We start from the raw sequence: 144,179 nt of genomic DNA, 5'->3' as shown, positions 1-144,179 counted from the left end.
CTGTTGGTCATAGTATATGCAAAATATGTGAGAAGTAGGGACTGACAGTGTCTGCACGTGTGTTAATGATTCAGCAAGGGACTGGATAACAGCATTGCTGGTTCTAAGGGCAATTCCAGAAACTTTGTGAGTGCACAAGTGGTGGTTTATGGACTTGCTATATTGTCCGCAAGACTCTTCGATGGTGATTGTGCACCTGCACATTTGCAACAGATGACTACAGTGGGTCTGCGTATTTGCTGACTCACCAGTACCATTATTTCTACAAGGACTGCAGTGGGTCTGCGCCTCTGGTGGCCCACCAATATCGTAATCTCTACCAGGACTACAGTGGGTCTACTCTGTGATGACCTACCAATACTCTTCAAAACGTCAAATGACTCTGATGTGGGTTTGCTCTGTTGTGGCCCATTACTTGTCTGCATGTCAAGAGTCAGCACTGTCTTTCCGTTGGAAGGACACTACTTCTTCAAGACTGCATGGAAATTCACTACTTCTGTGTGCAATTTCTTTTACTAATGAGACTTTGTGAAAAAAACTGTAATTACTATTATGATGAATGATCAGGACTATCTTCGTGTACTGTGAGAAAATTTTAGCTTTTGACCAGCATTGTATCAATAAGTGTGTGCATTTGATATCTTTGTTGTTTTAATTATGAAAACTTTTATCAAATCATTATTGGCCACTGTCCAAAACAATTTGTAAAATTTTTTGTGGGGAGCATGGGGGCTATGTAAGTAGGCTGTTTAGGTTTTTTATTGGTAACGCCACCTCTGTATAAAAATCACTGGCTGTGCTGTGTGCAGTCAGTGTCTAGTTTGCATTGTTGTCTGCCATTGTAGTGTTGGGCAGCGGCAGCTGGATGTGAACAGCGCGTAGCGTTGCGCAGTTGGAGGTGAGCTGCCAGCAGTGGTGGATGTGGGGAGAGAGATGGCGGAGTTTTGTAATTTGTCATGAACTGCTATATATATTATGACTATTAAGGTAAATACATTGTTTGTTCTCTATTAAAATCTTTCATTTGCTAACTATGCCTATCAGTAGTTAGTGCCTTCCGTAGTTTGAATCTTTTATTTAGCTGGCAGTAGTGGCGCTCGCTGTATTGCAGTAGTTCGAGTAATGAAGATTTTTGTGAGGTAAGTGATTTCTGAAAGGTATAGTTTAATGTTACTCAGGGCCATTCTTTTGCAGGGATCTTTGACAGTCAGATTGCGTTGCGCTAAAAATATTGTGTGTCAGTTTAAGCACAGTCTTGTATAAATTTTTATAAGGGGACGTTTCACAGTGCTCTGTCAAACTCTTCATGCAGTATCGTATCTCCCATCTCATCTTCCTCTACCTCCTCTTCCATTTCCATAATATTGTCCTCAACTACATCGCCCTTGTATAGACCCTCTATGTACTCCTTGCACCTTTCTGCTTTCCCTTCTTTCCTTAGAACTGGGTTTCTATCTGAGCTCTTGATATTCATGCAAGTGGTTCTCTTTTCTCCAAAGGACTCTTTAATTTTCTTGTAGGCATTATCTATCTTATCCTAGTGAAAAAAGCCTCTATATCATTACATTTATCCTCTAGCCATCCCTGCTTAGCCATTTTGCACTTCCTGTCGATCTCATTTTTGAGACGTTTGTATTCCTTTTTGCCTCCTTCATTTACTGCATTTTTATATTTTCTCCTTTCATCAATTAAATTCAGTATTTCTTCTGTTACCCAAGGATTTCTACTACCCTTGTCTTTTTACCTACTTGATCCTCTGCTGCCTTCACTACTTCATCCCTCAAAGCTACCCATTCTTCTTCTATTGTATTTCTTTCCCCCATTCTTGTCAATTGCTCCCTTATGCTCTCACTGAAACTCTGTACAACGTCTGGTTTAGTCAGTTTATCCAGGTCCCATCTTCTTAAATTCCCACTTTTTTGCAGTTTCTTCAGTTTTAATTTACAGTTCATAACCAATAGATAGTGGTCAGAGTCCAACTCTGCCCCTGGAAATGTCTTACAATTTAAAACCTGGTTTGTGAATCTCTGTCTTAGCATTATATAATCTAACTGAAACCTGTCAGTATCTCCAAGCTTCTTCCATGCATACAACCTTCTTTATGATTTATGAACCAAGTGGTATCTATGATTAAGTTATGCTCTGTAAAAATTCTACCAGGCGGCTTCCTCTTTCATTTCTTACCCCCAATCTATATTCACCTACTGCGTTTCCTTCTCTCCCTTTTCCTACTGCCGAAATCCAGTCACCCATGACTATTAAATTGTTGTCCTCCTTCACTATCTGAATAATTTCTTTTATCTCATCATACATTTCATTAATTTCTTCGTCATCTGCAGAGCTAGTTGCCATATAAACTTGTACTACTGTAGTAGGCGTGGGCTTCGTATCTATCTTGGCGACAATAATGCGTTCACTATGTTCTTTGCAGTAGCTTACCCACCCTCCTATTTTTTATTCATTATTAAACCTACTCCTGCATTACCCCTATTTGATTTTGTATTTATAACCCTGTAGTCACCTGACCAAAAGTCTTTTTCCTTCTGCCACTGAATTTCACTAATTCCCACAGTATCTAACTTTAACCTATCCATTTCCCTATTTAAATTTCTTACCTACCTACCCGATTAAGGGATCTGACATTGCACGCTCCGATCCGTAGAAAGCCAGTTTTTTTTCTCCTGATAACGACGTCCTGTTGAGTAGTCCCCGCCCGGAGATCTGATTGGGGGACTATTTTACCTCCGGAATATTTTACCCAAGAGGACGCCATCATCATTTAACCATACAGTAAAGCAGCGTGCCCTCGGGAAAAATTACGGCTGTAGTTTCCCTTTGCTTTCAGCCGTCGCAGTACCAGCACAGCAAGGCCATTTTGGTTAGTGTTACAAGGCCAGATCAGTCAATTACCCAGACTGTTGGCCCTGCAACTACTGAAAAGGCTGATGCCCCTCTTCAGGAACCACGCCTTTGTCTGGCCTCTCAACAGATACCTCTCCGTCGTGGTTTGCACCTACGGTGCGGCCATCTGTATCGCTGAGGCACGCAAGCCTCCCCCCCAACGGCAAGGTCCATGGTTCATGGGGGGGGGGGGGGGCGGGAGGGGAATGATTAAGTTCTGAATAATGTTCACCAATCGGCAGTCTTGTACAGCTGTTTTCCACTGCGCAAGAAACAGCACCTTGAAGGTGTAATAAACTGTTAGCTAGAAACTGGTATTGTATAAATAATTAAATTTGGAGTTTTTTGTTTAAACGGGATGCCATTCCATTTTCTGACTAGCAGAATTCTGTTCGAGAAACGGCACAATTATAGTCCACATTATGAGTTACAAAAAATTTCCGTGCTTCACACTTTCACAGGGAATAAACAAAATAATGAAATACAGGTCTACGCAATTACCATCAATTTAGTTGTGATTTGCATATCCAAAGGAAAAAAAGATTGCTGATTAAGTTCTTAACTGATACCGACCGCGCAGACAAAATGTCTCTCCTCCGATACTGCCGATCGAGTTCTGATCTTACAGCCGAACCGTCTCGCGCGCCATCCAACTTCGGCGTGATCCGAAGACCTCCGTCAGCCTTTTCGTTTAGTAATTGTTTGTTATTTTGCTGATAATTAACACTTTTGAAATAATGGAATGATAGCCTGATATTGAGAGATACGTTTATATGGAATACAAGTAAATTCACTATTTAGTATTAGTAATTTGAATAACAGGAATTTATTATTTTGGCGCGCTACTTCCGAACACGGCAAACAATTGCGGAGAAGGACCACAATTTAGCCGGTCTTTCGCTAGACACACTTACCGGACAAACCATCTGTACCGGTATCCCACAACACATTACGTTATCTTCCCATTGCTGCCTCCTCAACTGCACTAACAAGAGCTGCTTATAGCCGAATATGATGGCAGCGAAACCAGAAGTATTACAACTGTATGCTACGTGTGTATTTGAAGTCCGCCTCTCGCGTCGTTAACCTAGCCGGCAGTTGTTCCTCGCCTGTCGCAGCAGTGTGCCAGCCGCCATTCAGAGCAGAGCGACCGCAACGGCGAAAGTTGCGCTCCTCCGCTGTCGCAGCGGCGTCTTCATGAACTGCCATACGTCTTCCGCGGGCGGCATGCGAACGACAACGCATGCGGAAGAACTTTGTCCTAACTGCGGCCGTTAAAAACTTGTCATTGTTGGCGTCGCGGCCACAGTGTCGGCTCACAGAGGAGTTTTTCTTCCGGCACGGCGGGCTGGAGGCTGAAATATGGCGGAGGTGTCGTGGCGGCAGCCAGCGCTCATTTCCTGCACCTAACGACGCGACGCTGCAGCCCAGAGGTCGAGCCGTCACTTCTTTCGGCGGCCACCGATTTCCTTTGTCTCGCAGTACGTCCGGCCATGTCGCCCAGTTTGCTATTGTTCCACTACCGAAGTCTGACTAAATAAGATGAAGTGAATTCACTTCGGTGCACGGAACAAGAATACACGGTAGGGATCACGAGGCGCATGCGCAGTAGCAAGACGCGCCGCTGACGTCAGAGCGCACACAAACAGTGTTCAGTAGCTCTCAGCTGCGATGACGTATTGCGTTGCGGTCGCAGGTTCGAATCCTGCCTCGGGCTTGGATGTGTGTGATGTCCTTAGGTTTAAGTATTCTAAGTTCTAGGGGACTAATGACCTCAGATGTTAAGTCCCATAGTGCTCAGAGCCGTTTGAACCATTTGACGTATTGTGTTGTAATTGCGCTCACAGACTGGTGATTGAATTCAGTGTTATGTCTTGATTATCAGTGTACTGAGGGATTTTTAGAGTAAGTTTTTAAACGAACACTGAATTGCACTAACTACAGCAGATAACAGCAGACAACTGAATGAATTAAGTTTCATATATTTCCTACAAACAATGACACGAAACTAAAATGGATAAGTACTTGGAAACGCGCACATTCGTTTTCAGTTGATAATGCTCGTGTGTCCTCAGCATATATTACTGATTCGGATTATGAAAGCAATTTGGAAAGTGAGCTGTTGAGAGTTGCTTCGAAACGTAACATGAAAACTAATGCCGTTCCAACTCTAAATCTAACATTCTCTGGTGCTCTTTTATGGCTTAGTAATGAACGTAATAATGAGAGAAATGTACGTGTACAAAAAGCTACCGTAAAGAAATATGAACTAATTTGCAGGTAAATATATTACCAACTAACGCTGAAAGTACTAGAAGACAGACCATTAACCGTGAAAACAAACACTGCTGTAAATGCTGTAATGCGTGAATAAGCCAACAACTGGAAATTAGGGAAACAGAAATGAAAGCCCTTAGGCAAAAAAATGCAGATTTACAGGATCGTCTCTCTCTAGAAGCAGCGCTGAATTACATGAAATCAAAACATCTTCAAACAGTGAATCACGGATATTTTTCTGATTATCAACAACGAGTGGTTCTGGAAGGGCGGTGTACTAAGTGGTCATCTCAAGATACTACAAAAGCTGCACCTTTATATTGTCTATCTTATAAAACGTTGTCTTTTGCCAGAGGCGTATCGAAAAATCCTCTTTGTAGTGAAGTCACTACTAAAAAGGAGACTCAGGCAATTTAGCACTCCACCAGCTTTCATTGCCTTAATGTTTTGAAAAATCAAAGTTGTTAACAAAATTTGAAAAAGGCGTAGTTCGGAGGCTATACGCACGCACTTTACCCACCATAGAATAAAGCAGCATGAGTAATATAAAGCTTAACAATAACAGAAATACACTAAACCTTGGAAAATCTCGATTATATTCATACCGGTACCTGTAAATAAGTTATACCGGGTGTTACAAAAAAAGTATGGCCAAACTTTCAGGAAACATTCTTCACACACAAATAAAGAAAAGATGTTATGTCGACATGTGTCCGGAAACGCTTAATTTCCATGTTAGAACTCATTTTAGTTTCGTCAGTATGTACTGTACTTCCTCGATTCACCGCCAGTTGGCCCAATTGAAGGAAGGTAATGTTGACTTCGGTGCTTGTGTTGACATGCGACTCATTGCTCTACAGTACTAGCATCAAGCACATCAGTACGTAGCATCAACAGGTTAGTGTTCATCACGAACTTGGTTTTGCAGTCCGTGCAGTGTTTACAAATGCGGAGTTGGCAGATCCCTATTTGATGTATGGATTAGCACGGGGCAATAGCCGCGGCGCGGTACGTTTGCATCGAGACAGATTTCCAGAACGAAGGTGTCCCGGCAGGAACACGCTCGAAGCAAATGATCGGCGTCTTAGGGAGCACGGAACATTCCAGCCTATGACTCGGTTCTGGGGAAGACCTAGAACGACGAGGGCACCTGCAATGGACGAGGCAATACTTCGTGCAGTTGGCGATAACCCTAATGTCAGCGTCAGAGAAGTTGCTGCTGTACAAGGTAACGTTGACCACGTCACTGTATGGAGAGTGCTACGGGAGAACCAGTTGTTTCCGTACCATGTACAGCGTGTGCAGGCACTATCAGCAGCTGATTGGCCTCCACGGGTACACTTCTGCGAATGGTTCATCAAACAATGTGTTCAATCCTCATTTCAGTGCAAATGTTCTCTTTACGGATGAGGCTTCATTCCAACGTGATCAAATTGTAAATTTTCACAATCAACATGTGTGGGCTGACGAGAATCCACACGCAATTGTGCAATCACGTCATCAACACAGATTTTCTGTGAACGTTTGGCCAGGCATTGTTGGTGATGTCTTGATTGGGCCCCATGTACTTCCACCTACGCTCAATGGAGCACGTTATCATGATTTCATACGGGATACTCTACCTGTACTGCTAGAACATGTGACTTTACAAGTACGACACAACATGTGGTTCATACACGATGGAGCTCCTGCACATTTCAGTCGAAGTGTTCGTACGCTTCTCGACAACAGATTCGGTGACCGATGGATTGGTAGAGGCGGACCAATTCCATGGCCTCCACGCTCTCCTGACCTCAACCCTCTTGACTCTCATTTATGAGGGCATATGAAAGCTCTTGTCTACGCAACCCTGGTACCAAATGTAGAGACTCTTCGTGCTCGTATTGTGGACGGCTGTGATACAATACGCCATTCTCCAGGGCTGCGTCAGGGATTCCATGTGACGGAGGGTGGATGCATGTATCCTCGCTAACGGAGGACATTTTGAACATTTCCTGTAACAATGTGTTCGAAGTCACGCTGGTACGTTCTGTTGCTGTGTGTTTCCATTCCATGTTTAATATGATTTGAAGAGAAGTAATAAAATAAGCTCTAACATGGAAAGTAAGCGTTTCCGGACACAAGTCCGCATAACATACACTCCTGGAAATGGAAAAAAGAACACATTGACACCGGTGTGTCAGACCCACCATACTTGCTCCGGACACTGCGAGAGGGCTGTACAAGCAATGATCACACGCACGGCACAGCGGACACACCAGGAACCGCGGTGTTGGCCGTCGAATGGCGCTAGCTGCGCAGCATTTGTGCACCGCCGCCGTCAGTGTCAGCCAGTTTGCCGTGGCATACGGAGCTCCATCGCAGTCTTTAACACTGGTAGCATGCCGCGACAGCGTGGGCGTGCACGCCAAGACCGTAGGATCCTACGCAGTGCCGTAGGGGACCGCACCGCCACTTCCCAGCAAATTAGGGACACTGTTGCTCCTGGGGTATCGGCGAGGACCATTCGCAACCGTCTCCATGAAGCTGGGCTACGGTCCCGCACACCGTTAGGCCGTCTTCCGCTCACGCCCCAACATCGTGCAGCCCGCCTCCAGTGGTGTCGCGACAGGCGTGAATGGAGGGACGAATGGAGACGTGTCGTCTTCAGCGATGAGAGTCGCTTCTGCCTTGGTGCCAATGATGGTCGTATGCGTGTTTGGCGCCGTGCAGGTGAGCGCCACAATCAGGACTACATACGACCGAGGCACACAGGGCCAACACCCGGCATCATGGTGTGGGGAGCGATCTCGTACACTGGCCGTACACCACTGGTGATCGTCGAGGGGACACTGAATAGTGCACGGTACATCCAAACCGTCATCGAACCCATCGTCTACCATTCCTAGACCGGCAAGGGAACTTGCTGTTCCAACAGGACAATGCACGTCCGCATGTATCCCGTGCCACCCAACGTGCTCTAGAATGTGTATATCAACTACCCTGGCCAGCAAGATCTCCGGATCTGTCCCCCATTGAGCATGTTTGGGACTGGGTGAAGCGTCGTCTCACGCGGTCTGCACGTCCAGCAAGAAGGCTGGTCCAACTGAGGCGCCAGGTGGAAATGGCATGGCAAGCCGTTCCACAGGACTACATCCAGCATCTCTACGATCGTCTCCATGGGAGAATAGCAGCCTGCATTGCTGCGAAAGGTGGATATACACTTTACTAGTGCCGACATTGTGCATGCTCTGTTGCCTGTGTCTATGTGCCTGTGGTTCTGTCAGTGTGATCATGTGATGTATCTGACCCCAGGAATGTGTCAATAAAGTTTCCCCTTCCTGGGACAATGAATTCACGGTGTTCTTATTTCAATTTCCAGGAGTGTATTTTCTTTCTTTGTGTGTGAGGAATGTTTCCTGAAAGTTTAGCCGTACCTTTTTGTAACACCCTGTATATGTGTGCCTCGTGTGCTCATAAGCTTCAGTGCAGTGCGGTGTGGCGGAAGGGTTCACGTTGACGTTACAGCTCACATCCTGCGTGCGCATGACACCTACCATGTATTCTAATACACTACTGGCCATTAAAAGTGCACCAACAAGAAGAAATGCAGATGATAAACGGGTATTCATTAGACAAATATATTATACTAGAACTGACATGTGATTACATGTTGAGGCAATTTGGGTGCATAGATCCTGAGAAATCAGTACCCAGAACAACCACCTCTGGCCGTAATAACGACCTCGATACGCCTGGTCATTGAGTCAAACAGAGCTTGGATCGCGTGTACAGGTACAGCTGCCCTTGCAGCTTCAACACAATACCACAGTTCATCAAGAGTAGTGACTGGTGTATTGTGACGAGCCAGTTGCTCGGCCACCATTGACCAGACGTGTTCAATTGGTGAGAGATCTGGAGAATGTGCAGGCCAGGGCAGCAGTCGAACATTTTCTGTATCCAGAAAAGCCCGTACAGGATCTGCAACATGCGGTCATGCATTATCCTGCTGAAATGTAGGGTTTCGCAGGGATCGAATGAAGGGGACAGCCACGGGTCGTAACACATCTGAAATGTAATGTCCACTGTCCAAAGTGCCGTCAGTGCGAACAAGAGGCGACCGAGACGTGTAACCAATGGCACCCCATACCATCACGCCGGGTGATACGCCAGTATGGCGATGACGAATACACGCTTCCAGTGTGCATTCATCGCAGTGTTGCCAAACATGGATGCGATCATCATGACGCTGTAAACAGAACCTGGATTCATGAGGAAAAATGACGTTTTGCCATTAGTGCACTCAGGTTCGTCGTTGAGTACACCATCGTAGGCGCTCCTGTCTGTGCTGCAGCGTCAAGGGTAGCCGCAGCCACGGTCCCCGAGCTGATAGTCCATGCTGCTGCAAACGTCGTCTAACTGTTCGTCCAAATGGCTGTTTTCCTGCATACGTCCCCATCTGTTGACTCAGGGATCGAGACGTGGCTGCACTTGCCATGCGGATAAGATGCCTGTCATCTCGACTGCTAGTGATACGAGGCCGCTGGGATCCAGCACGGCGATCCGTATTACCCTGCTGAACCCACCGATTCCTTATTGGATCTCGACCAACGCGAGCAGCAATGTAGCGATACGATAAACCGCAATAGCGATAGGCTATAATCCGACATTTATAAAAGTCAGGTACGTGATGGTACGCATTTCTCCTCCTTACACGAGGCATCACAACAACGTTTCACCATGCAACGCCAGTCAACTGTTGTTTGTGTAGTATGAGAAATCGGTTGGAAACTTTCCTCATGCCAGCACGTTGTGGGTGTCGCCACCGACGCCAACCTTGTGTGAATGCTCTGAATTGCTAATCATTTGCATATCACAGCATCTTCTTCCTGTCGGTTAAATTTCGCGTCTGTAGCACGTCATCTTCGTGGTGTAGCAATTTTAATGGCCATTAATGTATATGTGCATTAGTGTGCAGTTCCTAACATTAAGAACGAAAACCTGAAAATTAAAAGTAATACACTGAAGGAAAAATATTAGAGAAACAGAAGACATCGGAGAAGGAATACCCTTATCCTTCACAGCTCCCTATAGTACCTTCGAAATTAACCATTGACGTCTTCACACAAGCCCATCAGTAGCTGCTGGTGCTAACGTGCTACAGTACACTGCAAATGTCACACCAAAAGCGTGCTACTTCTCTTCGAATGTGAGCTGGAAATCGCACAAAAATTACGCTGTGTCTCTTTGAATGCCTGCTGGTTTTCAAATTAAACAGTGGATAACATCTATCGTAGTAGCGATAACTAGAAACCAGTGTCGAGCGCTCAAACGATGGTCAGTCGCGCTGCGGTCAGCTCAGTGAAGGCACGCTGCAACGTACGAGGTTATAATGTTCATAAGACATTCTTACCTATTTAGTGATATTCGACTTTGACTCTGTTTAACTGCGCGAATAATACCCCCAATACCGTTTGCATCAGTTTTCAACAATAATATCTGTTAATAAAAACTCTGATTCTCAATAAGTGGTTTACTACCTACGAAAATGATAATAAATTTAATTGTGATATGTAATCAAATCACAATTTTACTAATTAAAACAGGATGAGCAATGTTACTAACTTAAGACATTACAACACCAATCCAATTAGCTTCTGAAACTCATTACCCTACCTTTGGCACTACGGAAACTCTATTCCTTACCGCGCCCCTTTCCCTAACTTATGTTGGTTGATACTGGTCACGTGGGTCGTTGTTCTGCTGAAGCTCCACCTAGAATCAGAGAGCTCAAGCCAAGAGCTAGTGGAACACGTACTTATTTACAATTACAGTGCCCTGCTTTGCCAGGTGTTTGCGTTAATATCACCGTAATTCAGTGTGAAGATCACGGCGGTCGTCCCAGGCACCGGCGTGATGTCGTCTTTCCCCTCTGAAATCTCGACTTCATCTAAAAACGTGAACGTGATTTCCGTAAGTTGGTCAATTGCGGAGTCCGTCACGAGTCGATACACAACCTACTTGCACAAATGCCAGGAGTAATTGTAGACTCAAGTGCCCGGCAGCAAAGAAACAATGTTGCATTCGAACGCCACAAGTGAGCACAAATCTGTTTTCTCCTCTCAGGCCAGCAGATGATTCCGCTTTTGTGGAGATGTATGCACTGACTGAACAATTCTAGAGGGAACACTGGTCGCAATGCCACTAATATCTCCAAACCTAACTGTGTCTTGGCCTCCACTCGCAGACGAGACACTCCGTGTCTGCCCAGCACGACACCAGAAAACCTCTTGTTGCCGCCAAACTTTCCAGTTCCTCTCACTTTTATCCCTTCGCGTTTTCGGCCAATCAGGACTCTGAAATTTTCTGCCGTCTTTCACGGGCGCACCGTATTTGTGTCCCGTTGCAACCGTCGTATCGCCGCAGCGGCGAGAAGCAGTCTCTCTGTCTCGTATGTACTCTCTGTCTCTCCTTCTCCTGTGTGGTCTCAGGGTCGCCCGGTGCCCCCTGCGGCCACTGGTGACACTCTGCCAACAAAGAAGCCGCCGTGTGATGACCAGCTGCCGGCCACCTCGCTTGTTCTACAGCCCAAAACAACTCTTTCCTGTTTCTTTCCAAACCACCTTCGCAATGAGAACATGCGAAGTTCTCAAAATCTTACGTACCAGTATGAACCTTGGTTTCGCTGTTAGTATTATTCTGCCTAACGGCTACACCTGTCCACGTGGAATTTGTCATGTACTTTCTGAATCAATCTCATGTAAGGTGCTAAGATCTGCCACCTTACAACGCAGCTGTCTCTTTTTGATGCGTATGCAACTGATGTGGCGTCATCGCTGACAGCACTGAGGGTGCTACGTTGCTCACAGCACCATTTCCATATTTTCCTTCGAAAGTGCGTGTAAAATCTTAAACAAGCTGCATGACAGCATCTGTATATGAAATGTTTTCCTCACCCACTTATAAGAAAACCGCGTTATTTCAACGCTTGGCGTCGCGGTTCTGGTCTCCATCGTAGAAGCCTCGTAAGAAGGGGTGAAATGCGTGTAAGAGGGGCTGTGACGACCTCCCCATCGGGTGACACGTCGACGGCGGCGTTAGGCAGAATTGTGGTGAAATTCGGTGCCAATATGACGTCATTAACCCACTGTACATGTCACACTAACTTATGCGCTCTGGTCTTTTTACCACACGTGTCGACATGTCGCTGTTTGAAGCGTCTCCAAGGCCGAAGATGGCGTCGCAGTTGATTCTAGTATATAAGGGAGAACGAATGGACCTGCAAAACCACACACCAATATGCCTAACATCAGTTTGCTGCAGAATCCTTGAATATATTCTCTGCTCGAATATAACAAATATTTTTTGAGACCGAGAACCTAATGTTGACGAATCAGGACGGTTTTAGAGAACGTCACTCGTGCGAAACTCACCTTGCGCCTTTCGGACAGGATATACTGCGAGCCATAGATGAAAAGCAACAGGCAGATTCCATACTTCCAGATTTCCGGAAAGCATTTGACAAGGTGCCCCAGTGCAGATTGTAACCTTCCAGTACAAAAAAAAAAAAAAAAAAAAAAAAAAAAAAAAAAAAAAAAAAAAGAAAGATAATTTTTTTTGTTAATATCTTAACTCACGAAAACTGATAAAGTTTGACGTAAGCAGCGCAATCTGAACAAATTCTTACCTCATGATGGTGTCGCCGGATAACGCTGTCTATATATCAGCTCGTAAATGCTGGACAATATTTGTCTGAGATTTGACTTATTAGAAAAACTGACTTTGCTTATTGACATAGCTGCAGAGCTGGTTGTGTGATTGCTAAAGAACACAGACTATGATCTGAGAAAATCTCTGAAATATTTCAATTTAAATAAATGACTGGATCGTGACTGGTAATGACTTGAGGCAATATTATCCGTTCCTTTTTTTTGTTGACTGGTAAAAATTATATTCTGAAAATGTTTTACAGTATTGATCTGCAATCCATTATATGAAAAACAAATCTAGGACAACTGGTGCTGATGAATCACAAAAATGTTGAAAAAAATTCATATTAACATCTCAAACAAGTGACATAACGACCCACATGCGAATACAAATAATAAAATTTACCTTACAATACATGGCTATGAACTGCGCTGTACCAGCGACAGACTACGACTGCCCCGTAGCAGCGAGCGACTGCAACTGCGGCAGAGACTGCGACTCCATTGCAGCGAAGATATTTTCTGTCGCAGGCAGCGCGTGAGCAATACATCGAAATTAAATTTGCTCCAGCAGAGTGTTGAGGGTTATCGAAAGCACAAAAATATGGAATGAGTGCCCCGACATAGATATGTGCTTGGGTCGAAGACTTCTTAAGTGATAGAACCCAATATTTGGCCGTCGACGACAAGTGTTCATCACAGAGAAGGCTATCCTCAGGATTGACCCAGGAAAGTGATAGGACCGCTGTTATTTTCTATGTACGTAAATAAGCTTCGGACAGGGTGGACAGAAATCTGCCTTTATATGCTGATGATTATGTGGTGTACGGAAAGATGCCAGCCGGCCGAAGTGGCCGAGCGGTTCTAGGCGCTCCAGTCTGGAACCGCGCGACCGCTACAGTCGCAGGTTCGAATCCTGCCTCGGGCATGCATGTGTGTAATGTCCTTAGGTTAGTTAGGTTTAATTAGTTCTAAGTTCTAGGGGACTGATGACCTTAGAAATTAAGTCCCATAGTGCTGACAGCAGTTTGAACCTTTTTTTTTTTAAAGATGCCGACGTTGAGTGAGAGGGGATACAAGATGGATTAGACAAAATTTCCAGTTCGTGTAATGAACGGCAGCCAGAAGTAAATGTAGAAAAATGGAAGTTATCGTGGATTAATAGGAAAAACAGACCCATAATGTTCAGATACAGCATTAGTGATCTGCTGGACACAGTCGCATCGTTTAAAAACATGGGCGTAAAGTCGAAAAGCGATATGAAATGGATCGATCATGTGAGAATTGTTGTAGGAAAAAGACGAATGATCGACTTCGGTTTATTGGGAGATTTTGGGAGAGTATGCTTCGTCTGTAAAGGAGACTGCATAATAGGACACTAGTGCGACCTATTCTTGAGTACTGCTCGAGTGTTTGGGATCCGTCACAGATCGGCTTGAAGACACCGAAGCAGTTCAAATGTGGGATCCTGAATTTGTTACCGTTACGTTCGAACAACACATAAGTGTTACGGTGATGCTTCGGAAACTCAAATGGGAAGCCCTGGAGGAAAGGCGACGTCCTTTTCGAGGAACGCTGTTGAGAAAATATACAGAATCAGTACTTGAAGCTGACTGCAGCACGCTTCTACAGTCGTCAATATACACTACTGGCCATTAAAACTGCTACACCACGAAGATGACGTGCTACAGACGCGAAATTTAACCGACAGGAAGAAGATGCTGTGATATGCAAACGATTAACTTTTCAGAGCATTCCCACAACGTTGGCGCCGGTGGCGACACCTACAACGTGCTGACATGAGGAAAGTTTCCAAGCGATTTCTCATACACAAACAGCAGCTGACCGGCGTTGCCTGCTGAAACGTTGTTGTAATGCTTCGTGTAAGGAGGAGAAATGCGTATCATCACGTTTCCGACTTTGATAAAGATAAGATTGTAGCCTATCGCGATTGCGGTTCATCGCATCGCGACATTGCTGCTCGCGTTGGTCGAGATCCAATAACTGTTAGCAGAATATGGAATCGCTGGGTTCAGGAGGGTAATAGGGAACGCCGTGCTGGACGACAGCGGCCTCGTATCACTAGCAGTCGATATGACAGGCATCTTGCTCGCATGGCTGTAACGGATCGTGCAGCCACGCGTCGATCCCTAAGTCAACGGATGGGGACGTTTGCAAGACAACAACCATCTGCACGAACAGTTCGACGACGTTTGCAGCAGCATGGACTATCAGCTCGGAGACGATGGCTGCGGTTACCCTTGACGCTGCATCTCAGACTGGAGCGCCTGCGATGGTGTACTACCCTAGGTGCACGAATGGCAAAACGTCATTTTTTCTAATGAATTCAGGTTCTGTTAACAGCATCATGATGGTCGCATCTGGCGACATCGCGGTGAACGCACATTGGAAGCATGTATTCGTCATCGCCACACTGGCGTATCACCCGGCGTGATGGTATGGGGTGCCATTGGTTACACGTCCTGGTCACCTCTTGTTCGCATTGACGGCACTTTGAACAGTGGACGTTACATTTCAGATGTGTTACGACCCGTCGCTCTACCCTTCATTCGATCCCTGCGAAACCCTACATTTAAGCAGGATAATGCACGACCGCATGTTGCAGGTCCTGTACGGGCCTTTCTGGATACAGAAAATGTTCGACTGCTCCCCTGGCCAGCACATTCTGCAGATCGCTCACCAATTGAAAACGTGTGGTCAATGGTGGCCGAGCAACTGGCTCGTCACAATACGCCAGTCAGTACTCTTAAAGAACTGCATGGGCAGCTGTACCTGTACAAGCCATCCAAGCTCTGTTTGACGCAATGCCCTGGCGTATCAAGGCCGTTATTGCGGCCAGAGGAGGTTGTTCTGGGTACTGATTTCTCAGGATCTATGCACCCAGATTGCGTGAAAATGTAATACATGTCAGTTCTAGTATAATATATTTGTCCAATGAATACCCGTTTATCATCTGCATTTCTTGTCGGTGTAGCAATTTTAATGGCCAGTAGTGCACATTTCAAGTAGGGACCACTAAGATAAGATACGAGAAATTAAGCTCCGTGTGGAGGTATAGATACAATCGTTTTTCCCTCCCTCCTTTTTCGAGTAGAGCGGAAAAGGAAACGACTAGTAGTGCTACAAGATACTTTCAGCTACGCACCCTACGGTGTATTTAAGACTGTGTGTGTAGCTGTAGATGTAGTTTTGACTTTTTTTTGTGTGCTGAATCATTCATTGGAACGAATATTTCGGCAGAAATTTTTCCCTAACGTTTTAATAAATTAGATACAGATGACATTTGTAAGCTATGTTTCTTTCCTCTGTAAATGATTCGCGTCGAAAAACTTGTGTGATGAAAGAGTAGCTTTCTCTTTGACAGACACGCAGAAAAACAAGAGCCCAGTTTGTGTCGCTTGCATTAGCGGCTGACGCTAAATTAATTTTGATAATTCTGTGTTCGTTTAATTTCACCACCACAGTGCGGAACAGATGTACGTTTGACATTATATTCCGCGCAGGTAAACCAATGCCTCCATCACAATGATTTTGTGGCGCGAAAAATGCAAAGCTCAGCCTTTGTCAGCTTGCTATGGAGACTAAATTTACAATTTATTCTCCGATTCAGATGACCAATAGCACATTAGAGTCCTTTTCAGATTTCATCACGTGGGAGGTGTGAATGGATCTAAAATGATAATAGTCGTTATATCAATCGTATGTGGTGAGTATCGGGGGAGACATCTGTCATTCGGCGAGTTTAGATTATTGGCGCCGAGCTATAGGACTAGTGGACAGAGCCATAGAAGTCTAATATGTGTGCGGAAAATATTCTAGCTAAACTATGTATGAAGTTCTCTACACACAACGCTGTAGTCCCCCCTACTTCCCAGAAGGCCCGGAACCTTCATGCCCGTGCTGACGACACGTCACGAAACGGAATCGTTTCTACCTGCAGTGCCTCAGAGCCGTTTCACATAGAGCTGAGTAGGCATGAGAGATGTCCCGAAATCTCAAAAGGATCGAACAACCCAGCTATTGAGACCTTCCTGCTCAAAAATCACCTCGGACTACAACGACCGTTCACATCTCTACCCTCTTCACAACCACAGTGTACTTGTACCGTCTTTTACTATTGCTGCTAAACTGCGTAACATTGCTACAACCTTGGATGTCTTTCGTAGCGCCTAACTGCGGACCCGCAAATAAAAAACGAAAAAAATTACACTTTGAGCACCTTTTCGAATTAACATGAATTCTCTTAGCTATTTTAACATCGATTGCACCTGGCTGAATATTAATGAATCTTTCGTACTTCTTCCCAAGCGTTGTACGAGGAAACAATGTATACTCTTCGCTTCATATCTTACCTTCAACTATCGTTTGATAGTTAATGTTTACTACTAAAGCACAGCGTCAGTATTTACCACTCTTCCATGGACTAATAGTAACTCACCTCGAGAAATTCCCTCCTAAAAAAAATCAACATCTCTGTTCGCTACTTCTGAAGGGACGAATTTCGAAAGTATTTCTGTTCATCAACTTTGGAATAGTCACTGAATTATTTCTTAAGTAAATTTAATTTTCGGTTTTAGTACTAGATTGAAACCAACAAAGTCTTTATCGTCGCCCTTGTCAACCAGTACTTTAAGAAACTTTGCGAAGTAAAACAAAGTTACTGTTTAACACGACTGAATTTATTTTGGCTTGGGTAACTAAGTAACTCCGGCTGGGGTCAGTTGCCTTGCAACAGCCACTGCCGGTCCCAAGCTCGGATAAAGGAGGGTTGGGCATTGGGCTAACAACCCAGTCCTGTAAAAAACTATGTTACGTAAAACAAACTGGCCTCGGACGTGGATGGATGCAATGGAGTACGTAAACTGCAAAGGACAAACGGCACACGATTTAGAAATTTTTATTTTGGACCTTGAAATGTTCAGAGCCTGTATAGACCAGGAACCATCCAGAGTATAGCCTCAGAAATTAACCGATATAAACTGGACCTTGTGGCGGTACAAGAGACAAGATGGCTAGGAGAAGGAACTCACAAAGAGGATAGATACACACTATTCTACGGCGGATGTGTAGAAAAACATGAATTCGGCACTGGTTGTGTAATACACAACAAATCAACAAATTAGGTGAAGGAATTCAAAGCTGTTAACAAGAGAATATCCTACATAGTACTTGGAAACCAAGTGTCAGACATAACATTCATCAATGTTCATGCCCCAACCAAGGATAAAACAGATGAGGAAACGGAAGATTTCTATGACCAACTAGAACAGATAATTGAGAGCACACCAACTAGGAATATTAGGATATTGCTGGGAGATTTTAATGGAAAAGCAGGAAAAGAAGAATTCTACATACCAACTATAGCAGGGCACAGTTTGCATGATGAGACCTGAAGTGTTGGCAGAAGAGCCAACACCGTGTTGCTAGAGGAGGCCGAAATGCACGCTTTTAAGCTCACGTAGATTGGCGTGAGGTCTCGAACAAGGTAAAGTAATTATCCTATAAAGAAAAGAACGTAGTTCTTGGAATACTTAACTTTAATCCACAATTGGAGAACATAGCTCTTGTTTAGACATTAATATAATCTCAATATAACTGGTAATGGCGCCTTGCTAGGTCGTAGCAAATGACGTAGCTGAAGGCTATGCTAACTATCGTCTCGGCAAATGAGAGCGTACTTGTCAGTGAACCATTGCTATGAACGTCGGCTGTACAACTGGGGCGAGTGCTAGGACGTCTCACTAGACCTGCCGTGTGGTGGCGCTCGGTCTGCAATCACTGACAGTGGCGACACGCGGGTCCGACGTATACTAACGGACCGCGGCCGATTTAAAGGCTACCACCTAGCAAGTGTGGTGTCTGGCGGTGACACCACAAGACCAATGAGAATGGTCAGAGGATGATCAACTTAGCTATCTCAAAGAACCTTAGAGGTTGCTGTCCATCATTATCCTCAGAAAATTGCAACCATTCATAGAGAACAACATACAGGAGTGCCAAGCTGGCTTTCGACCAAACCGATCGACAATAGATCACATTTTCTCACTAAGACAATTGTTTGAAAAACATTGGGAATATGGTAAAGATATCTATAGCCTGTTCGTCGATTTTCAACGTGCGTATGACAGCATCCACAGGAATAGCTTACACAATGCAATGCGGGACTTGAGAATCCCTGAGAAGCTAGTGAGAATGGTGCAAGCTTGTATGGAAGGGTCAAAGGCAGCAATACGTTTCCGAGGAGCCACAGCAGAAACATTCGAGATTGAGACAGGCCTCAGACAAGTGGATGCTCTCATGTGTTCTGTTCAGTGTCATCTTAGAGAAAGTAATAAAAGAGTGTAGGCAACAGGAATGGGCTGGAATACAGATGCACGGTAACTTCGTCTCGCATATGCAGATGACATAATACTATTAACTGAATCAAAGCACGAGTTGAAAGAAATGTACCAGAAAATGGACAATTATGCACAGAAGGTAGGGCTCAAAGTGAATCGAGACAAAACGGAATTCATGCAGTTAGGAAGAAGACAAGAGCAGATAGAATTTCTTGAGTAGATGGCAAGAGGTTCAAGAGAGTAGACCAGTTCAAATACTTGGGATTATGGTTTACCACGGACAACAACATAAAAATGGACATCAAGGAAAGAATAGCAGTGGGAACGAAATGCATGCATACCTCAGAGTGACGCTCGGCTCTAAATCGATCTCAGTGAACACGAAGATGAAAATCTACAACACAGTGATATGCCCAGCAGTAATGTACGGTTCAGAAACATGGAGCGTGACTAAGCGAGAAAGGGAAACATTATTAATATTTAAAAGAAGAGTAATGAGGAAGATATGGTAATATATCCGCCGTCCGCGGATAGGAAAATCTCAGTGTGAGTTATAGCGTTTCTATTTAAACTAAAGTCTTTCTTCAAAATTTACAAAACAATATTCGTGAGGTAGGACTGATCCTCCAAGCCTACCAATAACTAAATCAGAGATTCTTCCAAACATAAACTGTCTGTAGTAACCGTACAACTTCACCAAACCAAGCCCCGGGCGTCTTGTGAAGAGCAGCTCGGAGTCCACGCTGCCGTCACCCGAATCCGAGGACGAGAAGAGGTCATACGAGGATGGCTCCGGTGCGCTGGCGGCAGTGGACGATGACACGGCGGCTGCGATGAAACCAGTGCGCTTGCTCGGCGTGAACCGCCTCTCCAGGTTTTTTTTTTCTTTATTGTGATTTTAATACCGCTATAACAGGTAGGCTGGCAGCAGCACAATACGCCGGTCTTCAGCCAAGGATAGTACAATGATAAAACAGAGAAGACACATGAGTTGGAACAAAACGGCGGGGAAAAAACAGTAGACACATGAACATAAAAAACATGAAGCCGTTCACACTCGATGACAATCCACACTACAAACTGTTGACACGAAGCACAAACACTGAAGATGTCGATGGCACTGGTGAACGATGGAGTGTGACGGTGATCACTGAACACTAAACACGACGACACACACGAGACACTAATGGCGATGATCTCTGGCGCGCGAATGTCCACGTAGCGTGTGCGAGTCTGGGGACCTGCCAAGTGGGGAAGAAGGGTGAGGGGGGGGGGCGAGAGGGGAGAACAAAGATACCAATGGCTGAGGAGATGGGAGGAGGAGTAGAGGGACAGGGGAGGGGATGCCCAGGGGAGGAGTGGGGAGAAATGGAGGAGGGTGGGAAGGGGGGAGAGAAGGGAGGGAGGGTGCCCAAAGGAGCAAACACAGGAAGAGGGAGGGAGGATCAAAGTTGGTAGGAGGGGTAGATGTAGGGGAGGAGGGCATCATCAGGAAGAGGGAGCTGGCGGAAGCCACCTTGGGAGAGGGTAAGGAGGGTGGAGAGATGGAGACCGGGTGGGATGTGGGAATACAGGCACGGCAGTGGGGGGGGGGGTGTGGGAGAGGATGGGGGAGACAAGCAGGTGAGGAGGATCGAATTTTCGGGAGGTGTACAGGATCCGTATCCGTTCAAGGAAAAGGAGGAGGTGGGGGAACGGAATGAGGTCGTACAGGATCCGCGTGGTGGAGGGGAGACGGATGCGATAGGCGAGGCAGAGAGCATGGTGTTCAAGGATGTGAAGGGATTGGTAAAAGGTAGGGGGGGGGGGGCTGAGATCCAGGCACGATGGGCGTAACAGAGGATAGGGTGGATGAGGGATTTATAGGTGTGGAGTATGGTGGAGGGATCCAGACCCCACATACGGCCGGAAAGAGGAGATGGAGTCGGGAGTGTGCCTTGGCTTAGATTGTCCGGAGATGGGGGGTCCAGGAGAGGTGACGGTCGAGGGTGACGCCAAGGTACTGAAGGGTGGGGGTGAGGGCGATAGGACGGCCATAGATAGTGAGATAGAAATCAAGGAGGTGGAAGGAAGGGGTGGTTTTGCCTACAATGATCGCCTGGGTTTTGGAGGGATTGACCTTGAGCAACCACTGGTTGCACCAAGTGGTGAACCGGTCTAGATGGGATTGGAGAAGGTGTTGGGAACGCTGCAGGGTGGGGGCGAGGGCAAGGAAGGCGGTGTCATCGGCAAACTGCAGAAGGTGGACGTGGGGTGATGGCGGCGGCATGTCCGCCGTATACAAAAGGTACAGAAGGGGGAGAGGACGGAGCCTTGGGGCACACTGGCGAAGGGAAAAAAGGTGTAGGAATCCGAGTTGTGGATGGTGATGCAGGAAGAACAGTGGGAGAGAAAGGAGCCGATCAGACGGACGTAGTTAATGGGAATGGCGAAGGTTTTGAGCTTGAAGAGGAGACCGGAATGCCACACGTGGTCATAGGCACGTTCGAGGTCCAGGGAGAGGAAGATTGCGGAGCGACGAGAATTTAGCTGTTTGGAAAGGAAATGAGTGAGGTGGAAGAGAAGGTCATCAGAAGAGCAGGACGGTCGAAAGCCACACTGTGTAACGGGAAGGAGGCGGTGCTGGCGGAGATGCTGGTGGATGCGTCAGGTGAGGATGGATTCCAGGACCTTGCTGAAGACCAAGGTAAGGCTAATGGGACGATAGGAGGAGATGGCGGACGGCGGTTTACCGGGTTTAAGGAACATCAGGATACGGGAGAATTTCCACAGGTCGGGGTAGTAGCCGGTGGACAGGACTACATTGTAGAGCCCGGCCAGGGTGGAGAGGAAAGAGACAGGAACTTCACGAAGGTGGCGGTAGGTGACACGATCGTGACCAGGAGCGGTGTTGCGTTTCGTGCGGAGTGTAGCAATGAGATCCTGTGTAGTGATAGGGGCATTGAGTTCCGTGTACGCAATGTTGTCCAAGTACCGGAAACCATGTGTGAGGGGAGGGCCAGAGGTGTCAGTTCGATCGCGGACATCCGGGAAAAGGGAGTAATCGAATTGGCGATCATTGGGGATGGAGAAGACATCAGAAAGGTAGGAGGCAAAGTGATTGGCCTTACTAAGGGTGTCAGGGAAGGGGTGATCATCATGTAGAAGAGGATAGTAGGGGGAGGGTTTAGGTCCGGTAAGGCGACGGAAGTCTGACCAGTACTTGGACGAGTTTATAGGTAGGGTAGCATTTAAACGGGTGCATGTCTGTCGCCAGTCCTGGCGTTTCTTAGCTGCGTGCAAGTTTCGGATGTGTCGTGGGAGTTGCCGGTGGCGTCGTAATGTGTCCGGGTCACGCGTGTGCAGGAAGGCATGGAGGAGGAGAACGACCTGTGGGGGTAAGGTAGGACGGTGAGGGTGGATGGCGACAGTAGGGACATGGGCCTCCACGGCCTCAGACAAGGTCTGCTGGAGAAAGGAGGCGGCATGGGTAACATCGTCAAGGTGGTGGTAGGTGAAGGGGTGGCCTTCGGCCCGGGTGGAGAGGGTATCCCGGTAGGCATTCCAGTCGGCACGAGAATAGTCATAGACATACTTCAGGGTAGGGTCATTACGAGGGTCGGGGCGGGGGCGACGACCGTCTGAAACGGTGAGGACAGGGAGATGGTTGCAACCAATGGGGTCCAGGACATACACCGCTATGCGGCCAAGGAGGTTGGGTGTGGAGAGGATGACATCGGGAGTGGAGTTGGATTCGGGGCGGGTTTACTGGGCAATGGGGACGAGGTCGCCTTGGACGGTGGAGAGGAACCGATGCCACCGCCGTAACTGGGTGGCGGAGCGACTATGGATGTCGGCGGCGATCACGTAGGAGGAGAAGGTACGATCAATGTGGGAGAGGAAATCAAAAGGAATAGGGGCGTTAGGGCGGACATAGATGGTGGCGCAGGTGACAGTAAGGCCGGCGAAGAAGAGACTAAGGATCAGGTGTTCGGTGGGGTCGGGAAGGAGAGGTTGGAGCCGAACCGGGATCCGGCGGTGGTGGCCAATGGCAACTCCGCCACGCGCAATCGGGAGGGGATTATCGGAGCGGTGAAGAAGGTAGGGCGAAGTGTGGACGGTGTGGGGTTGGAGAAAGGTTTCATTGAGCCTCTCCGGGCTCCTGCGCCAGCCTAAATACTGCCCGGCGCATGGATATGGCTGGCTCTATTTGCAGTCACGTGTCGAGCGGAAGGAAAGAGGTCCGCAGCCTTAGCGACCTCTTGCGGCGCCGTGGACGCCTCCTGGTGGTCTCTGGGAAGCGTCTGTTTCCAGGACGACCGGCCATGCTGACCCCTACTCGGTCCGGGGCCCGCTGTACCGGTCTGCTTCGAGGGAAGCGAGAGTTGTAGGCGCTTAGTCTGGACACAGTATATGGGGACCAGTTTTAGATAATGGCGAGTTGAGGAGAAGGAAAAACGAGGAAATTGCCTTCTGATGCGACAACCAACTATCCTACAGAAGATAAAGAGCAAAAGAATAGAATGGGGGGGCCATGTAGCCCGTATGCCAGATGAAAGACAGGCGACGGTGGCACTAGCGTGGAAACCAAAAACCAAACGCCCCATTGGACGACCAAGGCAGTGCTGGGTGGACGACCTGGCGAAGGACCTAGCAGCCCTGGAAATTGAAGATATCTGGTGGAACCGGGCACAGAACAAGAAGGAATGGAGGCAGTTTGTGGAAGCAGCGCGTGGTCTGCAGGGCCTGTGATCGCTGGGTACCTATCTTGGGTAAATAAGTAAATGAATTTTGGAACGTACTGTTACAAAGTTACGTATCTCCACATTCTTACTTATGTTAACCACAAAAGATGATATTAAATGCAATTACTTCTCCTCTTAACAAAAAATAATTTTATGATAGAATTTTAGTAGCGCAAACAGAATGTATTCGAAATAAGAAGGTAACACGTTCGTGACTTAACTGTTATTGTATCAATCCAAAATCACTCTCACCACAGTTTATGTTAACACAAGTATGGCTTTCCTTTGCATGTTTAATTACGAAATAGCGAGGAGCTTCCCTTCTAAGAGGCAATACAGTTCAGAATACGGCGCAGAATTGCTTCTGTAGCACCTTCATGTCTCATATTATTCAGATAGACCTAACACTGTATCCTGTCTACCTTTTTATTCATTCTTGAAATAAGGTGGTGAAATTCTTGCAACACCATAAATTTACCTGGAAATGTCATGCATCCATGGGTACAATTTAAATGATATATTCTATTACTGCGAAGGATAAATTACCGCCTTCTTCCAAAAACTGCATAGACGAGAGCACAAAATGTGAAAATACTGAACAGCGCACGATAACGTGACTTCACCTAAGCAGTGCCAGCTGGCCACTAATTGACCAGCAGACCCAGAAGATTGCCACTGTAACGGTGGTTGCAACATTAATTTCTCCAGCAGAACTTTTTAGCTTAGGACGAGGTTCCATTCACAGAAAACTCTTCGTCAACTTAACCTGACTTAGCCACTACTAGCTGACTGCTGCCCTTCACTTCAGTCTCACTCCCGCACTCTTCGCTCCAAAGAAAAGACGTTCCAGAAATGGAGACAAGACCCACCTGACAATCCTGCCCCATCACTGTCGCGTTTTCTCTCGTAGGAAACGGGTTCCACGAACCGAACGACAAGGGTTCGTACTTGGTAGTTCTCAGACCTAATGGCTTCCCATATTTGGCCGGTCGGGGTGACCGAGCGGTTCTAGGTGCTACAGTCTGGAAGTGCGCGACCGCTACGGTCGCAGGTTCCAATCCTACATAGGGCATCGATGTGTGTGATGTCCTTAGGTTAGTTAGGTTTCAGTAGTTCTGAGTTCTAGGGGACTGATGACCTCAGAAGTTAAGTCCCATAGTGCTCAGAGCCATTTGAAGAATTTCCCATATTTTTTTAGCTGAATACTATTCTTTTCTTATCTCTATCCACATACTCAACTTTAAATAACCATTAATAAGTCATATCAGATACTAACAACACATTCCGTAAACGTAGAAGAAGAGCTATTCCATTACAGGGTGGACAGAGCATGTCCTCCGAGTGCATAAACAGCACTTAACGGCTAATATGTAATATGGCAAGCTAGGGAAAGGCACAGTAATGTAGAATGTCGGTGTTTGCTTTTCAAGGACGCAGTCAAACATCACTTCAATCACCGCAAGCAGGACAGTTAAAAGTTTGCACAAATCGTCGTCGACCGAAGGCAGTGATGTCCCGTGACAACAATCAGGAGAAGGCACACAGAGCAAGTCAAACTTCATACATACGTGTACAGGAGTACTGTACAGCTTGCAGTTAGGTGGTTGGCACAGGGTTCACAGGACCACTTTCAGATTATTCCTCGACCATTACACTCTCGAACGGCACGTGGGGAAAACAAAGATTTAAATTTCCGATTGGAAGTCAGATTTCTCTTATTTTATTACGATTGTCATTTCTCCCTATGTAGTTAGCAGTCAACAAAATATTTTTACGTTCTGAAGAAAATGTTGGTGACTGAAATTTCGTGAAGTATTCTCACCGCAACGGATGATGTCTTGCTTTCTTGATTGCCACTCCAAATCGAGTATCACATCCGTAACATTCTCTCACCTATTTCGTGATAATACGAAACGAGGTGCCCTTCTTTGAACTTTTTCGATATCATCCATCAGTCCTACCCTACAGAGCGAATGATTTTTCGATCTCCACTGCCGGAGGAAGAGGACGGACAAGCGTGATGCAGGCAGTCTCTTTAATAGACTCGTTGCATCTTCTAAGTCTTTGCCAATAAAACACTGTCTTTGGTTCGCCTTCTCCGCACCATTATCTATGTGACCGTTCCAGTTCAAATTTTTAGTAACTGTAATCTTTAGATATTTAGTTGAATAGACAACCTATATGTTTGTGTGATTAATCGTGAACCCGAAACTTAACGGTTATCTTTTAGTAGTGATTCGCATGACCTCTCACTTTTTGTTGTTCAGTGTCTATTTCCACTTTTCCCACCATACAGATATCTTGAATAAATGATTTTTAACTCGCATTGATCTTCTGATGACTTTACTGGACGATAAACGACAACATCATATGCAAACAACGTGAGAGAGATACCGGCATTGTCTTCCAGATCGCTTACATCCATAGGCGACAACAGAGGGCCCATAAAACTTCGTTGGGGAACGCCAGACATCACCTTGTAACACTTCCCACGACAACTAAATTAGCAACACGCCAGTAATATTACACCTGTGAACAGATTTTAATTTAACTGTCATCATGCGTATAATGGCTAAGCTATTGGACTCTTTTGGTTTCTCTAAAGATTTTTGTTGAAAGCAGTTGGGAGCAGTAGCAGAATAAACGGGAATTGAACAGAGGTTCTATTAGAAATCAAGTAAACTCTAATTATGTAAAAGGAAACAATTGCCAGATTAAGTTTCAAAGTTGTACTAGGTACTAGCATGGTACATAAAGGAAGTTCATTGGGACTGAATAAAACCTTTTCGGTTTTCAAGTCGCATCAGTTCCAATAAAACTCTCGAGCTCCTGATTGCCATCGCTCTAGGAGTAAAAGCACTCACTGCCGGAGCTAGCACGGTTTTGCGCTTATATAGCCACGGTTGCAATAATCAGGGGGCTGAAACGACACGTTGGCCGAAGGTGATGGGCAGCTCACGGCAACTTCGGCCCGCGGCGGGACCGAAGCAAGCGAAATGTTCAGGCCCTGCAACGAACTTGTGGCGTCACACCAGTCGGCTTGCCCACCACGCTTCGCGAATACTTGCCTCCGTGCAGAGCCCAAGAGAAATCAATATATAATTGGAAATGCACCCACTAAAGGTCTCAACTTTGTAATGTGCTGTCCAGGTCTTGGATGCATTTAAACACCCATTCAACAATGATTAAACTCGTCTGAAACAGTTACTCACTTTCAGCCAGAGACGGTAGCTGGCACTCGTCAGACCTGTAGTGTCACGTGCTGTGACGTACGCTCCACAGCCTGTGTTTCTCGTGACAGAGTGACGTCAGGTGGCGCGAGGGGCCGGGGCCGGCGCCATGTTTGAAGCTGCCTCTCCCGCCTCCCTACAAGCGTGAAGCATTCGTCGTTCTTCCTTTCGACACCCAAACCCCGTCCCGAACGCCCTACCGAGCGTGTAACCCTGGTCTCTGTTAAAATTTTTGCTCTTCGTTCTAATCTCAGCCGCCTCATTTATCATGGAATCCCAGTATGTTGATCATTTTAATCTCTCTCCATGAAATTGAAACTGAATTATTATGGCTGAAAAATATCTCGTTACTTGAATGGAAACTTTTGGGCGAGAAGAGTCGCTTCCCCAATATTTCAACAGAAATGTCTCCCACACTCCCAGGTATAAATTTAGTTCCTACTTGAAATCTCAAGTCTAGAACACAAAATGTACGGTTTATAATCGTACTCTGTCTGCCTCTCGATGTCGAAGTCAGCACATGGAATAAAATTTCTTGGCTCTTCAGAATTCTGGCGATAGTCGACTTCGAAAATTATAAAAATAATCAGAAGCACAATCGTACGCTGTGGGGAAGCCGTCTAGGGTGGTATGACGTACTCATTCTGCAGCAAGGGAATCAGTGTCCAAGTTGTGTATCGAATTCGATAAAAGAAATTAATCTCTGAAAACAGAGCATAAATGACCGTCGTGCAGGCTCTACTTATTTCCCAGGATGCAAAGTTTCAGACGAGTTATGACACCAAATAATGCATCGAGCCACAGAATTAAACATGTATTTTTCATTCATGAAATTATATTTTTCCATAAATGATTTTCGTAGCACATTTCAGGATGCATCATTCTCTTGTATGAGATGAAACGTTATCATCATTAATCAAATTACTTTACGTATTCCATGTGACAACATACAACAATGACGCTAATTACAGTTCAGTCGCGATCCTACTCTCCACAGTTACTAACTCAGAAATAAGTAAGTCCATAATACGCGTAATGTGCCACATTCTGTCCATTTAGTTTTTAAATCACGAGTCTGAGATATTGCAGTCGTAATGAGTCTTTCATCCATTCAGATAACCTGCGCAGTTACGCATAACTATTTACGCTAAAAGAGAAAAGTTGACAGAAAAAGTGGTGATACTACAGTGTGAGCCAATACTTTCCTGTTTCCAAACATTATTTTTGTGTCCGTTTTCCAGGCAATATTCAGCTATGGCCTACTTGTTGGGATCCGTTTGTTTAATATGTTGCTTCTGATCGATACAGCCCTCTTTAACTGCGAGAATTGTCTGACCTATATAGATGCTGCCACATTCACATGGGACACCGTATACACAGGGCAGACGATGAGCTACATTGCCCTTAATAGGGCGCAGCGTATATGATACCTTGGGGTAGGGCCGGAACTCTGCTTTCCGCTAAAACATCCAAGAACGGTAGCTTGCCATCCTTCTCCATCTCGATGGTAGGGTAATCGATTACGCCTTCATGATATGGCTTCACGGTGAAAATACACTGCGGCATTTCGTCGGTCACATGAACGGTGTCCATCCCAACATTAAATTTACCATCGAGATGGAGGAGGATGGCTAGCTACCGTTCTTGGTTGATTTAGTTGAGCGAAAAGCAAGAGGGCGGCTTAGCCATTCCGTGTACAGGGAACCAAGGCACACTGATCGATACTTGAAGGCCGATAGTTTTCCCCACGTACATCAGAAGGCGGCCGTTAACACGGTGACACACAGAACAACAGTTATTTCTGACGGCGACCACCTACAGTCCGAATTGCAGCACTTGAGACACGTGATCAGAAACAGTGGCTATAGCAAGAGAGACATTGCAAACGCTTTCATGTGCCAACGGAGAAGGACGGCTTGTGAATCGGTAGAAGATGCCAAGCCGGCTGCTTTCCTGCCGTACTATGGGGTAACAAGCAGCAAGTTAGGACATATGCTGCAGAGACACGGACTAAGAGCAGTGCTCCTGCGCACCCCCAAGCTACTAGATATGCTGCGCCCTGTTAAAGACGACGTATCTCTCCATTTGCCCTGTGTGTATGGTGTCCCTTGTGAATGCGGCAGCGTCTACCGGTATGTAGGTCAGACAATTCTCACAGCTGCAGAGCATTGTACTGTGCACAGTCGACATATTTAATAAAGGAAGCTTGGCAAGTCTACATCTATTCGGCGAGCTACCTAATGGTGTGTGGCGGGGTGTACTTTTTGTACCACTGACTGAGTCCTCCAAACCTGTTCCACTCGCGAGTAGTTCGTGGGAGGAATGATCGTCGGTAAGCCTATGTATTGGCTCTAATTTCCCGAATTTTCCCCTCGTCGTCATTACGCGAGACGTATGTAGGAGGAAGTAACATGTTGTCCGACACTTCCCGGAAAGTGCTCTCTCGAAATATCAATTGTAAATCCCTCCGTGCCGGCCGGGGTGGCCGAGCGGTTCTAGGCGCTACAGTCTGGAACCGCGTGACCGCTACGGTCGCAGGTTCGAATCCTGCCTCTGGCATGGATGTGTGTAACGTCCTCAGGTTAGCTAGGTTTAAGTAGTTCTACGTTCTAGGGGACTGATGACCTCAGAAGTTAAGTCTCGTAGTGCTCAGAGCCATTTTTGAAATCCGTCCGTGATGCACAACGCCTCTCTTGTAACGTCTGCCAGTGGAATTGGTTGAGCATCTCTGTAACGCTCTCGTGTCGACTAAAGGATCACGTGACGTAACGTGCTGCTCTTCTCTATCTACGTATCACAGATAGATGAACAATACTCAGTAATGTGTCTAACAATCACCTTATAAGCCACTTCCTTAGTGGATGAATTACATTCCCTTAAGATTCGTCTTATGAATCTGAGACTGACATCTGCTTTTCCCACCATTTTTTTGTTTTTGTTTTGTATGGTTATTTCACTTAAGATCGCTCCGTGTAGTTACTGCTAGATGTTTTACAACAGGTACTGTTTCCAGCGGTTTGTCATCAATAGCGCAGCTATATAGTAACGGAGTTCTTTTCCTATGCATGCGCAATATGTTACACTTATTTACGTTCAGCGACACTGCCAGAGCCTACATAATTCATCAATTCTCTGGAGGTCATTCTGCAAATCGTTACTATCTTTCGGCGTTGCTGCTTTGTTATAGACAACCGCATCATCTGTGAACAGCCCTAGAGAGCATCCGACGCTTTCTACTAGATCATTTACATATACTGTAGACAGTAATGGTGCTATCATACTTCCTTGGAGGACACTGGAAATTACCTTTATATTTGCCGATTTTGCTCCGTTAACAGTGACGTGTTGAGTTCTGTCTGCAAGGAAATCTTGAATCCAGTCGCAAATATCGAGTATCGAGTATCGGTAAAAGTTGATAAGCTCGTATTTTTCTCACTAAACTGCAGTCCGGGGCGGTGTCAAATGCCTTCCTAAAGTCAAGGACTCAAGGAACTCGGCATCAACCTAAACGCCATTGTCTATGGCACTGTGGATGTCATGGAGGAACAGAGCAAGTTGAGTTTTGCAGGATCTCTGTTTCCGAAATCCATGTTGATTTTTATAGAAGAAAATTTTCCTTCTCCAAGGACGTCATTGTTCTTGACCACAAAACATGACCCATAATACTACAACAGATTAACACCAGCGACACAGGTCTATAATTGTGTGCATCTGTGCTACAGTGCTTCTAAAAAACGGGACTGGCCTGTGCTTTCTTCCAGTCACGAGGTACATTCCGCCATTGCTGACCAAGACCTGGAAAACGGACAAAAAAGAATGTCTGAAAACACGAGAGTCTTGGCTCATGCGTCAACGTACTAGGATTCCATTGTAAATCAGGCGATTGAGATTAAAATGAACAGCAAAAATTTTAACAGAGATCGGGGGTACACGTTCACTAGGGCCTGGGGGCGGGCTTTGAATATCCAAAGGAAGCATCGACGAATGCCTGACGCTTGAAGGGAGGCGGGAGCGGCAATTTCAAACGTACTGCTGGCCTCTCGTACCACCTGACGTCACTCGGTCCCGCGCCGGATCGGAGCTGCTGTGAATTGCCCAGTCACCCTCTGCGCACGCGTTACTGCCCAGTCACCTTCTGCATACGTGTCGCCACTATTTCCGGTTGTTGTCCGGCGAGGTACGAGGTAGTCGAGACAGCATGTTTACGTCGAACTTGCTCTCCGCTATGAGATTTCTTTATCACGCCTTTCCGTCTGCCGGGCAGCGGGCTTGTGTCCTCAACTTGTCTGTCATTTACCTGCTTGTTTCCGCCAGGTTACAGGCAAGATAGTCTGGGCTAGCCAGACTGTTAGGTGACGGCTAGCTTAGGGCATGAGGGGCAGCCAGGGTGGTCAGCCCACGTTTCCCAATGCAGGCAAAGACTATTAGGGCACAGCCAGGCAGTGCGTCCGGAAAGATAGCTGTTAAACCGTATAAGGTTGCACGCTATTACCGTTCAAGAAGACAAAGTCTGTTGTCCCAAGACGGAAACAGTAACTACTTTTCACTGCTTCGCAATCTGATGCACAGGACAGCCCACAGAAACGTGATCGAGACGCTACTGACAGCCAATTGTCTCTCTACTTTCGATGCAGCAATTCACCAAAACCATTGTCCAACAACTACCAACGAGTCAATATACGACGCTACGTGAAACGTACCACCAGGAAGAGGAATGCCCCTTCGACGTAGATGCCATCATTGACGATAACAATAAACGTGGGCCGATTTGAAAATGTGGACCATGAAGACGATGATTACACGGCTGACACGCCTGCGCAGGAAACCGACGACGACTAATGTTTGGTTACGGCGCAGTATAAGCGCCAACATAAATCTAGCTCACTGCCACAGGATTCAAACCCTCGTAAACGGCGAGTGGAGACACTAGAAACATCCAGTCGCTTCCGGCCACTCATGCACCGAGGGCCCAAGGTGGAGACGCACAGAAAGATCAACGGGACACCCGACCATCGCAAGGGAGCCCGTGGCGGCCGATGCTCCAAGATCGATGAACAAAGCACCATGTGCTACAATTCATTACATAGAAAAGTACTTCGAACTAAGCGCGGCGCTAAAAACACAAATAAAGGGTACACTGGAGACTGTATATCAAGGAAACAGGGTGAAGTAACTCTTTGAAACTTACTCTGACCAACACAAAGACATCGCTTTCTTTCAACAACATCAAATGACTTTTTTACAAATCGACCCCCTGAAGACAAGCGGTTGAAAGTCGTTTTAAATGGGTTTCCAGCGCAAGTTCCGATGGGCGAATTCACGAAGAAAGTAGGTGGGAAAGGTTTTCCTGGAGCCAATGTTTGTCAATATAAAAAACAAGTGGACACGTCCAAGGATCTGCGACCTCTTCCTACTTACGTCATCGTTCTGTTGAAATACAAGGACAATGATCATATCTACAATCATCAGTACGTCTTTCACACCAGGCCGTGGATCGGAGATTACGAACCGAAGAAGGGTCACCCCAGTGAAAGTGCTGCCCGTTCTTTGAGCACACAGAAAATTACTCCCAACTCCCGCCGAGGCGCGTGAGATGTGCAGACCACCATCACTCTCAGAAAGGCACGCTGCCAAGAATGGGAAAAAGCAAAGTGCCGTAATTGTAAACAAGAGAACGATAGCGTCATATAGAACCGCTAGAAGTACTAAGAATAGCTCCAAGCTTACCAACGACGAGCTGCTGGCCGACCACAATCATCTGGACGACCTCTCAGGACATTTGCCATTGCCCGTTGACTGCTCAGAGTCACTTCAGTCACAGCACTGGCCTCAGCAGCAACAACAACAACCTCAGCAACATTGACAACTGCCATGAATTACCTCTCCAACTCGAAGATAGAGTTACGCACAAGCTGCCAGCCCTGAACGTCACCAGCAACAACAGGACGACGAGTTTACCTCCTTCTTGAGACCTATCATGCGAGCCCTGACAGATATTAGGAAGCTGTTGACCATGCTGCAACAAAAACTCACGAGTATATGGGCCCTAGAGGAGAATTTTTATTAAAGCGTTCGTCTCGCCTTAAAGTGGCCCAAAGGCAATATACTCCTCACCTCCGTTTTAGCATATGAAACGCTAACAGCTTGCAGACTCGTAAGGTGGAACTCACAGATTTCATCATCACTCATCGACTAGACGATGACCTTATCTCAGAGAAGCGTTTAACGGCAACGACGCAGTTCGAACTTTGTAACAGGCTATCGGACGGACAGAGTAGGCCGCAGAGTAGGGGGCACTGAAGTCTTCATCAAGGACAACTTTACTCACTCTGTGGAATTCTTACCGCCTATAGTTTCTTTGGAAGCCACGTCTGTCATAGTCAACACGGCAGTTCGGAAAGTGACTCTTGTCGCGACGTATCTCCTCCTAAACAAGGATCTTACCCTGGATGACCTTCGCCACATATTCAGTACTTACGACAAGGTACTTGAGTCTTGTCACGGCGCCGGCCGCGGTGGTCTAGCGGTTCTGGCGCTGCAGTCAGGTACCGCGGGACTGCTACGGTCGCAGGTTCGAATCGTGCCTCGGGCATTGGTGTGTGTGATGTCCTTAGGTTAGTTAGGTTTAAGTAGTTCTAAGTTCTAGGGGATTTATGACCTAAGATGTTGAGTCCCATAGTGCTCAGAGCCATATGAACTATATATATGAACCATCTTGTCACGGCTCAGCATTTTGATTTACCCGCGAGATTATTTCACTTGTTTTCGCCGCAGCGATAGGGGGCGTGGTCGCTGAGCGCTGTTGGCGCTGGTGCGCGAAGCAACAGTTTTAGGACAGTTCGGTCGGTATATGGCGACAGGACGGAAGCAGCGAGGAGTCAACTGGTGCGTGCCGATTAAGGACTGCGACGAGTGTGGCTATTTGCGAGCATGTGGGGAGGACGGAATGCTCGCTTGCTTAGCGTGGTTCTCCATGACCAGCTGTTGTTTGCTGGGCCTAACACTCGAGTGTAACAGGAATCTGCATTGATGTGGTTCTTGTCAGCTGGCTAAGGCCGAAATTTTCATTTACTTTTATTATATTTGATGATCATTACTTATTATGGGGTTGGTACTTGTAGCCAACATTTTGTGATTTGGAATAATTCAGAGAGTATCATCACGTGCCAGGTGTCTACTGTGAATAAGTCTTAATTTGTTTCATAGTGTATGGCACGGTATCCACTATCATCGATCATTTTATGAAAGTTCTGTCCAAATTATTATTACATTACATCTTGTTCAACTTGATGCGTTTAAATTGCAAATTTCCTAACTCTACTAATATTGCCTCGGATACGGATTTTGAGCTGTGTTGTGTATGCACTTAAAAGGACTGTGGTGAGTGATAACCACACTTAAGTGTGTAATGTTTTTCAGTTCCATTGTTATGAAGTGACAATTATTTATATTGCGTGATTTGTTGGATTTTGTAGTAAGTGGAACTTTAATTTGTGTGATTCTGTTTTGTAGGAAGTTTTTCGTGGCCGCATTTGAGAATCAGTTATTACAAGAAGTTTCTAGCTCTGAATTGTCACCTCGTTAATCGATCATTTATTGACAGATGTGTTTGTCTGTCTGTAGCAAGTAAGAGGCAGCAACTGTAGCCTGCTAGTACAAAAACTGTTATGCAGAAATTTGAATGGGAAAAAAGCAGTCATCCTTTATTATGAAGTTGTTTTATACTATGATGGAAGATCATTCTTTTGGGCTGTAGTTTAGTGAGTAATGTGTTAAATTATTTATTTGTAAGTTGTTTTGAAGATCTGAATTTTTGGTGTTTTCACCTTATGTTGAACCAAAACAGTTCAAAAAATGGTTCAAATGGCTCTGAGCACTATGGGACTTAACATCTATGGTCATCAGTCCCGTAGAACTTAGAACTACTTAAACCTAACTAACCTAAGGACATCACACAACACCCAGTCATCACGAGGCAGAGAAAATCCCTGACGCCGCCGGGAATCGAACCCGGGAACCCGGGCGGGTGAAGCGAGAACGCTACCGCACGACCACGAGCTGCGGACACCAAAACAGTATTCTTGAGGTCTTGATCACTGCACATGATATATAATATACCTTTTACTAACAGTACCTTTATGTAATGCTTCAGAGTGGGGCTGCATGTTCTTCTGGAGAATGTTTAAATTTTTTTTCTATTGCTAAAATTTCCTTTAAACTGTTAATTGTATTAACTTGGTTGTATAGCCAATTATTGTTAAATAACAAATCTGTGTCAACAAGGCTTTGACCAAATAAATGTGCCTACACCTTCCCCATCCTGGCTCTGCTATCGTCTGTACATTACAGTACTACTCAGCGGCTATCTGAATACTAATAATTAGCCCTGACATTCGCTTACCACCAACCCGAAGGGCCGCATCCTGTATGACCTGGAACTACTGGTGGATGCAGCTGTCTATGATCCACTGCAGGCGACCAGGATACCCTATTTTCAGCACCAAACGGCCGATGTATTGGATATCACTATAGCCAAGAAATTCATCCTAACCTACGACTATAAGCGACTTTTCCTCAGACCAGCTGCCGTTGTAGCCGTCACTGAACGAGTACGACTTCCTTCCGTACCTCGCATAACGAGAACGCTCAACTGGGACCAGGTCAGTTCTTACCTTAATAGTAACGTCCGTCCGACCATGATTCTGGACACCAAGGAACTCACTGACTGCGCCATTCATATGTTAACCAATAAAATTCGGGCGACTAGTAAACCAGCGTCCAGAGTGGTGGCCCTGCCGGAGCCGAACATCGAACCATTTTCACTGCTGTCGCAAGAACTTAAGATCCAAAGGAACAGGAGCAGAAGACCCTGGAAGCGATATCGAAATCCAGACGACAGGCACAATATGAAATGGCTTTCGCGGGAACTCCACCGACAACCCTTAGAATGCAGATAGGGCTGTTGGGAGGACAAAATGGCGTAATGTCTCCTCAACACCAAGGAAGAATGGCAACGCGTCCGACGACTCCGACAACCCGCGCCTGCCAAACGTGCTATTCAAGGTCCTGGCGGCCTTCTGTATGGTCCAATGGCGAAGATTGAGCTTTGTACGACTGTCTATGAGCAGCAAAACCACCGACAACGCTTGCCCAACAGCTACAGCAAGAAGAGAACAGACTGCTCTAGTCACTGACTTCTGGCGGCAACAGACGCAGGATCACCCTGTCCTCACGACGCCCCAACAAGTCAAGAAATGTACCCGCAAAACTAAGAATAATTCACCTGGCCAGGACTACATGGACAATGGTGAGCTCAAACATCTCCCTCGAAAGCCGCTGATACTGCTTACTAGGATTATTAACAGCTGTATTTTACTGGAGACTTCCCAGACACATTGAAGATAGCTCACGTTATCCCAATTCCTAAGCCTGGGATGTATCATTCGCTACCAGACAACTATTGCCCGATAAGCTTATTGCTGCTATGAGGAAACTGCTGTAACGAATTCTCCTTAGCAGAATCACCTCTCAATTGGAACATCACATCATACACTCAGAACAGTTTAGTTTCCAGTCAAAGATGTCTGTAGAACTTCAGCTTATCCGGATCACTGGATTATTCAAATATAATTTTAATAGGTCCAGCTCTACCCTCAGCGTCTTCATACATATAGGGAAAGTACGATAAAATATGGTTGGAGAAGCTTCTCATCCATATGCCTATCCAAGACTGTTATGTGAAGATTTTGGATAGCTCTCTACATGACCGACAATTCTTCGTTCAGCTTGAAGGAAAGAAGTCTGACACCAAACGTTCCATCACTGCAGTCCTTCAGGGCTCTGTCTTGTCGCCGTTACTGTTTAATATTTATATTAATGACCGTGCAACTGGAAAGCAACGTGTCCACGAATCTTTATGCCAATGACACGGCTTTCTTAACTACGGGTGGTATTATATTGAAGCTGATTGCCCGTATGCAGCGACAAATGGTTCAAATGGGTCTGAGCACTATGGGACTTAACATCTGAGGGCATCAGTCCCCTAGAACTTAGAACTACTTAAACCTAACTAACCTAAGGACATTACACGCATCCGTGCCCGAGGCAGGATTCGAACCTGCGACCGTAGCGGTCGCGCGGTTCCAGACTGAAGCGCCTACAACCGCTCGGCCACCGCGGCCGGCAGCGACAAATGGATTGGCTTGAAAAAATGGGCTTTCTACAACAAACTAGCCATTATCGCACTCAAAACCGCAGCAATCTTATTTGCGAAGAAACGTCGATACTGGACGTGAACTTGATGGTCAACGAAGACAGGGTACCATGGAAGACTCACAGTAAGTACCCTGTTGTAGGGATTGACAACGGACTTATCTTCAAAACCCATGTTAAGGAGAAGAAAAAGATGACACTAAAGATGTTAATATCTTGATGCCAGTCTTTCTGAGTAAAGATCTCAACAGGGCAACGTAGCTGAATCTCTTCAAGGCGACAGTACAGGCCACCCTCCTACGTGGGAGTGCCGCATGGAGGACGACCTAGAACTCTAATATGAAAGACCTTCAGACTCTACAGAACAAATGTCTTAATAGGTGCTTAGGACTTCCATGGCGGATGAGTAGATGAGAGATTCACAGAACTCTTCACAAGAAATACCATAGCGAAAAGATACGGGACCATGCAACTACCATCTTCCAACGGATAGACGACTACCTGTTGTTCGCAGCTTGAATACGTAGTCACCATCCAAAGACATCCGTGGCATGGATACCAAGTCCCCCGACAACTGACGGACAGTTAACACAGGAATCTGCCCTGCCCTATGTTCACTGAGACGTTCAGCTACGTTCAGCTTAGCAAAGTACAGTGATCAACTCTTTTAGATTTACGATTCCAGAGGTGGAAAAGATCCACTTAAGTGCCCACCTCTCTGAAAGTGCCAAATAAAGAAAAAATTTCCTTTTACCACGAATCCTAGTAGCAGATGGCTGTAAGACTTCAGTACTACCACACTCACTCACACACACACACACACACACACACACACACACACACACACACACAGCGCAGAGGTCCATTCTGCCCTCTCTGATCGGTGCCAGAGGGCGCCATCATGGAATCTATAGAAGCGGGAAACGGTGCCAGACCCAGCAATGGCGGCGATGGCCATCGAAAGTTCGATAATTTTGTTCGAATTGATGCGGCTTGGAAACCGAGTAGATTTTGTTGAGACACACGGACGCGAAAGACGCAGAAAACACATATTGGGATTGATTTTACTTGATACTGAAATTATGTTTTCCAAATAAGGTACCATGTATTAATGCAGTTTAAAAGCAATGTAGCAGTAGTTTAGCGTGAACAACACAGAAGGAATGTTAACCGTTTTTGCAACAGTGGCTCAATAAAACTAACCATACGTGTACTAAAGCAGCAAACTAATGATAATTAAAAATAATTGATTTACGAATGGTGGGGCACTATGAACTTGGACGAGAGGTTCTTTTATCAGCTTAATTATTAGAAGATACTGTCGCTGAAATGGTTGGCGGGTAATTGCATTCTCTATTCCATGTATTATTTGGATACTCAAGGCACATTCACATCCTTATACTATTTAGCTCAAATAGAACAGGTGGTACCTACAGGAGGACAATTGTTGAACTGTATGAAATAACATCGTCATATCGTTAGGAGTCCAAACTGCATGGTTGGCCGCGGGACATGATGGAAATTAGTATGCAGATGGGCACGCAAAGTCCACTTTCATTTGGAGCAAGATTGGCGCATTTGGGGGACTGAGAATCCTCATTTCGCGATCGAGAAGTCTCTTCATCCTCAACGAGTGAGAGTGTGGTTTGCAACGTGCAGTCACAGAATAATTGGTGCGATATTCCTTGACGGCACGTTGACTACCGAGCAGTACGTGCAGGTTTTGGAAGTTGATTCCATTCCTATTGCCCAAAGTGGTCGTGATATCGACAACACGTGGTTCATGCAAGATGGAGCTCGCTCGACACCATCGAAGCAGGAGAGTGTTTGATGTCCTGGGGCACCCAGAGGCCACTGACACGGGCCTCGATTGGCGGCCATATTCTCCGGATAAGGACACATGCCTCTGCTTTTTTGTGGAACTATATTAATGGAAAGGTTCACAGCAAAAACCCAAAGACCATTGCTGAGCTGAAAACATCCATTCAGAAGGAGCTCATCGGCAGCATCGACGTTCCGGCACTTCAACAGGTCATGCAGATTTTCGCTGTTCTCCTACTTCACATCATCGCCAATGATGGCAGGCGTTTCGAGCACGTCACTACCTAAATCCGCATATCTGTAGTTACGTTTACATGTTGAATAAAGTGTGTGCACACAGTAATTTGTAACTAATTTACGTTCTTCCCACACAGTTCAATAATCGTCACCGTCTAGATCTAGTATATTTTCAATATCTGTCTCCAGTTGCTTATTATAGCACCCAAATGTTAGATGGCTGTTGAGTGCACCTCATTAATGCTGTAATTGGAATATGAGGCTTAAAACTGGCTCAACAATTACCATGTGGACAGAGAAACTAACCTATCAGTAGACTCAGACCAAGACTGAATATTTTAGTTGTAACTCAGTTTGAGAAACACTATCAACGACGTACACATGAGACTGTAAAAACTGCTACTTTCATAAATGTACAATAATTAATCCTTACGCTAGCCCTTCACTGTCTACTAGTCAGTAACTATAAGGAGTCATTACAGTTTTTGCAGATAACTGTTATACCGTGCCGAGATTTCAATAAGAGCGATCTTCAAGCTGAAAATTTTAAATCTTTTCTTGACAATTGTACTTTCATGAAATTTTACCTATCTTTCTATGCAAAATACGTGGAGTACTTCAAAACGTAGGGCCACCGAATAATTATGAAATTTGCCGGCCGCGATGGCCGAGCGGATCTAGGTGTTTCAGTCCAGAACCGCGTGACTGATACGGTCGCAGGTTCGAATCCTGCCTCGGGCATGGATGTTTGTCATGTCCTAAGGTTGGTTAGGTTTAAGTACTTCTAAGCTCTAGGGGACTGATGACCTCAGATGTCAAGTCCCATAGTGCTCAGAGCCATTTGAACAATTTTAATTATGAAATTTACTACTGCACAAAGTTCATTTACTGCAGTACAAGTTTACTAAAATGGCATTTCAGCTCACCATAATACACTGAAGAGCCAAAGAAACTAGTACACCTGCCTAATATCGTGTAGGGTCACACCAAGCACGCAGAAGTGCCGCAACACGACGTGGCGTGGACTCGATTAATGTCTGGAGGGAACTGACGTCATGAATCCTGCAGTGCTGTCCATAAATCCATTAGAGTACGAGGGGGTGCAGACCTCTTCTGAGCAGTACGTTGCATGGAATCCCAGATATGCTCAATAACGTTCATTTCTGAGCAGTTTCGTGGCCAGCAGAAGTGTTGAAACTCCGAAGGGTGTTCCTGGATCCACTCTGTAGTAATTCTGGATATGTGGGGTGTCACATTGTCCTGCTGAAATTACCCAACTCCGTAGGAAAGCACAATGGACAGGAATGGATGCAGGTGATCTGACAGGATGCATACGTACGTGTCACCTGTCAGAGTCATATCTAGACGTATCATGGGTCCCATATCACTCCAATTGCACAGGCTCCACACCATTACAGAGCCTTCACCAGCTTGAACATTTCCCTGCTGACATCCAGGATACATGGATTCATGAGGTTGTCTCCATACCCGTACACACCCATCTGCTCGATACAATTTGAACCGAGACTCGTCCGACCAGACAACAAGGTTCCAGTCATCAACAGTCCAATGTCGGTACTGACGGGTCGAGGCGCGGCGTAAAGCTTTGTGTCGTGCAGTCACCAAGGATCCACGAGTGGGCCTTCGGTCCGAAAGCCCGTATCGATGATGTTTCGTTGAATGGTTCGCACGCTGACAATTATTGAAGACCCAAGAATGAAATCTGCAGCAATTTCCGTAAGGGTTGCACTTCTGTCGTCGGCCGCAGCAGTGTCGGAAATTTGATGTTTTACCGGATTCGTGATGTCACGGTACAAATGGTTCAAATGGCTCTGAGCACTATGGGACTTAACTTCTGAGGTCATCAGTCCCATAGAACTTAGAACTACTTAAACCTAACTAAGCTAAGGACATCACACACATCCATGCCCGAGGCAGGATTCGAACCTGCGATCGTAGCGGTCGCGCGGTTCCAGACTGTAGCGCCTAGAACCGCTCGGCCACTCCGGCCGGCTATCACGGTACACTTGTGAAATGGATGTACGGGGAAATCCCCACTTCTTCAATACCTCACAGATTCTGTATTCCATCGCTCATGTGCCGACTGTAACACCACGTTCAAACTCACTTAAATCTTGATAACCTGCCATTATATCAGTAGTAACCGATCTAACAACTACGCCAGACAATTGTCTTATATAGGCGTTGCCGACCGCAGCGCAGCATTCTGCCTGTTTACATATCTCTATATTTGAATACGAATGCCTATTATGACGTCCATTGGCTCAGATTATGAGAACCATAAGGAATTACACATTTTTCCACGATTTTAAACAATTATATTTGTCATGTGTAAAAGAAACTGTTCTAAAAGTCAAGGAATAATGCGATCATAAGGAAAACTATCATTTGTAACAAAAGTACTATTTTTATCTTCGTTCTTTTTGTTATCGGTGTGAAACAAAAAGCGCTAGACTCTCTCTCGCTTTGTCTTGTTTTGATTGGACGCCACTGTGAGCAATCTACATAATAAGGTGTGTACATGTTTTATTATATGAGCAGTGAGCTCCAATATATGTCTACAGTATTGATGTTGTTAATTTTAACTGTAACCGGGACCACACATCCCGTTTACTTGTCCCATCATTTTTTAAAAAAAAATTCTGACGCTGCGCCTGCGGCAAGCTGAACATAGCTGGATGGCAGCAATTGGCCGCCATTAAGCAGCAATTTCAAATTATCGTAATTATTATACACTTCTTTTCACAGGCGACGCTGGAGATAGTCGATATTTTTTCTTTCATTTATGATATATAGGAAACTGATATTTTCAAAGTACTTAACGATTTATTCAAACGATTTATGTTACGTGCAATAGGACACAGGCTTGGCCTGCACAAAGACGAATTAAATCACACGTAGGTCCTTACGTATTGAAAATGGTGAAATACTTTTTTGAGTGCGTAAATAGCGTATAATGATTTACTGTTTTTGAGCACGGATTCGTGTAAGTAACTTAAATGATTAGACAGGATCACACGCTACATTTTTTGTGTCAGTAAAATCTAAGAACGATCCGTACCTTTGACCAGAACAATAGGAAATATACAGGTTTTCAAATATAGCTTCTCAGTTATATATCTATTTTTGTGATTATATGTGTGCATATTTGTATCTATGATTTGTATAATAACCAGAACCCAAACTTCTTTTACATGAAAATTACGAGTATCAAAGGAATGTTCTATGGATTTGAAGAAAAATAGCCCTGCGATATATGAAAGATAGAGCTGCCAAGCTGAAAGTAAAGACAAATATACCAATACAGAAATCAATGATAAAGGTAAGGACTACCAGACATACTATCCTGTTATTGCACTAAAGTTTGACATGCAGTGCTGAACTGATGACTAATGGTAAGGCACAAATTCATTTCAATTTACAGTTTTACAACATTTACTGATATACAGACAGTCTAATGTTATTGAGTTTAACTTTCACTTTCCCACAACTACCAAGGTTAGCATTGTCCACTAGGAACAGTACGTGCTTTTAAGGCGTGCGATTATAACTGTATATGTTTATGTAGCGTGTCTAAGCATGTGCAGACCTGCTACAATAACAAAATCAAGTTATGGGTAAAGTGGCCAGAATTATGGATGCGAAAGCAAACACAGATTTTGTTCAGCATGATAACGTGCAGCACACGAGTAGATTTGTTGATGATAGCACAGTTGGGGCCAGTTGGTAGTAGTTGTCAGGTGGAACATTTGACACCAACAAATATGTTGGATGTAGAGGATGTCAGACCGTTAACAGAAAATGTTTTGACACCGAACAGGCCAGTGGACAGAATTTCTATGTCACCTGTGTGCTCTCCACTGCCCGATTCATTTGCGGCTTTACTATGCAAATTGGAAGAACGTGATAACGAAGAACGTGATCGATTACAAACGAAGATACATAGAAATTTGTTGGAAAGAAATGAAAAGTTAACACGAGAATTATAAGTGTTGTGTTGGCAGAAGAGCCAACACTGTGTTACTAGAGGAGACCGAAATGCACGCGTTTTAGCTCACGCAGGCTGGCATGAGGAGGGAAGAACTACACTGACGTGAGGTCTGGAATATGACAAGGAATTAGAATTCAGAAAGCGGACGTAATTAGCTTGATACTTAACTCAAATCCATTAATGACGAACGTCGCTCTTGACGGCACATGATTCACAATATTATCTGTTCAGAATATATTCTTGATGGATATGGCGTCTTGCTAGGTCGCAACAAATAAGGTAGCTGAAGGCTATGCTAAACTGTCGTCTCTGCAAACGTATGTAGGCAGTGAACCATCGCTAGCAAAGTCAGCTGTACAACTGGGGCGAGTGCTAGGGAGTGTCTCTAGACTAGACCAGCCGTGTGGCGGCGCTCGGTCTGCTATCACTGATAGTGGCGACACATGGGTCCGACGTATACTAACGGACCGCGGCCGATTTAAAGGCTGCCACCTAGCAAGTGTGGTGTCTGGCGGTGACACCACAATAAGAACGTGATCGATTACAAGCTCAGAGAGATAAACAATTGTTCTCACAGTTAGCTGAGCGGGAACAAACTAATGAAAAAATGCTATCAGATTACCATGAGAAAATTTCTTCAGAGGTAACTGAATTAAACAATTCCTATTAGGGGCTGTCTCAATTAGCCAGCAAATTAGCTTTGGAGGTAAAGACTATACAGACAGCACAAACGATTTGGAAGGAGGAGGTAGATTCAATCACGACTTCCATGAAGCAACTAGGAATTTCACAGCGAGAGTGTACTGAAAACAATTTAGTCGATCTGGCTGATAAAATCGAGAAAGAATTCCAGGAATGGCTGGAATCGAAAGAACAAACAATACTACAACAGGTAGACGAAAAAGTAAACACTGCGATACAGCGTGTGACTGGGGGCGTTGAACTTGCTAACGACCGAGTAACGGAAAAGCTACAAACAGACGTCGCACAGCTGAGCGATAAGCTACGTGCAGAGCTGCCACACTGGCAGCGCGAAGTCACAGAGCGTATTGCCAACTTAGGCTAGATGCAAATTGAGACGCGTGGTGCAGCTCGCGTTTTTGTAACTTCGTAAGTTCAAACGGGACCGCTCAGATTGCGACGTGACGCGACTGGGACGCGAAACGCGCCTGAGCCATGTCGTGCGGCTTTGCGGTTGTGGCACAGTTTCTCGCGCAGCGCGTCGCGCGTGACTCGCTAGCACCGTGGGAAATGTGAGGCGGTGAGCGGCAAAGTAACCCGGCCATATGCTCGCATCGGCACGGCGCATATGAGCAGTGGTAGTGTTGTCCATACAGTAAATATTGCCTTACTGTGTACTAACTTTTATTGCCTTTGTGTAGTGTTTCGTTTTTCGCCATTTAAACGCTCCAGCTTTTTTCGTTAGTACATTACACTTTGCTGTTATTTGTATCTGTATAGTTTTGTTTTGTTTTGTTTTTTTTTCTGTCAAGAAAAATGCATACTCCAGCAACTGGTGAGCCACTGGCTGCTGGAATTGTGTCATATGCCTCCGCGATGTTTTCAGATCGCAAGAAGGGACAGAGGGTAGAGAATAAGGAAGCAAGGAATACTATAAAATCGTGTGATTAAGAAGCAAGGCAGGAATAACAAGGTTGTCTTTTCGCTGCCTAGTATGCTGGCGTACGTGTACGATCTGTTACAAAAATTTGGAAAGGGATAATCTCGACAGGTGTAACCTCTTTGTGCTCCTGGGAAAAAACGTGCAAGATCTGAAGTATGGAAGCCTCACAGTGATTACTTGGGTAAGGACGTAATAATGTAATACGACACACTGTACTACATGCTTGTGAACACCACGTTTCCTCTGCAAGCTAGAAACAGTCGAAAGCAGTCACAAATAACAATGTTTTAATTGGTTCGCCGTGATGAGAAAAAGCATTTCAATTGTTGCATGCAGATTCTCAGCATTAATAAACTAATTATACGACAGGCTACACAAATGAAGGAAATGGTTCAAAAATGGCTATGAGCACTATGGGACTTAACATCTACGGTCATCAGTCCCCTAGAACTTAGAACTACTTAAACCTAACTAATCTAAGGACATCACATAACACCCAGCCATCACGAGGCAGATAAAATCCCTGACCCGCCGGGAATCGAACCCAGGAACCCGGGCGTGGGAAGCGAGAACGCTACCGCACGACTACGACTGCTGACAAAGGCAGATCTACTTTCATGACAATGTTTTTCGAACTCCAGCTCACAAGGCACACATTCCTGTCGCGCGCATTATCCTCCGCTGCCGACAACACACTGACCATTGTGTTGTGCGACAGATCAATTGTTTATTTTTCTCAGTAACAACTATTTTATTCGCGATCACACATTTCCAGTTTGGCAAGCCGTAGGTGAGTAACCAGTATCTGGTATGTGCCTAACGTTCTACCTGTAGGAACGCTCGTCATTATTTTAATACTGCTCAGATCAAGAGAAGGAATAAAATGCTTTGGTAAGTTCCCATTACAGTCGCTCAGTGTTAAAAATACGTTGGGTTACGGGGATTCCACCAAAATTCCAACAGAATTGGTAATTTATTTTTGTGTAAATTGTTAACCGTTTCTCATTCGAAGAAGCATCACCATTTATGAGTAACGGCAACATTTCTCTTGGTGACAGGTTTAATTGTACTTCCTTTGTCACAGTGTAATTTGACAAACTCATCTCACAGCAGCTATTGCGACACAATTCCGAAACGGAGTGCCTCATTAAACAAGTAATTGGCAATCACAGAGCTCAATAGCTTAGGAAAAACCTCATAGTGTCGGTTTGCAGTAACATAAAAGAAGAAATTTCATGTTTATTTTCATACTAGGAAGCTCTTGTTTCGGTTGCTGTCGATAACTCTTAAAAAATTAGTCACTGGAGTGAAATAAATAAAAAGGGAAGTACCGATATATCGCCATAGATAAGAAAGCTCCTTGTGTTTAAGAATTGGCGAAACACTCTCCTCCTTGTGTCCTATCATTCGCCAAACTTTTGTTTCGAGGTCTCGAGCGGCTTAGGAGATATCAGAAATGTTGCGAGTATTTCATTCTCGCGGGCGTGAGATCGGAAGTGAGCGCGCTACATGGGATCCATTTTCTCGAGATCGGAGGCAGATAGAGATCTCCTCCCAAGTCTAAACAAAAATTCAAGATGTTAGCTAAATTTCATACGCAGCGACATGTGGTGTAATACGCACCAAACGCAAAATCATAGTGACCCCTAATTTTCGTTGCAAACTTTTTGTGTTTTGCGTGGTGTGTTACTAAAATGTGTACATCACAATAAGAATTGTCATTAGCGAGATGATGAGCACTTCGCCACGAAGCTGACATATAACGCTAGAAGTAAGACAAAACTCAAATATTTTCAGTGAATAGTTTCTGTGAAATAGTTTGAGAAAGATAGCAGGTTGCACGCGCTTCGGTTCTGTCAGCGCAGAGCGTCGCCAGTCGGCGCGTGCGAAGTATGGTGTACGCGTCGCAGTATGCGCTGGACCCGCGCGACTCATGCGACACGTGCGTGTCGCGCTGTAGTGTCGTGTCACGTCACACGTGCTATACGCGTCTCAATTTGCGCCTAGCGTGAGCGCCAGGCGCTCGGCTCTCAAAACATTAGAGAAACTATCACGCCTGCTCGTAAAGCGTATGGTAACGCACCGAGTATGGTTACTAATTATGATCAACCCCATGACAGTGGCCGAAACAACCAAAGTCCTAAGGGTGTACCGACAATGCTACCTAACATTATGGGGGCGGTGGTACTGGCACCGAACCTGATGGTAGAGGAAAGCCTACTTAAACATAGCCAGTTCCAAATTTTTAATAACGAAAAGAAATCGGTTCATCCAGTCATTTTCATTAAAAGTTTTAGAAATATCTTGCCCAGTATGTGGACAGAAAAGCACGAAGTTCAGTTTATTTTATCTCGTATACAGGGAGATGCTGGACTTAGGGCAAATGAGGCAATAGATAGGTGTCACGATACTGAGAAATTTGAAAAGGCTGTCTTCGGCAAGTACTGGTCGACGAATATTCAGGAGAGATTAAGAAATCAAGTCTATTGTCCAGAAATGTATAATCCCAGACACGGTTGTCTAAGGAAATATTTTGAGAAATACACTACTAGCCATTAAAATTTCTGCAACAAGAAGAAATGCAGATGATAAATGAGTATTCATTGGACAAATATATTATACTAGAACTGACATGTGATTACATTTTCACGCAATTTGGGTGCATAGGTCCTGAGAAATCAGTACCCAGAACTACCACTTCTGGCCGTAATAGCGGCCATGACACGCCTGGGTATTGAGTCAAACAGAGCTTGGATGGCGTGTACAGGTACAGCTGCCCATGCAGCTTCAACACGATACCACAGTTCATCAAGAGCAGTGACTGGCGTATTGTGACGAGCCAGTTGCTCGGCCACCATTGACCAGACCTTTTCAGTTGGTGAGAGATCTGGAGAATGTGCTGACCAGGGCAGCAGTCGAACATTTCTGGATCCACGAAAGGCCCGTACAGAACCTCCAACATGCGGTCGTGCATTATCTTGCATAAATATAGGGTTTCGCAGGGATCGAATGGAGGGTAGAGCCACGGGTCGTAACACATATGAAATGTAACGTCCACTGTTCAAAGTGCCGTCAATACGAACAAGAGGTGACCGAGACGTGTAACCAATGGCACCCCATACCATCACGCCGGGTGATACGCCAGTATGGTGATGACGAATACACGCTTCCAATGTGCGTTCACCGCGATGTCGCCAAACACGGATGAGACCATCATGATGCTGTAAACAGAACCTGGATTCATCCGAAAAAATGATGTTTTGCCATTCGTGCACCCAGGTTCGTCGTTGAGTACACCATCGCAGGCGCTCCTTTCTGTGATGCAGGGCCAAGGGTAACCGCAGCCATAGTCTCCGAGCTGATTGTCCATGCTGCTACAAACGTCGTCGAACTGTTCGTGCAGATGGTTGTTGTCTTGCAAACGTCACCATCTGTTGACTCAGGGATCGAGACGTGGTTGCACGATCCGTTACAGCCATGCAGATAAGATGCCTGTCATCTCGACTGCTAGTGATAAGAGGCCTTTGGGATCCAGCACGGCGTTCCGTATTACCCTCCTGAACCCACCGATGCCATATTCTGCTAATAGTCATTTTATCTCGACCAACGCGAGCAGCAATGTCGTGATATGATAAACCGCAATCGCTATAGGCTACAATCCGACCTTTATCAAAGTCGGAAAAGTAATGGTACGCATTTCTCCTCCTTACACGAGGCATCACAACAACGTTTCACCAGGAAACGCCGGTCAACTGCTGTTTGTGTATGATAAATCGGTTGGAAACTTTCCTCGTGTCAACACGTTGTAGGTGTCGCCACCGGCGCCAACCTTGTGTGAATGCTCTCACAAGATAATCATTTGCATATCACAGCATCTTCTTCCTGTCGGTTAAATTTGGCTTCTGTAGCACGTCACCTTCGTGGTGTAGCAGTTTTAAGGGCCAGTAGTGTACATTAGTAACACCAGGTACCAGGATGAGCCAGTGCCTATTAAAGATGTGACCCGGCTGCTAAAGCTGCGGCTGCCCGGACGTATCAGAGATGAGTTAATTAATGTTGACGAGAAAGATTTAGACAAATACCTATCAGTACTAGACAAAATTCATTTGGCACTAGAGGAGACGAAGGCAGAAAAAATTGATACTCATCATTCGTCTTCTCCTCAGAAAAATGCCAATCGAAATAACAAACAAGGGCACAATAAATACAATTCCAATGGCAAAGGTTACGATTAGCCAACCAGTAATGGAAGGCAAGCAAATGGCGATGGCTATCCGCAACCGAATAGAAAAAGAAAGTGGGATGACAGCCCCGACACCGGATACCAAAGTTAAACAGTGGTGAAACAGCAACAGTAACAACCGAAACCAGTGGCAGAGTAATTTCTCGCCACAGTGGAAGCAAAACACAGGGCCTCCACCGGGACCGAACAGTGAACAAAGAGATGAAAATCGCGGAGGAAATTTGCCAGTACAGCAGTCCAATCTTAGGATAGTTGAGGTGTCAGATGACAACCACCTAGGCCCCTTCCAGACAACAAATTATTTCCGACCGCAAGAAGCCCCCTATTGTTGGTTGGCAGGCAAAGTGGGAGTACACCTAAACAGACTCGAGAAGCCGTTGACCAGCTGCGGTTTAATGATGATATCGTAATGCAGGATGAATTATTAAACGAACCTAGTAAGTGCAAAAGCAGCAATCTAGAAGAGATACAGGCTGTGATTAAAACGCAGATAGAAGATGTTCCAATAGTCACGTACACAGATACTGGCGCGACTAGTAGTGTTCTGAGTTTGGAACTGTATAAGACATTACGTAAGACAAATAAAATACCGACTTATCCAGTACAAAACTGTCATGTGTCTGGAGCTATTGGGGCACAGGTACAAATAGTTACATTCCAGGTACAGGTTGGCTGAAATTTTGAGAAGGAGCGATCAAGTGCACGTTCGTAGTAGTAAAAGGTTTATCACTAACTTGTATCCTGGGTTGTGAAAGGCAAATATTGCAGAAAGGCAAATATTGACCCTTCCACCGGTGAAATTAGTTTAATGTATGGTGGAAGGAGAATTGTACTGGATATGGTCAGAACGAAAGTAGTACATGGCAAGTATTGCCAGAATTTTCAAATCAAATGCAGCGGATTTAAGATTTTACTAATTAACTGTGATTTAAAAGGGAAGGACTACAATTCTCCTGAAAATGGAAAAGAGAACACAACGGAAATACTAGAAATGGTTTACAAGAAGGTTAAGGTATCGGATTATCTAAACAGTAGCCAGCAACATGAGCTTACTCGTTTGCTGTCAAATCATTTAAATGATTTCTCGGAGAAACCTGGAGTAATAAAGGGTTACGAGTACAACATAGAGGTGTTGCTCCATGAAACCTTCTGTCACGCCACATATTCTGTACTGTGGTCAAAGAAAGAGGCGGTTACAAAAGAAATAAGGAAAATGTTACAGTGGGGCATTACAGAGCCGTCGTTATCACCGTATAGCAGTCCACTCGTTGCTTTTGCAAAGTCTGTAGGAAAAACCTCAGATTTGTTGTGGGGAAAAAAATCAAATAATCCTTGCATCAGAATTCAAACCCTGAGCTAATTCAAAAATATAAGGTAGAAAATGACCTTCTATTTCACAAGAAGGGTAGTAATTCCGACAGCTGGTGTGTTTGTATACCTGAACAATCTATGGGACACTCATCTTTTATGGGACCACACAAGCATATAAAAATGTAAGGATATTATTGATAAATACTATAATTTCCCAGGCATGAAACGTACAATACATAAAATCTCAGCCGGCCGCTGGCGGGCGAGCGGTTCTAGGCGCTTCAGTTTGGAACCGCGCGACCGCAACGGTCGCAGGTTCGAATCCTGCCTCGGGCATGGATGTGTGTGGTGTCCTTAGGTTAGTTACGTTTAAGTAGTTCTAAGTTCTAGGGGAGTGATGACCTGAGATGTTAAGTCCCATTGTGCTCAGAGCCATTTGAACCATAAAATCTTAAGAACTTGCACTATTTGCTAAAAGGCAAAACATGCCAACAGATCCACTAAAAATGTGATTCACCCGAGTTTATCCATGGGACCACATCATTTGGTATCTGTGGATGTAGCAGGACCCCATCCCAAAGCACATGGTGGGGTCAAATATGATACATTCTCCAAAAATTATATCCATTACACACATCCACAGCGAAACTCATGACCCAGAAAATCTTGAATGATTACATTCCCAATATAGGCAAGCCGCGAGGAATTATATCTGATAATGCTAAATACTTCACAGGGCATACATGGAAAGCTTTTTTAGCTGGGCATTGTATAAAGCACATTATGATAGCCGTAAACCATCCGGAAGCAAGTCCCGTGGAACGGGCTTTTTGTGAACTCAATAGATTTATTAGAACATAAGCATCAAAACAACACACTAAGAGGGTGGAATTGGTACCTCTATTCGAAAATATTTATAATAGCCTGTCACATTCGGCTACTAGTTATACATAGTTGTTTCATAAAATAGAGAAGAATGAATGGATAAATACTTTATCCAGATTGCCAAGGGCATATAAGCCTCAGGAGGTAATAATTGGTGAGGTGGCCAACATCCTTGCAAAATGTGCAGAAGAAAGAAAGAAAAAATATGACCAAAATATAAAAAAGTGCAATATAAAATTGGATACTTGGTTTTAGTGAAAAATCACCCCAAGTCATCGCTATTGCAAAAGATAAACAAGAAATGGCAGATGTTATACATTGGGCCATACAAAATAATTGACATGCTAAATAACTGTAGGTTTATCTTGTCTAACATAGACGGAAACAAGATTAAAGGACTATACCCTTATAAAGATATCAAACTGTATATAAAATAGTTCATAATGACAGAGTAGATATAAGATTTTCTCTCAGTTTTTAATGCATTTTTCATGTATGTAGTAGTATATAAGTGCTTTCCAGGGTATATTTTTCTGTATTTAGGACATAGAATGTGTCATCCATGCGAGTGTACCTGACAAAACAAGAATATTACTTGCTTAGCAAAGATGCAAAGGACATACATTAGTTACTGAACAGTGTAGAGAAGGAACACTAGTTCGTGAAATTGAAGTCGAATAGTGAATATAAAGTGATATCTATTTTTAATGAGGACGTTTGATTTAGTTCCATACTGCAATGTAAAGTTAGAAATATTATTTCAATTGGAAGTTCATCTTGTGAAAGATTTACTAGACATGTAAGTTTAATTTTTTTAAATATATAATACTCATTTATTTGGTAATATTTCAACTACTAGAGTGAAAAGGTGACCATGAGTAAAACCCATGTTAAAGGGAACCACCATGGGTCATCAGCAAAGCAGACTTCGATTAAACAGTTTGAGAATCAGTCGAGCAGTGATATATCGTGCCATTTTACCGCATGAATTTGCTAGATTTTTGGATCCATCGATAAACTTAGATTCGGCTTGACAAACTCGAATTAGACACCCAAATTTATTGAGTATAGTATGGTAAAGCCATTATTATTGTAAAATCAGGCCAGAGTCTGCATACAAGCAGTGGCGCATACAGAAAAACCTCAAGGTGGGGGCGCTAAACATATCTTGAGCTACCTTTACTTTTACAGCAATAACAAATAACCAAGTCACATGTAAAGTTTAAAAAAGTTTTATTTAAACTTATTATACACATATACAAGGAAATACCATCTTATGATATAAAAAAAGTTACAATTGTGGATCGTTTCCTTAAATGATGACTTCTATGGGCCTGTTCCTCCTGGCCAATTGGTTAGTTACATCATCAACAGAACAATCAATGTCAGGGTGAGCGTTCAACAGAGCTAAGCCATTAAGTCGATCCTCCTTCATTGTCCACCTCAGCCATGTTTTTGTGCGCCGCAATATTGAAAAACTTCTTTCTACTGTGGCAATAGATGCAAATATTTTTTTTTTTTCGTACAGCGTGTACAGTAGGATAGTCAGATCTAGGACAGACAGACAACGCTTGCATAACAGAATCACGATCATTAAGGGCATTTATGCTCGTTTGCTTGTATTGAAGAATCTCTCCCATTAGTCTCTTTTTAATCACAAAGAGAGATTCTTCTTGAAGGAACGGTAGTTCAGTTAAGCACTGATTCAATTATTTGTGTCAGATCATTACTGTCATGTTTCAGTAGTTGTGAGGGCAAAAATATGATGAATTTTAAATTATAAATATTTTCTTCAGCAAAACGTTATCTCATGTCAGTCGTACCATGGTCCAGTGTTGGAATAAAAACAGTTCTTTTCTAATATGTCACAGCATCATCATTATGATCGCAGTTTTCTCTCTGTCTTCATCTGCTTGTAAGACGAGGAACACTCATCTCCACGTCGAACTCTTCCATAACTGCCTTCGCCTCTTCACCAATACGATCGAAGTAGCTATCAGCATTAGCTCTTATGGCGTCGTACACATTGAGCGTCGAATCTAATTTTGCTTTTGCCATCGCGACATCCAAGCTGGGCTGTTGTAAGATTTTGCTGACTGGATATGTTATGCTCATAATGTCGCTCGGTGTGAACAGAGTGATAATAAACTCGCAATTAGAGACGGCTCGAAGGAGAACATTGGCTTTGGCAGCCGTTGTTCTATCCCTCCAACGCTGTATTTCTTTAAGAAGTTTGCAAACTGTCCCGAGATCAGCTGCGAATTGAATAACAGCATCGTGTAGCTCGACCTATCTCGTTTGACAATGTGACTGCAGCAAGTATTTAGGTGACTCTACAATGCGGCGAACCGCTTGCTAGATGCTGTAAAGAACGATACTATTTATTCAGTAGTACTAAGTGAGTTCCTCACCCTTGTAACTTTGTAACTGTGAAGTTGAGCTGATGAATTCGACACGGTGCTACCTGCGCGTTGATAGCTCTCTTTTTTTATTGTAACCACAACTTCTTTTAATTCTGACATATTAACTGAGCAACCATCACAGCCTATGCCCACACGGTTCTCCAGTGACAGAAAGAGGCTTTCCGTTGTCCTTAGCATCGTAGTACCTGTCACTGTTCCCACTACAATCATTGTCTTTATGGATGTCAACGAAACTCAGTAATCTTTCGCGTAATTTGCCGTCACCATCAACATATCTTGCAGCTAAACTCAGTTGGGCGATGTGCGCTATGTCCGTAGTCTCATCGAAGATTATGCTGTAATAACGAGAATCTTGGATTTCCAGTATTTTCGATAACATCACAGTTTCACAGCATGAAATAAGTTCGTTACACGTTGTTTTATTTATATAAGTGGCATTTGCTTTAGTGATCTCAAAGTGATGTTTTAGTTGCGAGTCTCCAACGTCAATTCTAAATCTTATAAGAGCTCTAGTTTCGCTTCTTAATCACTATACTTTCACTATCATTTTCGTTTTCTAATGGACTCCTATCAACTCTATGCCCCGCAGAGGAATATTTTGCTTTCCACGAAATATGATTGTTTTTATTATAGGTACAAGACGGTCTCTGCTTTCCATAATGCTTCCATTCCTCGCCTTGACAATTGATTTATGATCTGAAGTTCTCGGTTGTCTCGTGTCGCCAAAAATACTTTTGCACCTGTTGACGCTTCAACGTGGTACTTGAAGTGAGAGTGGGTCTCAAGATCACAATCTTCACCAGTAAGTTTCACAGAAATTGAGCAGTTAAAGCAAAGAAGTTCTCTTTTAACTTGTGAGAACACCAGCCACGGATACCGTTCAAAGTGATTATCGTGCACTTGTCTGAGTTCAACCCGTCCCCTCTTGTGCTCGGAAGTAGGAGAGATATAACCTTCTTGAGGTTTACTTGGAGCTAAGAGAAGCTTGTGTTTCATATCATCACTATTATTTCCTGACACTAATATATCCAAATAATTGCCAATATCTGTGACATTAAAGGAATCTGTCGATGAACTTCATTGTGGAAGTTTCGACGAAGTGCTGGGCTCTGCCTGTACGTCTGGTGATGTTTTTGCGGCTGAATAGTGACCGGAATCTTCAGATGTTTCTAATTTTCTTTTTCTTAGTACATTACGATCCATTTTACTATATTGTTACGATGTAGGTAAATTAGATGCCAATTATTCTCGAATAAACACTTTATTCGCACTGAAAAATGCAGTACTGGTAGACTTATCACTAAAACACGCGCGGACACACTCCGCGTATTTATAATATCACTAAGCGCAACACTGACTGAAGTTCGTCGTAATCACAGTTGTTCACTTTTTATAACTTCCAAGTTATCGCGACGATTGTAGCTTTCAAACTGACTACCTGGCAGCGACTCTGCTTCCCTTTATACATGTGGTTCGATTGTTTCGAGAACATTCTCTGCCAGAATGTTCGCTTCCGGACTAGTGTGTACAAGTACCTAATGCGAAAGCGGCAAGCCAATATGTACCCTACGACGTAGAATATAAGGGGGAGTTTCCGATGACGTCATCCTGCAATTTATATGTGGAACTTTTATTGTCGATTCCGTTCCTTTGTAGTGCGTTTTATAGAGGGCCTATATAGTAACAATGGGATTTTAGAAATCTTCTCGAAGGTCACTACTACCGGGGTATACGCATCAATAGTTTTCCATACCTAACTCGTATTACTATTTAGGTATGGGAAACTATTGTTACGTTATTACTAAAAATATTGTTACGAGTCTGATAACAATATTTTTACTGAGAAATTACTATGAATTAGTATTATTAATACTTCACAATCAACTGATCCTACTCACTCTTTACTAATCTTCACATTTGTACTTGCTACAAGTAGGAATTTTTACTTATTCATTCTGCAGTCTTAAGATTTCTGTTTCTGAATGTAAACTAGCTTCGTATTCGGCGAATAGTCCGTATTTAAACGCTACGTATCGAAAGTTCTCTGTACAAGGAAACAGTAGAATATTCTAGAGCAAATACCAGACACAATAACGTATCGAGGTCAGTAGAATGGCAGCGACATTTCTCGTAGGTATGTACTAGCATCTATGTACCAGACAGAAACGTATCAAATACGATGACGCGGACGTGCGTGATACATAGAAAAGTACAACTATTCGATAGCTCGATTCAGTCGAGTCGAGTGACGAAAGAAACGAACGAATAGCGTGCTAGCTGACTGGCGTGGGCGGCGTGGGTGGCAATGCGGGCGGTCCCGCAAGGGGTGGAGGAGTGTGTGTGGGGGGGGGGGGGGAGGAGGCGCCCCGCGCGCTACCATATGTATCCGCCATTGAGTACAAGTCTGATGATCTATTGGTCAGATAAAGGTGACATGGGGTGCAGGAACGTAAGGCGTGAATTGTGTAATTCACAAATTGTAACACCTGACTCTAAACGAAAAGACAGATAATGTAAGTGACAGAATCTGTGATTAACTTGTTCTGTGGAGAAAATTTGTGTAGCTACAGACACAATAAAAACCGTGATTTTGAACTAAATGGAACCGTGTTATTCGCAATCTGTAGTATGAGAAAGTGAGCGATCGGCGTACAGGCTTTGTAATGAACAGATGTTGTTAAGTGCATACAGAGCGACGAATATGGAAAAACTGTATAATTTCACCTCGTGTAAACTATGCGAACGATTTATGTAGAATAGACAGGGTTTCACGCGCGACAACAATCAACATTCCAAAGCGAAGCCTGTGACATGCCGCGCTCGGAGTGATGTTTTTAGAACAGGTTATAAACAGTGAATAGTCATCGTTCTAAGACACGGTGAAGTGTAGAGCGTGTGACGACTTTAGGACGCTTATATAGCGCGAAATATTAAGACTATCATAAAAAGTGAAAAAAGCAACCATGTTTGCAGGACAATGTGATTACTGGAACTACGCATGTGGAATGTAATAACCAGTTGAAGAGCTGGGTCTGAACTATACAATAGCAGAGACTAATAATCTGTACGACCCACGAACATCCGACGGCCGACGACGACGTCTACCCGCTGGTGATACCGTCGACCAAAGGCATCGTCATACAGCTGAAATTATCTAATAGATCAAATGCAAACTTTGAAAATCAAGAATACAATACCTGATAATATTTGAAACGTTAATAACGGATAGATGATGAAGGACAGTCTGTTTCATTCCGCCCAGTTTTTCTGCGGTTTCCCTTAGGGCCCTCGTCCGAATGGAGAGCGATAAAAATAAATGCCCGCAGCTTCAGTTCATAACACACTATCCTTAGTAAAATAAAATATATTGTGTAAATATACGTAACAAAGACGTTGAAATTTTGTAACCTTGTTGAACGATGTAAAGTGTTTTGATGTGAACTCAGACAATTATAGAATCTATGAATGAAATTATGTTAAATATTGTGATGCGAAGTGAAATCTTTAATGAAAGTACTTCATGTGACGTAATGTGGAATGCCATGGCCGGACATTAGAACATGTGACCATGGCATTCCAGGGGCCCTTATGACGTCCCATGACCCAGATTATGAGAACTATAAAGTATTAAACATTTTTCCACGATATTATGGAATTATATTTGTCATTTTGAAAGAAACTCAAATGAAAGTCAAGGAATAATGCGACTATAAAAATGGTTCAAATGGCTCTGAGCACTATGAGACTTAACTGCTGGGGTTCATCAGCCCCCTAGAACTTAGAACTACTTAAACCTAACTAACCTAAGGACATCACACACATCCATGCCCGAGTCAGGATTCGAACTTGCAACCGTAGCGTGCACACGGTTCCAGATTGTAGCGCCTAGAACCGCTCGGCCACTCCGGCCGGCAATGCGATTATAAAGGAGAACTATTATCTCTAACATAAGTATTATTATTATTATTATTATTATTATTATCTTTGTTCTTTTTGGTATCGGCATGAAACAAAAAGCGCCATACTTGCTTTGTCTTGTTCTGAGTGGACGCCATTTTTGTGTGAGTAAAATCTAAGGACGATCCGTATCTTCTCATATTTTTGTAGTAAAACCAAAATTAAATTAAATTAAAAAATAAAACCCCACATTCACGTTCCATTCAACAACACACAATAATAGGTTATACCACACAAATTGCAACACTTCAACAGGAGCTGTTGAATAGAACTATCTGCTCGTCGACGGGCCATGGCTGCACCCTAGTATAAATGTTATGCTCACTGCTCACCTCTAAACTCAGCACAGTTATGGCCTGCAGAGCCAAAATAGACGCACAGAGGCAGACCTCCGGAGTACCATTTGATCGATGTTGAAGGCGAAAACTGAATCACAAACCATAAAACCTCTCAAAATGCACCGTTGTGCCTCTTAACACAGTGCTTAAAGGTGCTAATTCTTTTCCTCGGCAGTGTATGTGGTACAAGTTCGATAAGAGTTCCAGAACCACGGACAGCTTAGCACAGCACAGTTAAATGTATCTGATAGGTGGATCCCGAAGACAACATCATGGAAAGTTCTGCAAAGTTACCCTGTGTTGTGTAAATAGACGGTGCGAAGTTCCTGACTTTCACCCAAAAAACATTGCAAAAATTTTATTGAAATTCAGATTTAGAGTGCCTTCCTTTTTTTAGACTTTTTCCTATTTGCGCCATCCCTGCACAAGATATACGATTTTGGAAGTCGAACTGATACGACCTTTCTGTTACACTTTCATACGAGTTGCATCTACATCTAAAGAAGTACTCTGTACACGAGTGTGAAGTGCATTTTACACGTTATTAGCGTTTTTTCGCTTTCCATCACGTATGGTGCACGGAAAGGAAGAATGTTTCATTATCTCTCTGCATGCTGTATTTAATCTAATCTTGCCCTCATTATGCCTGTGTGTTGGGGATTGTAGTATATTTCTAGAGTCACCAATGAAAATAGGTTCTTACAGCTTTGTAAGTATGCTTTCTCCGGATATCTTATGTCTGTTTTCAAGAGACTGCTACTTCAGTTTCTTCAGCATTTCTGTGACCCTCTTCCACTGGTCGAACAAACCTTTGAACATTTCTGCTCCTTTCTGTGTTGAGGTTCAATATCCCCTGCTATTCCCATTTGGAACGTGCCTCACACACTTGAGCAGTATTCTAGAATGGGTCAAATGAGCCGTTTTCAAGCAATCTCTTTTATAGACCAAGTGCATTTCCCCCGAATTTTATCAATAAATCGAAGTACACCACCTGCTTTACCCACCACATGGCCTATATGATCATTGCATTTCATATACCTACAAAGTGTTACTCCACAGGAATCTGTAGGAATTGGCCGAGTCCAAATGAGTCTGACTCTTGTTATAATCATAAGATATTACGTTTCTTCATTTTGTGAAGTGCAAAATTTTCTGTTTGTTAATATTTGCCAGAAGTTGCCAATTTTTCCACTACTTTGAAACCTTATCAAGAACTGACTGGATGTTTATGTAGATTCTTTGAGACCTGTTACGTTCCTAGTTACGCGTGTTTAATTTATTTGACATGTGTTATGATGCCTAGTTGATATGGAGTCCAAACCCTCGTTTGGGAAGGAGACCAGACAGTGTGGTCATCGGTCTCATCGGATTAGGGAAGGATGTCGGCCGTGCCCTTTCAGAGGAACCATCTCGGCATTTGCCTGGAGTGATTTAGGGAAATCACGGAAAACCTAAATCAGGATGGCCGGACGCGGGATTGAACTGTCGTCCTCCCGAATGCGAGTCCAGTGTCTAACCACTGCGCCACCTCGCTCGGTAGCGTATTGTTTACGTTTTGTTTTAAAGAGGACCCTTACAACTAATGTAGATGTGAGTGTGTGAATTCCTAAGCTACCAAACTGCTGATGTCATCGTTCCCTAGACTTACACCCTACTTAAACTAACGTATGCTAAGAACAACACACACGCCCATGTCCGGGGGAGGACTCGAAATTCCGGCGGGAGGGGCCGCGCAATCCGTGATATGGCGCCTCAAACATCGCGGCAACCCCGAGCGGCCAATTAATGTAGATCTTCCATTCAATTAGTGTGTTATATATTTCTCTATTTCAGATGGCTTCTTAGAGTTTCTACAAAAATTTTTGATTATGTGCTGAAAATGTTTCTCGGCTCCCGACAGTCGACCCAGTTTGGAATATCTTCTGCAGCAGACGAGGGAGTACTTTTATCCGTCAAGAACGCAGTTGTAGATTCTCTGCACCTGTCCGGATATTAATTCAAATACTGAAATCACTGTATCAGTCCTGGACTTGCATTCGAGAAGATGACGGTTCAAACCCACGTCAGGCTATCCTGATTTAGGTTTTCGGTGGTTTCCCTAAATTGCTTCAGGCAAATACCGGGATGTTTCCTTTGAAAAGGCACTGTCAATATTCCCTTCCCCATCCTTCCCTTATCGGGTGGAACCAATGGTCTCGATGCTTGGTTCCCTCCCACAAATCAACCAACCAACTACATCAGCCACCATTTCAGGGATGCAATGAATTTCAAAAATTCACTCACCAGTGCAACCACAATTAGGGCGACAAAGTTTTCAATATGATGTCCTTGCGAGTATTCACTAGATATTTACTGTGCATTCCTTCTACCCCACTGGCTCTGCCATCAGAAGTGTTAATTAGTATCTCGAAGTACCTTTTCGAGACGTCACACATGAATATCGTGACAGCACACAGTGAACTTGAAAATCCGTCTGCAGTATAGCGTAAGTTTTCTAGCTCGTTTTCAGTACTAGGTGAGAGTGCGCTGAGTTCAGTTTCTCTTGGAGGAATCATATTTCCCACTTGTAAAATGGACTTTTTTCAGACAGAAGTCTTTTTAATAGTCGATCTACTACGCCACAGAGTGTGTGAACAGAAGCAATGTCGGTTGTCAGTAGTTCTGGTATTTCCGGTCTAGCATTCGAGAGTTTTAAGTCAGAGAGACGGGTTTTGGTCACGGTGCTGACCAGTCTTCGAATAACTAGCAAGGAATACAGCAGATGATATTGATGCTTGGAATTATGGTTTAGCAAAGACTGATTTTAGAAGTGTGAAGTTATGTCGTCGCATTGCTTCCTGACATGTAATTCGTGATAAGTCTGAGAAAGGTAAATGTGTGGTGTGATTTTTCTTTTTTTCATTCGGTTGATTAGTTCGATACGGTGCGTGCCGTTCTGTGAAAGTGGTGTGAAAGGCATTGGGATCTCCTTCACAATACACCACATTGACTAGTAAGCACTCAACATCAGCATATACCATGATGGGAGGCGTTCCTGGTATTGTATTTGTAGTTACAAAAGTAAGCAAGTATCGGATATACACTGGGATGACAACTATGAAAATCTCTACGGGACCGAGACTCAAACCCAGGTTTCCCGCTTTTCTGGAGTAGTCGCCTTAACTGCTGTGCACCTTCAATGATCGGATCAAAACTTCCATTTATCACCATTCCTATGTCATAACCTGAACTCGTACGCACACTATGCAATTCCTATACAGGGGATGATATTTTAATTGAAAGTCGCTGCCTGGCATCGGTGAATAAATACGATGTTGCATCTTCTGAGCTGTTATGAGGAACAATGCAGTGTTCCTTCAGACATCCATACTTGACCTGGTCTGTGGTGTTTACAGCTGCCAGTTTGACGGTCTGGGCTGAGCTGACGATGGCTACCATTTAGATGCCCACAGTGCTGTAACCTCTCCTTCATAAGGCATCAATACTCATGTACAAAAAGAAGCAGTACTGAAAATTATAGCATACGTGCGCATAATAGGAATATACATCCATCATTAATAATTATTTCTGATACTTTTGTTGTGGTGTCGGAGACATAGAAGAGAGTAGCATTTAAAGACTGTATTACGAAACTGACTTTTATTTATTACAACAATATCTGCGAAATTCACTTCATGTAAAAAAAGTATGACTTTGCCATGTTACTCATTATCGAAAGGGTAATGGAGTGGTGATTCTATAATTCTTAGTTCAAGCCAGATAAGCACATTGTTATCCTTAACGTCGCATCGAAAACTGAACTAACGAACCGAATAAAGTAAGAAAAATCACACCACTAATATACCTTTCCCAAACTTATCATAAATTACATGTGAGCAAGCAAAGCGAAAACAGCATTTCCTGACAGCTCAGCAGCATGGCTAACAGCAGTCTCTCTCACTTCAACCTCTAAGACCCACAACGATTAATACGTATTAATTGTAGGTTGTTCTTAGCAGAGTATTATTCACAGTTACCAATAAGTTGGAGGGCAAATGTACAAGTTTTAGCGTTTTTTCAGTTTTGAGTCCTTTTTAACAATGCGTTACACATATGTAAAATTGGGATTCAAGGTAAAGATATCGGCATGGGTAAGATAAATGCATAATCACAGTTTTGCGTTGTTGTTGTGGTCTTCAGTCCTGAGACTTGTTTGATGCAGCTCTCCATGCTACTCTATCCTGTGCAAGCTTTTTCATCTCCCAGTACCTACTGCAACCAACATCCTTCTGAATCAGTTTTGCGTTCTGAATTCCAATAGCTCATACAATAATGCAACAAAGAACGTATTTACGTACATTTCTTTTAGTAGTGGGATCTTCTGAATCAGGTTTCTGTCTTTGTTGAAGCACAGAAAAATATTGCAGTTTTGGCATTGAGCAAAAGTATTTTATTTACTGAAAATCTGATTCTGGAAACATCCCCTAGGCTGTGGCTAAGCCATGTCTCCGCAATATCCCGTCTTTCAGGAGTGCTAGTTCTGCAAGGTTCGCAGGAGAGCTTCTGTAAAGTTTGGAAGGTAGGAGGCGAGGTACTGGCAGAAGTAAAGCTGTTGAGTACCGGGCGTGAGTCGTGCTTGGGTAGCTCAGTTGCGCAGTCTGCCTTCGGCAGGGCAACAGAGCGGACGCGTACGTGTTGACTTCGTGCGGAGCGCGAGCTCGCCTTGTTTACATTCTGACGGCCGTTGCTTAAGTGCCGGCTTACCTTAAACGATCCATGGCGAACCGTTACCTAAATCAACACTCCGATTTACTTTCTGCAACGATTATGCCCGACATAAAGCACTCGAAGTGGAGCGTTTCCTGCGAGAGGAAGTGAAGATCACGGCGACCGATATTATCGGCATACATTTGTCCATCGTGAGCAGCATGGTCTATGTGAAAATCATTAACGACGCGGCGTGCGAACGCATACTACGTGAGACCAAACAGGGGCTCCGCTTCTGTCACGCTGATGGCAATGTGGGGGAGGTAAACGTCGACCACGCAGGCTTAGGTATGCGAACGATACGCATTTTCGAATTGCCATTCGAACTTCCTGCTGAGGAAGTCGTCGCGGCACTACGTCCATACGGCGCAGTCGATGACCACACTGCGGAGAAGTGGACACAGTTTCGGACGTATCCTGTCCTAAACGGAGTCCGACAGGTCACCATTGATCTCCGAAGTCACGTCCCTCCTACTTACAGATCGGCGGATGCCGTGCAATAATTATATACGACGGCCAGCCTCGGACCTGTTCCGGGTGCGGCAAAGAAGGCCACCTTAGATCCGAATGCCCACAACGGCGTATTACGCAACTTCCAGCTGCCGAAGAACCACCCACGTTGCAACCTACAGAGCTACCGGTGACCTATGCCGCTGCTCTAGCTTCTCCTACCGCTATGCAACGTCGCCCGGTCACCACCAACGAGCCCGACCAGACACCGACGGAGAGCGCCTCGGACGACCCGCCGCCTCGGCTGGCCATTGACACCGCTCCGAAGATGCCGGCGGAACCGGACGCTGACCCTGACATCGGAAACACGATGGAGATCGACTCGCTCATCGTTCCTACAGCGGCCTTTCTGCCAGGACGCGACTCCTTTCCGTCGTCGGACACGGAGGGTCGCACAAGGATACAACGTTCTCCGAAACGTCGCAAGCGAAGACGTCGCACCGTTTCCGGCCAAGAGGAGACGTTACAAGTCGACGAGGACGTAACCGTCGACCAGCACGAGGCCTCAGAACCCGCTACTGCTGACGAAGATGTAATGAGCGCGGAGACATCTATCGGTGTGCCTGCGCCCCGTGCTGACGCTGAACTAAATCATGAATGTATCACAGGCGACACTACACCACGCACAATTACAACATCTCCTGCGGACAAAATGGAAGATACACCAGTTTCCGCTTCCACAGCGTGGCACGAGGAGGAGGTCACGGAGCAGGACCTGTTACGGGATCCTGCGCCGTCACGTCCGCACCACTAATCATACTCTCCCCAGCCTCCCCTGCGGACCAGCGGGATAACGTTCCGCTGCGACGCCCACACCCTTGCGCGGACGGCGGAGTGGACCAGCCTTCAGCAATCCGACACCAGGCCTACCGGATAGCAACCATCAACACCAACAACATCCGTTCCAGGGTGAAAATCCGCCATATGCAGGAGATGTTCTGGGCTTCGGATATCGATTTCGCCCTTCTGCAGGAAGTTCACTTGGCTAGTATCCCGGATATCAATGGCTATAACGCCCACGCCTCCGCGAGTGATCCTATGGGCCGCGGGGTGGCCATCTCCGTCCGCCACGGGATTTCTGTGACCGATCTCGCCTTCCTTCCATCAGCTCGGGGCATGGGGACACGCATCATTAATGATTACGCTCCCTCAGGCACCGACCGATGGCATGACAGAGCCCAGTTTTATTCCGAGGAAATCGCTCCCCTGTTTTTAGGGCGTTATGACCATTGCCTACTAGGAGGTGATTTTAACTGCGTTCTGCATCCTAAAGATCAGATTCCCCACTACACTACATTCTATGAGCTACGTATAGACCTCCTGCTTCACGATACCTGGGAAGTTCAACACGGCGACCTTTCTGGACATACCTTTCTTACAAGTCATTCCGCAAGCCGGCTAGACAGGATATATGTCTCACAAACTCTTAGATCCGCGATACGGGGCGCCGAACGCTGGCCGCTGGCCTTTTCCGACCATTGCGCTTACATCTGTACGGTCTTCCTTCCGCCGCAATCAGTATGGCGCAGCTGTGCGCCATGTAAACTCAATACCTCACACTTGCATGACCTGGCGTGTCGCCAACAAGTCACTGAAACGTGGACAGCCTGTGAACGACGCCTTCCCCGCTACCACTCGACATTGACATGGTGGTTGGACTGCGCCAAGCCGGCGATCCGGAGGACACTGATGACATACGGGAAGGACATGGTCGACTGGCATCGCACCACTGTTGACTTCTATTACGCGATTCTCCGAGATCTGGACGCTCAACCGCCAAACCCGGACAACCAGTTGGAACGGCAAAGAACTAAGGCGATGATAATTGCGCTGGCACGCCGGAAACTGCAAGGGGTCGTGATACGGACGCCGCGCCACGATCACGCGGATTTAGAAATTCCATCCATGCGTCATATAGTTTCCGACAAACGAAGGCGTCGTCGGCAGATCATCAGCACTCTGACCACGCCTCATGGAACGCAGGTGACCACTCAGAATGACATCGTCCACGCATTCGTCGAGCACTACCGTCGTACTTATAGTGAAGAAGACGCTGAAACTGCAGCAGACGACTCCATTTTGCATTGCGTCACGCGCACCCTCCCCCACACGGAGGCGGATGCTTTGACAGTGGCGGTCACGCTAGACGAAGTCAACAACGCAATCGCCAACGGTGCAGTCAACAGATCGCCCGGCATTGACGGCTTACCGATTGAGTTTTACCGTACCTTTCGGGACCTCATGGCACCACGGTGGACGACTACGTATCAAGAACTGATGACATCTGACCAAGCAATCCCACCCGCCTTTGCTGAGGGCATCATCATACCGGTTCACAAACCAGCCCGTGGTTCGATGGTCACGAGTTACAGACCGCTCACCCTACTCAATGCCGATTACAAGATTTTCGCGCGCTTACTGGCAATGCGGCTCCGAACAACACTCCCTCATATCCTCTCGCCGGAGCAAACGACGCCTGGCGGACAGGTTAACATACAGACTGCCACAGGGGAATGCCGCGACTTAATTGCGATAGCGGCGGCCTGCAGACTCGGGGCAGCGGTCGTCGCTATAGACTTCGACAGCGCCTTCGATAAAGTGCGTCATCGTTTCCTGTTTTCGGTGGCAGCCCGAATGGGCATCCCCCCTCCGTTTCTCGACGTGTTCCGGCGTCTTTACGACAGTGCCAGTTCACGTGTCTAAGTCAGTGGACGTTTAGCAGGGCCGGTACCTATCTGCCGTTCGATACGGCAGGGGTGCCCCCTCTCTACCCTCCTGTACGCCATTGCCCTTGAGCCCCTTATTGGTGGCTTGACGATCAAGCTCTCTGGCCTCACCCTACGCCAACACACTTTTCGCTGTCGGGAATATGCTGATGACCTCCTCCCGGCTCTGAGATTCGGGAGGTCCTCGAATTGATTACCCGTTATGGGGCTGCCGCTGGCAGTGCCATGAATGTCGCAAAATCTTCTGCAATGCACATTCGACGAGGCCTCCAGGAGGGTGAAGTGGCACCCCTGCCGCTTGTGCGGACTTTCCGGTACCTGGGCATTATCTTTACCCCCACGGTCGCACGCACAGCGACAACGAATTTCCGTCGCCTGTTACACGTCATCCGCAACGACGTCCGCCAGAACCTCTTGCGCCGCCAGGACACACTTCAACGGGTTGAGTTTCTTAATCTTTATGCGGCATCAAAATTGGCTCACATCTCGCAAGTTCTCCCTCTGCCAACTGTAATTGGGCGCAACCTTCCGGCGGCTTTTGGCTATTATCTCACGGCGGGTTCAATGTTTAAAGTCCGTTATGAGACACTTACCCTGCCCTCACGGTATGGTGGCGTCGGGCTCGTCAATGTCCGTGTGCGAGCTGCAGCCTTGTACATGAGTACCATGAAAAAACAGTGCATGGGCCAGGGTACATCTCTAACACGCAGCTTGCTTGAGGTCCTCCTACCTGCTTCCACCTCACCACCGGTGGCTGTCGGCCATATCGTGCCTTATTTGTCCCATATTTCGACCTTTTTCGTCGACTACAGTTACATACATACCAGTCTCCCAGATACACGCCCACCTAGGACTAAGGATTTTTACAGCCTGTTGCTGCGCTGTGTTCCCCGGAATGTGATGGAGACCAAACATCCCTCCATCCGGTGGCCCATAGTGTGGACTACCGTCCACCAGCCCTTCCTCCCTACGAAGTCAACAGGAAATTTGCCACGAAGCAGCGCCTGCACAACATTGGTTTCTCAAAATCCCCTCTTTGTCTCCTTTGCCAGCAACTGGACACTGATGAACACAGTCTGACATGCGCCTCATCGCAAGATGTATGGCGCTTCGTGCAGCAAATCATTGCCTGCTATCTCCGGGTGCCACCAGACACAATCGAACCTCGAATGTTTCTATACCCGGAACACCGATATTTTCCCGCCGCCAAATGTCATGCTATTACGTGGGTCAAGGGGTGGGCAGTCGCTTATCTCTCTCATGAGGGACCTAAATCCCGCCTCGACTTCTGGACCTATTTACGAACAGCCCATGCAGCTCTCGAAAACACGCCACGTTACCGAACACTATTTGCTAACTATCTTCGAGCGGTCTTTGTTAGACCTCCACTGAGTTGGGGGGTGCCTGGCTCAGAGGGCACCCACCCCTCCTCCCCCGGCGGTGTCTGAGTTTCAACCGCCTACGATCTATTCTACTTCTGACCTCCGCGGATGGGAGAGCGCGTCGCAGATTGCGCGGATTTTATTTCCTTTTGCTTTTCCTTTTTCCTTTCTTTTTCTTTAACCAGAATTTATATTTCTTTTCTCTTTCACCGATGTGTTCACATAATTTCATGATATTAGTGAATCTTACAAAAACACATGCAAATAAATAAATAACAACGCCTTCCACTACTGTTGATTCCTGTGTCTTCCATTTCCCTAAGCACCACAGGCTCGGTGGTGGTGAGGAGGTCACTGTAGCCAGGCCTCGGGTTTCGACCGCTGCCCACTTTGCCCCCCGAGCCCCCACCGGTCCACTACATTAAAAAAAACAAAAAAAATTAAAAATAAATAAATAAATAAACTAAAAAACAAAAAAGTAAAAGTAAATAAAAAATAAAAAAGTGGTATGCTGTGTAAAAAAATAAAAATTTAAAAAAATAAAAAAAAGGTTGGTAGAGCACTTGCCCGCGAAAGGCAAAGGTCCCGAGTTCGAATCTCGGTCCGGCTCACAGTTTTAATCTTGCCAGGAAGTTTCATATCAGCGCACACTCCGCTGCAGAGTGAAATTCTGATTCTGGATACACACAAAAACTTTTTCGTTCGTTTCGCTATATTTTAACTATTGCGGCAAACTATAAGCTACTTTCAAAAGTCATTAAAGGCATAAACCCTGTTGATGAAGTTACAGTGACTAAATATTAGCTATAAACGTTATTTGAACATTGGGAATTAATCGTTACGCTACAACGCAGTTGAATAATATCACTGATAACCACAGTTTTGCTAACTCGACGTTGCATTGTTTCACGTATCATTATGCAACTGCCCCCCACCGTGATACCCAGGGTCAAAACTGTGAGCAGTGTGGTGTATTACGAAAGAGAACAGCTTCTTAACGTCGTAAACCAGCATTTAACAGGGCGGGGAACCTCCAAGGGATCCTCTTAGAAGGACATCGCAAACGATACGCTAGCGCGACATATTCTGCACTTTTGCTCCAGTGTTTGGAGTCCATATGAAATAAGTGTTACAGTAGACGTCAAACGAATTAAACACGAGTAGCTAGGAACGCAACAGGTGTGAAAATATCAGCATACATGTTCCGCCAGCTCTTTTTAAGACACGGAAGTGGTGCAAAAGCCGGCCGGAGTGGCTTTGCGGTTCTAGGCGCTTCAGTTTGGAACCGCGTGACCGCTACGGTCGCAGGTTCGAATCCTGCCTCGGGCATGGATGTGTGTGATGTCCTTTGGTTAGCTAGGTTTAAGTAGTTCTAAGTTCTAGGGGACTGATGACCACAGATGTTAAGTCCCATAGTGCTCAGAGCCATTTGAACCATTTGGTGCAAAAATAGGCAGCTTGAGTCAAATGTTGACAAACAGTGAATTGTGGACTTCACAAAATGGAATAACATAGTATCCTATGACTATAATATCAGTGAGACACAGTTGGACTCGGCCAATTCCTAAAAATACCTGGGAGTAACACTTAGTTGGGATATGAAATGGTATGATCACATAGGCAGAGTGGTGGGTAAAGAAGGTGGCAGACTTAGATTTACTGGTAGAATACTAGGGAAATGTAGTCTACAAAGGAGATTGCTTACAAATTGCTCACGCGTCCAATTCTACAATACTGCTCAAGTGTATGAGACCCGTTCCGATTAGAACTAGGAGGGAATATTAAACTTAAACAGAGAAAGGCAACACAAATGGTCTGAGGTTTGTTTGGTTAGTGGGAGAGTGTCACAGTGCTGAAGAAAGTGGACTAGCCCTCTCTTGAAGTCAAGCACCCGAGAAAGCCAACTTGCAGAGTTGCAAGAATCTATTTTAAATGGTGACTCTAGAAATATACAACCCACAACATATCACCCGAATAGGGATCATGATGACAAGATTAGATTAATTACAGCGTGCATAGAAGCACTGAAACAATCTTTCTTTCCGTGCTTCATACGTGAACGGAAGGGGAAGAAACACACAACCAGTGCAACGGGACGTACTTTCTGATATGCACTTCACAGTGGGTAGCGCAGAACTCTTATAGATAAGCTGCAACTCATATTAAGGTGTAACAGGAAGGTTGTTTCACTTCGACTCCCTCTATAATACAGTTTGTGCAGGGATGATGAAAATAGGAATAAAGAGACTGCGGCACAGTGAAACAGTTTAAAGAAGGAACGCATCTAAATATGATATTCAGTTAAATTTATGCTATATTTTTTGGATGAATATCACAATCTTCAAACTGTCTATTGACACAACACAGGGAAAGTTTATAGGAGTATACATGATCTTGTCTTCGGGATTCACCTGTCAGATCCATGTAAATGTGCAATGCTAAACTTTACGTGATTCTGGAATTCTTATCGTACTTCCGTAACATACACTACCGGAGAAAAATTCAGGACCCTTAAGGATTCAGTCTGGAACCGCGCGACCACTACGGTCGCAGGTTCGAATCCTGCCTAGGGCATGGATGTGTGTGATGTCCTTAGATTAGTTAGGTTTAAGTAGTTTTAAGTTCTAGGGGGCTGATGACCTCAGAAGTTAAGTCCCATAGTGCTCAGAGCCATTTGAACCTTAAGGATTGTGGTTAGTGGCGAGAGGTTTTATGGTTAGATCCTCAGTTGTCACCGTCAACAACGATGAAATGGCTGTCTGATAGTATGCCTTTGTGACTCTGTTTTGGCTCTGCAGGCCGTAACTGTGCTGAGATGAACAGTATGCCCAACATTTATTCTAGGGTGCAGCCTTGTCCCGCCGACGAGTACACATTTCTATTAAACAGCTCCTACTGCAGTGTTGCGATGTGGGCCTGCGAGAGACTGTATGGAAGCGCTGACGCATTGCTGCACATGTTGCGCGCAATGCATCGGTGGCGTGTCTTTGTAGTCAACAATGGTCTGTGGAAAATGCTACCACCAGTAGAAAAGGTCCTTGACGTATGCATTGAATGGACGCAAGTCAAGACTGCACATTCTTTGAGCAGCAGTCCCCGACCGAACATAATCCACGTAGAAAAGTTGGGAGCATTTCGTACCTGCTTTGTAAACCTAGCATCACTGGGAACCGACTGCTTCCAACAGCGCTAAGATCACATGTGCCTCTGGCCAGACAGTCACTGACACCACGACGCCACTAAGCGCAGCTACTCTGGTGTCCTGAAACAGTTGGAAGGAATGTGGAATGGTGCTCTGTCATCTTCACTGATGAGAGCAGGTTTTGTCTGTATACGAGTCATGGACACAAACACGTGTATGGCGCACACGTGGTAAGCAGCCTATTGCGAAGTGCATGCAACCACGACGACACACAGGTTCCACAGAGGGAGTCATGGTGTGGGGAGCCAGCAGTTACAGGTCTTAGTCACTTTTGGTGTTCCTGTAGGGTAAAGGCAGCAGTGACCGCTACATGGCACAGCTTGTTATTCCCGTGCTACTGCCATTTCCTCGACAGAATATGATGTGATTTTTCGGCAAGGCACTTCACATCAACATGCAGCTGCTGTGAGGCTCTGTGCTCTTCATGGTAAACACAACTGTCATGGCCAGCAAGACACTCCAACAATTGCACACCCATGAGACATATTGGAGTGGAACTTATTCGTTTTCCAGGGTCTGAAAAAGCATTGTCGACTTGAACTGAAGACGTGCTCGGACAAACTACAGCAGGATGCTACTCGACACCTTTACTATTGTTTGCAGGCGAGAAAGATGTTTACATTCTTCTAGGAGATTGGATACGGGAGACTTTTTAGGAAAGAGAATTCTGGCATAGCAGATAAGAATGCTTGCAGGAGTGACAGGGTTAGAAAATTGACCAGTCCCTTAAGAACAGTAAACCCGCGGGCCGCTGTGGCCGAGCGGTTCTAGGCGCTTCAGTCTGGAACTGCGCTGCCGCTACAGTCGCAGGTTCGAATCCTGCCTCGGGCATGGATGGGAGTGTTGTCCTTAGGGTAGTTAGGTTTAAGTAGTTCTAAGTCTATGGGACTGATGACCACAGATGTTAAGTCCATATTGCTGACCATTTTTTTTTTTTTTTTTGACAGTAAACTCGCTGCTCAATCAGGAGATGATGAATCAGTGGGAGGAGAAGCCAACAACTACCCGACCGTTGCGTTCGTCCTTCCGAGTATTCTGTTAACGTGAAGGGAAACTTACTCACCTCTTCGGACGAGGTAGCCCACTTACACTTCCGGCGGGTGGACAGACCCGTTTGTAGAGGCTGCGGCGTTTGTCTTCATATTTCAGCACAGTGTATTTTAATATTTGATAAAAGGGTACAGATTTATGTAGCAGTGGGCGTCCCCTCCATTTTAGCTAGATGCGGGGTTCTTGTTCTGGAAGTGTATGGTGTCGCATTGTCCTGTTGGAATTGTCCGTCTGAATGCACAGTGGACATGAATGTACGCAAGTGATCAGGCAGGATGCTAACGTACGTGTCACCTGTTTGAGTAGTATCTAGATGTATCAGGAGTTCCACATCACTCCATCTGCACACGCCCCATGCCATTACAGAGCCTCCACCAGCTTGAATAGTCCCCTGCTGATATGCATGGTCCTTGATCCATCCGCTCGTCACAATCTGAAGCGAGACTAGTCCGGCCAGGCAACATTTTTGCAGTAATCAACAGTCAAATGTCGGTGATGACGGGTCCAGGTGAGGCGTTCAGCTTTGGGTCGTCCGGTCATCAAGGGCACTTTTCGTTGAATGGTTCACACGGTGACACTTACTCAACCCCCAGCATTGAAATATGCAGCAGTTTCTGGAAGGGTTGCACTTCTGTCATGTTGAACGATTCTCTTGAGTCGTCGTTGGTTTGCTTCTTGCAGGATCTTTTCCCAGCCGCAGCGATGTCGGAAATTTGATGTTTTACCGGATTCCTGTTATTCACGGTACAGTCGTGAAATGGTCGTATGGGAAAATCACCACTTCATCTCTGTGTCCTATCCCTAGTGCGCCGACTATAACACCACGTTCAAGCTCACTTAAATCTTGGTAACCTGTCATTGTAGCAGCAGCAACCGACCTAACAATTGCGCCACACACTTGTCGGCGTTGCCGACCGCTGCGCCGTATCCTGTCTATATTCACGTATCACTGTATTTGAATACGCGTGCTTACACCAATTTCTTTGGAACTTCAGTGTAATTGTGTTCTTGATTTTGGATTAATGTACACTCTGACATCATATCAAGAGGGATTTAGCAGCTTCGACAACAAGCACACATGTGCACTGTTGCTACAGTATTCTGTTTAACATGACCCTCAGCATCGTATCCCTACAATCCCATCTACAAACATTAAACAAAGTTTTGTATTACCCCGGTTCCCAAAACTCCTGAAGATAGACGTTGACTGTGGATATTGTATCACAGACACAGTTCCTTTGACTGTTCAGAGATGTCACGAAACTCGCCCATAGATGCAAACAACCATGCATGAGCAGCGCCTATTAGACGGAGTGGGTCCGATAGCCTATCAGTTCTAGTCATTCCACCAGGAAGGAGGTACACGGTTCGTGTTGTCTGTCGGTCAATACCGCGGGTCGGTCAATACCGCGGGTCGATCGCGTCGCCTTGATTCTTTGTGCCAGGAACGGCTCTCAACAAGGGAAGTGTCCAGGCATCTCGGAGTGAACCAAAACGATGTTGTTAGGACACGGAGGAGATACACAGAGACAGGAACTGTACACGACATGCCTCGCTCAGGCAGCTCAAGGGCTACTACTGCAGTGGATGACTGCTACCTACGGATTGTGGCTCGGAGGAACCCTGACAGGAGCGTCATCATGATCAGTAATGCTTTTCGTGCAGCCACAGGACGTCGTGTTACGACTCAAACTATGCGCCACAGGCTACATGATTCGCAATATCACTCCCGACGTCCATGGCGAGATCCACCTTCGCAACCACGACACCATGTAGCGCGCTAAAGATGGGCCAAACAACATGCGGAATGGACTGCTCAGGACTGGCGTCACGTTTTCTTCACCGATGTCGCATATGGGTTCAACCAGACAGTCGTTGGAGACATGTTTGCAGGCAACCCGGGCAGGCTGAACGCCTTACACACACTGTCCAGCGAGTGCAGCTAGGTGGAGGTTCCGTGCTGTTTTGGGGTGGCATTATGTGGGGCCGACGTATGCCGCTGGTGGTCATGGAAGGCCCTGTAACGGCTGTACGATACGTGAATGCCATACGATTGATAGTGCAACCATACCGGAAGCATACTGCCGAGACATTCGTCTTCATGGACGACAATTCGCGCCCCCGTCGTGCACATCTTGTGAATGACTCCCTTCAGGATAAGGACATCGCTCGACTAGAGTGGCTAGTATGTTCTCCAGACATGAGCGCTATCGAACGTGCCTGGGATGGATTGAAAAAGGGCTGCTTATTGACGACGTGACCCACCAACCACTCTGAGGGACCTACTTCGAATCGCCGTTGAGGAGTGGGACAATCCGGACCAATAGTGCCTTGATGAACTTGTGGATAGTATGCCACGACGAATACAGGCATGCATCAATGCAAGAGGATGTGCTACTGCGTATCAGAGGTACTGATGTGTACAACAATCTGGACCACCAACTCTGAAGGTCTCGCTGTATGGTGGTACAACAGGCAATGTGTGGTTTTCATGAGCAACAAAAAGGGCGGAAATGATGTTTATGTTGATCACAATTCCAATTTTCTGTACAGGTTCCGGAACTCTCGGAACCGAGGTGATATAAAACTTTTCGATGTGGTGTGTGTATTGTAAACGTACATATTGTGATACGTCATACAGTCTGATCCACCCGAGTTGTGTACTGCTTTGTAGAGGGACTCCCTGTTCTGCGCTCATAGGCGCACACCGCGCCTGGTACACGCAGCGCTCGGGGACCACAGCACAGTTACGACAGCTGAGAATGGGCTTATAACGGTCAGAAACCGGTTCATATGAAAATAAAGTAATTTACTACTGAAGCGGTATTTTCAACCTCTGCAGTAGATGGGAAAGCTGAAATCATGGTCATGCCGATATGAAAGGTCGTTCTGGTTCCAGAAGCCAGGAATAATACTGACAGCCTGGAGGATGTCTCTTGCAGTTGCATACAGGATGCCGCCTATTGCCTCTGGAGGAGAAACAAACAGACGTGTTGACGAGTCTCGTACTCTTATGTAGTTTTCACGGAGGTAGCTGAGCCGCGCTGCGGCTCGCGTTGGTGCTGTTTGTAGATTTCCGGCCACTGTTGGAGGCCAGACGGTATCTAGTTGGCATGGTTGCGGTTGTTCATCTTCTTCTCGTGTTGACTGGCGCCACTCGGTTTCGTTAGCGTTGCCTGTCCGCTAGTGACAGCAGCGGCGGTTATCGATATGTAGTAACTGTTGCCCTATCTTTGGCGCGACGTCGTTGTTTGCCAGGTCGTGTGAGTGTGCGAGTTTGGTTGGGCACTCAGGAGAAGCCAGGTCTGCGCAGTGTGGCAACACGCTGGGACTGCTGGCGGCACGCATGGACTGCCGGATGGAAGGGCTGTGGTCACATGCACGACCTCGTCGTAAGCCGGATCCAGCAAGTTTTAAGATGAGTGCATTTCAGTTCAAGTAGAGAACCTCCACCATTGTGATATCTCGCGATTCTCCAGTGTCTTGGGTTCGTGTTGCTGCTCGTAGTGTTGCCAAGGCGAAGAGCAGCGAGTGGAGTGCTTCGGGAAGGCGGATCTGATTATATTTCCTCGACCTCTTATTACTGTTTACTGCTCTCAACTTGTTACAAATTGATAAGCTCAACCAGCGGTGATTTTTCTCGCCTGGTGGCCGCTAACGCCCCAGTTACCCGGCCTGGGGGCTAGTGTATGTAACGGCAGTGTACATTTCCACGCCAGTTTTGACAGCTTTCTTGATTGTAGGCCGGTTGTTGATTCTTCTAGTCGGGTGGTAATGATTGCTTTCTCGTTCCGGGCGCTCTGAACACAGTATTCTGGACGTAGTGCAGACCGCCAGTTCCGTCTTTGGCGTATAGTTCCATCGTTGCATTTGGTTTATAGAACGTCAGGTAGCTTCAGCAAGATTATCATTAATCATTCGTTAGACTGCCACTAGTCTGAGTTACCATTTTGTGAAGTGAATGCAACTCTTGGCTGCCTATCTCATCGCTCGCGAAAGTGTTTGTTGTCAGACCTTCTCAGAGGTCGATTCCTGGAGCACCGTCTGCATCAGTTGCTTGTTTTTTTTTTTCATTAAATTTTTCTATTGTATTTGCTGTTTTACAGCAGGTTTCAAAATTTTCTGAATTTATTGCCATGCTTGGCGTGTAAGGCCTTCAGCCATGATTGTGGTCATTTGCCTTAAAATTCTAATTTGGTATTTGTATTTTAGCAGTAAGCCTTAAAACCTTATTTACTGCCATTCCTGGCGTCTGATGCCTTGTGCTGTGTTTGTGACGACTTACATTAATATTTCAGTACCTGTAAGTTGTAAATTGCAGCGAGTTCTTACATAATTCTCAATTTATTGCCATTCCTGGCGTGTAAGGCCTTCTGCCCAGCTCACAGCTTTTAAAACGTTTGGCATTTACCGGCGTGATGTGTGGCTTATGAGCTGCCTCTCGACCATTAAATACAAGTTTTCTCACCTCCTACCTAACAGTCATAGTACTTGCAGTGGATCCTGAGGCAGTTTTGAATTCCTGTGTGATGGTCTGGATAGATGTCTTCCTGTTACACATTACGACCCTCTTCAACTCTCGGCGGTTTCTGCAAGTCAACAGACTAGGTCGGCCTGTACGCTTTTGTGCTGTACGTGTCCCTTCACGTTACCACTTCACTATCACATCGGAAACAGTGAACCTTGGGATGTTTAGGAGCGTGGAAATCTCACTTACAGACGTATGACAGAAGTGACACCCAATCACCTGATCACATTCTAAGTCCGCGAGTCCCGCAGAGCGACCCATTCTGCTCTCTCTCGATGGCTAATGACTACTGAAGCCGCTGATATGGAATACCTGGCAGTAGGTGGCAGCACAATGCACCTAATATAAAAACGTATATTTTTGCGGGTGTCCGGGTACTTTTGATCACATAGTGTATTACATAATCCAAACTATTGTGAGTGGATTTGCATTTAGATATCCAGGAACTACAATAACGATGCATCGAAAGTGTAATGTAGTGACACCTTTTCTGAATTACTGTCATCTAAGTGCATATCCAACTACGAAAGTTCAGATTAAGTAATGGCATAGATCACATGTATTGTGTAGTATTAGTGGTTCATTTTGACTCTAATAATCATTGATGTTCTCTCAACATTCTTACAGTTACGTATTTTGTAACTATTATTAAGCCGCCCAGGATGCACAGAATCTTGTCTTATTGAGTCATGTTGCCCTTGCAGTGTTACTGTACTGGTGAATGAATGTATTTAGGAATATCTTCTTCGAAAGATTACTGAGTTTAGAACGAAAAGTTGGAACCAAAATTATATCATAATATGTTACATGGAAGGTGAAAAATGCTACTGCATTAATATCTTACTGTGTCTGTGACTAATTGCGTTGTATGACAAAATGTGGTGGTTCTGAATTTAGTAACCATTTCATTACCTCACAACATTCCCACAGGTGACTATTAACATAAATTCACGTTTAGTGTGTGTAGCCTAGAGGAGATAAATAGTTACTATCATACTTAAGTTTACTTCTCCAAGTAATATTTACTCACAGTTATTTTAAAGGGCGACGTAATTTCTTAAATGTGTTCATAACAGTAGGTTGTTATAAACTCCGATCTACGATCACTTCACCTGAAAACTCAATAATAACATAAACATGTAAGGACAGAAAATAATATTGTTGTAATACTGGTATTTACTGTGAAGAACTAAAATTACTATATATTGTGGTTGTAACACAAGGTCGTCAACCAACGATAGCGAGGCTGGTAAAATGACAACATATACTTTATATGAAATAATGTTATGTTGTATATGCACTTACGTATGAGATCCTGAAAAATGATTTTATTATGTATATATCGGGGTGTTGAATAGAGGTATGCAGAGTGGCACGTCTGATCTGACATAATTAATCACTGCCCTCAAAAGCAATGAATAAGGAAGTCGTTATCTATGAAATTAAAAAAGAACCACAGTTAACTCTGTTTATTATATTAGACTGGCAATGCATGTGGCAAAGATTGACAGTGCTAAACTAAAAACTTGGCAAGTCTGGTTAACAGATGTGGGGACTGCTGCTAATAAAAGTGTTTCAGTATAAAACAATTATGTTAGCGAAGTCATACCGTGATTGCCAAAATGTTGGTGATAAAAGATAGAAAGTGCCAGAAATGGATATGTGTTTGCATGTGTGGGTGGTAGTGACAGGATATTGACCGTAATCTGCAAGCAAATCTTCAGAATGAACGTTGAAATTAATGAAACTCGTTAAATACGATTTGACTGACCTTACAGCTTGTTGCGCTGTTGTGGCCAGATCTCGCCATTTTAATCTGCAGGTGGGAACGGAAGTGGCTGCAAAACCAGTCACTGCTTTCATATCACCAACTTGCGTCTGCAGCTGAGTTCAGCTCGTACAATACACATAAAGTTGTTTCATCATGGATGACCTACAGCATTCCGAAAATTACGATTGTCTGTGCAGCAAGCTGCGTTAACTGACAATCCTCGTTATTGCGACACCAGAGCACATCTTGCAGTCGTAGCATGAAGATGATATCTTGTGGCCGTATTACAAGTTCCATATGGTCAAGATTCTTTGATACGTATCCACATCGATCTTAAGTTCCTATCGATAGACAAATTAACTATGGTTCTTGGTTGTTGTTCATTATCGAAGTAAATTCAGTAAAACTTAACGTTGGCGTTAATGAGAGTACTACTTTTAGAAACTTGTGTCTCGTATTTAAAACAAAAATATTACGAGCGGAAAGAATGGAGATTGACGATTGACGACAACAGACAGAATAATATCTGAGACTGGACAATGACTGTAAAGGCTTTTACCGTTTTCGATGTCCCTACAAAATTTGATGTGTCATATGGCAACACAATTTTGTGAGCCTCTGAAACTTAATAGACATACAAATTCCTAAACACTACAAGTTAATGATACTAATAATGCAACGTGACACACCCCACAGGTTATTATGATATTCAGTTCTGTATCACAGTACACACGGCTGAACCAACAGTGCACAAACGGGTGGCACATATGTCTCTCGAACAAGGCTAAATTATTTTGTTAGGAACTCTGCATTTTTTTAATTCATTAATACCAATCTGCAGTTTTATAAGGTAAATATTTCCGGTTTCACTCTGGAATTACCGTAACTAATTTACTGGGTAAAAGGCCATCTACATTTCTACAATGGCGATAGGATGTATAATTTTCAACAAACGACTAACTAGTTGTGTTCTTCCTCGGTTGTAGATTCATAGGTGATGGGAGTGACTTATGCAAACATTGGTAAGAGTCAAAAGAAAATGTTTTAGCAAAATACATATTTTGATTATTATGAGATCTGTGGGCTGGCGCAACGAGTTTCTCAGGAAGTAGCATTGAGAGCAGGCGTAGCACACGTCGGCAACGGGACAGAGCTCACACAAGACTTCTGAATCTAACTTAAGGTGCCACTTTGTTTTATAAATATGTATGTTCCTTTCGTCTTTCGAATGATACATAATTCACGTTTAAGACTTTCGAAAAGTTGCCACACAGCAGCACAAGCGTTCAAAGACACTACTAGATATGGCATAGCCACCTGTGGTAAAATAACATAGACCAAAAAGTGACAAACGTCAGCAAGCCCCCGCATATCAGCAGCACTGACTGGAAACCACCAGCTGCTATTAGAGCCGACCAACAGGCCACAGCAGGGACAACGACGAGCTCGTCCACTGGCATACAAACAATTCGCCAACATCACCCTACACTGTGCATCCGATATATGACCTATCGGGCACAAAAACGATGATAAACCTAACTGTTGCAGGTATGCTGACGCTGAACGAGAGTTCTACACCGGCACCCAGGGGCAGCCGCAGAGCAACACCACCGCACAACGTCAAAGGTATCGACATGCATGATACCCACTACCAATAAAGCCTACCCTTGCAAGACCTATCGCAGGCAGCAAGACAACCGCTACTGCTCTTACCACACGACCTATCGCAGAGGTTTTTTTTTCCACTTGGCTCTTGCCTTGGCACTTTTTTCCTCTGCCCTTCAAACCGCTACCCTTCGTTCGACTTCGAGCCAGTCTATCTCCAGATCAGCGCGTATTAATGGTTAACCTTAACCACACGTAAGCAAACAGCGCAGAACCCACATCCTGCGACACCTCACTTTGGTGAAAACTAACCCTTATGCAGAGGTGACAGTAGACCTTTTGAGTTGGCCATCATGCCGGTGTGGGCGTGGAGGGGCTCCACCACTATATAAAAGACAGCGGCAACGATAGCGTACCTTTGGTTCTCGGGAACAGAGCACTCTGCGTTATGGTTGGCAGTTGTGTCAGAGATGACAAAAAGCCCTACAGTACACCCATATTAACTGCAAGATTTGAAATTTCCTCGAACGCTAATGATGTTCTCGGCAAGGTTTACAATGAAATGCCGCAAGCACGACATTTGGACCGATGTACTGTATAATCCTTGGACGCCTTGCTGTAGGTCTACCACAGTCCATTGTGTCACAAAGTGACATTTATAGTCTCTGATGACGGTTTGCAGTCGCAAGAAATGGCCAGTACTAGGATTAATCTATAATATGACAGACATCGTGACTTTACTCCTCTAATAAATCCCATGCTGTCTGGAAGACAACTGTCTGCTCACTTTTGTCCAGTTCCGCGAGTTGCAGATGTAGCTCTGTAATCCAGTTCACCACTGCAGTGTAGACAGGAACCCGTCTATATTGGTGTCGACAACTTCGAGACCAGGTTAGGAATGAATAGCGCGACATATTCCAGCCCTAAATGAATTCCACTTCCGTCTTACGAAAGTTTCTCGCATCAGTTCCACCTAGAGCAGTGCTTCCCGCGTTTTCTACCTGTTGCCCCCCACAACAATCTCAGAACATCTCATGACCCCTATGTGTATTTATTTTATTTATTTATTTATTTGCTCGTTGCTAAAGTCTTTGCTTGACAACATTGTGCAATCCACACTTTAGTATGAGAGTAATACAAAACTACAGTGTCCATATATCTTTATATCAAATACATAATGATACTGTTTTCATTTGGAGAACATTTTCCCCGTGTAACGTTTTTAATGTGTGTAAAAGTCACAAGAAAAAACCAGAGCGTCAGTGAGACGGTTGAAATCTGTTTTCTTTAAGAAGCTCCTTAATGTCTGGTTACTAACCAGTTGAATCAAATCTGAGGCCATTCTCCACGTTCAGGTGACTGCGGTGTTTTGTTCTCATGATGACTAGTGTCGAGAATCCGGTCTCACATAGATACACAGGTGAGATCCTTACGAGGATTTCAAGTCTTCCTTTGACACTCCTGGATATTCAGGAAGGAAACTAGCCCAACATTTTTGCCAACTAATTTGTTGAAACTGTTCCTTAGCAGTGGAATGACATTCAACTGAATCCTCTCGCATTTCTTCAGAAAGTGCATGCACGTCAATAGTTACAGGTTATCTTGCTAATTTGCACTGGTAGTCTTCTAAAGACATCTACATTTACATGGTTACTCTGCAATTCACACTTAAGTGCCTGGCAGAGGGTTCATCGAACCATTTTCATACTACTTTTCTACCATTCCACTATCGAATGGTGCGTAGGAAAAAGGAAGACCTAAATCCTTCCGTTCGAGATCTGATTTCTCTTATTTTATTATGATGATCATTTCTCCCTACGTAGGTTGGTGTCAACAAAATATTTTCGCATTCGGAAGAGAAAGTTGGTGATTGATATTTCGTAATTAGATCTCGCCCCAAAGGAAACCTCCATTGTTCCAGTGACTGCCACCCCTACTCGCGTATCACATCAGTGACACTCTCACCCCTATTGCACGGTAACATGAAAAGAGGTGCCCTTCTTTGCGCTTTTTCGATGTCCTCCGTCAAAACTACCTGGTAAGGATCCCACACCGCGAAGCAATATTCCAGCAGAGGACGGACAAGTGCAATGTTGGCTGTGTCTTTAGTGGGCTTGTCGCATCTTCTAAGTGTTCTGACAACGAAGCGCAGTCTTTGTTTCACCTTCCCCACAATATTATCTATGTGGTCTTTCCAATTTAAGTTGCTCGTAATTGTGCTTCCTAGGTATTTAGTCAAATTGACAGCCTTTAGATTTGTGCGATTTATCGTATACCCAAAATTTATCGGATGTCTTTTAGTACCAATGTCGATGACCTCGCACTTTTCTTTGTTTAGTGCCAATTGCCATTGTGGAACATTGTCTCAAAATATGGTAGAAAACCCGAAGAAAAAATGGTCATATGTAAAGTACACCAGTGGCAAAACAAAGTCAATACCGTCAATGCGCGATAGCGATGGAAACGTTACCGATGATGATGCCATTAAAGCGGAGTTACTAAATACAGTTTTCCGTAATTCCTTCACGAAAGAAGACTAAGTAAATATTCCAGAATTCGAAACCAGAACATCTCTTAGCATGAGTGACATAAAAGTAAATATCTTAGGTGTTGCGAAACAACTCAAATCACTTAAGAAAGGCGAGTGTTCCGGTGCAGATGGTATACCAATCAGGTTCCTTTCAGAGTATGCAGACACAATAGCGCCTTTATTAGCAATCATATACAACGGCTCACTTGAGGACAAATGAGGAAATATAGTTTGAGCTCGTCTTGAAGCCGTTTCAGGGCATTATTGATGACGAGTCATCACTCGTTGACACAGCACTGCTGCCTATCTATAAGTTCATTAAATCGAAGGATTGACGAGAACTTCGTAATGGAGCATCCACGCGACGCTTCCACACTTGTGTCTTCTGCAAGGAGGTACTTATGGCACCATTATCATCAGTTATTGTGTCGTGTCTACCATGTAGTTTCAAATTCGGTCTACTCAGGGTTTCAGGTAAGTCTAGGAAAAATATATAGCTTTCATCAGTGACTGAATGCTAAAGCTCAGCTTTCCCTTGAGTCTAAAGAAATAGTTCTACGTATGAGTTCAGTTTATACAGACAGCTGAGGATACTGCCCTTCGAGAACCACCGAAAGCGTAAAGACTGGCGTTCAACATTGAGATCATTACATAGTAGTCGGAAGAAAACGACTATTCACACCACTTGACATAACTTTGTCAAATAACGTGATACCCACTTTCAGTGGAGCGTTCAACTTTTGAGGTAAAGTTTTAGGTGGTGCTACTTGTCTCCCGCCCATGAACCATGGACCTTGCCGTTGGTGGGGAGGCTTGCGTGCCTCAGCGATACAGATAGCCGCACCGTAGGTACAACCACAACGGAGGGGTATCTGTTGAGAGGCCAGACAAACGTGTGGTTCCTGAAGAGGGGCAGCAGCCTTTTCAGTTGTTGCAAGGGCAACAGTCTGGATGATTGACTGATCTGGCCTTGTAACAATAACCAAAACGGCTTTGCTGTGCTGGTACTGCGAACGGCTGAAAGCAAGAAGAAACTACGGCCGTAATTTTTCCCGAGGGCATGCAGCTTTACTGCATGATTAAATGATGATGGCGTCCTCTTGGGCAAAATATTCCGGAGGTAAAATAGTCCCCCATTCGGATCTCCGGGCGGGAACTACTCAAGAGGATGTCGTTATCAGGAGAAAGAAAACTGGCGTTCTACGGATCGGAGCGTGGAATGTCAGATCCCTTAATCGGGCAGGTAGGTTAGAAAATTTAAAAAGGGAAATGGATAGATTAAAGTTAGATATAGTGGGAATTAGTGAAGTTCGGTGGCAGGAGGAACAAGACTTCTGGTCAGGTGACTACAGGGTTATAAACACAAAGTCCAATAGGGGTAATGCAGGAGTAGGTTTAATAATGAATAGGAAAATAGGAATGCGGGTAAGCTACTACAAACAGCATAGTGAACGCATTATTGTGGCCAAGATAGATACGAAGCCCACACCTACTACAGTAGTACAAGTTTGAATGCCAACTAGCTCTGCAGATGACGAAGAAATTGAAGAAATGTATGATGAAATAAAAGAAATTATTCAGATAGTGAAGGGAGACGAAAATTTAATAGTCATGGGTGACTGGAATTCGAGTGTAGGAAAAGGGAGAGAAGGAAACGTAGTAGGTGAATATGGATTGGGGCTAAGAAATGAAAGAGGAAGCCGCCTGATAGAATTTTGTACAGAGTTCAACTTAATCATAGCTAACACTTGGTTTAAGAATCATGATAGAAGGTTGTATACATGGAAGAACCCTGGAGATACTAAAAGGTATCAGATAGATTATATAATGGTAAGACAGAGATTTAGGAACCAGGTTTTAAATTGTAAGACGTTTCCAGGGGCAGATGTGGACTCTGACCACAATCTATTGGTTATGACCTGTAGATTAAAACTGAAGAAACTGCAAAAAGGTGGGAATTTAAGGAGATGGGACCTGGATAAACTGAAAGAACCAGAGGTTGTACAGAGTTTCAGGGAGAGCATAAGGGAACAATTGATAGGAATGGGGGAAAGAAATACAGTAGAAGAAGAATGGGTAGCTCTGAGGGATGAAGTAGTGAAGGCAGCAGACGAGCAAGTAGGTAAAAAGAAAAGGGTTAGTAGAAATCCTTGGGTAACAGAAGAAATATTGAATTTAATTGATGAAAGGAGAAAATATAAAAATTCAGTAAATGAAGCAGGCAAAAAGGAATACAAACGTCTCAAAAATGAGATCGACAGGAAGTGCAAAATGGCTAAGCAGGGATGGCTAGAGGACAAATGTAAGGATGTAGAGGCTTATCTCACTAGGGGTAAGATAGATACCGCCTACAGGAAAATTAAAGAGACCTTTGGAGACAAGAGAACCACATGTATGAACATCAAGAGCTCAGATGGAAACCCAGTTCTAAGCAAAGAAGGGAAAGCAGAAAGGTGGAAGGAGTATATAGAGGGTCTATACAAGGGCGATGCACTTGAGGACAATATTATGGAAATGGAAGAGGATGTAGATGAAGATGAAATGGGAGATACGATACTGCGTGAAGAGTTTGACAGAGCACTGAAGGACCTGAGTCGAAACAAGGCCCCCGGAGTAGACAACATTCCATTGGAACTACTGACGGCCTTGGGAGAGCCAGTCCTGACAAAACTTTACCATCTGGTGAGCAAGATGTATGAAACAGGCGAAATACCCTCAGACTTCAAGAAGAATATAATAATTCCAATCCCAAAGAAAGCAGGTGTTGACAGATGTGAAAATTACCGAACAATCAGTTTAATAAGCCACAGCTGCAAAGTACTAACACGAATTCTTTATAGACGAATGGAAAAACTAGTAGAAGCCGACCTCGGGGAAGATCAGTTTGGGTTCCGTAGAAATACTGGAACACGTGAGGCAATACTAACCTTACGACTTATCTTAGAAGAAAGATTAAGGAAAGTCAAACCTACGTTTCTAGCATTTGTAGACTTAGAGAAAGCTTTTGACAATGTTGACTGGAATACTCTCTTTCAAATTCTAAAGGTGGCAGGGGTAAAACACAGGGAGCGAAAGGCTATTTACAACTTGTACAGAAACCAGATGGCAGTTATAAGAGTTGAGGGACATGAAAGGGAAGCAGTGGTTGGGAAGGGAGTAAGAGAGGGTTGTAGCCTCTCCCCGATGTTATTCAATCTCTATATTGAGCAAGCAGTAAAGGAAACAAAAGAAAAATTTGTAGTTGGTATTAAAATCCATGGAGAAGAAATAAAAGCTTTGAGGTTCGCCGATGACATTGTAATTCTGGCAGAGACAGCAACGGACTTGGAAGAGCAGGTGAACGGAATGGATGGTGTCTTGAAGGGAGGATATAAGATGAACATCAACAAAAGCAAAACGAGGATAATGGAATGTAGTCGAGTTAAGTCGGGTGATGCTGAGGGTATTAGATTAGGAAATAAGACACTTAAAGTAGTAAAGGAGTTTTGCTATTTGGGGAGCAAAATAACTGATGATGGACGAAGTAGAGAGGATATAAAATGTAGACTGGCAATGGCAAGGAAAGTGTTTCTGAAGAAGAGAAATTTGTTAATATCGAGTATAGATTTAAGTGTCAGGAAGTTATTTCTGAAAGTATTTGTATGGAGTGTAGCCATGTATGGAAGTGAAACATGGACGGTAAATAGTTTGGACAAGAAGAGAATAGAAGCTTTCGAAATGGGTGCTACAGAAGAATGCTGAAGATTAGATGGGTAGATCACATAACTAATGAGGAAGTATTGAATAGGATTGGGGAGAAGAAAAGTTTGTGGCACAACTTGGCCAGAAGAAGGGATCGGTTGGTAGGGCACGTTCTGAGGCATCAAGGGATCACCAATTTAGTATTGGAGGGCAGCGTGGAGGGTAAAAATCATAGGGGGAGACCAAGAGATGAATACACTAAGCAGATTCAGAAGGATGTAGGTTGCAGTAGGTACTGGGAGATGAAGAAGCTTGCACAGGATAGAGTAGCATGGAGAGCTGCATCAAACCAGTCTCAGGACTGAAGACCACAACAACAACAACAACAACATACTTGTCTGTGGATCGTACAATGAGAGCCAGTAAGATTAGAATTTCTTACACTGGAAATACTTACAAAGTCAGAACGTAAGCATGAGGTGATCGGTGCTCCATCAGTACGAAGTTCCATAATTCTATCCCAAGACAAACCATTTTCAATGAAAAATTAATTAACGGCAGAAAATACTTGAGAGCCTTGTTCAAAAAAATGGTTCAAATGGCTCTGAGCACTATGGGACTCAACTGCTGAGGTCATTAGTCCCCTAGAACTTAGAACTAGTTAAACCTAACTAACCTAATGACATCACAAACATCCATGCCCGAGGCAGGATTCGAACCTGCGACCGTAGCGGTCTTACGGTTCCAGACTGCAGCGCCTTTAACCGCACGGCCACTTCGGCCGGCAGAGCCTTGTTGTTCCCAAGTTTTTAGAAAACAATAGTTCATCCATAATTTTCATCTCCCCTCCGAAAATTGGCGTTACACTATTAAGTGACACTGTTGAGCTTTTTCAGCAGAATCATCACACACCAAGGAAAAAAATGGGAATATTTTCGGTCATTAACTAGATGTTCTTTCACGTTCAGGGCCATTTCTTCGACAATAGGCTGCACACTGTTGTTTTAAAGAGGTATTTCATCCATTTTTCACTAAATATTTTTACCAAAAACGTTTCGGGTTGCTTTAAGAATAAAAGATTTCATTAACGTCTCACCAACACCATGAGGTTATTTTGTTTTCGCAGTTCAGGGAGAAATTTCATGATGCTCCCATAACTTTCACATTTCCCTGCCGGAGGGACCCAGTAGCGTCAAGTTTCATGCAATGTAAAGAATTCCTTTTCCCAACAAAAAAAAAAAAAAAAAAAAAAAGAACGCTTTTGGTTTATTTTCCAGTACCGGCCGAGTTGTTTATAAATGGGTTGTTGCTGAATACATTATGACACACAACATACTGTGGATGCTGGACACAGACTTTTTCAGTAAATGTGAATCCATACATAATACTGTATATTCTTCATTATACATTCTTGTTCTAGCAGATTTTTGGCTCAAAGTACAAAGCCAATAAAAGTAGCATTTTGTTCTACAGAGCACAACAGGCATAATACTGAGTTAAGAATGAGGAGAGCAGATTGAAAAATGTCCTGTGTTAGTAACAAGTTGGTGACGTGTGACGCAAAGATGATGCTGCCAATTCTACAAAATTGGACTCGCTAACTGTAATTAGAACATAAAATTTTTGACTTGTGTGACCGAATGTTTCTGCTTCTTCTGAGATGTCCGCGCGCTCCACGACCTATAAACCTATCACGCCGACCCCAGCCCCACGGGGGGCGGTGGGGGGGGGGGGGGGGGGCGCACCCCGCAGATTGGGAACCAATGTCTAGATAGATAGATAGATAACACATCCCCTTCTTAGATGATAAATTAGCTCGCAAGTCGGGATGTCGATCGCGTAGACTGACAAATGATGCCAGAAATTTGTTGTGTAGGCGTCTTTTAGCTCGTCAGTCACCTTCCAAAACTCCACATCGATCTGTCTCTAGCCTAAGAGCCTGGAAACTGAGGAATACATAGTCAAATTATAATACTGTTCATGAAATGCCGACCTTTAGTATCACTGACTTTTTTCAAATTGCTTATTTGAATAATTTTCTACGTGAAACGAGTTGTGGTTAAACATTATGCATTTTCTCTCAAATTTCCATCACGTCCAGTATATTACTTTTCATTTGTCAATCTTGGGAACTTGCGAAAAGTAAGAGAGCATCAAAATTCTAGACATATACAAGCTGTGAGAGCGTCCGGATCTCAGGGAGTCTGTCGTTTCTTCCCCACCAGCCGAGGTATCTCTGGCTGTTTTATCAGTAGGCAGTGGTCCAATTATTTCGCAGTAGCATCGGAACAGTCTAACGGGTTGATTTTCATACTCGTTCTGCGATCGACGCACCGACATGGTTGACGCCCTCAGGAGCTTACCGTTAGTGAGGTATCAGCACACGAATATGAAACAACAAAATATATCCGCGTACAGAAAGCTGATGCACTTATAAGAATCAAGAAACAATTCTTAAACTGCGAGAAATATCAAAAATATGCTTTGGCGAGATAACCTAATCGAGGGTATCCCTTTTTCCGACAACGCTCCTGTTAGCTGCGATGTTACTTTGATGTTTCATCAGCCCCCAGAGAAAGTTTGATTGCCAACACAGCGTTTCTGACTCCAGGAGGCTGCATAGTAAACAGTAACTACCTAAGTTTCAGAGGCAAATAAAATTTATTACACGCTTCTCGTCTAATGTACGCTTACGTTCTCGACAGATTTTCGTTGTGTATTGCTGTTCAGAGTTCGTTTTCGGTGGTCGTAGCCAATCAGATGATAGTCTACGATAGCTAATGACACTCGCTCAGTGTTGTTATCACAAATGTTTGCCTATTTCCCTGCGCATGTGTGAAGACTTCCGAGGTTGTGGTTAGGTTGGGACCTAAGAGGGGTTGGAACCTAAAAGCAGAGCCTAAATAAAAATTATAGTCTTGGTTGTCATAAATATTTGACTGTTGTTTCGGAATGTATCGCGATTTTCGAGGATGTCGTTAGGCAGTAACCTAAGAGCGCTCGAAGTAAAAGAAAGTATCAACTAATTTCATTTACTAATCAAGGGAAATTACGAATGAAAATCTTATTGGCTATCTACATTTGTCTCACGATTCTCCTTTATAATTCTCGCGAACCGATTACAATGGCAGGACGAAATGGAAAACATCCGCTTGCACTTAAGGCGCCCTTTTGCTCACTTTTCTCTGCAGCTGGCGAATCACGTAGCACGAAATAAGCTATTTGCCTTTCGTGAAATTGTTTAACTATCTACCTAGTAAGTAGAACGATACCTGTCATAGTACACTAATGCTTCTTGTTTACGAAAACTAGAACATGTCTAACTGTACAGAACACGAGTACGTGTACACAGCTTGCTATATCAAAGCGTCAAATCTCTTCACAAATATCACATATCGTTACCAGATAGTATGGATGGCGCAGCCTGTGCGTACATTAACTCTTATAACTGGAAGTAATTAGAAACTACAACAAAATGTAGCTGGTACAATTAAACGGGTAAACATTGCGATACACTTCCTTCATATATTGCTTGACTTAGATAACAGCGGCAAGCAGTAGTACTTAATACTGAATTACGACAGCAGGAGACATTTGTGTAAGCATGCTATGACAGAAAAGATGGCTACTGGTCACTTACCCTGTTTCTCAGCTGCGCCTGTCGTGACACTGGCTTCCCGCGTCTGTATTAGAAACTTCAAAAGATCTATCAAACTCAGAAAGCTGGTATTCTGTGTTACAACTTTCTTAATAGTACGAAGCACCAGCGAAATAGCACGAGACGCTTCAGCACGAGATGGCTCGTTATGAAGCAGTATCGCAGTGTTGCTGGGAAACGGCACGCTGACGTAGAGCGAGATTCCATTGTTGAGAGCGTGACGTAGGAAAAAGTTTGTAGAGCGGCGATCGCTTCTGGCTGTACTTCAGTGCTGTACTGGCAATACGTGATACGTCATTTAATCTCTGTCGTCGTGTTTCTTCAGAATATTAACTAAAGCGTAAACCAAAAAGTACCTATAACGAGGGAATTCATTCCTTCGGTCACTCGGAAAGCTAGTCTCGAATTTAGAAGTTCGCCCACACATACATCTGATTCCTTGTATGTAACAGAAGAAAACTACTGTTTTTGCTTGTTTGTCTAAAAGTAAATTACGTGCTGTTGCAGGTAGTTGTATTGGAGAACAATTACATGCATATACATGAATATTTAAGTAATAAGTACAAGTACAAAACTAGCACTACATATGGCAAACATAAACCGTTCCTTGATTAAAATAATACAACAGATGTATAAAGATAACATTTGCCAAGTGAAAGTTGGTAATAAACTTTCACAGAAATTTAGAACAAGCAAAGGCCTTTTACAGGGATGTCCCATGTCACCATCATTATTTAAAATCTATATAGATATTGGCCTTAGAACATGGTCTCGTAAATGTAATAGTATGGGATTAGAAATAAGAGATGGAGTTTACCTACATCATTTATTATTTGCTGATGATCAAGTAGTCGTAGCACAAGATGGGGAGGATGCTAACTACATGTGCAATCAACTAGCAGTAGCATACAAAACTTGGGGTTTGAAGATTAATTACCAAAAAACAGAATACTTGACTAATGATTCAGATGAGCTATACATTGAAGGAAAGAAAATCAAAAAGATAAACACTTTCTGTTATTTGGGATCCATTTTAGAAATCGAGGGAAACTCAGAGTCAGAAATCAATAAAAGAATTAGTAGCGGACGGAGGGTCATTGGGATGCTTAACTCAGTCTTATGGAGCAGGAATGTAATGAGCAGAACAAAAAAATTAATATACAAATCCATATTAGAGAGTGTGGTTCTGTATGGAACGGAGACCTGGACAATTAACATGAAGCACATTAAAAAATTACAAGCTCTAGAGATGGACTTTTGGAGAAGATCGGCAAGGATCTCCAGGAAAGAAAAGATAAGGAACACCGAAGTAATAAGGAGAATGGAAATAAAAGAAAGAATATATGACGTATTGGATAGGAAGAAATTACAGTGGTACGGGCATGTACGACGACTGGAGGAAGACAGAATACCAAAATTGATACTGGAGTGGGAACCGGAGGGGAGAAGAAGAAGAGGACGACCTATGACCACCTGGCTCCAAAATGTACAGCACACAATGAGGAGAATGGGCGCAGAGGAAGAAGACACACAAGATCGAAACACATGGAGAAATATTTTGAGATTATAGTTTAAGAACGTTTATTGTTTGTATTGTAATTTCCAAGTAAATTATTATGTTGGAGATAAGCCTCTGTAATGAGGAAAAGCTCAAAAATAATAATAGTAAGCAACTTCTACGACACGAAAATATTTCCTGTAATAAGGGGAGAATAGCGCAGAGCATTTAATATCTACCGACCAATGATGGGGGAAAACTGACTTAGAGACGTATCCTTACTTTTCGGTGAGTGCAGCGCGTTGCTTTAGATGGACATCAGTTGACTCTGCTAAGACCTGTATTACAGTTTACCACGAGAATAATATGGTGATTTGCACAACATAAGCCTACGTCATTACATTTTGTAATTAGAAACCAGTACTGTTATCCATGAAAGTATCAAGAAGCTGTCTTCAGAAGTTACGAACACCAGGCGGTTAATGCACCACTCAGCGTAGTGCTCAGACTGAATATGTTAAGGATTTTGAGCAGGAAACTGTGAACAGCTGTTATAAAATTTCCGAGAAATTAACTAATATACAGTTTAAAAATTCCTATGGGTTAGAATTTACATTATTCTTTTCCTTGTGAATAAGTTAGCATCCAAAACGAAAACATTTAGTCAAACATAAATTCAAATGTAGCTCTGGGAACAAGAAGATTAATTTAGAAAATGCAGTGCTACACGAGGTATATCGTACAAATTGGGAGAACATTCGAAAGGGTATATTGCCTGGCAAAAAGAGTGAAACACCCCGAAGTGGAGCAGGAAACACAGAAACTTCATCAGTTGAGCGGGTGTGAGTCAGTGATTACGAAATTGAATCAAATTTGCAAAGCACATTTCAGTATGAGCCCACTTAGCAGTATGACGCTCCAGCCCTTCTTGGTGTGACTGTGTGAAACATTGTGCCAACGAGGCTTAGCTGCTAACAAACCTTGTAACCTCCCCACCGCAATTTTAAAGAAAATAAAGCAATACTTAATAGAAATGGGAGCCGAGTGTAACCTCCCCACAAAATTTTTAAAGAAAAGGACGATACTAATTAGAAATGCTGATGGACATTGCTCTATGCGTAACCTGTCCACAATGAAATGTACTGACAATGGCAACAAAAATGTGAAATTCGCAATCTGACTCAATTATAATTTCTTCACAAAATTTAAAGTCCGTTCAGTGACAAGAAAATACAATTAAACCGAAATATCAGTCTTTGGCCCTGTGTAAAACAATCAGAATTAAAGTCTTACCTCAGAATAAATAGATGTCACATATCTGCTCTTGTTGTTGCGCACCGCTCGGAGGAACTGCATTGCAAATAATAATATTCTCTTTTTTTTGTGATTTTACTGGAATTTTTCTTCAAAAGAAGTGGAATGAAATGGGAAGTGCAACGAAATCTTGAGTTCAAATAAAAAATTAAATTTTTGAGAAAATGCTTTTGAAATAAAAAATTATTATTGGGAGACTTGTTGGAGAATAATTACAATAAATAAAATTTTTCATTATCTAAAGATTATATTAATTAACAGTATACCTTATTCCTCATCTTGACCAGTGTTGCCGACCGCCTACATCACACAACCGCACTGGGCTGCTACTACTGACCGACCGCTCTGCATGACGACTACAGACTGAGTTCTGCTCTCAACTAGACAGAGCTACAGACTCGCAACGACTAAACTGACAGACTCGCAACGACAGACTGACTGCTACTGACTGAGAACCGCTCGCAACACTCGCGCGGTCAAGCGCATACTCTCTGGTCACAGATGCTACAATGCCTCGCCATCGCTGCTGCGTTACATACGTGTTTCATAACCCTCCACTGGGGGGGCAAAAATTTGGCAGCGATGGTGAGTCATTTGGACTTGCCAAGCGCGGCAAAATTTTTCTTTAACTAACAAAATTCTACAACTTACAGAATATTTAAATGTTGTGCACACGCACTAAGTACAAAATATATCAGACAAAGACAAAATGTGAGTACAAAACATAGTAGCAAATCAGAAAAATGTATATACAAATTTTTTGACAGATAACAAAGTGCACAGGCACTGAAAAAATTCTTTAGCATATGCAGAACAAATAAACAGACTGGCAAGAATAATTAGATGTAGTACATAAAGTAAATGTTGTGCACACGCACTAAGTACAAAATATATCAGACAAAGACAAAATGTGAGTACAAAACATAGTAGCAAATCAGAAAAGTATATACAAATTATTTGACAGATAACAAAGTGCACAGGCACTGAAAAAATTCTTTAGCATATTCATAACAAATAAACAGACTGGCAAAAATATTATATTGACAAGTGACATAAGTGTATTCGCATTGGAGTTCAGCGAATCGAAAAATGTATAACCTATGAACTATGTGGCAAGAATCAGGATAGGAAAGGGAAGGATTGCATCATGGTTGTAGCACTTTAGATTGCACACAGCTGCTCTGAAAGTCCATATCTTTCCACAGAAGTACAACACCAAGTGACACAACTTGAAGTTCTTTTCCCATCAGAATTTATCAGTGTAGCAAAGACACTGAACTGTCGTAGTAATGTTCCATGTTTTCATTTTGGCAGTACATTAGGTACACCAAACAGTGGGACCATAATAACGTCTTCATTGCTCACGGTGGTGGACAGCATGTCAACACCACACTCTTACAAGGCACACCAACGTAGAATTAGTGCAAAACCAAAGATAGTGCTCCATGATCACTAGGATAAACAGGACAAATGGACATTGCAGTAATTCAGGGTAGTTAGCTCATAAGGTGAAGGACATTAAGTCACATAATATTGTCAATTACAGTAGTAGTGTGCGGCATTCATAGCCCAGTTATTGAACATTTCTGTACCAAGTATGTAGTATTACAGAAAAATGTTCATTAATTGTTGTACATAGAATCAGTAGCCTTCTTTTCCTGGTTACAACGCATTATGAAATAATCGCATTCTTTTCAGTTACAGAGTATAATTAAGAATCATTAACCTTCTCCTAATTACAGTTAATTAATCATTTGTCATTCCAATAATCATTAGCCTTTGCCTAATTACAGTTAATTAATCATTTGTATAATTCCAGTTAATTAATCATATTAATCATTTGTCTAATTACAGTTAATTAATCATTTATCATTAATTAATCATTTGTCTAATTACAGTTAATTAATTGATCATTTGTCATTTCAATATAGTAAGAATTATTAGCCTTAATTAATTACAAAGCATTATTAAACAGTACCATAGTTAATTAACTATGTGTCATTCCAATCTATTAAGAATCATTAGTCTTTTCCTAATTACAAAGCATTATGAAACAGTCACATTCATTTCCAACAACAAAGTATGGCATTGTTAATTAATCATTTGAAATTCCAATATATTAAGAATTATTAGCCTTCTCCTAATTACAAAGCATTATTAAACAGTCACATTCATTTCAAATTACAAAGTATCAACATTGGAAACAAGAGCTAATCAATGGCATAATTAATAACAATTCGTGGAGTGACATTAATTATTGGCACTCAGTGGCCAGCAAGTATTGAATAAAATCATCATTCAGTATTATTCAGATTATTACGAAGTCATTATTAAAAATCAGTTAATTACAGTCATAGCATTAATAATCATGGGCATTACAAGTACTCATTACAATAAACAGTGGCAGTTATTAGCTAGTGACAAAGCATCATTTTGAATATAGTCTCATTAAGAGGTCAGTTGATCAGTATTATTCAGAATTATCATAAACTAGTGACATTATGTGGGACTGGTAATACATTTTTTTGGTAGCAATGCATTGCGTTGGGATCGATAATTAATTGCTGAGGCATAATACTTTTTGCTTTTGACCTATTGCTGCAAATGAGGATAGGTAACGTCATTCATCATGAGTCAGCTGTAGCAAGATTATGTAACAAGGCAGTACATGTGATCACATTTATAAATGATAAACACAAATGGGTAAAAAATATAAAAATGCAAGTACTAGAACAGGTATAATAAGTAACAGGTTTAGTAAGTGTCATGAAAAACTTCTCCTGGAAAAAAATACAAAAACGGATTATTGACCTGAAAGAAGAAACGCACACTATGCTGAAAAGTAGTGAACTTCGAATTAACAGGTAGTGAAATGTGTATAAAATGTGCTCCATAGCTGTCCTTTCCAAAACTTTCCGTCATCCTACTATGCAATGTAACACCTGCTGTCAAAGCAAACTGCAACAAATACTTAAATAACTACATAACATAAATACATAACTTCAACATTATCCTCATCTGTAAAGAAAACTTCATTATCCATATCATCATAACTTCACTATTATCATCATCTGTAAAGAAAAACTTCATTATTCATAATACCATTTCCTTCATCATTATTCATCAGTATTCATTATCATCTGCAAAAAATCACTTCATTACTCATTACATAACTATTCCTTATCTCTAGCATATTTCATCACTAAAACTAAGACGTGTAGTTCTCTCTGACAGCCTGCATCAATCACATTGTATTCTGAAAGAAAAAATTAGTTAAGACTGCTATTCTGTGATGAGTATAGTATATTCTTGTTAATGTTTGTTAATCCTGATCCATTTACTCTTCCTCATAAAGTTATTGCATCTCCTTTCGTTTATTCCGTAGGTGAAATTCCATTTATGTTAAATTTATTTCTTAGAATCATCATTCCTTTCTGAAATTGATGAACAAAGATTAATGTCCTGCATTTAAATCATATACCCACTAGATAATGACTGGTTTATGGTGACACAATTAACCATACAGCATAACATGACAGAAAACGTAATATGTCAAAGGCATTGACAGTGTTCAGAGGCAAAATGTACAGATAATAATACAATGCAACAGCAAAAAAAAAAATGTGAAACAGTCACGACGTTGAGATGTCATAAGGCAAAAAAAATGTCAAAGTCGACTGGTGTGTGTTATATCTTAACTATTTCATAGTCCATACAAACAAAACTGGAGTACAGTCATATACACAAAAAAAATGGAAAATGTGCACGGTCTGATGTGTAACGACAAGAAAAGCGACCTGCTAACCTTACCTTGCCGGGCACTTGCCAAGAAAAAATACGATAATCATCAGTAATTAGTCAGGTGAATTAATTGCATTAGTAAATGACATCATAGTGTGTTGAATCATAAAGTGTCTTCATTCAATAAACGGTTTAATGTTTGAGATATGGTGATTGCCTTTCGATTTTCTGGTTCTCAAAGTTTCGACGTGTACAACATTGGGGTGAGGGATGCTGCGAATCCGATATGGACCTGCGTATAGAAGTTCAAATTTACTGCACTTACCTTTTAATTTGCTGGATAAATAGTGTGTACGTACTAATATCTTCTGTCCAACGTGAAAGTCGCGGCGTGTACAAACCTGTTTTTGCTGTCTTCTCCGGCGCTCTGCGGCACGTTTGATGTTGTTCAGCGCAATGTCAATTATTTCGTGGTGTCGTAGGCGACGACTTTTGGGAAATTCTATTAATTCTTTAATTTTGTTCGGTGGTTCAACGTTTTTCAGTATAACAGTCGGAGATAGCATAGTGGATTCATTTGGAATGGAATTAATTACATCTTGGAATGAGAGTATGTGTGTATCCCAATCAATATGTCTTTTGTGGCAGTATATTCGGCACAGCTTACCAATTTCCTTCATTAATCTTTCACAAGGGTTCGAAGAAGCGTGGTACTTGGATATATAAATCGGAGAAATGTTTCTGGCTCGTAACATGCGTGTCCATACACTACTACGAAATTGAGATCCATTATCAGAAATTACTTTCATTACATGCCCTACATGAGATAGAAAATGTTTTACAAATGCTTTCGAAACAGTTTTAGCAGTAGCTTTGCGTAACGGAGTGAAAGTAACAAATTTTGAAGTGAGCTCAACAGCGACAAATATGTAGCAAAAACCTCTGTTAGTTCTGGGAATCGGACCAAAAATATCTACTGCGGCCATGTGTCTTAATTTAACAGGTATAATGGGATATAAAGGAGGAATATGTGAAGTGGTGTCTGATTTAGCTTTCTGGCAAATTTTACAAGACGCTAAAACTCGTCGTATACGTTTCTCCATGTTGGCAAAATAACAGTTCTGTCTCAGTATAAGAAAACATTTTCTTGCTCCGTAATGTGCGTAGCTTAAATGAGTGTACCAAATTAGTTTGTTAACCAGTTCGTCAGGAATGCATAATAACCAAATGTTGCTGTCAGGATGAGAGCGGCGAAACAGAATGTCATTGCGTACTGTGTAGTGGTTCCTAATCGTAACATTATTCTTATCTAGCCAAAGGTGTTTAATTTCTTTCCACACATTGTCTTTATTTTGCTCCTTTGCTATGTCCTGTAATGACGATGAAATAAAGTTTTCAAATGCAACTTGCTGAATGTACATGACGCTGAAATTTGTTTTGCAGAAGTTGGTTGCTACGTCTTGCTGATTGTTGCCGAGAGAACGCGATAGTGCGTCTGCTATAACATTTTGCGTACCCGGAATGTGAACTATTGTAAAATTAAATTCTTGTAAATAAAGTTTCCATCTACTTAATCTTTCGTGAGTGAATTTGGCTGAAAGCAAAAATTGTATCGCTCTGTGGTCTGTGTAGACAGTGGTATGTCTGCCATAAAGAAAGTGCCTAAATCTCATAAAAGCCCATACAACACATAATGTTTCAAGTTCTGTAACGGAATAATTTCGTTCAGCAGGTGACAAAATGCGACTTGCAAATGCGATGTTTTTAATTACTGTAGAGCCATCTTCTTCTATTTCCTGGAAAATGTGTACGCCTAAAGCGGTGTTGGAACTGTCGGTAGCAATGGAAAAATTTCTAGTAAGGTCTGGGTGCGATAAAAGTGGAGCATTCAACAAAGCATGTTTCAAATAACATTCTCGTGAACAAAATTCTGCGTGTCAAAAGTAATGTTTGCGTTACTGTAATATGCAATCTGTGCTGTATCTGGTTAAAATCTATCGTATGTGTTATTATTTACGGGAGAATGTTGTGGCATATCCACTATATGAACTGTTCTGTTATTTCTTACTGACGTGTTACGCTATAGATGACACCTATTGTGTGTTTCATTCATCATAATATGTTGTTGCCAAGGTTGTTGCTGCTGAAAAGATCGATTGTTATTAAATGTACGCTGAAAATTGTGCTCGTTATTTTTACGTCTGTCATGATAGTAATTTCTATACGGCGCATTGCGATAGGAATTGAAATGGTGTGTTGTCTGTACGTGGTTATTTCTTTGCTGCCATGCGTTACTATTTGTTGGAACTGGAACTATACGTGCACGCGGCGAAACATTAAAGTTTGGTTGACCTTGTAGACTGCATTGTTGGTTAGGTATGCTAAGCGGCTTACTTTCATGCTGTTGTGGTGGAAAACGTCTATTGTTACCAAAAAATGCGTTTGCTGTTAATTTTACACATACTGATGATTACGATTTTTATCTGTTATTTAAGTTCTCGTGATTCTGGAGTGCCTAATGAAAATTGTCACATTCGCTAAAATTTGTCACATCGGGTTTTCTTTACATATTTCTTAATTCTAGATAGAGCAATAGTTAAAGAGCAGTTTTGATAGATATAAAGGATAGTAGAAGAGAAGGCAGCAGTGCAGAAAACTAAAGATGAAACAGCACTACTACAGCTCGGGGCCCTATGCTCGCTACGACACATATTCATTAAAGCGTAATGAATCCCCTGAGGTCAATTACGCACTGCAAATAAATTTTAGCTTTTGCGTTACAGGCAATTGCGGTATAAATTCAAAAGCAAATAGTTGTATCCAAGTTAAATCTAGTTTCTTCATTATAGGCAATGCTGTTGTAAATACAAAAATAAATTGTCGCATCTGGTTCAAAGCTAGTTTCTGCATTACGGGCAATAGTGGTGAAAGCAAAAAAATAAATTGTCGCATACAGTGCAAATCGTGTGTCTGTGCTCTGTCATTATTAAATTCTTTACATTTTCTTACAAATGCAAACTGCTTATTATCAACGTTCTCGTCACTGAATTTGTGAACACTTTCGGGTTTGTGTGAGAATTTGTTCGTCTGTGTCATTTCGGATTTCAAGTTGCATAGCTTTTCAGATTTTAAGTCGCGTAGTTGCTGTAAATTTTTCACATTATACACGTTGCGTGAGTCAGTCACATGTTCATAAAGTGGCGTCTGTTGCGGTATGTTATTAACTGAAATGTTTTTCATCTCTGTTACTTCTTGTTGTAAATTTGACAACTTCCTACGTAACGTGTTGTTAGACGAATCGATCTCATTAATTGCCTGCTGTAAATTTTGAAATTCAGGTGTTTGGTTAAATGAAACCGGTGCAGTATCGTCTGATTTATTGTCATTAGTATTTTCGATAACATCAATACGACTGGCCAATTCATCACATTTTTCAGTCAGTATTTTAACCTGATCATCGGTTTTAGAATCAGACGCGTTAATCTGTTTTTGCAACTTACGCGTAGTTTCATTCAGTTTTTTAACGTCAGATTTGACGACATCGCAATCCTGTGTTAGATCTAATTGTTCGAATCTATCTGTCACTGTTTGAATATTTACTGTGTGTGTATCTGTTTTTGATTTAAGATCAGAAATTTCATCCCTTAATTCCGCGTTCAATTGTTCTATGGTATTAATTTTGTCGGACACTGTAGGAATATTATTGTCTACATACGTCTTCGCTTTCGCAAACATTTTACGTTTGTCCTCTTGTCTTTGTGCAGTGATTGTTTCCATGACTTGTCGTTTTACTTTGTTTTGATCTTGAATAAATCTGCGGAAACGCGTATCACTGTTCTGTATGTGCTGATTAAAGCGCTCGTTAATCTGAGTGTTTTGCTGTTCGAATTTCGCGTCTATCTTTGCGCCCACTGTGCGCGAAAGTTCTACCGTCATTGCTTTAAACTCGTCCCGTAATTGTGTAGCTTTTTCAGAGCATTGTTTAGCGACTCCGCTAATTTCGTCTCTGAGTGTTTCTGTTGCGGCTGTTTGCATTTCTCTTAATTCTTGCGAAACAGATTTAATTTCTTCGCTATTTTTTTGTGAACAAGCCTCAATTTCTGCGCGCAACTGTTCCTTAGTGTCATGGCACTGCGCGGCAACGGCTGTAATTTGTTCACTAAGTTGTTTGAAATTTTCGTCATTATTGTCAAGTTTTTCATTTAAGTGTTTGTTATCTTCCCTAAGTTGTTTAAAATTTTCATCATTATTGTCAAGTTTTTCATTAATTTTATTAAATTTTTTATCCTGTTCACAAAATTGTTGTTTGAGCAATCTTGCCATAATTTGTTCAAAGCCAAAGTAAGCGTTTATACTCTCTGTGCTGTTTAGTGGTGGATCTGGAACTCTCTCGCTTACTGTAACCATTTGGTTATTCTGTATTTTAGAAAAAGGTTTGCCAGTTAGACATACACTGTCAGACATTATTTCGGAATTAAATAAATCCGTCGTACTTTGTGTACCCTGTTCATTTTCATTAGACAAATTTGTCTGTACATTACTTGAGTTTTCCAAATCGGGTGTGTTAAGCTGGGTAGCGCTCATTACAATGGAGCGTCCCGCGTCATCAATTGTCGTCAAATGAACAGAAGAGACAATTGAGTTCGCTTGTTCATCATTAAGATAAAAGTCATCATTAATGGTTGTATTGCACTGATTGTTAGTGAACGCAGGATTGTCATCATCACACTGCGTGTCACAATTACTATCGGTCACGCTGTTTAAGTCGGTAATTTCATTCAAAATACCTCGCGATACACTATTCACAGTCTTTCGCGGCATTTTTACAATAGTCACAATTTTTCACAAAATAATTAAGCACAATGCAAAAGCAACACACAAATACAACAAAGCAACAAATTGCCGTTGACCTGTGGAAGGAAAGTTACAAGATTAGTGAAAGCGTTGCGCCAAATCCTAATTATATCTAAGCAAATAAGAGCAGATATCTGACTGTCGCTCAAAAGACTCTCAACGAAATACGATCCTGGACTGGGTGTCGCCAAGTGTAACCTCCCCGCCGAAATTTAAAAGAAATATAATTACAATACTTAATAGAAATGGGAGCCGAGTGTAACCTCCCCACAAAATTTTTAAAGAAAAGGACGATACTAATTAGAAATGCTGATGGACATTGCTCTATGCGTAACCTGTCCACAATGAAATGTACTGACAATGGCAACAAAAATGTGAAATTCGCAATCTGACTCAATTATAATTTCTTCACAAAATTTAAAGTCCGTTCAGTGACAAGAAAATACAATTAAACCGAAATATCGGTCTTTGGCGCTGTGTAAAACAATCAGAATTAAAGTCTTACCTCAGAATAAATAGATGTCACATATCTGCTCTTGTTGTTGCGCACCGCTCGGAGGAACTGCATTGCAAATAATAATATTCTCTTTTTTTTTGTGATTTTACTGGAATTTTTCTTCAAAAGAAGTGGAATGAAATGGGAAGTGCAACGAAATCTTGAGTTCAAATAAAAAATTAAATTTTTGAGAAAATGCTTTTGAAATAAAAAATTATTATTGGGAGACTTGTTGGAGAATAATTACAATAAATAAAATTTTTCATTATCTAAAGATTATATTAATTAACAGTATACCTTATTCCTCATCTTGACCAGTGTTGCCGACCGCCTACATCACACAACCGCACTGGGCTGCTACTACTGACCGACCGCTCTGCATGACGACTACAGACTGAGTTCTGCTCTCAACTAGACAGAGCTACAGACTCGCAACGACTAAACTGACAGACTCGCAACGACAGACTGACTGCTACTGACTGAGAACCGCTCGCAACACTCGCGCGGTCAAGCGCATACTCTCTGGTCACAGATGCTACAATGCCTCGCCATCGCTGCTGCGTTACATACGTGTTTCAACCTGTCTAGTGAGCAGGAGCCCCGGTTTCGATTCTCGGCTCTGGTATAAATTTTCACTCACCAGTTCAGTCTATAAATATGAAACCATATCTGAATGACACCAGTAAAGTCTCTGAAACTGTGTCATCTCGTTTGTTTAAGTACCTGCTCCTGCATTTGAGGCTGTATACCCCATTTACGTTCTATTCTGCGGTGCTATTCCAGAAAAGGGAGAGCCTTAGCACCTCTGTTCGTGTGTAAGCGGGAATTTAGATCGAGTAGGGAGGTATGCCAGCATAATCCATGCAGTTTTGTGAACATCTGTGCCAAGGTGGCTTAGTGGCTAACGCACCCGCCTGGTAAGCAAGAGGTCTGGGTTCGATTCCCAGCCTTGGCAAAATTGTCACTGGCCACTTCAGTCTATATAAATATTATTAGTATTATTATCCACAAGATGCATCTTTACTACATCAGCATAAAAAATATAAGGGAATCTGTCGACGTTGAACGTTTTCTATCTCTACAGCTACTCCAAAGACACTGTCTGGTGCTAGACCCACATTCACTCCATTTACAACCACTAGCCATCGCATTGTATGAGTTGGCGGAAAGTAGAACTCTTGTGGGACTTAGTTGAGGCTCGACAAATTGATGTAGCTCTAAGGTGGTAAAAATAGTTGAATCATAGCAGATCTGATAAATCTGGAAGGTTGTCTGCAGACTCCTGCTTCTGTGGCAGCCTGGATAACGGTATACTGAACCCTTGTGTATCTTCAGTCAGCACTCCCACCACTGAGGCACACTGCACTGCTGGAACAAAAAAAAAAAAATATATGTAATGTAACTATAAGTGAATATATTTATACATGATTTGTAATATTAAGTTTTTATTACTAACTGATGGAGCAATACGTACTTTTAAACTTTTTCTGCAAACTCTGCTGACAGCACTTCATGATGATTCATTCGCCAACGCATACAGTTATGAAATGGTCTCTATTGGAAGAGGGCCATGTGGTGGAATGGCAGGAGGAGAGTAAGGAAAGGGAGGAGGGGAGAGATAGGGATGACCATGGGCTGACAGTGACCATGACATCACTCACAAACAACAGACGTATGCTGAGTCAGGGATTTGGGCTCGCTCTCCCACTGCCCCTCTATAGAAATTGGGTGTTAGATTTTGCTCGTGAGTAACGGCTTTCATCCTTTGGAAAGGAATTAATATGATTTTTCGCTCTGCACCCCAAATCATATGTATCCTAAGATGGTGTGTTAGCTTTCATGTTGTCAGTATGACTTGTATCACACTGTTTGTTTTTAGAAATTATCGCTTGAAACCAGAATGAGATTTTCACTCTGCAGCGGAGTGTGCGCTGATATGAAACTTCCTGGCGGATTAAAACTTGTGCCCGACCGAGACTCGAACTCGGGACCTTTGCCTTTCGCGGGCAAGTGCTCTACCATCTGAGCTACCGAAGCACGACTCACGCCCGGTACTCACAGCTTTACTTCTGCCAGTTTACTAGCAGACGAGGTATTGGCAGAAGTAAAGCTGTGAGTACCGGGCGTGAGTCGTGCTTCGGTAGCTCAGATGGTAGAACACTTGCCCGCGAAAGGCAAAGGTCCCGAGTTCGAGTCTCGGTCCGGCACACAGTTTTAATCTGCCAGGAAGTTTCATATCAGCACACACTCCGCTGCAGAGTGAAAATCTCATTCTGGAAGCATCCCCCAGGCTGTGGCTAAGCAATGTCTCCGCAATATCCTTTCTTTCAGGAGTGCTAGTTCTGTAAGGTTCGCAGGAGAGCTTCTGTAAAGTTTGGAAGGTAGGAGACGAGGTACTGGCAGAAGTAAAGCTGTGAGTACGGGGCGTGAGTCGTGCTTCGGTAGCTCAGATGGTAGAGCACTTATCGCTTGAAAGATTAAATTGTAACGTGCAATTCATGTATCTTGAGTCTGGAGATTTTTCTCTTTAGATTTTGTGTTATCAGGCATTATCACAACAATAAAATACAACCTTTTACATAGTTTTGCCGCATAAGGCATCAACCGACTGAAATCAGAAAAGGTATCATTAACAATGCTAATAAGCATCTCAACAGTGATAATAGCAATATGGCATTTAACGCTTCTCAAGATTGCATGAGTGGTGCAGGTGGCACGAATGCTATCTATCGCTATCACTATCAACTCGATGATCCCATACAGGAAGATACGCTTTGCAGAGGAAAATGGTTTTGGTTTAAGCCACCAAAGATCTCAATTATGAACCTTTTGGCACCTAACACATTTGAGATTCTACTCTAGAATTCAATGTGGTCCCCACATGAGGAATTCATATAACGAATGTATGGCCCTCACAAGTTATGAAAACGACAAAGTAATTATACCAGAAAATATTCCCTTACATATAACAGAAAACTGAATCAAATCAGCTGTGGCTACATCTTGCCTGGCTTCTGCTAGCTGCTTGCAGGTCACTAACATATCAACTATGAATGTACTAATCAACTATAACACTTTCTTCTTTACTTTTTCCGAGTTCCTTTCACATTTAACTTTCACGACTATAAAGTATGAAAGATTTTGCACACAAACTGTAAAGCTAGAAATGTACACTACCTGCAACTAACAGTGAACCGATGCGTCTTAAGTTCAGCAGTGAAATAGCGTAATTGTTTACCGATTATATTTTTTACATTTTCAAACCCGGCGTTCACACTATTCCAGTAAATCAAGAGAGCTGACACTAAGTGACACATCATACCATTACTATGACTCTATAATGCTTCGACTTCCCAGTATCTCAAGTATCTCAATCATTGTTACCCATGTTTTTCGTAAAATTTGAGCTACCACGTGAACAGATTGACTTTCTTGGATTGAAAATCGAAGGGGCTACTGCAGAATATTTTGACTACATTATATGGAAATAGACGAAAGATATTTTATTTAAAGCTAGGAATGTTACATGTCGTTACACTATACTATAAGAACCTGTTTAGTTTCCCGCAATCTGGCGTCGGGTGGATTATCACCACCCAGACAAATATTATAAACAGAGATTTTTAAATAACGTCCATGCGAGGAATAAACTTAAAGTAATTTGACTCAGGACTTGGAGCTGATAAGGGAAAAGTCTCAAGGATGAGAAATTCAGTGGAGGCATGTCGAAAACTCAATTCATATTACAGGACATAAATAGTTAATCAACAGATGTACCGACATTCGACGAAATCACAATTACTTTGAAGGAATAAACACAAATGTTATAAAAAAAACGGTAGCTTTGCTCTTTTACTTCTTTTTAGCAGTAGAGCAGTAGATTTTTAAAAAGCAGAAAATCTCCTGCAAAACAGCAGATTTGACAACGCTGTCCGAACGTTTTCACCTAGCGACTGCTTAATCGACCTACTGTTGCCCCCTCCTCCAATGCAACAACGTCGAGTTAATGACAGTTGTAATAGTTCGCGCCCTGTTACGATCACTAACGTCAACCTTGCCGCGTAACGCAAACGTGTCGCGCTTTCTGTTGAGAGATAAACTCGAGGTATATAAAATGTTAGATGGAGGTGAATCTGCAAACATTTTACTACGTTGGTAAGTCGACAATAACAGATACAAAAAGATTAAAGACGAGAATCACGAATTTTGCATCTAGGCCTGATTTTAGTGATGGCTCGACAGTCGTAAAACTCTGAAGCTCGCCATGAACATGAATCTAGATGATGCTGTTTACAAGTTGTTTACTCAGAAAAAGGTCACGAGGAGAACTTAACCCTTAACTCGCAAGGTGACTTTTCTGTAACGTCTACCACGAGGTGGGCTCTCTGGGACCCCTATGTTTAAACCAAGACTTAAGGCAAAAATCATTTGAAATTTTTAATTTATGCTATATAACATTCATTTTTACAATTACTCAAGTATTGTTTAAATTACTTTTGAATGCATTATGGGAACAGCAGTGATCAATAAAATTGTAAATAATTACTATTAAAAACAGTCTTGATCACAATTTATTTTATAAGGTGACCGGTTTCGACCACTGCTGTGGTCATCTTCATACCATTGAGTGGAAACCCCTTTCTGTTGGAGAATCAGAAAGGGGTTTCCACTCAATGGTCTGAAGATGACCACAGCAGTGGTCGAAACCGGTCACCTTATAAAATAAATTGTGATCAAGACTGTTTTTAATAGTAATTATTTATTGTTTAAATGCTTCTAGTTTATTTTATTGCACTTAACAAAGCCTCTTGAATTTTACTATTTATCGTAGAAAAGCACATAATTTTGTGTGGGTCTTTCAAGTAGAACACATAAATGGACTGTTAGAGTACTGAATTTTACGTTCTGGAAAATCATACAATCTCTGTACCAAACAAATTTCCGAATAAAACTAAATTCCAGGATGTAAATTAGCGCATAAAAGTTCCACCCCATTGGATACAATAAGAATGTCTGTCAAATTGACATTCATTGCTGGGAGCTACATTTTTCTAATCACCACTCAGAACGCTTTTGATTTTAACAGGCACTTTAAGTATTTCCTTGAAGAAAGAGGCAGATCCCCATCACGAACGCTTTTGATTTTAACAGGCACTTTAAGTATTTCCTTGGAGAAAGAGGCAGATCCCCATCACAACTTTCCTGGAGTTCTTCCTCTGAATGATACTCTTGTTCGATAGAAGAACTGTGATCACTGGCTAATGTGAAATCGTCGTATTTTCCGTTTATTTCTTGATCTATACACTTACACCTACCTCCATAGACCGACTAACTGTGGTGTCACCGCCAGACACCGCACTTGCTAGGTGGTAGCCTTTAAATCGGCCGCGGTCCGTTAATATACGTCGGACCCGCGTGTCACCACTATCAGTGATTGCAGACCGAGCGCCGCCACACGGCAGGTCTAGAGAGACTTCCTAGCACTCGCCCCAGTTGTACAGCCGACTTTGCTAGCGATGGTTCACTGACAAAATACGTCCTCATTTGACGAGACGATAGTTAGCATAGCCTTCAGCTACGTCATTTGCTACGACCTAGCAAGGCGCCATATTCAGTTTCTATTCTAAACGGATAATATTGTGAATCATGTACTGTCAAGAGCGACGTTCATCATTAATGGATTAATGTTAAGTATGAAACTAATTACGTCAGCTTTCTGAATTCTAATTCCTTGTCATGTTCCAGATCTCACGTCAGTATAGTCATTCCCTCCTCACGCCAGCCTGTGTGAGCTAAAACGCGTGCCTTTCGGCTTCCTCTAATATTCCTGGGTTGGCTCTCCTGCCAATCCACAACGCTAACTATTTCATCAAGCTCGGAAGAGTTAAAAGTGACACTTAGTGCCAACACATTTTTAGCTATACGGTACTATATTGAAGAAAACAGGTACGTAGTTCACGAGGCGCGGTCTGGGAGACTCCAACACCTATCAGTAACATGTGTCAACAATAAATACAGAAGGGGATAACGCAACCGAAAACAAAACACCGTAGGCTTGGCAATTTAAGGAGGGAAGGGGGAGTATAGAAGCATTCCACCACAACCGGCCTTGGAGAGCGAGTTCGAAGATTCGCGCAGTCCGAGAGACCACACCTTGTGAGTTAAGGGTTAACTCCTGTTCTCACTATATGTGAAAAGGTAATTTCGCTTCATTAAAATCTTGGACGACCGTCGAATTTTAAAGCAAGTACTGGATGGTTAAAATGCTTTAGTGAAAGCACAACACTCTTGACCTTCAAATACAACGAGAAAAAACTGCCGAGTATTCAGCAGCTGATTCGTTCACAACGAAACTAAGAGACAGATCGTGGGAAGAGGATAATGTTTTCGAAAACGTTGACGATTCTGAGAAAACTGTGCTCAGTTGGAATGCCTTGACAAGAGGACTCTTGCTACACTTCGTAAATTAGCAGCATCTGACACAAAAATATGCAAGGATCGTATTACTCCTTTAGCTTCTACTAACGATACTGATAGGCACCAATTTTCCACGCTCATCATTGGTGAAAATAAGAAACCGCCATGTTTCAAAGACGTTAATATGTCTCTCACGAAAGAGCGACTGAGGTTCGCTACCTCCACTCTCGTCTAAGGATAGAAATCGCTCAGTGTGGTATCACAAATCATCTAAATCGCTAAGCATGCTAGGTGGTCGAATGAGCATCACCCGAGCTCTGTCATCTGGTTTAATGTCCTGTATAGTTTGGGCAAACATCTCGGCCTCCGTGACGTGGATACAAAATGTGCGAGCAACGGCGCGAACCCTGTTAACATATCCACTCTGCAGCTTTCTCGCGTCTGCAATGTGACTGTTAAATTCCTCAGTTAGCACTCTTTTACGTAACTGCTGCTGAACTCCCACCAACGTCTACTGTTACACTACGACCTTAGCTATTCAGTATGACATGCACCCTTAGAATGCAGATACATGAACTGCAAAATTTTTCATCCCCCAATTTTGAAACATGCGGTTGTCCAGTCAAAAATGGTTCAAGTGGCTCTGAGCACTATGGGACTTAACTTATGTGGTCATCAGTTCCATAGAACTTAGAACTACTTAAACCCAACTACATCACACACATCCATTCCCGAGGCAGGATTCGAGCCTGCGACCGTAGCGGTCGCGCGGTTCCAGACTGAAGCGCCTAGAACCGCTCGGCCACACCGGCCGGCCAACAGAGAAATCATTATCATTAAACAATGCGCTATGGCATAAGAGTTTTAGCAAGCTTTGTCTACAACCGCATAGCTGCCGCCGCTGACAACTCGCTTTTGGTATTTTGCATGCAGATATGCCGTGTCATGTGTGCTGTGACAGACAGTAGCCCTCTAACACCCACGCCAATAAAGTTGCTTCCAAAAATTTGTTGAATTCTGGAAACTCTTTTAAGTAGAGCTATAATATCAATAATCTGGGTTTGCCATGATTTCTGATTCGGACTACGCATTGAATCGAAACAGCCAAAGTTATCAGAAGTATAGTGTATTAAATCCTGCTTCGCTTTTTTACCAAAGCTTTGTTTAAATGTTTTCATGCAGAAACTACGTCAGGAGAAGGTAATTTTTCTCACTTTTGTCGCTATAAAAGGAGGAGAATCTCAGAATTGACTATTTTTACCGAAATCTCAAAGAGGAAAAATGTGGAGCACCAAATGGTATTTTCAAAAAGTCAAACAAACTGAGAAAAATCCTAGCTGGTAAGGAACATCGCCATTATTGGATTACTATAGAGTGCTGAAAAGCAATGCCTCCGAATTTTTACCACTCGGGGTAGCCGCGTGGTCAGGGGGGCCTTGCCATGGTTCGTGCGCCTCACCCCGTCGGAGGTTCGAGTCCTTACTCGGACTTGGGTGTGTGTGTTATCCTTAGCGTAGGTTTAAATGATAATTAAATCAAGACCCCAAGCTGCCGACAGGCTTTGATATACATCAGCGTAAGTTAGTTCAAGCTAGATTAAGTAGTGTGTAAGCCTAGGGACCGATGACCTCAGCAATGTGGTCCCATAAGAACTTACCGCAACTTTCCAAAATTTCCTCCGAATTATTTATGCGAAATCCCTTACAGATTTTAAATAAAACAAACGTTATTAATAACCTGCTCTTCAGCTCTACATATTTATTTCTCAATATGTTCACCCAGGCGAAGGATATATTACTCTCGAGGAGAGACCAGCTTGTTGATGCCGTCACTGTAGAATGTTGGACGTTGTTCAGACAGACACAACTGCACCCATCTGTCAAAGTGAGTCCTCGCATGTGTTCTTTATAGCTTGGAAACAGATGGAAATGGGATGTGGCCAAGCCCGAATTGTCTGGACGATGATCGATGACAATGAACCCACAGTGTAGGATTGTTGCAGATGTCACAGCGCACGTTTGTCACTTGCCATTCTCATGCTGAAGCAGAGTCGATCGAGTAATATGCATGACACGTAACGCCTCAAACTATTTTGAGGACGGAATTAAAACGTGGAGGCATTATTTTCAGCACGCACACGGATGTTTAAATCAAGTAGTTAAAGAGTATCATCAGTCTTTTTACTTTAAACTAAATGCGTTCTTCCAAAGTTCACTCTTGTTCCTTATATTTATTAGTACTCCCATTCTCTGCATTTTGTTGCTCCGCAGTTGTCGTAAAAGTACACTTTTTTCCAAGGCGCGCATAACTGATGCTTCCAGCAGGCGTCAGTAGCCGGCTGACCATTGTTTAGTCACACTCGCCAGAGGAAATCTGTCCAGTGACTGAGAGATTTTGTTTTTTTCTCAGTGTGGCTGGGCGGTTGGGTTGTCCTCATCATTTCATTCTCATTCGTGACAGTGACTCGGGGACTTCGTACGGCCGCTGATGTGATGACAGCCAGTTGAGCGCCTCACAAACCAAACATCAACTGAGAGAGGACTGTTGAGTAATGTAAAAATCTGCTTATGGTTTCTACTATTTCTTCTTCGTACTTCCATAATGTCGTTATCTGTGTCACTAATAGGGATATCAACTGAAACGTTGTTCTAGGATTTGCCCTGGCATAGTTTGCAAACGATGGTACACTTAATGCCATTCCTCCTGCTGGAACAACTTCCATGACACCCAATGCTGCATATAAATGGTTTTCAACAGGACCGCCAGTGCCTCTTCTTTGGTCGTGGGAACTGGCAAAAGGCCGGAAATCGAACCCGGACTCCGTGATCCAGAGGCAGCAACGCTAGCCACTAGACCACGAGCTGCGGACTCCCTTACTCTAAGTGAAGATTCGTTGTTTAATTTTATTGATTCAACACAATTTTATAAAATCATAGGTAACTCACTTTATTGCTAAGTCTCTTGATTCCTAATAAAATAGTAACAAAATTAATGTATTTTTAGCATATATACTTGTAAACAAGTTTTTGCCCTTGATATAATATTATTCTGTTAATTTCATAGTTTTCATAACTATTATCTCGATAATGTGTCGGCTACGATTTATGCATAACTCAGATAAAAAAGTGAATACTGGAAAAATTCGTTGAATGCGAAGTACGCTGTTGATGTTCGTTGCTAATTATGTGACACACAGTACATATAGTTGATTAATAGCGATATTTACGAGCTGCGTTTCTTATTTCTTTCACTTTTGGAAAACGCAACTTAATCTCTCCCACGTTCTTCCCTGCACTTTTGAATGAAACTGGGATATTCTCAGATACTTCACGTTTTATGATGACTAAACGAGTGTTTTTCAAAAAGTGTGAAAAATTGCCGATTTCTGACTAAATCTATGAGAAATTAAATTAAAAACCAAAGTTTTGGTAATCAGACAATGCAGAATTTAATGCACAACAGATTCCGTAACCTTGGATTTGTAAGTTAAACGCTTTTTTTTTGGAGGAATTTAGAAAAACTGGAAAAAAGCCTAAATTTTGGTTTTCTTGTAATCGCGGCTGAAGCTCCGCTCAGAAATAGGTTCAAACTCACATTATTCATATCAGGGACCTACATAAGTGATTAACAGAGTTTACTTAATTTCACTAATATTTGGGAGGCGTAACTCTAATTCTCTTGGTTAAAGTTAGAAGAAACCGCTAAAAACAAAGAACCACGTTATATAATCAGTAACACAACTGATTGATACCTTCCTCTGCCAGTGCAGTTAATAGCCAATATGGCGACATGTTTCAACCGATGTGACTTTTAAGTGTCACGTGTACGTTTTGAGGACTTCTTGGTGACGACAGTCGTGTTACAAGAGGTTCAGTCGATGATTCCCTAGTCTCTCTGTTCAGTTTGTCCGATGCACATCCACACGTCTACGTCTACTCGTCTACATCTACATCTACATCTACATGATTACTCTGCAATTCACATTTAAGTGCTTCGCAGAGGGTTCATCGAACCACAATCATACTATCTCTCTACCACTCGGCTCCCGAACAGCGCGCGGGAAAAACGAACACCTAAACCTTTCTGTTCGAGCTCTGATTTCTCTTATTTTATTTTGATGATCATTCCTACCTATGTAGGTTGGGCTCAACAAAATAATTTCGCATTCGGAAGAGAAAGTTGGTGACTGAAATTTCGTAAATAGATCTCGCCGCGATGAAAAATGTCTTTGCTTTGATGACTTCCATCCCAACTCGCGTACCATATCTGCCACAATATCTCCCCTATTACGTGATAATACAAAACGAGCTGCCCTATTTTGCACCTTTTCGATGTCCTCCGTCAATCCCACCTGGTAAGGATCCCACACCGCACAGCAATATTCTAACAGAGGACGAACGAGTGTAGTGTAAGCTGCCTCTCTAGTGGACTTGTTGCATCTTCTAAGTGTCCTGCCAATGAAACGCAACCTTTGGCTCACCTTCCCCACAATATTATCTATGTGGTCTTTCCAACTGAAGTTGTTCGGAAATTTAACACCCAGGTACTTAGTTGAAGTGACAGCCTTGAGAATTGTACTATTTATCGAGTAACCGAATTCCAACGGATTTCGTTTGGAACTCATGTGGATCACCTCACGCTATTCGTTATTTAGCGTCAACTGCCACCTGCCACACCATACAGCAATCTTTTCTAAATCGCTTTGCAACGGATATTGGTCTTCGGATGACCTTACTAGACGGTAAATGACAGCATCATCTGCGAACAACCTAAGAGAACTGCTCAGATTGTCACCCAGGTCATTTATATAGATCAGGAACAGCAGAGGTCCCAGGACGCTTCCCTGGGGAACACCTGATATCACTTCAGTTTTACTCGATGATTTGCCGTCGATTACTACGAACTCCGACCTTCCTGACGGGGAAATCACGAATCCAGTCGCAGAACTGAGACGATACCCCATAGGCCCGCAGCTTGATTAGAAGTCGCTTGTGAGGAACGGTGTCAAAAGCTTTCCGGAAATCTAGAAATACGGAATCAACTTGAGATCCCCTGTCGATAGCAGCCATTACTTCGTGCGAATAAAGAGCTACCTGCGTTGCACAAGAACGATGTTTTCTGAAACCATACTGATTACGTATCAATAGATCGTTCCCTTAGAGGTGATTCATAATGTTTGAATACAGTATATGCTCCAAAACCCTACTGCAAACCGACGTCAATGATATAGGTCTGTAGTTCGATGGATTACTCCTACTACCCTTCTTAAACACTGGTGCGACCTGCGCAATTTTCCAATCACTCGCGAGTCATTGTATATTCTGCCAAGCGAACGTATTCTCTCTCCAGAATATATGGACAGAAATCATTGCTTATTGTTCATCCAGTGCAGATATTGTCGACACCACCAAGACGGTATCCTCTCTACTCTGCGGTGAGTAGCAGACGGTCTGCACTGGCACTGACACACAGAGCCGTATCAGTGAGTCTTGAGACAGTCCAAAACTCAGTAGACAGTTGTCTTCCAGATAGCGAGGGATTTCGTCGCGGAGTGAAGTCAGATTGTGTGTCCCGTTATCGAGTCGACCTGACCATTCTTTATATCTAGAAAATGTCGTCAAAGACTGTAAGCAGCGCTCCTAAGCACGCTGACCTGCGGCTGACCTGTATCAAGAGGTCCACGAGTACCTTATCTAGAGTCTGCCTGCTGCTGTCGAGGAGATTACAAACCCTGACGAACATGTGGGAGTAGTGCAATACTTTTTGCTATTAAAAAAAACTAAAAACCCGCCTCGATTGCGAAAAAAGCACCTAGTGTTAAGTGTTAACCCAGGTTTCGGCGTAGACAACTACACCTTCTTCAGAATAGCAATAAAACCCACAAGTGCCTAAGAAGACCTTTGTCAATGATTAAAAGAACACCATAGCTACACATTTATAAACGAAAAAGAAAAGGAAAACACAAACAGTACATGTGTACAAAGTCTAAACCACTACTTAACTTAATGGTGTACGCTCCACCTCAAACCGGCCTATGTTCGATGGGCCATGACCCGCCATAAACTGCTCACTTACAAGCCTGCTGGGATTTTATCAGAAATTTTTATGAACTAGCCGGCCGGAGTGGCTGTGCGGTTCTAGGCGCTACAGTCTGGATCCGAGCGACCGCTACGGTCGCAGGTTCGAATCCTGCCTCGGGCATGGATGTGTGTGATGTGCTTAGGTTAGTTAGGTTTAATTAGTTCTAAGTTCTAGGCGACTGATGACCTCAGAAGTTAAGTCGCATAGTGCTCAGAGCCATTTGAACCATTTATGAACTACTTAAGAGTCTGTTGTTTTTTTTTGCCAGTGACAGGAGAATAAAATTTTACAAAAGATATGTTGACGACATTCTATTAATCATTGATGGTTCTCAAAATGATGTAGACCATATTTTTTCGACTTTGAATGAGCTCACCATAATATCAGTTTTACAGTTGAGCGAGAATCCGATACTAGGTCCTTAAATTTTTTGGACCTCACTTTAATTGTGGTTGACAACCGCATTGAATTTAATATTTTTAGGAAAATTACGTTTTCCGACAGAATTATACCTGCAGACTCGGCCCATCCGTACCCCCATAAGATGGCCTTTTTTCATTCTAATATTCTTCGAGTTACAGCTATCCCTCTTGCACCAGATGCTGTAGAAACTTAACTGGTCACACTTGAGAGTATTGTTATAAATAATGGCTATAGGCCTCAGTTGGTAAGACAGATGTATAAGAAGAAAATAAATAAAAATAATATTACGTCTTCCACCCTAGGGTATGCGTTAATGACAAACAGGTGGCAACGATATCTGTCCCATACATAGGCAATATAAGTTACAAATTACTCAGAGACCATAATTTCAGAGTCGCCTATTCTACTAATAATAGTTTACATAGGAATTTAATTCACTCCTTGCAGAGTAAGAGCGATAAACTTTCCCAATCAGGAGTATATAAAAATATATGCGGGGATTGTCCAGAATTTTACATCGGGCAAATGGGGCGAGATCTGGGTCTGAGGTATAAAGAGCATATTCCTACTAGAAGCGGTGACGGTACTAAGGGCCCTACTTATGCGGACACCTTGTGCAAACGGCTCCTGCGCCGAGCCCTCCAGTTAATATGGAGTTACTTCATGCCGAGGTTAAGGGCTTAAAACTGGAGATCTTTAAGCGTCTGCAACATGTTAAAGACAATATCCTTAACGACCAACTCCTACTAAGAAATAGAAAATTTTTTGATGGTTTCGCGCCTTTACTTTGTTCTTCGTACTTGTAAATCTGATGATCTGGGGATTATCACATGCGCGCGCTGATTGGCGAGCGCGGTTGGTCAAGCTGTTCATCTTCTTTCCTTTTATCCTCATGTTCCTTTTACGATGAAGGTGATTTTATCCCGTTGAGCACCTCACGTTTTTATCCCTATATCTTTATTACCACGACTTCTTTAGATTACGTCCCCTCAGCCTCTCCCCCCCCCCCCCCCCCCAAGGCTAACTACTGGCTTTAGGTATAGTTTTCAAGAGTTCCTCCTGTTGTCATAGGTAGCTTCATATATAAGTTTCTTTACTAGCATAAGCAACCGTGTGCGGTAATTTTTAGGTTTCATCTCCTATTTAGCTCGTCTCTTGTTCAATCCATTCCATTTTTGATATACCTTGATCCACGGTTGGGGATATGTGGGCTATTTAGCCCCGACCCATGTATAAACTTTCTCGTAGGTTATAACTTTCTCATAGGCCAATGTGAGGTGGAGCGTACACCATTAAGTTAAGTAGTGGTTTTGACTTTGTAAATGTGTACTGTTTGTGTTTTCCTTTTCTTTTTCGTTTATAAATGTATAGCTATGGTGTTCTTTTCATCATTGACAAAGATCTTCTTAGGCACTTGTGGGTTTTATTGTTGTTCTGAAGAACGTGTAGTTACCTACGCCGAAACCTGGGTTAACACTAGATGATTTTTTCGCAATCGAGGCGGGTTTTTAGTTTTTTAATATATTAACCAACGATTGCTGACGTGCTGCGATGTTGAAAGTTATATACTTTTTGCTATCCCTGACATAAGGACAACCATTGCACCCGATGCCCTTTTCTAATGAGTTTGAAGAGAATGATATTAATAGATAAATAAATAATATAATTAGCTTCGTTTGTGGCAGATTAACTTAATTTTATAATTTTCTTCAAGTGTTTCAAAATTTTTATATCACTTGAACTTCGCACATCATTTGATATTCATCATAAAATATTTTAACCTGGTACGTCAAACTTTTTAATCATGGGAAAGATAAAAATCCTGCTCAAAGTCGGTGCGATCTGAAATGTCATTCTGCATTTCGCAGTCAGTGGGTCACTGATAATTTTCTCGCTTCCATTCGCTGTGCTTTCTGTATAAGTACTAGACATAACAAGAATCATGTTCAAGAAATTGTTTTCGTTTTCCCATAAGCACAACTTTTAGTGAATTTATTCTAGCAGTGAAGTATATCTGACCATAGGAAGATTTCATTTTGCTATCGGTAGATACAAGCCCTGAAAAATGCTGTGGATATAAATAAAAGAATTGGAATGATCACTATATTCATATATTTCCATTCTAATCTTGAAATGAAACACCAGTACTACTTGGAAGATTCACGAGGGAACGAAATTTAAGCAGCTATAATGATAGCTATTCCACAGTAAACAATTATCGATTCAAAAGATTCGTACTAAATTGGAAAAGTTTCTAGATGTTTGTTCGAACAACAACCTACAAGTCGAATCACTGGTGTGTAAAAATGAAAACAGGGAACTTACAGACCGCAGACATTCTAAATCAATAATTGCGTGGCGGCATATTGGCTGTACCCCTCTCTGATAAGCGATTCGGACATTTTCCTAAACTGATTTAAGAAAAACAAATTACTTACAATTTAGATAGTTAATGAGCATTTCAGCTCAGCCCAAACGATATGCAACCAATCAACCACCGTGGTAAGCATTTTCTCTCAGCCGTAACACAATATATCCGGCATGTGCGTAACACAAGATTTCCGGCTTGTCGTGCGTGGTCATTCAATAAGAAGACTTGGTACAATCACTGGAATGTATGTACATTTGGCACATGCGTATCGTTCTTCGTGAGACAATTACGTACCAAAGTGGCTGTAAAACTGGTAAGGCAAAGAACAGGCAACGTTTTTATAGAGCACTTAAAAAACTTAACCAACAAGCACGAGTGACCTGTACACTGTATCTGCTGCATGAGTTGGCGTAAAGAACTCCACGTTTGAGTGAAAGAGAGACAAAAGAAAAAATAGCAAGGGGTTGTCTACAGTGAAAAATACACTGTATTTAGAAGTGAGTGGTTGACTGAACCCACCTCACTTCCTGCAATATGATGTTAGTGTTTCATTTCAGCTGTCAAAAACCGAACTGTGCTTGAAGCATAGCTCACCCTTAGAATTTATTTATACGAGGGGCGTTCAGAAAGTAAGCTCCGATCGGTCGCGAAATGGAAACGACTATGAAAATCCGATAAAGCTTTGCACAGACGTGTTGGGTAGTGTCTCTAGTATAACCCCAGTTAGCATCATGTCGCTCTTCTCATTTCTGAGCTCGCAGTGAGTGCGTAAAGATGTCTAGAAAATAGTGTCTGCCGCCAAGTACGAGGGCCTGGTGAGAAATTTCGCCTGAAGCTATGCAGCTAACATTACATAACTGTCGTGCTGTTTCGTCTTCACGACAATTCTCAGCCGCATTCTGCAGGGGCAATGAAGATGCTCCTGCATCGTTTTCAAATGGAAATGTTAGATTACCCACAATACAGTCCGCAATTGTCTCCCCCTGAGTTTCATCTCTGGTCACATGAACCGCTGTCTTTGAAGACAACATTTTGACACAGACAACGAGGTGTAGGCCAGCGTGGAGAATTGGCGGAAAGCACTGGCGGCTGCCTTCTATGATGAGACTATTGAAAAGTTGGTACAACGCTATGACAAAAGTCTAAGTCAGAACGGCGACTACGTAGAGAAGTAGCTGAAAGGTGTAGCTAATTGTTACAAGTAAAACATTTCTGATGTTCACTGTGGTTTCAATTTGGCAATCAATCGGAGCTTACTTTCTGAACAGGCCTCGTATAATAGCTATTACTTTACTAGTAAACGTTCTTGCTTTCGTGAGAAATTATAACTTATTATTTGGGAGCTGATATCTGCATTTGGGAGAAGCCATAGAATACGAGAGATTTAGTAGTTTGAAGAGCTTTCTTGTGCATAGTTATGAGGGGAGGAAATCTTCGTTAGACCCATTCACATTATTTGAAACTTTCTGATTCGTTCGCAGTCTCAGTTTGAGGCGCAAACATTCTGTTAGACTTATGTATAAGTTCTGAACTTGATGAGTTTTTTTTCCGCAGGTGTTCCGACAGGGTCTCGCCGAGTTTTGCCTCCCCTGTCGAATTGAAGTAGAACGTGATACATTAGCGAGTTGGCGCTGGTGCAACTAATTTCATTCCACGGGTGAGCACCGCCAAGATGTATGGAAAACTCAGCAGCAAGGTTTAGGAGCAGTCAGGTTCCACTTAGTAGTGCACTTCAGATCACTGTAACATAGTCTGGACTGATCAAAGCTTCTCAGTTGTTAGACCGGTGATTTACGTGCCTGTCCAGACATTCAAGTTTAGTTTCCCGTGATTTTCCTGAAATAGACGGTTACGGCAGACTTAAATCCTCATTTTCAGGCAATATGAGCTTCCAGATGATGCTCCATCTCTGGTAACACTATTATTGGTGAGACTCGTTATCCTAACCTCCCTTGTGCTTTTGTTATTCATCCAATTTCAAACTGTTGCTGCATATTGGGACATGCTCTTCGTACAAACGTTTCCACGAACTCGTGCATCCCTTTTGGCCAATGACTAATTTCATATCAGTAAAAGAAACAATAAAGCACAACGTTTCCATCTCTGAATGCCACACCAAGCTGAGCATCCAACATGCAGCATCCTGGTCCACTCACCGCCACCCAAGTACCTCCTCATTCGACACCACGTCTGTTCGTCTCACATTGTTGCACAGACAGCAGGCGGCGTCCTGTGCAAAATCGTAAAAGACGTCGCCTGGGCTTTCAGTTTCATTTATGGCTCTCGAGACGAGGCCAACGTCTCATATCGCTATGACCATGATCCTAGCGTTTTAGCCTATAGTCTTTTTGTACATGAGAAGCATGCCTTACGGCCGATGGTTACTTCTACAGTAAATATCACCTCGTCAGTGCACACGGCCGGCAACACTTGTGCTGATGCGGCTCCAGATTTAGCGACTTCCGTGGACAGAGCTTCTAGACCACTATACTGCATAATATTGGTTAAATCGTGTTTTAAGGCGCCGCCTAATATATTCAGGACTTTGCTTGAATCACATTACTCATTACAACACCCAAAATCCTATTTAAAGTCCAGGCACAAAACTATGCATCATCGGTAAGCCTACCCATTGACCCTGTTGTTCACGTTAAACTGCAGTGCAGTAAAGACTGAGGACACTTTTCCTCATTCATTAAATTGATGAAAATTTGGTAATGGTATTGAGATCTTCTTGTCATGCATATGGCCCTCCACAAATTTAAACAATATCGTTTTATAGTGACTTAGCACTTTAAATAATTAATTACAAGTGAGTTATTTAGTTATGAGTGAGTACACATATCAAAGGGCACAGTAGAAGCGGATACACCATCCTCGTAAGCAGTATGAAACAGAAACAACATGCCATAAATAGTTTCCCATAGCATAACACTCAATGTGTTGTGCGGGTATCAGTTATGATATAGTGTTCATTGACGACCTAACTGTGCATCGTATGTGTTTTATTCCTTATACCTCTGTTGAGGATGACGTACCTACTACCACTCTGCTCTTCAGAATGAGCAGGCAAGAAGCTAGGATCGGTAGAGCTAATTAATGTAACTTTCTAATTTAAAATTATGGCCTGGTGGAATGGATCTACATTTTCAGTTATACCTTTCCTGTAAACATAAATGCGCTCCTAGAGGCTGTTAGAAATTCTGTGGATACGGAGGAACGATGCTTTTCAATAAATGAAAATGTGATTCTGGAAACTTAACGTCCACAGAACTTCCACATCTTGAAAGTACGGCTTCGTGCCAAGCATCACGAGCGGTTCGTGTCACGCTTGGAAGGCTGTTTTCGGAAGATGGAGTAGCAGTTTGTGGCTGCTGACGTCAGAGAGACGGTGCGAACCACTCACCAGGACTAGCAGTTGCAGGGGGGCGCCATTACAAAGGTAAGGCAGGGTCATGGTTACAGTGAATGTTATTACGGGAGGACCCACTAATGGTGACCTGATACCAGCTCGGTCTCTCTCCTGAAACCGCAGCGTTCTCTCCAGTAATCACAGCAGACTGGCGTTTCTCTCGAGGAGCAGCAGACGGCGCTAACTTTTCTCCATGGCTCACAGTCGGAATAGCAGAAAGGTAGAATCAAATAGGTACAGTAACAGTAGCAAAATTTTACATTGATGTACGAACCAACTGTCCTAGCTCACATGTAATGGAAATCTCTCGCAGAGAGGACAAAAGCATGTGGCAGGAAAACGGCACTGCGCATTTAGGTTAACAGAAATCGTTGGGGAAGCGATCCACAGAATTAGAGACCAATAACACTGACATTAACCTTATGTTGCCACGAAAATTTACTGTTTCGCGGTGTTTAGATTATTCTACTCTTCCATAAATGGAAAGGGTTGTAACATGAATCATCACTTTGATATGTATCAAACTTTGTGAGACTGGCATTACACAACGAGTCGTACATGACTAAACTTTCCTTCCATTCTGATCTGATGTCCATCAGTACAAGGTATGTCCCCAATGCACAGAAGCAGCCGTATTCGGTGTGGCGTGGAAGCAAATAGTTCTGAATTTCATACTAAGGGATCTTCGTGCGTTGCTTACACACATGCCGTTTCAGTTCACGAAGAAAACTAGCTGCAAGTTGGTTTCTTTCTGTGTCATCACTTCCATGTTCTCCATCTTGAAAGCACCCGACGTCCTCGGTGTTTGTCGCCCCTATAGTTTCTACCCTGTCAAATACTCATTTCCATACAACCATTTTCATAGGAAATTAACAAAATTACTTTCCTAAATTAATGTTAATGTTTGTTACCAGAACAAAACTATGTCCAGGAATGTTCTCTTTGCTTGTGATAGTCTGCCTTTCACGTCTTCCTTGCTTCGTCACTCGTACGATATTTTGATTCCAAAGTACGAGTATATAAATTCCTTTACGTCGTCTGTAGCATAATACATTACAGAAAATGTGTTACATCTTGTGATGATGGCAGACGATGATAACGAACGCGAAAAACAACTTCAAGATAATGGATCGACGAAAATCAGGAATGTAACACAGGCAAACAAAATAATACTCTCTGATTACTTCCTGTTAGATAATTAGTTAATCGTATGCGTTTTTGGGTGCCGAGTCAATATCTAACCTTATATTATCCTATCATGAACTGTTTGTCGCAATGTGGGTTTCTTATGCAATAAAACATTAGGAAAACGCAAGTAATGGTAATGAAAAGTAATGAGGACATAGTTTTTATTTAACTACAACGTGGAAATCAATCTAAAGCTTCCATAGTATTAAGAACAGAGATATCTGTGTCCCCCCCATGAACCATGGACCTTGCCGTTGGTGGGGAGGCTTGCGTGCCTCAGCGATACAGATAGCCGTACCGTAGGTGCAACCACAACGGAGGGGTATCTGTTGAGAGGCCAGACAAACGTGTGGTTCCTGAAGAGGGGCAGCAGCCTGGGCAACAGTCTGGATGATTGACTGATCTGGCCTTGTAACAATAACCAAAACGGCCTTGCTGTGCTGGTACTGCGAACGGCTGAAAGCAAGGGGAAACTACAGCCGTAATTTTTCCCGAGGGCATGCAGCTTTACTGTATGATTACATGATGATGGCGTCCTCTTGGGTAAAATATTCCGGAGGTAAAATAGTCCCCCATTCGGATCTCCGGGCGGGGACTACTCAAGAGGATGTCGTTATCAGGAGAAAGAAAACTGGCGTTCTACGGATCGGAGCGTGGAATGTCAGATCCCTTAATCGGGCAGGTAGGTTAGAAAATTTAAAAAGGGAAATGGATAGGTTGAAGTTAGATATAGTGGGAATTAGTGAAGTTCGGTGGCAGGAGGAACAAGACTTCTGGTCAGGTGACTACAGGGTTGTAAACACAAAATCAAATAGGGTCATGCAGGAGTAGGTTTAATAATGAATAGGAAAATAGGAATGCGGGTAAGCTACTACAAACAGCATAGTGAACGCATTATTGTGGCCAAGATAGATACGAAGCCCACGCCTACTACAGTAGTACAAGTTTATATGCCAACTAGCTCTGCAGATGACGAAGAAATTGAAGAAATGTATGATGAAATAAAAGAAATTATTCAGATTGTGAAAGGAGACGAAAATTTAATAGTCATGGGTGACTGGAATTCGAGTGTAGGAAAAGGGAGAGAAGGAAACATAATAGGTGAATATGGATTGGGGGACAGAAATGAAAGAGGAAGCCGCCTGGTCGAATTTTGCACAGAGCACAACATAATCATAACTAACACTTGGTTTAAGAATCATGAAAGAAGGTTGTATACATGGAAGAACCCTGGAGATACTAAAAGGTATCAGATAGATTATATAATGGTAAGACAGAGATTTAGGAACCAGGTTTTAAATTGTAAGACATTTCCAGGGGCAGATGTGGACTCTGACCACAATCTATTGGTTATGACCTGTAGATTAAAACTGAAGAAACTGCAAAAAGGTGGGAATTTAAGGAGATGGGACCTGGATAAACTAAAAGAACCAGAGGTTGTACAGAGATTCAGGGAGAGCATAAGGGAGCAATTGACAGGAATGGGGGAAATAAATACAGTAGAAGAAGAATGGGTAGCTTTGAGGGATGAAGTAGTGAAGGCAGCAGAGGATCAAGTAGGTAAAAAGACGAGGGCTAGTAGAAATCCTTGGGTAACAGAAGAAATATTGAATTTAATTGATGAAAGGAGAAAATATAAAAATGCAGTAAGTGAAACAGGCAAAAAGGAATACAAACGTCTCAAAAATGAGATCGACAGGAAGTGCAAAATGGCTAAGCAGGGATGGCTAGAGGACAAATGTAAGGATGTAGAGGCCTATCTCACTAGGGGTAAGATAGATACCGCCTACAGGAAAATTAAAGAGACCTTTGGAGATACGAGAACGACTTGTATGAATATCAAGAGCTCAGATGGAAACCCAGTTCTAAGCAAAGAAGGGAAAGCAGAAAGGTGGAAGGAGTATATAGAGGGTCTATACAAGGGCGATGTACTTGAGGACAATATTATGGAAATAGAAGAGGATGTAGATGAAGATGAAATGGGAGATATGATACTGCGTGAAGAGTTTGACAGAGCACTGAAAGACCTGAGTCGAAACAAGGCCCCCGGAGTAGACAATATTCCATTGGAACTACTGAAGGCCGTGGGGGAGCCAGTCCTGACAAAACTCTACCATCTGGTGAGCAAGATGTATGAAACAGGCGAAATACTCTCAGACTTCAAGAAGAATATAATAATTCCAATCCCAAAGAAAGCAGGTGTTGACAGATGTGAAAATTACCGAACTATCAGCTTAATAAGTCACAGCTGCAAAATACTAACACGAATTCTTTACAGACGAATGGAAAAACTAGTAGAGGCCAACCTCGGGGAAGATCAGTTTGGATTCCGTAGAAACACTGGAACACGTGAGGCAATACTGACCTTACGACTTATCTTAGAAGAAAGATTAAGGAAAGTCAAACCTACGTTTCTAGCATTTGTAGACTTAGAGAAAGTTTTGACAATGTTGACTGGAATACTCTCTTTCAAATTCTAAAGGTGGCAGGGGTAAAATACAGGGAGCGAAAGGCTATTTACAATTTGTACAGAAACCAGATGGCAGTTATAAGAGTCGAGGGACATAAAAGGGAAGCAGTAGTTGGGAAGGGAGTAAGACAGGGTTGTAGCCTCTCCCCGATGTTGTTCAATCTGTATATTGAGCAAGCAGTAAAGGAAACAAAAGAAAAATTCGGAGTAGGTATTAAAATTCATGGAGAAGAAATAAAAACTTTGAGGTTCGCCGATGACATTGTAATTCTGTCAGAGACAGCAAAGGACTTGCAAGAGCAGTTGAATGGAATGGACAGTGTCTTGAAAGGAGGATATAAGATGAACATCAACAAAAGCAAAACAAGGATAATGGAATGTAGTCTAATTAATTCGGGTGATGCTGAGGGAATTAGATTAGGAAATGAGGCACTTAAAGTAGTAAAGGAGTTTTGCTATTTGGGGAGCAAAATAACTGATGATGGTCGAAGTAGAGAGGATGTAAAATGTAGGCTGGCAATGGCAAGGAAAGCGTTTCTGAAGAAGAGAAATTTGTTAACATCCAGTATAGATTTAAGTGTCAGGAGGTCATTTCTGAAAGTATTCGTAGGGAGTGTAGCCATGTATGGAAGTGAAACATGGACGATAAATAGTTTGGACAAGAAGAGAATAGAAGCTTTCGAAATGTGGTGCTACAGAAGAATGCTGAAGATTAGATGGGTAGATCACATAACTAATGAGGAAGTATTGAATAGGATTGGGGAGAAGAGAAGTTTGTGGCACAACTTGACCAGAAGAAGGGATCGGTTGGTAGGACATGTTCTGAGGCATCAAGGGATCACCAATTTAGTATTGGAGGGCAGCGTGGAGGGTAAAAATCGTAGAGGGAGACCAAGAGATGAATACAGTAAGCAGATTCAGAAGGATGTAGGTTGCAGTAGGTACTGGGAGATGAAAAAGCTTGCACAGGATAGAGTAGCATGGAGAGCTGCATCAAACCAGTCTCAGGACTGAAGACCACAACAACAACAATCAAAATGTAATAGTTTTCTCTTTGGTGGGGTAACTCACTGACCTTCGATGACGAGTATTTCTTTTACCATTTACGATATTAGACGGTGTCCACAATTTATATTCAATAATGGTGCTCAGAGAGCAGCCTGTGTGTTGTAGGAGCTGCGTAGCTAACACCATGCAATGATCAGCTCTCTGTGAGAGCCAAAGAACCAAAACATGTTAATGTCTTTTTAGCAGCTGAAGAAGACCTCTATCAAAGTCATGGTTGAAAAACAAAGTGTATGGTGGTGTACAAAGCTGTTGTTATATGGTGCCTGGACATGTTACAGCCAAGAAAACAATGTATTATGCTGCATATGAAGAGCCAATGCAGGAACCCTCTCTTGTGAGTGATAGTCTGTTGGATATGGTGTTCCTCCAGTACAGTCGACAAAACGTCATGCAGATCTGTGCATGTGACTTCGAGCACGCCACGAGCTCCGATGTAGTGACACGTGCGTATGTAATATGCTCAATGTCAAAATGCAGATGGTATTTCTTTTTTCGATGTATCGGAAGAAACACACGTGTAAAATATTATAGGAGGCTTTATTACAAGAAGTATAACTGGTTAAAGTTTGGATGCAGATGGTTCCCTCAAAACTACACAGGTTTTGCTCATAGACCTAGTAGAAATCGGCTTTATCTATTCTCATGGAATCTTGGCTGTTTTTACTATTAACGTCACAATTACATGTTTAAAAGTAGGTGTTACCACATTCCTGGATTATTTCATACTTCGTAACCTCTAATTACAAAGTAGACCCCACTTGAATTATAGCTCATTGTGGTTCCTAGAAATGATACTTTTTTCCCGATATGTCAGTGCATAGCACGAAACAGGCTGTGATGATGAAACTGCTTACAAAACTAGAATGCAAGAATCCCGTGTGTGATAGTAACTTTACAGACAAGTCGGTAGAAAGGAGTTATGTACCAAAAATGCCAAATGTAAGCAGGCAGATGGTGATTGGTTTCGATGTAATGGAAGAGAGACACGGTAAAATTTTATAGGAGGTTCTGTTACAAGACAGGCTCCCATGACTTGTTTCATAAACACAGGTATGATATAGCTTTGCTTTGGTAAAAAGCGACTTGCCACAGTGTACAAAACAGCAACATCCTCGTGAACTATAGTTTCTTGTTGTCAAACGTAAAATGATCGTGTTTTTTCCGACGTGTGAGCTAGTGGCATGAAAGATGGTATTCGCCTCTGTTATTTCACGTGTCTGAAATGTCTGTAATACACACGCGCATTACAGTCTATTTACAGACACTGATTTGAACGCGATAGACCCACTTAAGTAGTGTAATTTGTCCTTCAAGCTGAAAAAAATTGCTTAATATAGATGTTTTTTATTTAGAGTTTAAATTAACGTTTTTTTCTTTATTCTGACGACGGTTTCGAAATAACGAGGACATTATGCATTAATCGGAGGTTTCTACAGCAAAATAGAGGATTCCTTTTGCCCAGCTTTACACAGGGTGAACATGTGTTGGAAGCCTGATCATTTGTAATCGGTGGTGGAGCATTTCCTTGAACGTCAGAAAATAGTGAAGTGCGAGCTGTATCCTACGGGCGAACGTAAACCTACATCGCTTTTGCTCATAAAATTAAAAGAAAATGGACAGCATCTATTTTCGTGGAAAGGGTTGGTTGGTTTGGGGAAGGAGACCAGACAGCGTGGTCATCGGTCTCATCGGATTAGGGAAGGATGGGGAAGGAAGTCGGCCGTGCCCTGTCAGAGGAACCATCCCGGCATTTGCCTGGAGTGATTTAGGGAAATCACGGAAAACCTAAATCAGGATGGCCGGACGCGGGATTGAACCGTCGTCCTTCCGAATGCGAGTCCAGTGTCTAACCACTGCGCCACCTCGCTCGGTCGTGGAAAGGGGACATTAACTATCGTCCAGATTGTGTTTTCCTTTTCAATGGATGCTCGATTATAGGAGATGCTTTGACATTAAATAAAAGTGTTTTCCCTTCTCAGAACGGCAGTCACTTGCACGGTCCAGCGTGGGTGTGTGATGGGTCGCGCTGGGCAGCTGTACCCCGACCACGGTGCTGCCTGTGGGGCGGTGCGGCCTTCATTTATCTGCTATTGATTAGTTTGGTTTACAAACTTTTGTTTTGTGAAGGACCATTGCCTTAAGGTGAACCTGGTGCCTCTCGTCCGCCGGCGGAATGGCAGTAGGCCACAGAAAAATCGGAAAGCTCCTAGCGGTAGCAGTTAACTATTTGAATAAGCTTGTGTCCTCTCTCGCCCACCAGTAGGTTGAGGGATTGTCGGACGGAGAGAGCAGTGGGGACGAGAGGAGGTAAAAGAGTCTCGAATTTTCGGCACTTTGTAATCGTACATCGAGGAGAACGCCCATTCAACTACTGCCCCCTCTGCAAGTTTTTAGTACAGCGATTTTCTCCAGTACATGTGTTGAATTTTGACCCATTCATTACGGGTGCTGTATTTTTTTCATGACAGTTATGATGTGTAAGTGGAACAGTGATGCACTTTACATCAATTGTTCTAGCATGTATTGCCCTCGATCATCTGGGTTGCAGGGTGATTGCCCAGGAGGCATCTGTAGCGAACTCTGACGTCAAACAGTGATATAGTCCTCGTCCATACGTTTACAGGTAATACACTTATTAAACTCCTCTCTGTCTAGCATCATCCCGTCAGTTGAACACATTTCGTGCACCCCCCCCCCCCCCCCCCATGTACCTTATACCCTAGCCTTTCTCCTGCCAGTTTGTAGGTGAAGGGTAGAGTTTTAGTGTGTCTGCCACTAGTTTCGTGTGGTATTGCGAAACTTTTTCACGCAGGATAACACCAATTGCGTGGCATCGTCAATTTTCGAGCTGTATTGTGATTTTAGGCAGTCCTTGCATACCGCTATGGATATAGGGGAAGGCAGGGAAAGACGGGGAGGTGGGGTAAGACGGGGAAGGGCTATAAGTTACAATTAGAGTGCTGCCATCTGTGGATAGCTACGTCAACATCATCAATACACAGGTCCCAGTGTGCTGACATTGCTGAACCTTAGTTTCGCGGCGGTTTCTGTGAGCTTTCAAAGGTACGTACAATTGTTATACTGATTTGCAATGTTTTACACCTTTCGAGGACCTAAAACATGTGTTTCGTGAACATTTGTCCAGACTGTATATATAGCACTGAATAGTACGTCTTATTAGCAGTAAACTGCTGTGTCAGTAGTGAATGTTCACTAAATAGTGTTCATGTAGGCGTAACATAACCTGACAGCATGGTAGGGGGCAAGGTGGGGTGGGGCAAGATGGGGAGCTTCCCCGTCCTGCCCCTACTATTTGTCCAACCATTACGTTCTTATCGTCTCATGTGTTTACCTCGCTGCGGGTTTTGAACACGTAAATTATACGTTGAAGTTTATTCGGCAAAGCCTTCATTCATTCAGCTACAATGTCCACAGCAGTGAACGGGTTTCGGAAAACAGGCATTTGGCCTGTAAACAGAAATGTGTTACAGGAAAGTGATTACCTTCCCTGCTCAACTACAGACATTCATCAAGCTCACACATCTGAAGTTACAGAAATGGAAGACCAAATACCAGAGATGTTGTCAAGACGTAAAACACCTGAACAATTAACAACTGACGATCAAGCCTCTGTTTCTTCTAACTTTCAGGTTACCAGCCCAGAAATGGTGTTAGCTATTCCAAAGGTGGATAAAAAAACCAAAAGGAAACCATCTAACAGGCGTGGAAAACCCATTATTGTAACGGAATCTCCTTATAGGAGTGAGCTATCTGAAGAAATTAAACGAAAAGGAGTCCTCGAACGTGTAAGGAGTATGCTTCGCCGGCGATGGGCGAAGCATGGCAGAATCTCTGACCAGAGAGTAGTTTATTGTTAGTTGTTGCTTGTCGCTAGTCTGCGCTAGTCTGCGCGAGTCGACAGTAGTAGTCAGTCGGATACAGTAGTAGTCGGTCGGCTTTAGTTGCGAGTGGACGGTTGTAGTGTGCGGGAGTCGGCATGCGTCGGCTGTGTGCTCTGCTCGCGACTCTGGTCAGGACTCTGGACGATGAGTATTGTTGTAGAAGGTAAAGAAGCAGCATTGCGCATATCTAATAATGTATGTTAATTGTAATTAATTTGTTCAAAAAATACCCCAATAATAATTTTTTTATAAAGTAACTCTTTTAAAGAAAAACATTCATTTCAATTTAAAGAATATTTCCTATGCATTCCCTCCAAGAATAAAAAAAAATATATATATATATATATACGCCAGCATTGCGCGAAGCTGTGTCGAAGAATGTATAATTAAGAGCAGATATAGATGCAGTTTTTGTTGAGGTAAGAATTTTTGCTTTTTTATTCAGAATACAGGGCCGAAGGTCAGCGCTGCTGCCCTTATAAAATTTACCAGATATTATTATTTCTGTTGAGAGGTTACATTTGGTTCATGGTTCATTATTTAATTAATATTATTGTGGGTTTATGGTCAATTATCATTCATTTATTTTTGTGTGAGGAGGTTACATTTGGCTCCATTTTGCATTTTTATTTAACAATATTACGTGCGGGGAGGCTACACTTGGCGACATCCGGCCAGGATCGTATTTCTTTGTGAATCTTCTGAGAAGTTGTCATATATCTGCTCTTAATTATTTAAATGTAGTTTGCATCTGGCGCAACGCATTTACTAATTTGTCGCTCTTTCTTTCACAGATCATCGGCAATTTGTTGCTCTTTGTTGTATTTGTGTTTGTTGCATTTTGCATTGTCTTTGTTTCATTTGTGAATAATTTTGATTAGTGAAAAATGCCGCGATGTACAATGAGTGAAATAGCCGACACGAATAATTTGACCGATAGTACTTGCGACATGCAGTGTAATGATGACAATCCTCCATTTACAGTCAATCAGTGCGTACCGACCACTAGTAATGATTTTAATGCTAATGATGAGCAAACAAATTCAATTGTGTCCTTTGTTAATTTAACGACAATTGATGACGCGGGACGTTCTGTTACAATGAATACTGCCCAGCTTGACACACCCAGTTTGCAAAATTTACGGAACGAACAGACAAATTTTTCTGACGAAAATGAACAGTGTAGTCAGAGTACGACAGATTTATTTAATTCCGGTGTAGTGACTAACAGTGCACATCCGATTGGAAAACCTTTTCGAGAATCACAGAATATCCAAATGGATACACAAAACGTGACAATTGCAGGTACGCCATTAAACAGCACAAAGAATACAGTAGCTAATTTTGACATGGATAGAATTATAGTATTAATGCTACAACTTAATGAAAATCTCAAACAACAAATTAATGAAAATAGTGAAAAACTAGACAACAATCACAAACAACTTAGTGAACAGAACAAACAAAATAATGAAAATTACAAACAACTTAATGAAAAACTAGATAACAATTCCAAACAGCTTAGTGAACAGATTACAGCCGTTGCCACGCAATGTCATGATACTAAAGAACAATTACGTGAGGAAATTGAGGCTTGTGCTAGGAAGAGTAGTGAAGAAATTAGATCTGTTGCTCAAGAATTAAGGGATATGCAAACAGCTACAACAGAAACACTTAGAGAGGAAATTAGTGCACTCGGTAAACAATGCTCTGAGAAAGCAACACAGTTACGCGACGAGTTTAAATTAATGACAGCAGAACTTTCGCGCGCACTGGATGCAAAAGTAGACGCGAAATTCGACCAACAGAACACTCAAATTGACGAACGTTTTAATCACCACGTGCAAAACAGTGAAACGCGTTTCCGTAAATTTATACAGGAACAAAATAAAGTAAAACGACAAGTCATGGAAACAATTACCGTACAGAGACAGGAAGATAAACGTAAATTGTTTGCGAAAGCAAAAACATACGTAGACAACAATATTGCTACAGTATCAGACGAAATTAACACTATCAAACAGTTGAACACCGAATTGCATGATGAAATTTCCGATCTAAAATCAAAAACAGATACACACACAGTAGACTTTCAGACAGTGACCGACAGACTCGAACAATTAGAACTAACACAGGATTCCGATGTCATTAAAGCTGACGTTAAAACATTGAACGAAACCACATGTAAAATACAAAAACAAATTAATGCTTCTAACACTAAAAACGACGATCAGGTAAAAATACTGACTGAAAAATATGGTGAATTGGCCAGTCGTATTGACGTTATTGAAAGTAATAATGACAGCAAATCAGACGATACTTCACCGATTTCGTTTAATCAAACACCTGAATTCCAAAATCTATAGCAGACAATCAGTGAGATAGATTCATCTAATAATACATTACGTAGAAAATTGTCAACTTTACAGCAAGAAGTGACAGAGATAAAAAATATTTCAGTTAACAACACGTCACAGCATATGGCACATTCCAAACATTTCTCACACTCGTACAGCCAGTATAACTTAAGTAATTTACAAAAACTACGTGACTTAAAATCCGCAAAGACATAGACAAACAGATTCTTATGCAATTCTGAACCTGTTCACACATTCAGTGACGATAACGTTGATTACGAGCAATTTTTATGCATAAGAAAATCTAAGGTATTTAAAAATGACAAAGCACAGGTACACGCATTGAACTGGATACGACAATTTGCCTTTGTATTTTCAGCAGCATTGCCTGTAATGCAGAAATTAGAATTAGCATGTATACAGCAATTTGTTTCTGAATTTTCAACGGCATTGCCTGTAACGCAAAAACTAAAACTTATTTGCACTGCGTAATTAACCTCAGGCGATTCATTACGCTTTAATGAATATGTGCCGTAGCGTGCACAGGGCCCCGAGCCATAGTAGTGCTGTTTCATCTTTAGTTTTCTGCACTGCTGCCTTCTCTTCTACTATCCTTTATATCTATCAAAACGGCTCTTCAACTATTGATCTATCTATGATTAAGAAACGAGTAAAGAAAACCTTATATGACAAATTTTACCGAAAGTGACAGTTCTCTTTAGACACTCCCGAAATGACAACTATCGCCGTAATTTTAATAACAGATAAAATTTTAATCATCAGTATGTACAGCATTTTCAGCTATCGTCAAAATTATCAGCAACAGGAACCACATTTTGGCAACAATAGAGGTTTTTCTCCGCAACAGCAACAAAACCAGCCGGTTAGCATACCTAACCAACAATGTAATGAACAAGGTCAACCAAGCTTTAATGTTTCGCCACGTACACGTATAGCATCAGCTCCAACAAATAGTAACGCACAGCAATAAGGAAATCAGTACGTACAGAAAACACACTATTTCAATTCCTGTCGCAATGCACCGTATAGAAATGAATATCATGACAGACGTAAAAATAATGAGCACAATTTTCAGCGTACGATTAATAACATTCGGTCTTATCAGTAGCAGAATCATCCATAACAACAGATTATCATGAATGAACCAGACAGTAGGTATCATCCCGAACGTAATACGTCAGGAAGAAATAACAGAACAGTTCAAATAGTCGAAATGCCACAGAATCCTCCCGAAAATAATAACACGTCAGATAGAATTTGACCAGATACAGTACAGGTTGCATCTTCCAGTAACGCAAGCAACACTTTTGATATGCAGAATCTTGTTCACGAGAATGTTATTTGAAACATGCTTTGTCAATGCACCACTTTTATCGCACCCAGATCTTACTAGAAATTTTTCTGTAGCCACCGACAGTTCTAACACCGCTTTAGGCGTACATATTTTTTCAGGAAATTGAAGAAGATGGTTGTACAGTAATTAAAAACATCGCTTTTTCAAGTCGCATTCTGTCACCTGCTGAACGAAATTATTCTGTTACAGAACTTGAAACATTACGTGTTACATGGGCTTTTACCAGACTTTGGCATTTTCTTTATGGAAGACATACTGCCGTTTAGACAGATCATAGAGCGATACAATTTTTACTTTCGGCTAAATTTACACACGACAGATTAAGTAGATGGAAACTTTATTTACAGGAATTTAATTTTACAATTGTTCACATTCCCGGTACACAAAATATTGTAGCAGACGCACTACCGGTTCTCTTAACAACAATCAGCAAGACATCGCAACCAACTTCTGCAAAGCAAATTTCAGCGTCATGTACATTCAACAAGTTGCATTTGAAAATTTCATTTCGTCGTCATTACAAGACATAGCACAAGAGCAGAGTAGAGACAACGTATGGAAAGAAATCAAACACCTTTGGCAAGATAGGAATAATGTTACCATTAGAAACCATTACACTGTACGCAATGACATTCTGTTTCGCCGCTCTCATCCTGACAGCAACAATTGGTTATTATGCATTCCTGACGAGCTTGTTAACAAATTAATCTGATATACTCATTTAAGTTACGCACATTACGGAGCTAGAAAATGTTACCTTATACTGAGACAGAACTGTTATTTTACCAACATGGAGAAACGTATTCGACGAGTTTTGGCGTCATGTAAAATCTGCAAGAAAGCTAAATCAGATACGACTTCACATATTCCTCCATTACATCCCATTGTACCTATTAAATTAACACACATGGCCGCTGTAGACATTTTTGGTCCAATTCCCAGAACTAATAGAGGTTTTTGCTACATCTTTGTCGCTGTTGAACTCACTTCAAAATTTGTTACCTTCACTCCGTTACGCAAAGCTACTGCTAAAACTGTTTCAAAAGCATTTGTTAAACATTTTCTATTTCATGTAGGGCACGTGTTGAAAGTAATTTCCGACAATGGACCACAGTTTCGATCTGCTATATGGACACGTATGTTACGAGCTAGAAACATTTCTCCAGTCTATATATCCAGGTACCATGCTTCTTCGAACCCTTGTGAACGATTAATCAAAGAAATTGGTAAACTGTGTAGAATTTACTGCCATAAAATACATATTGATTGTGACACACACATACTCTCATTCCAAGATGTAATTAATTCCATACCGAATGAATCTACTATGCTGTCTCCGTCTGTTATACTGAAAAATGTTGAACCACCTACAAAATTAAAGAGTTAGTAACATTTCCTACATCTCGTCGACTACGACACCATGAAATAATTGACATTGCGCTGAACAACATCAAACGTGCCGCAGAGCGCCGGAGAAGACAGCAAAAACAGGTTTGTACACGCCGTGACTTTCACATTGGACAGAAGATATTAGTACGTACACACTATTTATCCAACAAAGGAAATAGTAGATGCAGTAAATTTGAGCTTCTATACGCAGGTCCATATCGGATTCGCAGCATTCCTCACCCCAATGTAGTACACGTCGAAACTTTGAGAACCAGAAAAACCAGAGGAAACCACCACATATCGAATATTAAACCTTTTATTGAATGAAGATACTTTATGATTTATCACACTGTAATGCCATTTCCTAATTTTTTATGACCGCTTATGCAATTATATACACATGAACACCTACTGATGATTATCGTATTTTTTTCTTGGCAAGTGCCCGTCAAGGTAAGGTTAGCAGGTCGCTCTTCTTGTCGTTACACATCAGACCGTGCAGATTTTTCCAGATGAACTTATACATTTTATGACCACTTACGCAATTATATTTATGTGACTACTTACTGATGATTGTCGTATTTTTTCTTGGCAAGTGCCCGGCAAGATAAGGTTAGCAGGTCGCTTTTCTTGTCGTTACACATCAGACAGTGCACATTTTCCAGATAAAATTACGTATCTTACGAATCATTATGCAATTCTATCCCGTGATATATTAATTTTATCAAATTTTCTCTCCATTAAAGTCTTCAATTCCCGCCTCCATTAACTACACAACATACAAGCTGTACACAAAGAAGACCGTGCATATTTTCCATTTTTTTATGTATGTATGATTGTTTTCCTGTTTTGTTTGTATGCACTATGAAATATTTAAGATATAACAGACACCAGTTGACTTTAACATTTTGCCTTATGATAGCTAAACATCGTGACTACTTTACTTTTTTTGCTGCTACATTGTGATACACTGTGTACATTTTTGCTTCTGAACACTGTCGATGTTTTTGACATGTTACGTTTTCTGTCATGCTATGCTGTATGCTCAATTATGCTACTATAAGCCAGTTTTTATCTAATGGGTATATGAATTAAATGCAAGACATTAATCTTTGTTCATCATTTTCAGAAAGAAATAACGTGTAAACGAAATAAATTAAACAGGAATGGGAATTTCACCTTCAGAATGAACGAAAGAGGATGCAGTACCTCGTGATGAAGAGTAAATGGATCAGAATTGACAAGCATTAACAAGAATATACTATACACATCGTATGATAGCAGTCTTAACTAATTTTTTCTTTCAGAATACGAGGCGATTGATGCAGGCTGTCAGACAGAACTACACATCTTAGTTTTAGTGATTAAATATGCTAGAAATAAGGAATAGTTGTACAATGAATAATGAAGTGATTTTTTTTTTGGAGATGATAATGAATGGTGAAGAATAATGATGAAGAATATGCTACTATTGATAATGATGTTTTTCTTTACAGGTGATGATAACAATGGAGTTATGGTGATATGGATAATGAAGTTTTTTTTGAAGATGAAAATAATGATGAAGCTTATATATTTACTGTTAGTTAAGAGATGCTATGTAGTTATTTAAGTATTTGTTGCAGTTCGTTTTGACAGTATGTCTTATATCGCATGGTATGATGACTGAAGGTTTTGGAAAGGACAGCTAGAGAACATATATATTTTTATACACATTTCACTACCTGTTAATTCGAAGTTCACTACTTTTCAGCATAATATGCGCTTCTTCTTTCAGTTTCATAATCCATTTTGTATATTTTGCAGGAGAAATTATTCATGAAATTAATGTGGTATAAATAGTTGTTTATTAAACCTATGTCGTTTATGAATATGATCACATATACTCTACTTGTTCCATAACCTTGCTACAGCTGACTCATGACGAATGACGTTACACATCTTCATTTGCAGCAATAACTCAAAAGCAAACAAAGTAATTACCAGTCCCAATAATGCTACTAGTTTAAGAGAGTTCTGAGTAATACTGATTAGCTCTGAATAGTATGTCACTTCAATAATGACTTCTGAATAATACATACAAAAAAAAAATGCTTTGTAACTGGCCTATGAATGCCACTGATTATTGTAATAAGATGACCTATGATGCCAATGATTACTATAATTAAGTGAATTATGTTAATACTATGCCATTCATTAGCTTCTGTTTTGAATGATGGCTTCTGATGGTTTGTAACTGAGCAATGAGTGCCAATAATTATTATATTCAGATAATTTATGAACATTATTCTGTAATACTACATACATGGTACAGAAATGTTCAGTAACTGGGCGATGAGTGCCACCAATTACTCAAATCAGTTGTTAGACTAGTGTAATTCTCAATGAAGACTACTATGTGACCTAATGTCCTTCACCTTCTGACCTAATTACCAGAAATTACTGCAATATCCATTTGTCCTGTCTATCCTCATGATCATGGAGCACTATATTTGGTTTTTGCACTAATTCTACGTTGGTCTACTTTACAAGAACATGGTGTTGACACGACATGCTGTCCACCACCTTGAGCGATGGAGATGTTATTATGGTCCCACTGTTTGGTGTACCTAGTGTACTACCAAAATGATAGCATGGAATATTATTACGACATTTCAGTGGCTTGGCTACACTGATTAATACTTCGAGGAAAAGAGCTTCAGATTATCTTACTTGGTGTTGTGCTTCTGTAGAAAGATATGGACTTCCAGTGCAGCTGCGTGCAACCTAAAGTGCTACAACCATGACGCAATCCTTCCCGGTCCTTTCCTAATTCTTGTAAAATGATAAAGACATATACAGTGCATGTGCACTTTTGCCATTTGTTAATATGTTTTGTACTCATTGTGTATACATTTTGTCTTTACTTGATATGTTCTAAACTTCAGTGCGTGTGCACTTTTGTCATTTGTCAATATGATTTGTACTCATTATGTTTATTTGTTGTAAAAATATTAAAGAGTTTTACAGTGCGTGTGCACTTTATGCCATTTGTACTCATTACGTATACATTTTTTTTGTGATTCCCAGATATGTTCTGTATTACAGTGCGTGTGCACTTTCGTCATTTTGTTAATATGATTTGTATTCATTGCATTTTGTGATTTGCTTATATGTTCTGAACTACAGTGCGTGTGCACTTTTGCCATTTGTTAATATGTTTTGTACTCATTGTGTATAAATTTTGTCGTTGCTTGATATGTCTGTAATCAGTGTATGTCCACTATATTTTATTTCATGTTCTGCACCTATATATATATATATATATATATATATATATATATATATATATATATATATATATTCTGTGATTGTAAAGTTAATTAATTATTATTTGTTGCTCATGGCAAGTCCAATTGACTCACCATCGCTGCCAAATTTTGCCCTCCCAGTGGAGGGTTACGTAAGGAGTATGCTTCGCCGGCGATGGGCGAAGCATGACAGAATCTCTGACCAGAGAGTAGTTTATTGTTAGTTGTTGCTTGTCGCTAGTCTGCGCTAGTCTGCGCGAGTCGACAGTAGTAGTCAGTCGGATACAGTAGTAGTCGGTCGGATACAGTAGCGAGTGGACGGTTGTAGTGTGCGGGAGTCGGCATGCGTCGGCTGTGTGCTCTGCTCGCGACTCTGGTCAGGACTCTGGACGATGAGTATTGTTGTAGAAGGTAAAGAAGCAGCATTGCGCATATGTAATAATGTATGTTAATTGTAATTAATTTGTTCAAAAAATGCCCCAATAATAATTTTTTTTATAAAGTAACTCTTTTAAAGAAAAACATTCAATTTAAAGAATATTTCCTATGCATTCCCTCCAAGAATTATATATATATATATATATATATATATATATATATATATATATATATATATATGCCAGCATTGCACGAAGCTGTGTTGAAGAATGTATAATTAAGAGCAGATATAGATGCAGTTTTTATTGAGGTAAGAATTTTTGCTTTTTTATTCAGAATACAGGGCCGATGGTCAGCGCTGCTGCCCTTATAAAATTTACCGGATATTATTATTTCTGTTGAGAGGTTACATTTGGTTCATGGTTCATTATTTAATTAATATTATTGTGGGTTTATGGTCAATTATCATTCATTTATTTTTGTGTGAGGAGGTTACATTTGGCTCCATTTTGCATTTTTATTTAACAATACAGAACTTGCTGCATGTAAACGAAAACTCTTCTCAAAGACGTTTAATAAACCTGGGATACCACCAAAAGGACATAATGCCAACGAAAAAGTGACGAACGTTACCGACGTCTTAACCACCCCTTCATACTCAAGGGATAATGAACTGAGGTCCAATGACATGGAGGAAGACAGTGAAGAATGTTTATACTGCTATGACTTCTCTGAAGGAGGCTGGATACGGTGTATTAGCTGCGGACGCTGGGCCGACGACACTTGTACAGGGAGAGAAAGTGATGATGACGAGGCTGTCCACACTTGTATACTATGTGAAAGTAAGAGGCCTAAATAAAACGTAATACCTGATTCTACAATTCGCAGAACCGTGTTTCGAAACCTTATCGTCACATGATATCATTATTCCAGTCCTTATTTCAGCTTTAGAGATGAATTCATGTTAGTTCCCCATCTTACCCCGCATATGGGGCAAGACGGGAATTGGTAGTTTATGTTTCAAATCAAGATATTTCTAACTAAATGTAACAAGTTTGCAGGTTTTTTTGCATGCTATTACAATTCAATGGTTAAGTAAACAAATGATAATCAAACCTACTTGAATTTGTTTATTTTTGACCTTTTTGTAAGGGTTTAAAGTTAGCTTCCCCATCTTGCCCCGCCTTCCCCTAATTGTGAAATTAGGACACATTCTTTGTGATTAATTACGTAATTAAGGCTGATCTCTATTTCAGTTTCCCGACCAAAATAAATAAAGTACACTAACCAAACCTCCTTCTCCTCCACCTGGACAGTTTCAAAAATGGTTCAAATGGCTCTGAGCACTATGGGACTTAACAGCTATGGTCATCAGTCCCATAGAACTTAGAACTACTTAAACCTAACTAACGTAAGGACATCACACAACACCCAGCCATCACGAGGCAGAGAAAATCCCTGACCCCGCCGGGAATCGAACCCGGGAACCCGGGCGTGGGAAGCGAGAACGCTACCACACGACCACGAGCTGCGGGCCTGGACAGTTTCCATGTGTTGGATGAAGGGGGTGGGTGCACTTGGGCTTCCTGTCCAGAAGGATCAGGGTTCGAATCCTGGAAAGGGCACCATAATTTTTAATGTCCCGCCAGTTGGAAGGTGGGGGATGGCTTGGGACTTCAGTACTGCCCCTGGGACAAATAAATTCCTCCAAAATTCGAAATTCCCGCTTAAGTTCGAAATTCCCGCCAATAAGGTTGTGGAAGAGGATGATGGGGTGGAATGGGGTGAGAGAGGGTCCACGGACCCACCCGGAGGCTGACGAAAACAAATGATGTCATCTGGGAGTGGGGGAGGGGGGGGGTGGGAGAGAGTTAATCAATTTTCATATCAATGTGATACCAAAAATGCTCTTGGAGCACCATCTCCCTAATATATATGTATAATTTGTCATATATTTACAGATTAACAATTGTCGGATTTTTTCGTTTCCTTTACTGTGAAACCTTGCCTCTTGCCAAAGTTGATTATTCTACGTCAGTGGGAAGTGCCCTACAGAATTTGAAGAGTGAGTTCGCGAGCATGAAAGTATATGATATAAATGGCCGTATCTGACGATTCCATGAACTTAGATGGTTAAATGTTCAAGGGACCATAGTCCTTTATACGTGACACAAATATGAAATTGTTACGAATACCCATTAACGAGAAAATGGTGCGTGAACAGACGGACTGACAGGTAGACAGACAGACGGCTGACGTAATTGATCCTGTAAGGATCCTGTCTTTAGCGAGTGAGTTATGGAACCCTAAAAAGAGCAGTTAAGCTGCTGCACTTTGGGATTTACCTTTCGTATCACCGTATTTCGGAATGATTAAAATACGGTCAACGTTTCCTTCATTCTCCCTGTTACATTCGTAGACAATATAAGGAGAACTGTGGTTTTGCAGAGGGAGTATGGAAAACTTATCGCCTTTGCTGTAGAAGCTGTAATTCCGCAGATCAGTCGAACAATAAATACCTAACTGGTGTGTTACAAGGCCGGATTGACTGCAGAAGTGGCGAAACACAAACAGCTTCTAAACGCGTACAGAAGCAATAGGTTCCAAGTCAATTACATTAACATGAATTAGGTATACACTAAAACGGTTCAAGCTGTGAAAGAGGAAGACCCGTTGTCCAAATGATGTATCGTGCAGCAGAAAGAATACGCTAGGCGGGTGAGGGCACTGACGCACTATCTACATTGCTCACTAATGTTGTGGACTTGTTACTGGAACTGTTCATTTCAGATTCACTGGACCTGGAGAAAGCTAAGACCCATGTGGTAATAGCACAACGCACAGCATACCATGCTAGTGGCTCTATCAAAACTAGTATGTAATTGGTTAAAAACAGTCTTGGTTGCATTTTTATTTTTTTTATTTTTGAACGACGCGTTTCGCCTTATTTAGGCATCTTCAGGTTATCTTAAATTGGTATTCCTTAGAAGAATCCTTTACTCAGTGTAGCCAAAGGGCATCGTCGAATGTATCAGGCCAACATCGCCTTCGTTAAACTCAGTAAAAACCAGAAATATAAAATAGTAAAATCATTACCTTTTCTAAGAAAAGAAATACCGTTAAGAACTGGTTTGCTGTATGCCACATATGGACTGGAAGAATTTCGACAAGTATATAAACTCCTCTATAGTTTGTCTGTAAAATGTGGAATATTAGCGCCGATATTCTGTACTGGAAGATGGTATGAGAAAGATTCGTAATTATAAAAAAAAAAGATAAACACTCATGGAAGACCTCCAGAGAGAAGCTTCAGTTAGCTGTATGTTACAATGCTATGGTACATCTTGAATGTTCTCCTCAGGAACAAGATTTACGGATTGGAGTGCTGGAGTACTGGTATAAACGCTGACATAATTTCGTCGGATGGATCTCATGTGAAAGGCTTTGCTGAAATTCTTAATGCAACTAATAATAGAGACTTATTTCTCTAAGAAAAGGACTGTGTACATCTACATCTACATCTACATGATTACTGTGCAATTCACATTTAAGTGCTTGGCAGAGGGTTCATCGAACCACAATCATACTATCTCTCTACCACTCGGCTCCTTGACAGCGCGCGGGAAAAACGAACACCTAAACCTTTCTGTTCGAGCTCTGATTTCTCTTATTTTATTTTGATGATCATTCCTACCTATGTAGGTTGGACTCAACAAAATAATTTCGCATTCGGAAGAGAAAGTTGGTGACTGAAATTTCGTAAATAGATCTCGTCGCAACGAAAAACGTCTTTGCTTTAATGACTTCCATCCCAACTCGCATATCATATCTGCCACACTCTCTCCCCTATTACGTGATAATACAAGACGAGCTGCCCTTTTTTGCACCTTTTCGATGTCCTCCGTCAATCCCACGTGGTAAGGATCTCACACCGAGCAGCAATATTCTAACAGAGGACGAACGAGTGTAGTGTAAGCTGTCTCTTTAGTGGACTTGTTGAATGTTCTAAGTGTCCTGCCAATGAAACGCAACCTTTGGCTCGCCTTCCTCACAATATTATCTATGTGGTCTTTCCAACTGAAGTTGTTCGGAAATTTAACACCCAGGTACTTAGTTGAATTGACAGTCTTGAGAATTGTACTATTTATCGAGTAATCGAATTCCAACGGATTTCTTTTGGAACTCATGTGGATCACCTCACACTTTTCGTTACTTAGCGTCAACTGCCACCTGCTACACCATACAGCAATCTTTTCTAAATCAGTTTGCAACTGATAATGGTCTTCGGATGACCTTACTAGGCGGTAAATTACAGCATCATCTGCGAACAACCTAAGAGAACTGCTCAGATTGTCACCCAGGTCATTTATATAGATCAGGAACAGCAGAGGTCCCAGGACGTTTCCCTGGGGAACACCTGATATCACTTCAATTTTACTCGATGATCTGCCGTACCAAACTGCCACCTGCTTTTTGAATAATCTTCTCTAAATACGTCTTGATTCACTGCCTGCCACACAAATGCAAAATAATCAAGATGGACTTTTGTTCTATAGCATTACTCTTATTGTATTGACCGGTTTTCGGCTTACAAGGCCATCTTCAGACATTTACTGAGCGCTTTTCATTTATTATAATGTTGTAGTACCAAGAAACGACGGAAAATTTCAGTTAACGAGGTACACTTAGTAGAAGACGTAGAGAGTCATTACTCTATATGGCCCCCACTTCTAAATTGTTGGCGTTGTATTTCCACAATGTATTAAATTCAAACCTACAGCTTCTACTATGCACTGATGATCAGCGTTGTTATACCGAGAGCGACACACTAGAAAAGGTATTTATGAAATTAATCACAAAAAACCAACCTCAATCGCATTTAATTAATGTTACTGTTATTACGCCTGTACAACATGTGATTGATTGGTATTATTTCGAATCCTACGTTCTCACTGCCTTCAGTGTTGTCTCATGATGATCTACTGATCAAAAGTACTAACAATGTTAACAAGATGTAACTGCGTTTGAGATTGTTTCCTATAGTAAAAATATAATAATCGCTATAGTTCTATAGACACCATGCCTAAATTATTACTCATGAAATATTTTCGTCCCTGAACGCAAATCGACTAAGCGTCTCAGATACTATTTACTGGTATGGTGCCAGTTGAGCTCTTTAGCATGCCTCTAAGATACTATAATTTCGATCCCTGGTGATCTACAGAGAAGGGAAGTTCCGCATAAGATCATGCTAATTTTAAGGATATAACAATGCCGTGCAATGGAAAAGTCTTATTCAATGATAACTAATAGGATAACCCAGTGAAGCATGAACATATGGACGCCACACCACACATGGATATGTTAATGAATGGGTGGCTAGTCTGTCTACAACTTAAACCAGCGACCACTGTAAAAATTAGGTTTGTTACTAAAGCATCAACATATTATCCTCGTAGATGACTAAGTGGAGTAAATGTGCAAGAGATTATAATACAGAAACGTAACCTTGTCACAGGTGGGTGTGTACAATCAGAGCATAATCATTAACATAAATCGTGGATATGGTGAATGCAAGAGCGATAAGTGTTTTACAGAAAGAACCCATGGAAAAAAGTACAATCACCAGCAGAATCAGTAAAGTGCATAATGGAAGCAACTGGTTTTGCTGCGAACGTTAAAACTGTGCAGTGAGACCCTGGTGACAGCTATCTAGCATTGCATCCCCCTCGATTCGGTTACTGCATCGCTGGCTCACTCTTACCACTCCTATGCAGTGCGAAGGTGGAAGACATCGGCGGTAACGGCGGCAAATTCCAAGTCCAGATCTCCGTTTGTACTCAGTACTAAAGTGGAGACACCTTTCTGTATGGCAGCAAGCCTCGTCTCATCGGTTTTCTAGCAGCAAGTCTTTACTCTTCCATCTCCCCAATGACAAGTGTTCTCTACCTTAACCCTCTGAAACATGGCCTTTTGGGCAGTGTAAGAACCTCACTCACCAGTTGCATCAGACATCGTTAGTTCCCACCAGTAACAATTCTGTAAATAAGTTAATCTCCTCCTCCTGCAGAATTTGTTATGATTAACCAGTGATGCTATGGGGTGGGGAGCAAGACAGAATCTCTGTCCCACTCCGTGGTAGGGTTCCTAATACACCAAATTGAGCGGTTTACGCGCCCACGCGCAGCAAAGCGCACGTTCTACGGAAATAGCCACAGGTCAGAAAGTCTATTGCAAGGATTTTAAACAAACATTCTTCCGTGGCGCAGCTGCTGAGAAAAAGTGGGTCTCATGCTCTGCCAGGCTACACTTGGCTTAGATTTTATCTTTCCTAAATGGATTCCTCCTATCGTCTTGAACAATACAGTGGATAGTCTGCCATCTGGACCTCCTCGTTTGTGGATCAGGAATGAAGTGAATTCTGCTTCGCGTACCTGATCTCAAGGACAGCTATCAGTTCTGAACAAATTTATAACCCTTCCTGGGCGTCTTAAATCAACACCTATGTTCCAAGCCAGCTGAAA

The 144,179-nt window shown here is 42.6% G+C and overlaps 1 non-coding gene across 1 annotated transcript; it reads left to right on the top strand.

The window, feature by feature from the left end:
• The first annotated feature begins 102,417 nt into the window (after nt 1–102,417).
• Trnat-ggu lies at nt 102,418–102,489 on the top strand. The gene has a single exon. It is a non-coding gene; the product is annotated as a tRNA-Thr (tRNA).
• Nucleotides 102,490–144,179: the final 41,690 nt, after the last annotated feature.

The sequence above is a fragment of the Schistocerca piceifrons genome, chromosome 7 (assembly GCF_021461385.2).
Source record: "Schistocerca piceifrons isolate TAMUIC-IGC-003096 chromosome 7, iqSchPice1.1, whole genome shotgun sequence".
Taxonomy (NCBI): Eukaryota; Metazoa; Arthropoda; class Insecta; order Orthoptera; family Acrididae; genus Schistocerca; species Schistocerca piceifrons.
The sequence above is the reverse complement of the archived record's forward strand: the minus strand, read 5'-3'. Positions and strand labels throughout refer to the sequence as shown.